Genomic DNA, 120,980 nt, shown 5'->3' with positions numbered 1-120,980 from the left:
CGCCGCCGGGCCGAGCCCGCTCGCCCTCCGCGGCCTCTACGCCTGGCTGGACGGGCTCCCGCTCAGCCGCCCCAAGCGCCATCTGGCCCGGGACTTCAGCGACGGCGGTGGGGGCGCGTCCGCGGGGGTCGCGGGGTCGCGGGGGCGGGGGCGGCCGGGCCTGCGCCCTCCGTCCAGCTAGGCGGCCAAGGCCGGGCCGCCGTCCCGGCTGCGAGGGGCCCCGCGGCGGAGAGCGGTGCGGGAGGTTAGGGTTAGGGTGCCGGGGGCCCCGGGGCAGGATCCCAGGGCCGTGGCGGGAGCAGAGCGGGCCGCGAGGGCGGAGGAGGAGGAGGGGTGGTGCGGAGCGGGGCCTGCGTTCCTCCGGTTACCGGGGAGCCCGGCCCGCACGGCCCCCGCACCCCAGGGCAGGAGGATGGGCCGACTGGGTTCCTGCAGCTGCTCCTCCCACAGCCCCCTCGCCTGGGCACCCACACCCGCGGGCAGCTCCGGCCCTGTTGGTCCCTCTCCGGTCCTTCCCAGCCTGCAGGTGCAGGGGCATAGCGGCCCTGGGGATGAGGCTGTTCCTCTCCTGCCTGCTTTGTTCCCGTCTAACCCCAGAGCCATGGGAGACGGGGGCGATGTAAGGAAACCAGGGAGGAATCCCAGCCGGCAGGTGCAGGGGCACAGCGGCCCTGGGGATGAGCCTGTTCCTCTCCTGCCTGCTTTGTTCCCGTCTAACCCCAGAGCCATGGGAGACGGGGGCGATGTAAGGAAACCAGGGAGGAATCCCAGCCGGCAGGTCAGGCTGAGCTTGCACCCCGCCCCACACAGTGATGCTGGCGGAGATCGTGAAGCTCTTCCACCCCCGGCTCGTGGACCTGCACAACTACACCCCCACCTGCAACACGGATCAGAAGCTCAGCAACTGGCACATTCTCAACAGGCAAGGGCTGCAGAGCGGCGGTGGGCAGCCCAGCCCCGGGCCTGGTCTCCTGCCCTCCCTGGCTGGAACCACCTCCACTCCTCGCTCCCTGCAGGCCCCTCCCTGCAAGACTGGCCTGGAGCCCCCCCCCAGAGCTTCTCTGGGACAAGTTTCCCAGCTGGGGGTTTCCTTGACACCCTCTTCAGTGCCTGTGTCCCGTCCACCAGAAATCTGGGGGGTCCCGTGCCAGTATGAGCCCTGCCCCCCTGGAGCCCGTCCCGCACTCCCGCCTTAGCACAGCTCTGGCACAGCAGGCACGGCAGCGGACAGGTCCCTGCCTTCGAGGCGCAGTCTCAGGGGTGTAGAGCAGGAGCGAAGTGTAATCGGGTGAGAAGGGACGTGAAGGTCACCGTGCCAGGATCCAGCCGACTGAGATCGGAGGTGGGGGAGCCAGGGAGGGCCCTTGAGGAGGTGGCAGCGAGCAGGGGGTCCAACTAGGGGTGCCAGGGAGGCTGCAGTAGGGAGGGGAGAGTCCTTGTGGGGGTGCTTAGGGGACAGCCTGTGTCGGGGGGGAGTTGGGGCAGCCCAGGGGCCTGAGGTCAAGTGGAGGATGAGGACGGGGCTTCCAGCCAGGTGGGCTGTGGGCCCTGCAGGTGTTGAGGCCCGGGCAGCCTCTGCGAGGACTTGCGTTTCAGAGGGCTGCGGGCGAGGGGGAGGCTGCTGCCCTAACCCAGGCGTGAGCGGGCCTGTCTGCAGGCAGTGTTGGCCCCGGCAGTGTTGGCGCCGGTACAAGGTCCGATTTCAGGTTCTTTGGAGACGGCCAGCAGGACTGGAGGAGCAAAGGGCACCTGTGAGGCAGGAGGGTGGCGCGTCCCTGAGACGTGGCCTCGGGGGCCTGCCTGGCCTGATGCACTGAGCGCTTGGGGATCCCTGATGGGAGTGAGATGGCTGTGGGACCTCAGGGGTGCAGGGACAAGAAGGGGCCCCGTCACAGCCTCTCCCCTCTGAGGAAAGCTGGGCACCTGCGCCTGGCCTGGGGGTGCGCGGCTCTGAGGGGGTGCGAGGCTCTGAGGGGGTGCGCGGCTCTGAGGGGGGGGTGCGCGGCTCTGAGGGGGGGGTGCACGGCCCTGAGGGGGTGCGCGGCCCTGAGGGGGTGTGCACGGCCCTGAGGGGGTGCGCGGCCCTGAGGGGGTGCGCGGCTCTGAGGGGGGGGTGCGAGGCTCTGAGGGGGGGGTGCGAGGCCCTGAGGGGGGGGTGCGAGGCCCTGAGGGGGTGCGCGGCTCTGAGGGGGTGTGCATGGCCCTGAGGGGGTGCATGGCTCTGAGGGGGTGTGCACGGCCCTGAGGGGGTGTGCACGGCCCTGAGGGGGTGCGCGGCTCTGAGGGGGGGGTGCGAGGCTCTGAGGGCGGGTGCGAGGCTCTGAGGGGGGGTGCACGGCCCTGAGGGGGTGTGCACGGCCCTGAGGGGGTGCGCGGCTCTGAGGGGGTGCGCGGCCCTGAGGGGGTGCGCGGCTCTGAGGGGGTGCGCAGCTCTGAGGGGGTGTGAGGCCCTGAGGGGGTGCGCGGCTCTGAGGGGGTGTGCGGCCCTGAGGAGGTGTGCGGCTCTGAGGGGGTGCGAGGCTCTGAGGGGGGGGTGCGAGGCCCTGAGGGGGTGTGCACGGCCCTGAGGGGGTGCGTGGCTCTGAGGGGGTGTGCACGGCCCTGAGGGGGTGCGTGGCTCTGAGGGGGTGTGAGGCCCTGAGGGGGTGTGCATGGCCCTGAGGGGGTGTGCATGGCCCTGAGGGGGGGTGCGTGGCCCTGAGGCGGTGCGTGGCCCTGAGGGGGTGCACGGCCCTGAGGGGCTGCGCCTGCTTCCTCCGCAGGAAAGTCTTTCACAGGCTGAGCTTCTGCGTCTCAGAGATGGACATCCGCAAGGTAGTGGCCAGCAGGCCTGGGGCCATCGAGCCCATCCTGTGTGCTCTGCGGGAGAAGGTCGAGGGTGGCGCTATCCACACGGACCCTCCTGGGGCAGCGGTACGTGTCGGCACCAACGCGTACAGCCTGCAGACCTGCTCTGTCCTCACATTACATGACCGAATAATCTGTCTATGAGAGAATAAAGCCAAGAAATACATGGTGGTGAAGTCCCTGCTCCCCGGGCCCTGTGGTCCAGACTGCAGCTAAATGCACACGTGAGGCCACAGCTCCTGCCCGGCTCACGTGTGCGGCGGTGCTGCTGGCGGCCTCCCCAGACCCTCGGGGCCCTTCCCAGCCTGACCCTCCAGCCTCAGGGCAGAGAAAACACCAGAATTGCTCCTCTGAGGCCAAGACAGCCCAGGCTGTGCCCCACCCCCAGCCTGCTCGCTGACGCCCACCCTCTGTTGGAGAGTCTGCTCCCGGGGCCCACAGCAGGGGGCTGGCGGTGAGGACGTGTGTCTCTCCTACTCGGTATCTTACTTCACAACTTTATAGTCTGCAGGGTCAGGACTCTCTGGCGTCGACGCCGCCCCGCCGTGGGCAGAGCTCACCACCCCTCCACTCGCCGGTAGTGTCCGACCCCCTCGGGCCTCCTGCAGGGCTGCCCAGTTCACACGCCTGTTCGGGAGGGCAGGTGTGCTCAGGCGCACACAGGGCCGGGGGGCCTTGCTGGCCTCCGAGCACAGAGCCGGGTGGGAGCCCACGGGCCGCACGGGGGGCTGCTCAAGTGACACCCTAGACGGAGAGCCAGGCGGAGGCAGCCAGGCTGCACTGGGGGACGTGATATCAGGGGCATTAAGACACCTGTGTTCCCTGCAGCCCCATGGGCCGCGCCCCCACCCCACCTGTGGTCCTGCTGCTGGGTGGGCTTCTCTGAGGAGAAGCCCTGAGCTCAGGGATCCCATTTGTCACGTAGGCCTGCCAAGCCCCCCAGCTCCCTCCAGCATGAAGACCGCGCAGAATGAGAACGCTCCGGAGAAGATGGGCCACTCCACCTGCAGAGGGTGGGTCCCTGTCTCTCCAACCCTCCCTCATGTCCCCACGTCCTGTCCCCTCCTGTCCTTGCCATTCTGAGCCAGCTGGGTTCCAGCCAGGGGTCTGCCTTCCAGTTGGGACCCAGCCGGCAGGTCCCGGGAGTGCCCAGACCGTGGGGAACAGCTGCTGGAGGACAAGGAGCAGGCGCTGGCCATTCTGCAGGAGATGGTCAAGGTACGGATGCGCCTGGCCGCCTGACACCCCATGGGCCAAAGGGCCGGGAGGCAGAGGGGCCGGCTGCCCTGGCCCCGTGTGTGGGTGGCGGCAGGCGAGGCAGACAGGATCCCTGGCTGGGAAGAACCTGCGCTCAGTTTATTTAGGAAACAACCTAGCGGGCACCTTCCTGCCACGTCCAGAGGCAGAGGGAAGAGCACAGTGGCCCTGTGTGCTCACCAGCCCCTCGCCGGCCCTGTCGCCCAGAGACCCACATGCCGGTGGGTCTGCAGGAAGGCCGCAGGCGCCACCACCCGGAAGCGCCAGACGTCCAGCTCGGGCCACGGGCCCAGGTCGGGGAACAGAAGGTCCCCCCTTCCTTGGCAAGCAAGGGAAGTGCATGGGGAGGGGCTGCTGGCGCCAGCCCACGCAAAGCCCTTCCTGCCTGTCCCCACGGCCTCAGGAGGCTTAGCCGGAGGGCGAGGGACCCTGGAAGCCCCACCTGGCCTGGGGCGCCTGGTGAGCACCTGGGGCTGCAGAGCCCGCGGGGCTCTGAGTGCACAGCTGCCCTCTGCTTCGCCAGGTGTTCCCAGCGTTCCCCTGTGAGGCACCTCAGACGCAGGACAGCACACGGGGGTGGGGCGGCCGCGCGGGCTGCGCCGGATGGCCCCTGTGGTCATCGCAGTTCCTGGCGGGTCCCAGAATCTTGATGAGTTGTTTTCTTGAGAAAGCAAGGAAGTGACATCATTGTGTGGCTTTAGCGTTGCCCAACGACGGCAGAGAGGAAGCAACAGGGAGAAGTGAAGCTGCTGTCTCCACCACGGCCCTGCCGCCGGGCCACGCTCCGGTCCGCGCCGGCCGAGCGAACCGTGACTGTCTTGTGTCACGAAACCCGAGGGGAACACAGCTCACCCTGCCCGTTGGGGTGGTGGCACGGCCGAGTGCCCTGGCGCGGCTGTAACTCGTGCGAGACGCACAGCGCAGGGTCGGGCAGACACGTGGGCGAGGCCGGCCGTGCCCGCTGGGCGGGAAGCTGCTCACTGGACGGTGCTGCCCCAGCTGTGGCCTCCGCGGTGGGTCACTGGGCGAGGGGCGCCACGGGCCCCCCCAGTGAGGCACGTGGGGTCCTGGTCCGCTGTGTGGCGTGTGGGCCGTCACACCACGGACTTCTCCTTGGAAACACCGTGCTTGGCACAGACCAGCTGTTTCCAGTCCGGCCTTTGCCGCCTTTCTCCCCTGCTAGGGCGGGTGGGCCGAGCTCCCAGCAGGGGCAGCTGTGGGCTGCGGCCATCGCAGGTCAGGAGGCACCAGCCCCCAGAGGCCCTTCTGCACCTCCTGGCTCCCGACTTTTAGGGGCAAACATGGAACAGAGTGGGCAGCTGCGGCGCAGTCCCTCAGTCACCCTCTAGCGCAGCCGCTGCGCCCTGAGCTCCCGCCAGGCCCTGGTGCAGGGCTCTCAGTGACGAGGGGCTCCGTCCTCACCCCGCGTCCCAGCCCTTCCACCCGGTGCGAGGCGGGGCACAGGCTGGGGGGCAAGGCGTTCCCGGAGGGCTGGCGGCCCTGGCACGCTGGGACCAGGGCGACACTTGGGAGTGACCCCTGGGGAGCAGGAAGGGACGAGGGGAGGACACCAGCCCTGCTGGGTCCCTCGGCTCACACCCACCCGTGGCGCCTGGGGTCTGCCTCTGCCGAGTGTCCTGGTGGGAGGGCCTTGGGTCTGACGGCGGCCGTGCGCCTGTGGCACATGGGGAGCGGGGCTGCCTCAGAGGTAGCTGCTGTTCATGTCCGTGTGTTGGAAGATTTTGCAGGTGAAGGTGGACAGGCTGGAGCGCCTGGTGGAGCTGAAGGACCGGCGGATCGCAGAGCTGGCGAGGCCCAGGCGCGAGCAGCATGGAGGGCCCCCGGGAGGAGCCCCCTGGCCCGAGTCAGCCAGACCCTGAGCCGTCCCCGGACCCGGCCGATGGTCCAGATGTGACTAAGCACCGTCCCGCACAAGTGGGGAGCCGCGGGCTGCCCCCCAGGGGTTCCTGCCGGCCAGAGACGGGTTTGGACTTGGAGACTTGGGTCTGGTTCTTTTGTCCCCTGAGAAGTCTGGTCACCGTGGTGTTTGTGAGCACTTGAAGCCGAGTCTGTGTGGTGTCTGGGCTCGTGGTGGGGGCTGGGGGCCACCGTGGCTTGGCTGGAAGCCCCACGGTCAGCCACGTGGCCCAGTGGGGCTGGCCCGGAAACGACCCGGCCACTCCGAGCTCTGAAGGTTCTGTGGAAAAGGCTCGCTGGGAAGTTGAGGTGTCGTCTGGGCCCGTTCCATTTTCTCTACGGAAGGGAAGACATGCAGAGCCCCCAGAAGAGCATCGTGCCTCGGTCCCAGAGCAGGCCTGCGAGACGGCTGGTCACGTGCTTTGCTCCGGAGGTTTTGGGGGTCCGGGGGTACCAGGACCTGGGCCCTTCTGGCTGCTACAGGGCCTCACCCGACTGTCCCTCCTGTGGGGCTTTCTGGCCAGCGGACAGGCCCCACCAGGTTCCCCAAAGGCCCGGCCCTGGCATGGGGACCCCTGGTGTGCAGAATGCCCCAGATGCTGAGGCTGGCTCGGGGAGGTGGCGGGGGCTGTGTCCTGCTGGCTTTGGTGCCATGACACCCCCTGCCCTGCATCCAGAGGGGGGGACAGACCGGAGCCCCTCCCCCGGGGGTCGGCCCGGCCTGGGCCCGGCCCTGTGGGGCATCGGGAGGGTTTCAGAGCCACCACCGGAGGCTCAGCCGCCCACTTCCTCCCTGAGTCAGAGGACGAGTGTCACCGCACTCCGACCCCCGCCCTGAGTCACTTTGCAGCTCATCGGTCAAGAAGGCGGCTTCCGGTGACCGGCTTGGTCAGCTTTGGTCAGCTAGCTGAGGCAGCCTGGTCCTCGGAGCCCTTGTCCAGAAGCCAGATTGGGGGCGACCTCTAGGAGGGGGCCTGTTCCCAGGAGAACAGTCTCAGCGAGGTGGGCTGGGAGGGGCACAGCTGTGGGCGCCGGCCCCAGGGTCTGTCGCTGTCCCTTGGGAGTCCAGACCGTGCCGGGTCACGAGAATCTCAGCTGCAGGTCATGCCTGCTGTTCCCTGAACTGTTGCCGCAAGCCTCTCGGGGACAGGGACAGGCTCCACCAGGTGCACAGCCGTCCTCGCAGCGGGGGTGGGGGCAGCAAGTACCTGGGGAGGCCGTGCAGCCTGAGTCAGCACCGCCAGGTGGCTCCAGGCTGGCCTGGCTGCCTGCCTGGGCTGAGCCCGGCCACTGGGAGGTGCCTGTAGCCTCAGGTGGTGACAGCACAGGCTGCAGCCCTGCTCCAGGTCCCCCAGACGCAAACACACGTGCACACACACCCTACATGCATGTACAAGCAAATGCACGCGTGAGGCTGGCTCCTTAGTGAAGCAGGACTCATCCCTGGCAGCATCGGGCCGAGCTGGAGCAGAGGCTGCCGTGTGCGTGTTTGTGTGTGTGGGCAGGCACACGTGCTGGCCGGTGGAGGCGGCTGTGGGGGTGGGGCTGCGGCCCCTGGTGCTGGGGGTGCCTGAGCCAGCCCACCCCTCCCGGGCCCAGGGCTGGCCTGTGCCGCTCGCTGGGTTTGGAGGAGACAGGCTGTAGCTGGGGATCGAAGGCCGCCTGGGAGGGACCTGCTCCCCGAGGAGACCCAGGGCAGGCGGGATCCGGGGCCAGTGCCTGGAGGCCTGCACGCCCCACGCACCCCACGCACCCCACACGGGCCCTGCCCAAAGCCAGGCCCTCAGGAGGCCGGAGCCTGTCCCGGGGCTGACCAGGGCCTGGTGGTGCCAGGCAGGCGGAGGGCATTAGAGCAGGGAGCCCCTGGGAAGCAGCGTGGACCCCAGCCTGGCTGAAGGGGTCGGCGGCTGGTTCACGGGAGGGCAGCTGTTGCAGGGGCTTGACTTGGGCCGGAGCCCCTGGGGCTCTGTGACAGTGACAGGAAAAGCTGCTAAGCCACTGGGAGTGGCAGCCAGAGCTTCACAGTGCCACTGGGCGTCAGCCTGTGGGCAGCCCAGACGGGCGGAATCCTGGGCCACCCGCGAGGAAAGCTCTGAGTGTGCCGGGAGGGGCTGCTTCCTCCCCTTCCCCCCGGCCTTGCCCTTGGCCACAGCCGCTCTGCCCAGCGGGATGTGACTTGAAGTCCCCTTCTGGGCCCCAGACCTGCATCCCCGTCGGCCGTTGGCCGGAAGCTGCTGGCTGCACGCCCTCCAGTGGGCAGGGGCGCGAGGGCAGGATGGAGGTGAAGGGCTGGGCCGGGGCGGGCGTGGGAGGCGCTGGACAGGAAGAACCCGGGATTGGCACCGGGGGCAGAGGCCCTGGGCAGAGGCAGGGCTTGGGGCTCACACCCCGGGCCTGAGCCCACGGTGGTGGGGGGGGTTTGGATTTAGTGTCCAGGAGGGTGGTTCTGGCCAGTGTGGACGGCCGGGCGGCAGCCCTGTGGGGCGTGAGCACAGGAGCAGTGAGGAGCAGGTGGGGGCCGGGTTGGCTGGGCAGGAAACGCACACACATCCCAGACATCACCGACAAGCCTGGAAGACAAGCCTGGAATTCCAGAGAGCGGATGGGGCTGAAACCCCAGACCAGCAGCTCAGCCGGGGCTGTGGGGGGAGGCGCCGGGGGCTCCGTGCGAGACCTCACAGGCTCCTCGGCAGGAAGGTGGGTGCTGGGAGCTCTCTGTGTCACATCTCTTTGCAAGTGTTAAATACCTTGTAACTAGTTAGAAAGCAATTTCCAAGGGGAGACAACCTGGGATGCACAGAAGTTGTAAAGGTGTAAACCCAAGACGAGAAACTCATTGCTGTCCTAAGACTCACCTTTAAAGATTGCTTAGAGAAAAGCTTCAAGGCCGGCCGGTGGCTCACACTGTAATCCTAGCACTCTGGGAGGCCGAGGCGGGAGGACCGCTCGAGGTCAGGAGTTCGAGACCAGCCTGAGAAAGAGCAAGACCCCGTCTCTACAAAAAATAGAAACAAATTATCTGGACAACTAAAAATATATATATATAAAAAATTAGCCGGGCATGGTGGTGCATGCCTGTAGTCCCAGCTACTCGGGAGGCTGAGGCAGGAGGATCGCTTGAGCCCAGGAGTTTGAGGTTGCTGTGAGCTGGGCTGACGCCACGGCACTCTAGCCCGGGCAACAGAGCGAGACTCTGTCTAAAAAAAAAGAAAAAAAAAAGCTTTAGATCCGGCTTTAAATGACTTCAAGTAGTGAATGCGCAGAGCAGAGGCCGGACTGGAACTATGTAGCAATGAGAGCACGAGGGAGGGAGCTGGGCAAGAGGACACGTCTGAAGCGGGAGGTGCCAGTGGGGTGTCCACGCTCAGGTCACCCCACATGTGCAGGAAATTGGTGCGATTATGCCCCGGAACAGGCCGGAGGGAAAACCCACGCGATCGGCAGAGATGGCCTTCAGTGCAAAGCTGTTACTTCTCTTCTGTATCGTTCAGGGTTCTCCATGGTAACTATGTATTGTTTTATTGTTAGGAAAAAAATGAAAATAATGGTTCTTTAAAACTTGCCTAAGAGATACGGAGTCCTGCTGCTGCTTTTCCCACGCACTTTTGAAATCTCAGACTCGGAAAAGAACTCACGCTTTAAAAACAGAAAAAGATGCAAACTTGCCCAAAGAACCATCAGTGTGGCGAGTCAGCACCCACTGCCTCAATGACGCCGTCCCCAGGAAAGACAGGACACGTGGCCAGGAGGTGGCCTGTGGGACCAAGCGCCCTGGCAGGGTGCCCCCACCCCCTCTTGTCCTGGGCTCCCCCTCTCCTCCCCAGGGGGCGACTCGGCCCTCAAGCCACCCCTGCTGGCTGCCCAAGAGTGGTGGCGGAGGACTGGGGGTGCGCGTCCCCGGGCCCCCCACGGGGCGGGCTCCTGGCCCTGGGTGTGGAGCCCACCTGTGCCGCCCTCTGAGCTGGGACTGTGTGGGTCAGTGTCTGGGGCCGGGGCGTCCCTGGTGGCCCCAGCGCTGTGGCTGCCGAGTTCTGCCGTGGAGTCCTAGTGTCTTTCCACGAGCTCTGCTGTGACCCCCCTACCTGTGGGGGATGGAGCGGGAGGGGCCGCTGCCTCCGTGGGGCTCTCACCCTCAGCCTGAGCCCCCCTCCCACGCACAGACACGTGGCCCCCACAAGGACCACTAACAAGCGTGCACGCGGCGCACAGCCCCCACAGCTCCCTCCTGTGTCCCCACTGTGCCTGGCGTCTCTCTGACCCTCTAGACTGGGCAGGGTGGTCACGGCCCCATCCTCTTTGACCCTCAAGCTTGGAGCAGCCGGAGCCCAGCACTGCCTGGAGCAGGAGGCTGAGACCCCTCCCCGGAGGGTCTAGCCTCCCTGGCTCATGTTGGAGGCAGCACCCCAAGTTCACCAGCAGCCCAGCCCCAGCCCCAGGGTCCACCCAGCCTCCCCAACCCCACCGAGGTTCAGGGTGGTGAGACCCCGTGACCCCCTGGCCTGGACTCCCTGGGAGGTAGCGCCCCCCCCCCCCCCCCAGCCCTTGGGGGTCTCCCAGGCCCCTGCAGCCCAGCCAGGCCGGTGGCCTCTCTGTGGGCAGCAGTGTGGGAAGGTGTCGTGGCCCCTCCCGCACGGAGCGTGGCCGGCCCTGTCCCCAGGGACCTGGGTCCCCCTTGCTTCTCTGGGCCTTTTTATTGTCAGCAAAATAGGGGCCAGGACCGGGCCCACGGTCCCGGGGGTGCCCCTGCCACAGAGGCTGCCCGGGGCCTGCAGAGGGTTGGTGGCACTGCCCCACCCCAGCCCGGGGAGCTCGGCGCCCCCGCAGTGGGAGAGAGACTCCCGGCCCCCAGGAGCAGACAGCAGTGACCGTGCTGGGGCCTCGATGAGTGGGGTCCCGACCCAGGTGGGTGGGAAAGGGCAGGCCAGGCGTGCGTGTGGATGTGCGTGTGTGCGTGTATAACGTGTGCAGTGTGCATGGCATGTATACGTGTGGTGTTGTGGATAGTGTGTGCAGTGTGCATAGCATGTGTGTGTGTCCGTGTGTGTATGTGCGGTGTTGCATGTGGTGTGCATAGCGTGTGTGTGTCCGTGTGTGTATGTGCAGTGTTGCATGTGGCGTGCATAGCATGTGTGTGTCTGTGTGTGTATGTGCAGTGTTGCATGTGGTGTGCATAGCGTGTGTGTGTCCGTGTGTGTATGTGCAGAGTTGCATGTGGTGTGCATAGCGTGTGTGTGTCCGTGTGTGTATGTGCGGTGTTGCATGTGGCGTGCATAGCGTGTGTGTGTCCGTGTGTGTATGTGCGGTGTTGCATGTGGCGTGCATAGCGTGTGTGTGTCCGTGTGTGTATGTGCAGTGTTGCATGTGGTGTGCATAGCGTGTGTGTGTCCGTGTGTGTATGTGCGGTGTTGCATGTGGCGTGCATAGCGTGTGTGTGTCCGTGTGTGTATGTGCAGTGTTGCATGTGGTGTGCATAGCGTGTGTGTGTCCGTGTGTGTATGTGCGGTGTTGCATGTGGCGTGCATAGCGTGTGTGTGTCCGTGTGTGTATGTGTGGTGTTGCATGTGGTGTGCATAGCCTGTGTGTGTCCGTGTGTGTATGTGCGGTGTTGCATGTGGCGTGCATAGCGTGTGTGTGTCCGTGTGTGTATGTGCGGTGTTGCATGTGGCGTGCATAGCGTGTGTGTGTCCGTGTGTGTATGTGCGGTGTTGCATGTGGCGTGCATAGCGTGTGTGTGTCCGTGTGTGTATGTGCGGTGTTGCATGTGGCGTGCATAGCGTGTGTGTGTCCGTGTGTGTATGTGCGGTGTTGCATGTGGCGTGCATAGCGTGTGTGTGTCCGTGTGTGTATGTGCGGTGTTGCATGTGGCGTGCATAGCGTGTGTGTGTCCGTGTGTGTATGTGCGGTGTTGCATGTGGCGTGCATAGCGTGTGTGTGTCCGTGTGTGTATGTGCGGTGTTGCATGTGGCGTGCATAGCCTGTGTGTGTCCGTGTGTGTATGTGCGGTGTTGCATGTGGCGTGCATAGCGTGTGTGTGTCCGTGTGTGTATGTGCAGAGTTGCATGTGGTGTGCATAGCGTGTGTCCGTGTGTGTATGTGCAGTGTTGCATGTGGCGTGCATAGCCTGTGTGTGTCCATGTGTGTATGTGCGGTGTTGCATGTGGTGTGCATAGCGTGTGTGTGTCCGTGTGTGTATGTGCGGTGTTGCATGTGGCGTGCATAGCGTGTGTGTGTCTGTGTGTGTATGTGCGGTGTTGCATGTGGCGTGCATAGCGTGTGTGTGTCCGTGTGTGTATGTGCAGAGTTGCATGTGGTGTGCATAGCGTGTGTGTGTCCATGTGTGTATGTGCAGTGTTGCATGTGGCGTGCATAGCGTGTGTGTGTCTGTGTGTGTGCGTGAGACCGAGGGGACCAGGCCGGTGGCCCTGGCTCCGGGGCAGGCACCCACGGGGCTCCTTGCAGACCGGGGTGGGGCTCCTGGAAAGGTCGTCTGCGGTGGCCTTGGAGGGCAGATGCAGATGGAAGTTCCGCAGCCAGTGTTCCTGATAGCTGGGTGGGCGCAGGGGAGAAGAAAGAAAATATCAAGAAGCCACAATTATCTCCTCCCAGAGGGAGTCACCAGGCGCAGCCTTGAGGCCCAGCCTGAGCGGGGGTGGGGGCGCCCCCAGCGTGCAAGGTTAACTCTTTGCTTCCCACTTGCCAGGCCGGGCAGCCCGGTGGGGGTGCTCAGCCGAGCCCTGGGCCCACCAGCCCCTCAAGCCCCTCCCAGGCTGTGGTCAGAGCCTCCCTGTCCCCAGAGGGCCAGGGTGGGGCACAGGTCCCAGGGATCTGCCCCACGGGGCTTCTCTAGGGTGCCCAGGGTCCCAGGAGTCTGTGGGCTCTGTCACGCCGGCCACACTGCCCGGCCTGGAGGCCGCAGCTCCTGCCTCTGAGCCCGACGCTGAGGGTAGAGGCCCAGGCCTGGCCCTGGCACCGGAGCCCTGTCCTCCCCGCAGACGGGGGCAGGGCCCCTGCCACCTTCCGCAGGTGGAAGTGCAGGACACCCAGTTACAGGTGAATTTCAGATGAACAATTAGTATTTTTTGGTGTATGTCCCAAATATTTCACAGGACACACTTGGGATAAGAAATTATCCGCGCTGGCCGGGCGCGGTGGCTCATGCCTCTAATCCTAGCACTCTGGGAGGCCGAGGCGGGAGGATCACTTGAGGTCAGGAGTTGGAGACCAGCCTGAGCAAGAGCGAGACCCCGTCTCTACTAAAAATAGAAAGAAGGCCGGGCGCGGTGGCTCACGCCTGTAATCCTAGCACTCTGGGAGGCCGAGGTGGGCGGATCGTTCGAGCTCAGGAGTTCGAGACCAGCCTGAGCAAGAGCGAGACCCCGTCTCTACTAAAAATAGAAAGAAATTATATAGACAGCTAAATATATATATAGAAAAAATTAGCCGGGCATGGTGGCACATGCCTGTGGTCCCAGCTACTCGGGAGGCTGAGGCAGTAGGATTGCTTGAGCCCAGGAGTTTGAGGTTGCTGTGAGCTAGGCTGACGCCACGGCACTCTAGCCCGGGCAACAGAGTGAGACTCTGTCTCAAAAAAAAAATAAATAAATAAATAAAATAAAAATAGAAAGAAATTATCTGGACAACTAAAAATATATAGAAAAAATTAGCCGGGCATGGTGGTGCATGCCTGTAGTCCCAGCTGCTCGGGAGGCTGAGGCAGGAGGATTGCTTGAGCCCAGGAGTGTGAGGTTGCTGTGAGCTAGGCTGACACCACGGCACTCTAGCCCGGGCAACAGAGTGAGACTCTGTCTCCGAAAAGAAAAGAAAAGAAAAGACAAGACATCATGCGTGCTGCTCTGGGATCCAGCTCTGGCCGTGTGTCCTGTGTGGCCCTGGCCGGGGCTCTTCGGGGCTGCGTCAGCTGCCCTAGAGTGGGACGCGCCCCCCACACCACTGCGCAGCCCCTCCCTTTATTTCTGTTTTAGTTATTTCTACCAAGGCCTGGAACCCACCCAGGGTTAAGGGTGGGCTGCCTTCTGGGGGCTGCAGTCTGGTCCGGCTTGAGACGGGTGCAGGGACCCCCCGCCCGGCACGGAGTGGAGTGAGGGAGTTGAGGGGTGGCCTGAAGGCCTCCCACTGTCGCCTGCCCGCTCTGTGCCGGCGTTTTCGAAGCCAGGGGTGCAGACCGTGGGGTGAGCAGTCTCAGGGGCACCATCCCGGGGGTTGACAAACACGCCTGCAGCTGCCGCCTTCCCGCTGGGTCGGGCCTGCCCTGGGGGGGCCGGGGGCTCTGTCTCTCTGTGCCCTTGGTCACGGCTCTGGGTCCGTCCTCTGGGGAGGGTTCCCTTTGAGGTCATTCTCGTTCAAGCCTTTTCGGGACCGATGAGTCCATGGCTTTTGGGCAAATGCCTGGGAGTGGAACTGCCGGGTGGTAGGGTGGGAAACAGGTTTAATTTATAAGACTCTGCCCATCTCCGAGGGGGCTGCACCATTCCAGCACCTCCTTAGACAGGTGGGGAAACTGAGGCCAGGAGAGGCGGCCAGCTGTGTGCTCCAGGCCTTGGTGGCTCCCCTGTGGAGTAGCCCCAGAGCCTGCCTGGCCTCCCCTCGGGGGTGGGGAAGGTTGTCGGATAATGACCTGGTGAGCTGCTGACTGAGGTCGGGGTGCGGGGTGGGTCGGGGTGCAGGGCAGGGGTGCCCAGCCCCGGGCTCCTGGCAGCCCCCAGCGCCCCGTGGGCAGCGTGGAGACTGGGGTCTCTGTGTCCCGTGCAGACCAGCGGCACCCTCTTTGGAAACCATGTCCTGGGGAACCCACCCAGGGTTAAGGGTGGGCTTCCTTCTGGGGGCTGCAGTCTGGTCCGGCCTGAGACAGCTGCAGGGACCCCCCCGCCCCGGCAGGGAGTGGAGGGAGGGAGTTGAGGAGCCGGCCTGAAGGCCGCCCGCTATCTCCTGCCCGCTCTGTGCCAAGCACGTCCTCCCAGGCCCACAAGGATACTTTCTGTCTCCTGAGCAGAGGGAGGGTGGCCCGGGCACGTCTCGTGTTGTGGGGGCCAGTGTTGGGGTCCACGGTGCCCAGGGTTAGGCTGGACCCAGCGGCAGGGCCTCTGCCCCGTGGTCCCCTGAGCCCGAGGTGAGAGGAACAGGCTCAGTCCCCGGCCCAGGCGGGCCTGCTTGCAGGGGTCTTCCTGGGGCAGCCAGGCAGGAGGCCCCAGGATGGTGGTGGGGACACTGGGGGCCCCCCTTGGGTGGGGTCCTCTGCTTCCAGGCCCTTCCACCCCTGGCCGGAGTCCCCTGGGCGGGGGAGCCAGGCTGTGCCGCCATCCAGCGGAGCGGGGCTACCCCAAGGGTCCTGGTGCTGCTGCTCACAGGCCAGGGTTTCACGCAAAGCACCGGGGGGCTGTGGGGGAGCTTGGAGCAGGGGCAGACGTGTGGGGTGCACCTGTCAGGGGCCCCTCCTGACCTTGGTTCTCGGGGCTGAGGCTTAGCCTGAGTCCACCCCTCAAAACCAGCATTTGAGGAGGGGCTGAGACCCTGAGGGGTTGCAGGACTGCCCGGGGGTCGTGGCCAGGGTGGCTGGGACTGGACCCTGGTCCCTTGGTCCCACCTCCCTCTGACCAGCCCCACATGGCAGCCCGAGGGGCCTCGAGACACAGACTCCACCATGCCACGCCGGCCCCCAGCCTCTGCGGCCGCCTGTGACAGATGGTGGGCCCGGCCCCTGCAGAGCCCCCACCCAGCCCCGGCTCCGGTTGGTGGGGCCAGGCCAGGCCGGCAGGGGACAGGCGACCCCCCACTGCCCGCTGCCCGCTCTCCTCCTGCCCCCGCTCTGGAGTTTTGAAGTACGTTATATGGAGCAGGTGTCTGTTTAAAATCCGGAAAAATAGTTTAAGGAAACAAAGTGAAGAACTTGGTGGTGCCTCAGAATGGTCCAGGGCCCCCCACTGGGCCCTCTCTCTGTCTGTCTCTGTCTCTCTGTCTCTGTGTCTTTGTCTCTGTGTCTCTGTCTTGTCCCTGTCTCTCTGTCTCTGTGTCTTTGTCTCTGTGTCTCTGTCTCTGTCTCTCTCTGTCTCTGTGTCTATATCTCTCTGTCTCCATCTCTGTCTCTGTCTCTCTGTCTCTGTCTCCCTGTCTCTGTGTCTTTGTCTCTGTCTTGTCTCTGTCTCTCTGTCTCTGTGTCTTTGTCTCTGTGTCTCTGTCTTGTCTCTGTCTCTCTGTCTCTGTGTCTCTGTGTCTCTCTCTATCTCCGTCTCTGTCTCTGTCTCTCTGTCTCTCTGTCTTTATCTCTCTGTCTCTGTCTCTCTCTCTCTGTATCTCTGTCTCTCTCTCTCTGTCTCTGTCTCTATCTCTTTGTCTCTCTGTCTCTGTCTCTCTGTCTCTGTCTCTGTCTCTCTCTCTGTCTCTGTCTCTACCTCTCTGCCTCTCTCCTCCTTCCCTCTTGCAGAGCCGAGCCCAGGCGCCCAAGGTCAGGGTCAACTCCGCAGCATTTTCCAGGAGCCCCAGGGACAGCGTTGGGGGCTGGTGCCTGAGGGAGGCTCAGGATAGGGTCCCATCGGCCCCTGGGTCCCCACCTCGGGCCTGGTGGGGCAGGGCCAGACTCTCCTGCGGCCCCGCCAGGAGTCCTGACCCACAACCCCCTGCGCCCTGCTCCCGCAGGCCCCCCGTGATGGCGCCAGCCCACGGCTAACGCCCCACACGGCCTGACCGCCAGGGCCACGGCCGCACGAGGCGGGGGCTGTTGCTCCCCAAGGAGAGGGGGGTCTGCTGAGCTGCCCGGTGGGGCTGCAGGGCCCCTGCCCGTCCCCATGGTCCCCGAGTCCCCTCCTGCCTGGGGCCTGTGGGTCCTCAGCCTGGCTCCCCTGCCTGTGTCCTGCGGTTAACACGGACCCTCCTCCTGCACTCCCCGGGGGGGGGGGGGGGTGTCTCTGGGCCGTTTCCTTGTCTGGAGCCCAGACACCAGGGCAGGCCAGGCCTGCAGGGGCTCAGCTGCCCGGCCTGGAGCCCTTGGCCGAGGGGCCACCTGTCTGTCTGTGACCACTCTAGGGCTGCGGCCAGCTGTCCCTGCGGTGCCCTCTCCCGCCTGGCCCTGTCCAGACGCTCCTGGGCTCTGGGCGCAGAGCAGGGCCCCGGCAGGCCTGTGTCCCCCGGCAGGGCCTCGGCCTCACGCCCGCACTGGCGTCACCCTGGACCTGCAGACCCCCCCAGGCCCAGGCAGGGGGCCGGGGTGCGGCCAGGGGCACCGCTGCTGCGGAGCTGGACAGGCCTGGGAGGGACAGACGACCCCCTCCCTGGCCGAGCCATTGTCCCCCTGCGTGCATTTTCCGGGCCCCTGACGCAAGCAGAAGCCCAGGGGAGATAAGGGCGGAGGAGGGAGCCCAGCGGGCTGGCCCCGGCCCAGCCCCCGGCCGGCAGCTCCGGCGTGGGCCTCGCCGCCCACTGCCTGCCCGCCGGGCCCTGCTCGGCGCTCTCAGAGCAGGTCTTTGTGCCCCAATCTCGCAGGTGCGGGGGTGGGACGGGGTCCTTGGCACGCAGCAGCCCTCTGACCACGTGTGACAGCGCCAGCCAAGGTCCCTGCTGCGCATAAATGAGGCGCTCGGCAGGCAGCAGCAGCAGAAGCCCCTGCTCAGCAGACGCCCGGTCGCCCAGGCCCTGCCGAGGACCCCAGGTAAGGCCGGGCCCCTCCTGGCACCCACAGGACCTCGGTGCGGCTGCCGCCGGCCTCGTCCTCACCACGCCTCCCTGCTGGCTGCGAGGATCCCTCCAGGTGCCGAAGAGACGCCCGGCAGAATCTGCTCGTTGTTCCTTTTTCCTATGCATATACTTCTTTGAGGATCTGGCCTAAAGAGGTATAGGGCATGGGAAAATGGGGCGACGAGGTCCTCCCCCGGCGGCACCTGCGTCTGGACTCGGCTTCCTCCTGCCTCCCTGTGTGCGGGATCCGGGAGCCTCCTCCGGGGGCAGGACTGGGTGGAAAGTTGTGTGTCCGTGTGGTAAGGTGCGTGTGTCCTGTCTCCGTGGCCGGGAGCCGGGGCCGGAGCTGCAGAGAGGAGGCCGACGGGGGCAGGGCCGGCCACCGACTGGGGCCGAGCGTCACGCAAGTGTGGGGGCCTGTGCTGGGGAGGCCGTCGGCGGGCGGGGTGTGCGGGGCGGCGTCCGGGCCTGGGCACTGGCCGGGAGGACCCATGACCTGTGCTTTGGAAACTTTCTTTACAGAACATAGAACTGTGCCCGTGTGTGACCCCACTTTTCCCAGGACTGGGTGCCGTGGATCTAGGTGCCCAGAAAGAGGAGGGGACAAGGCTGAGAAGCCGGCAGGGGTCGTCACGTGGGCTCTGGGTGGGGGCAGCTGTGTGATGTTTCGTAATCCTGGGTACAAGTGGGTTTTCTGATCAGAAATGTCAGTAGAGCTAATTTCATTTACATGCAGTAAGTGTGGTAAAGTTCTGACAATAAACAGAATTTGAAGGTAACGCTGCTCTGTTGTGTGGTGTTTCCCCTCCTCGCATCGGGGCAGGTGCACGTTGGTAAAGAGTGGTCGTTGGGGGAACTTCACTAAAAACCCATAAACACAAGGGGAATGGAATGGTCCCCATGCCTCGGTAGGGGCTCAGGGGATGGGGTGCTGGGGCTGGGGGTCAGGGCTCAGGGGTTGGGGTGCAGGGGCTGGGGTTGGGGGCCAGGGCTCAGGGGATGGGGTGCAGGTGCTGGGGCTGGGGGTCAGGGCTCAGGGGTTGGGGTGCAGGGGCTGGGGGGTCAGGGCTCGGGGTGGAGGGGCTGGGGTTGGGGCCAGGGCTCGGGGGTTGGGGTGCAGGGGCTGGGGCTGGGGGCCAGGGCTCGGGGGTTGGGGTGCAGGGGCTGGGGCTGGGGGCCAGGGCTCGGGGGTTGGCGTGCAAGGGCTGGGGCTGGGGCAGGGGGCCAGGGCTCAGGGGACGGGGTGCAGGGGCTGGGGCCCCACCTTTCCTGGTGTCAGGGTCACCAGGAACACGCCCCAGAGCCTGGTAGTGCCAGGAGAGCCCGGAATGGGCAGCTGGGGAATGTGAGGAAGGCGTGTCAGTCCTGGGGTAGCGGCAGGGGACCACTTCCCCCCCGCCCCCCCCACCCTGCTGTCCTCTCTGCCCCGCACTTTGGCCTCTGGGCAGGGGGCTGGTTGGGCAGAAGCTCCTGGGCCTCTGGGCTGGGCTTCCTGGTGCAGAAAAGTGGACAGAGGGCGCCTCCCAAATGCAGTTCAAACAACTGCCCGCTGCTGTTTTTCCAAAGGAGGCCTGAAGACCTCCAGCGGCCAGCGGCCTTGTTTCTGAAGGCCACGGAGCTGCTATCGCTCAGTCATCAGTCGGCAGCAAACAGCCTCGCCCCTAATCCGGTCTGATAGTCCCGGCCTGGGAGAGGGGAGGGTCAGGCTGGGGGCTTCCAGGTGGGACCCGCCCTGCAAGCGGCCACGCCCCCACCCCAGCAGGCCTCCAGCTCTCCCCCGGCCCCTGGAGAAGGGGGCGGCGGTGCTGGGGAGCCTTGGGCCCCTTGGAGACCCTTTGGGCCACTCTCCACGGGATGCTGACAGGCACTGGGTTAAATCTGCAGGCGGGAGCAGACGGCACGGTGCCCCGAGAGGCAGCAGCAGCTGCGACTCAGACAGCAGGAGTCAGGGCGGGGCGGGAGGGCGTCCTGTCCCAGGGCCCTTGTCCCCCGAATGCCGGGGGCCCCAGGGACACTGGCAGAGGGTCTGCCCCTCACCTCACTTACTGGGGAGGGGGTTTCCTGTCATCTGGCCACCCGCAAATAACGCCAGGGTGGGAATGGGGGTCCCACTGGCCTAGGAGGAAGGGTGAGCCGGGGGACCCTGCCTGGGGAGCCCTCGGAACTGCCCCCTGGCCCCGCGGTGCTGGGGGCGATGATGGAAACCGGACGTGTCTGGAGAAGCCTCATGTTCTCTGCAGCCCAGGTAACAATCGCTTTGCTGGGAGGGGCTGGGGCCGCCTTTGTTCCGCAAGCCCACCCAAGCCCACCCACCCTCCGCTCCACGCCAGGGCTTGTGGGCGGCCTGGGCGGGGCTGGAGCAGCTGGGCCCCCCCGTGGCCTGGGCCGCAGCTCCCGGCTCAGAATGGACCCGACAGCGCTCAGTACACACGCAACACACACCACACACACCACACATGATACATGCACAGAACACACAACACACACAAGACCCACGCACAGCACTCAGGCACACAAGATATCCACACACCACACAGCCCCACCACACAGCACACAACACAAGCCACACACGTACACTGCTCGGATACGTACCACACGCACACACCACACACACCACACAGGGCACACGGCTCTCAGGCACGCTGTGCACACGCAGCTGTAGCAGGACGACGACCACCCAGGCCTTGGGGGCGTGGGGAGAACCTCTCCTCCCACAGAGACCCCCTCTGGCTCCCCTTTGACCTCAGGCTGCCCCTCCCCCCGGCCCTTGCCCTGGCTCTCAGCTCTGGTTCCAGCTTGCCCAGGTTCCAGCTACAGCCGCCCTCCCCAACCATGACCTCTGCCCCGACTTTGTCCTCTGTCCTCTGAGTCTTGTGGGCATCGCCCTGCCATGCAGTGAACCCCACCTGCGCCCCACACCCACCACCCAAGTCCCCCGCTGGGTACAGGGTCTTTGTTCCTTCCCTGGCCCACCCTGCTCACAAGGCCAGACCCAGGGCGTGATGGCAGTGAGGCTGCTGGGGGTGGCAGGCGTGAGGACGGAGCCGTGTCGGGGCCCTCCGGTGCCCACAGACACCCGCCAGGGGACACTGAGCCACAGCGGGGCTGAGGCTGGGGCTCCGGCGGGCCGAGAGCACGTAGGAGCAGCTGAGGGCACTCAGGAGCAGAGAGGGGACCTGGGGCCCAGCCCGGGCCTGGTGCCGCGGAGAGGACCAGCTGGAGCACGGGAAGGCAGGCGAGTGAGACGGGAGGACAGGCTGCGGCCGGCGGAGTGGACGCCGCGGGGGCGAGAGAGGGAAAAGGCCCGTGTGGGTGGTGTTGCTGTGCGTGGTCTCCCCAGACACCAGCCTGTGGCCTGCACAGACGCACACGGGCTCGGCGGGAGGCCAGGGCCAGGCTGGGCACCGTGGGTGGCAGAGCCCTTCGGGGCCTGAGGCCCTGTGACCCAGGGACGGAGCCTGCTCCCCTGCACAGCCCTCTGGGACTCTTGTGCTGTCCCCAAAACCCCTCGTCTGCAGGAGGGGGACCCCTGCAGCTGTCCTGTGCTGGCTGGACCTCGACACGCCCCCAACCTGGAGTCCCCTCTGCTGAGCACAGCGTGAAGGCCGAGCGGCTTCTGTGGCCAGGGGGCCTGTAGGAGCTGCCCCCCCCCACGCCTGCCGTCCAGGCTGTGTGCAGGGGCTGTGCCCCTCGGCCCTCGGAAGGCCCCGTCCAGACCTCAGGCACAGTGGCTCATTCGTCCTCATCTGAGATTTCATTATAAAAACGCTTCCCATCACACGGGGGTGGCAGTGAGGAGGGGGTCGGCCTGCAAGGCCGGTGGTGGTCAGCGTGCCGTGGGTCTCCTGCTCTCGTTACGGAGCCTGGGTCGGTTTCCACAGGTCCCCCCACCCCCGGCCCTCTGGCAGGCTGAGCCCCACCTGTGTCCCGCTGGCGCTGAAGCACCCACCCCTCCACGGGACCCCCCCAGGCCCGCGTGCCCCTGGCAGCCATGCAACACGGCCTCGTCCCGAGTGCAGGCAGCCTTGGCGCGCCGTGGACAGACGTGTGCCCAGTTACTGTTTCTGTGCACGTTGTCAGAAGTCTGCACGTCGCCACCGGTGGGGAGAGGACCCCCTGCGCCCTGCCCGAGGGGCCCCCTGGGCACCCCAGCTTGCAGGCAAGCGCACGCTGGGGCGGGGACTCGGCCTGGGTCCCACGAGCTGCAGGTCCTGGCGCCCAGCTTGCCCGCGTCACAGAAGGGGAGAGCAGCCACTAGAAACACGGAGCACACAGCCCCGCTCAGGCACGCCCCGGAATTCGGGGCCCGGCCCTGCTGTGATTTAACTTTTCAGGGGGCAAAACGATCACACACAGCTTGTATTGAGTAAGTTACCCTTTCATCCTGCTCTGAAAGCTCCACACGCAACAGGCGCACCGCGACGCGTCAGCTACTCCCTAAACGGGTCCTTTTAGTAATTGTCAGCGGAGGGGTGGCTTGAAAACTTCTCCAGCTATAAATTCTCCAGAGTCTTGTGGCAGGCCAGGGGCAGAAGTGCCACCAGCTGCAGACAGGGCCACTGTGGCAAAAGGGACGCAGCCAGCCCCAAGGCAGGTCTGCACACGCCACTCGTGTGGGTCTCGCAGAGCCCGACGCGCCCCTCAGAAGGCGTCCCCAGCGTCCGGCAGAGCACACAGGCCCCAGGGTCCCGTGGACAAGGCTGGGCCCAGTGCGCGCATGTGGCTTCCGGGGTCTGGGACGCAGCTCATCAGGGGCTGTCGGCAGCACGGGGCCCACGCCAAGGCCAGGGGGTCCTGCTCCACTTGGCAGGGGCCCCAGCAGGAGCCAGGGGGCAGCACCAGAGCGTGGGCCCCGGCGGGGCTGCCCAAGGGCACGGCAGCTGCAGGCCACTGCTCGGGGCGGAAGGCGCAGACCGCCGGCCTCGAGGGCAGAGGCCCAGAGCAGGGGGTGGTCAGCTGGGAGTCCTGCATCTGGCGTTTGTGTTTCATGCGGCGATTCTGAAACCAGGTTTTTATCTGTGGGAAAAAAGGGATCAGAGCAGGGAGGGGCACAGGCCCCGCCCGGCCGGTTGGGGGCCTCACCTGCACCTCCGAGAGCCGCATCTCCCTGGCCAGCTTCGTCCGCTCCACGGGGCCCAGGTACTGGTGGTGCTGGAAGGCGCCCTCCAAGGCGCGCAGCTGCTCCGTGGAGAAGGCCGTGCGGACGCGTGGGGCCCGCCAGGGCTCGGGCGCCTTGCTCAACCCTGAGGGAGGGAGGAAGCGCCCAGTCTATTCGGCTAAAGTGCCACGTGGGACACGTTCCCCTGCTGGGAAGTGCCAGGACCTCCCAAGCCAAGTGCGGGATGGGGCGCAGAGCCGGGCTCCGGTGACGAGGAGTGTGACCCTAGCTTGGACAGCTCCATGGGCCACCCTCTGCCCCAGCCCACTGTCCCCTCTCGGCCCTTCCCAGGAAGCAGTTTCCTTTGCCTGCAGACAAGGGACAGGACGGGGGAGGGGCAGGCCGAGAGGCTGTTGCTGGAGTCCACTTTGGGCCACCGGGGACCCAGGGAGCCGCGGCTGCGTTCCCACGTGGACCCACGTGGACCGACCCTGCTGTGTCTCTGCCACGCTCCACAAGGTGGTCTCAGTGCCGAGAAGGGGCCGCTGTGCTGAGCACCAGCCACGCGGTGACAGTTACTGCAGGTCTGACTGAAAAGGCCACCAGAGTTTGGGATGAAAGGAAGCAGCTTTCGCCAAACCTGCCGACATGGCCTGAAGCACACGGCGGGCGGGACGTCCCCGGCGGGGCGGTGGGAGGACAGCTGCGGTGTGGCCGGTGCGGCGTGGGCACGGCCAGCTGGCGTTTTTGGTTGGGGGAGAATAAATCCAACATTTCGCCTCAGTGAACTGTAAGACTATTCCATGAGGATCAGTCACACTGTTCAAAATGAAAACTTATGGATAATATCAAACCCACTCTTGACAAAGCAGTACTTCAAATCCAAAAGCAACGATTATGTCACAAAGTCTGAGAAAGTCTCATCAGCACACGACACAGGGTTAGATAAAGCTCAGAGTCCTGGGGACCATGTCCCGGTAGCAACGGACAGACCCTCATGAGCATGGGATGCCGGGGGCGGCGTTTCCACAGGCGCCCGGTCGCACTGCCCCTGATCAGACATGCAGGGCTTTAAAAAAGAAAAAAAAGGACCTCGGAGGGACAGTGAGGCTGAACTAGGCTTCACCGGGAGGAACAACGACCCTTGGAACTGCGTCCCAGGATTAGGGAACTCGAAAACCATGTGCAAAGGGGCCCACGTCTGCGACTTGCAACAGGGGGGGGCCTGGAGCCGGCTTTGCCTCCTCCCACGGGGGGCAGAGGAGCCCACTGGGCCCGGAGGGAAAGTCCCCTCCTAGCTGTTGATTCGGAAGAAAATGTTCGCTCCCAAGAGGGGCAGCAAGACCCCCAGCCCCAGCCCTTGTAATAACACCCCACCCCGCCCCCACCTCGTGCACAGGGGCAAGGCACGGCCGTGCGTGGCCTTCCTGGCTCCTGAGCCCTCCTCACCTCCCACCCCTGAAGGAAGGGCCCCCTATCCGGACCTACCAGCCGCAGACGTCTCCCGCACAGACCCATCCAAGGACTCAGCCCCCGTCGTGCCGGTGGTCTGAGGGGGCTCCGCAGTGCTGGACGCCTGGTCTGGGGCGCAGGAGCCCCCCCAGGAGACTTCGGCAGGCCCGGTGCAGCTGCTCTGGGAGAGCCAGTCCACGGAGCCAAAGCTGGAGGGGGGCTCCGGCCCCAGCGACTGGGCGGTGGAGGGACGCATGGTGGTCCCGGCCGGTGGGGCCCACAGCTGAGCGTGGCTGGGGGTAGGATCTGCCTCAGGTTGAGCAGGGCGAGCAGTAGCATTTATTATCGGAGGAGGGAGCCCGGTTTGCATAGACGCCAGTGAATCCCCCAGATAGGTAGCGCCTAATTGCCTTCAATTCAGAGGCACAAAGGAGGCGGTTCGCACCTCCCGGGCTCCTAGATGTCTGGGGAGGGGTGGGGCCGTGGGTTAACTGAGGTGTGCTGACTCGGGACAGTTACCGCCTGCCCCCGTCCCCCAGCCCCCACCAGGCTGGCCTGGCTGCAGGACAGCAAGGAGGGGGCCACTCCCACTCTGGGTCGCTGCAGGGGTGGGGGCCGTCTCTCCTCTGAGGGTGATTTTGTGGCCTGCCCCATCAGTGCCTATCCTGGAGGTGACAGGTGTGTCCACCTGAGGGAGAGGAGAGCCAGGGTGGGCAGCGCCCAGGCTGTCTGGCCGGGCAGGGACGGTGGGCAAGCGTCCCGGAAGGGGACTGCCAGGAGCCAGACAGCAGCGCGGTGTCCGGCTCCTGGGGGAGGGTCACCCTGGTGCCACAGCGGCCCGCCCCAGAAGGGGCTGCTCGCCCAGGGCATCCATGCGGGAAGACAGGGCGCTACCGCCCTCCGGCGGCTCCCCGCATTGTGACAGAGCCGCCGGGGACGCTCCGAGAGCGCCGTCGGGACCGGCATCCCCACACCGCAGCCGCCTCCCTCCGGACTCTCTGTGTCCGCGTTCCGGACGCCGCGCTGGCCTCGGGAACGCGGGGGCAAAGTCTTGGGGCGCCCTGGGTCCCTGTGCTCCAGGGTGGACGCAGCCAGGCGGGGCCCAGCGCCAGGACAGACGGGCACGTGCCGCGTCCTCGGCAGAGGTAGGGCGGTGTTTCCGGCACCCACCCGGCGGGGCCCTGGGCGCCCCTCGGACCACGAGGGGCTGCTCTGCAAACGGGGTTGAGTCTGCAGCCCGGACCCCCGGGGCGCTGGCGCCAGCCCGGCCGGTTCCGACGGCGCCTCCGCACTCACCCCGCCCCACGGGGATCAAAGGCGCCGCGGGCCCAGCCCCGGGATTAACGCCCAGCCCCGCCTTCCGAGCCCCCGGGGCTGGGACAGCGGAGGAAGGAGGTGCCCCGGGGCGGGAGCCGCGAGACCCGCGGGCCCAGGCGAGGGGTCGGGGAAGGGCCGCACCGCCGCGGACCCGGGTCTGTCTCGGACTCTGCACCCGCCCAGTTAGGTCACTGGTCCCCACAGGGTGGGGCTGGCCGGGGACGCCGCCGGGGCTCTGGACGTGGCCCCCCGGAGCGAGGCCACCTGCCCCCTCATGTCCTGAGAGGCAACACCTAGAGCTGGTCATCTTGGTTCTCCCGGGAGGGGATGTGGCCCCTGCTGCGAGGCCCGCGAACCAGTGTCCAGAGGTGGCAGTGACAGCCCCAGTGGTGCGTGGCCCTGGAGGGGACTGTCCCGCTACCGGGAACGGAGCCGTGGGGGTGGGGCCCGGTGAGCCGCGGCCGTAACCGCTGCTGTGCAGGGAGAAGGCCGGGAGAGTCTCCTAAATAAAGAGCAACATCTGTGGGAAGCAAGACCGTCCTGTGCTCCAAAGCGTTAATTTATGAAATGTAACCATTCACATACTACTCCTTAAAACCCGGTTTTAGTATTTCTTCATTTCTAATCTTTCAGGGGCCCGGGTACCGCAGGGTCAGACCAGCCCCCGCCCCTTGAGGCTCCCGGCGGCCCCGCAGCGACACACCTCTGCATTGGCCACCAGGCTCCGGCCTCCCCTCCAGCGGCCTGGGCCCCCCATCTCCCGAGAGGCCGCTCACGCCAAGGCTGTAGGGCCACCCCCCATCTCCGGAGACACTGAGGCCCCCGGCTCGCCGCCCTCCGCCTCCCGCCCGGAGCCCCGACGCCGCCTTGGCGCGCTGGCCGCAGCCCCCCGCCCCGATCGCACACCTGCGCCCTCCGGGACGTCCCCACGGGGGCCTGGCGGGCTTGCTGGAGAGGCACCCCGAACTCTTGGGTCCTGACTGCCACCCCGAGGCCCCGGCAGCCCCCGCCCCAACACAGACGTCCAAAGTCAAACTCCCCCGACGCGGGCTCCCCGGGCCGCGGCCCAGGCTCGATCCGCCCACGCCACTGCGCACCCCAGGACCCACGGGCGGCCCCACCCCCTCCCTGACACCCCCCCTTTAAAAACGGAGACCAGTCCCACGTGTGGTCGCCTCGCTGCCCGCGAGGTCCCCCTTCCCTCCGGCAGCGCAGGGACCCCCCGCGTCCTAGGAGAACCCAGGCCACAGCGGCGCGGCCCCCCCGGCCGTCCCCACGCTCACTACGCAGGTTCCTCCCCCCGGCGGGCGCCCCGCCCCCATCCCGCCCCTCTGCCCCGCCCCTGCACTCTGTCCCCTTTCCGGCCCTCCCCACTTCGCCCTCTGCGCCCCCAACGTCCCCGGGTAGAGCCCCTCGGCCCGCTGTGCTCCACGGCAGAGAGGGGTGTGAGGGCGCGGGGCCGTGCGGCCCTCCCCGCCCCGCCGGGCGGCTCCGGGGAAGCGCGCTCGGGCCGCCTTGCGTCCGCCTGGCCTCCGTCCGATCTCTCCTTGGGGCCTCCCAGGGCGGAGCCGAGGCTGCGGCCCGTGGCAGGAAGACCCTGCCCTCCTTCCGTTGGCGCAGCAGGGCGGGGCTACGGGGCAATGGGAAGGGGCGCGGGGCGAGCGCGACTCTGCGGGCACGAGGGCGGGGGGCCGAGAGCTCTGTGGACACCGGGGGCAGGTGGGGAGCTCGGTGGGCGCGGGAGGGGTGGAAGGAGCGGGGAGGGCTCAGCCCAGGGACCCTTGCAGGTGAAGCATGCACGGGGGCCGCTCCTGAAAGGACCCCCCGTGGGGGCTCTTTGCTGCTGTGGAAGTGAGGGAGGACTCCTGCCCGGAGAGAGGGGTGCAGGCGGCGGTGGGAGACCCTGCCAGCCCGCTGGGGGTGGAGCTGTAGCTGGCTGCACCTGTCCTTGGGTCCTCCCAGACACATGGCCAGTAATCACGCCCGCGGGTCTGAGGGCCCAGTCAGCGGGTGGTCTGCACGGTTCAGGTGGGCTGTGACCTTTCTGCTCCCTGCTGGTGACTGGCGTGTGGGGCGCACACTGCAGGTGTGAGGCTCTGCAGTCCTCCCACCACAGCACGTGCTCCCGCTGGAGGCTCGGGGCCTCCCCTGACCAGCCTTGTCCAGTGCAGGCCACAGTGAGCCCTGGAGAAAGAGCAGTTGGAAAGGCGCTCTCCGGTCAGTTTCCTCACTGCTGGACGGCTGGAGGGAACCTTGACCAGGTCTCAGACCTCAGGCCCTGGACATTTGGTGAAAGGAATGGGATTTCGAAATTAAAATTTAAAAGCAATATATAACGTTAAAATAAAATGGAATTTTTGTAAAGACTTAATTTCCAACATAGAGCTCTGAGGCATATGTCATGATGATTTAAAGTAAATGAAATCAAATTAAGCAGTGCTGGCCACACGCCAAGGGCTCGGCGCCCACACGTGGCTTGTGGCTGTTGTGCTGGGTGGTGCAGTTCTGGAACTCTCCACCACCCCAAGCGTTCTGCACAGGGCTGCCGAAGGCAGGGAGGGGTGTGCCGGCTGCTGCGGGAATCCGCAGTGAACCCAGACAGATCAGAGGAAGCTGGGGAGGCCACGGCATCTTCTATAAGCACAATGGGGACAGTGACCCCTGGCCTTGTAAGGAAGGGACACTTCTGGGAGACAGAGATGGCAGGTGTTGCAGGATGACTAGAGATCTTGACTCAGGAGGAAGTGACAGGCCGACCTGGGTACCAGCCAGCGAGTGCTGGGATGGAGCCATGTGGGGGCTGCGGGACACGGACAGAGGACAGACATCGAGGACAGACATCATGGTGCTCGTGGGGCGAGGTGGCGGCCTTGGGCCCTGGCAGGAGCAGAGCTGCGAGGCAAAGGCTTAGGAGCAGGGGGCACGGGGCCTTGTCAGTTTGCTGGGACTGTTTAAAGGCTGCGCCCATGGGAAAGGACGGTGCCAGTGAAAATGACGAGCACTAGTGAAGTGTCTCCGGGTGACGATATGTCCAGGAAACACAGGGGATGAATCATGTCCCAGCTGAACCAGTCGGGGGAGGGCCCTCCTGTTAGGTTCTTCAGGGGACCTTAAAGCAACGGATCAGAACAGACAGCTGAGAACGCAAGGGAAGGGACAGGTGCCCACTGGTCCCCCTGAGCGTGGAAGAACCAGGTTGGCCAAGAATAATCGGCACGGTCCCTCAAGCTCTTCCCTCCCAACCCGCCGGCAGGACGGCTCCTGCGGAGCAGGGTGGAGACCCGGAACGGCACATCCAGGCAGTGGGCTTTGAGAAGCCCCTCGGCACATCCAGGCAGTGGGCTTTGAGAAGCCCCTCGGCACATCCAGGCAGTGGGCTTTGAGAAGCCCCTCAGGCACATCCAGGCAGTGGGCTTTGCGAAGCCCCTCGGGCACATCCAGGCTGTGGGCTTTGAGAAGCCCCTCGGGCGCTCAGACATCCGGAAATCTGCCCTGAAGGAGATGGGAGCCCCGGCTGTGCAGGTGGACACCAGGCTCACCACGCTGTCTGGGCTGAGGGAATAAGGCCGTCCTGTAACATACGTGTGTGCAGTTGTCCAGAACACACGTGCGGCGAAGACTCAGCAGACAAGCTCCGTGCTTCGGTAGCTGTGTGGCTGTCATCACTTTCAGAAATCTACGTACAGACTGTGGCTGTGGATGAGAACTCACCGCTGACCGTCAGATAAAGCTGCCACAAAGAATCATCCTGGGTAAGCGGCTGTCGGCGAGTCTGCACCTACCAGCTTCGGGGAGAGGAGGGACCTGCATGTGTCCACAGGCCTTGGAAGGGACAGGGCAGGGAGCCGAACCCTGGAACCCACACAGGGACACGGAGGTGCGGGGCTGCAGCCAGGTGAGGCACTGGGGAGCCATTTTCTATGAAAAATTATAAGAACAGAAAATGTTAGGACTTTACTGGGTGCAGATCATCACAAGGATGACAATTTTGAGAAACACCTGCACAGGACAGGGGAATGACAGGAGCCCTGGTGGGCATCACGGTAACCAAGCTGGGGCTGTGCAGCCCGGTCAGGGACGAGGGGCTCCTGCTGGGGGCCAGCACACAAATCTCAGGTGTCACTGAGTTAGGCAGGAAGGGAGCTCGGGTGGACACTTAGAGCCTGGGGGACACAGAGTGGCTTCCCTGTCTCCTTGCAAGTCGTACAGAGCATAAACAAGGTTCACCCATCCCAGGGGTATGTTCTCTGGTGAGGAGCGTGACGGGAGGTCAGAGCCCGCCCAGCGAGCACGGAGGTGGCGGGAGAGTCACTGGCTCTGAGGGTGCTCAGATTTCCGGACCGGTTCCTGGTGGAGCCTTATGCAGATGAAGTAACGAGAGGAACAAACGTAGAAGCGACAGCAATTAGGAAGAAATTTAACATTTAGCTGCGCCATATCGCCAGACAAAGCTGATAGCACTGATCTTTGTTGCACTGAACAGGGTGTGAAAACATCCTGACTCTGGCGCCCCCCCCAGGAATGTAACTGGGGGGGCCCTGGCAGGACTCCTGGAGAGGCAGGGAGGGAGCCCCTGCCGCTGTCCAGGCATAACGGCCTGGGGCCACTACAAGGGCTGAGCGCCCTGTCCTGTTGGGACCCTCACTGTCCTGAGAAACAATGGGTGGCACTAAGGAGGTGACGCAGGGCCCCGTCTGGCTGACCCTCGGCAGGAGAGGACGGGCTGGACAGGCTGCATCCGATGCAGTGAGTCCGGCGCACACCTCCGTGCACCTCTGGGGTCACCTGTGCCCCGACTCACGACGCAGTCAGCTGCTGGACAGGTAGGTCCTGAACATGAGGACAGTCACTCGGCCGACAAAGGGGCGGCCCAGGCGGGCAAGGCGGCGTGGGAGAAGCGCAGTGCTGCGTGCGGCAGACCCAGAGCACCGGCCCTCGGCACGGCAGAGCCGCAGGAGCTGGAGGGGCCCCCACGCGGTGGGCAGGAACAGAACTCGGCGCCGCTGTTCCCTGGGCAGAGAAGAGGGTTCCGTAACTCCATATGCTGTGACAACAGCCAATAAACCTCACCCCCAGTGGGGTGGCTACTACCACAAAGCCGAAAATAACCAGTGTGGCAGGATGTGCGGAGCTGGAACCCGGGCGCTGGTGGTGGGAACCTAGAATGGTGCAGCTGTCATGGAAAACGGGGTGGTGGTTCCCCCGAAAATCAAAAATAGAATTGCCACATGATCCAGCAGTTCTGGACGTATCCTCAAAGATTAGGACCAGGGTCTGTGGGAGAAACCTGTGGGCTCATGTCCACAGCGGCGTCATTCACAGCGGCTGAAACACGGGAGCGACCCAAGTACCCGCGGGAGGATGACTGGATCAACCAGATGTAGGACAGACTCACAACGGAATATTCCGCAGCCTAAAAAGGCAGGAGACCCTGTCACGTGCTGCAGGCGAACCCGGAGGACCGATACTGCCAACTGAAACAAGCCAGACGCAGAGACAGAGACGGCGGGTCCTCCTGACAGGAGGCATCTGGAGCAGTCAGACAGTAGGGGACAGCAGGGGACAGCAGGGGACAGCAGGGAGAATAGCAGGACAGTGGTTACTGGGGCTGGGGAGGGAGACGGAAGGGTGGGTGGTGGTGGCAGCTGCACGAAAGGAGAATGTTCTCAACGCCAGAGTTTATGTTATGTGCATTTTACTACAATTTAAAAGAAAGGTGTGAACGTGCTGACCAGGGGGTCCGCAGCCAGACCGCAGGGCACTGGCCTGGGACACTCAGCCCTGCTGTCCTGAGCTGAGGCCAGGGACGCACCCCAGAGGCTGAGTTCACCCCACCGCACACCAGCGCCTCCGACGGTGGGGACAGGCCTCACCTGGGCATCACGTGGGGACTAAGGACTGAGGGAACCAGCCCCGGAGCTGGGTGAGCTGAGGCAGGTACCTTCTGACAGACGCTGGCCGTGTCCGGCCACACACAAAAGGCCAAGCTCACTGTAAACCTAGAGCGATTCAAACAGCCCCCACACACCCTCCTCGGACTGGAAGACGACGGGGACCAGGGCAGGAGTGTTCAGATTCCTCACTCCAACGGAAGGCCCAGACGGAAGCCACAGCACGTCCCCCCGACCTGCGGGCAGAAAGGCGGATGACTCTGCCTGGTGCCCCCAAATCGCTGCGGCTCAGAAGCTTAGGCCAACCTCTCATAGGCCCCAAGGACAGCCCTCCTTCAGGGCAGAGGGTGCATGTGACCAAGGGACAGACACACCGCACCGCCCTTGCCGTTGGGGTGTCCGGTGTTTGCTGGGAGGTGGTAACCTGGACCTGGGCTAGCTCTGAGGCAGAACCTTTTAGATAGACGGGGTCGTGGCGGAGGCACCAAAGCTGTCGCAAATCCCCAGTGTCCCCTGGCCGGTGGCTCTGACCGGTGGGGTGTGTGTGTGGGGGGCTGGGGAGGCTGCTTGGAAGCTTGGCTCATTCACAAGGTTTCGGCAGCTGGAGGTCCTCAGGGAACACAGCAGGGTGCAGCGGGGCCCGAGTCTAAGCGAGCCGGCCCGGTCAGTCCTCTCAGACCTGGTCTCTCCAGGACCCAGGGCAGTGCCAGGCCTCACTCACTTCCCCAGAACTGCCTCAGGGCTGCGAGGACCTGGGGGAGGCGGATCTGCACCCTGGGCCCCCCACCCAGTGAGACCCTTTGGACTACACGGTGCAGAGCAGCGGCCACGCCCACCCTGCATTAAGCTGCAGAATGGCCCGGGGCAAGCCACAGGTCTCTCCTGATGGGGCCGTTAATTTGTAAAGCAGGGCCATCACCCTGCCGGAGCACGCATTGTTATGCTAGCCAAGTTCCTCCCGCTCCACCCTAGTCTCCGGCCCCACCCGGCCCCTCTCCACCCTCCGATCAGGGTCCGGGGTGGAGCCTTCGCCAGGCTACTTTGAAAATGCTCTGGGGCGAGTTTGTTTAAGTTCTCCCCAAATTGCGAGGACCCTGACCTCAGCCTCGACCACCGAGTGCCTCCTAGGGTCCCCCTACACCAGAGTCGCCTCCCTGGGGCCGAAACCCGCTCCTTCCTCTGCTGCTGCCAGGGGCCCCCAGGGGGCTGGGCTGTTTTCCCGACCCCTGCAGCTGGGGCTGGAGCTCAGAACCCCCACCGTAGAGCGGGGTCCAAGGGGCTGTCCTTGCCAGGCAGGTTGGACCAGCACACCCACCTGTCACCCCGCCCCTTGGGGACCCCAGTGGGCCCGACCTCCCCCTTCAGTCTGTTCAGTGGGGCTCCCAGGGCAGTGGGGGCAGCCCTTGCCCACCAGCCGGCCTGTGTGGAGGAAACTCCCGGTGCCAGGTTCAGGTGTGGCCTTGAGGAGCTGGCGCCTAACAAGAGGCCCATATCAACTACCTCGCCCCAGTATGGCCTCCGAGAGGCCCCACCCCCCACCCCCAGGATCAGGAGGCATTTTAACTTTGCCCTGACCTTCACGGCCCCCATCCCGCAGGGAGCTGCTCCTACCCAGCCAGACCGCCCTCACGACAGGCATCCACAGGGTTAAGTCCAAAAAAGCAACCTTTTTATTGAACGTACCTAAGTTTGGGGGTAGGGAGGCTGCAGGGTAGCTCGGGGGGAGGGGCTCGGCCCTGGACAGCGGGCCGGCGTGGGCCTGGCCTCATTCACGCGGGTCCCTCAGGACACCACGCTCGGCGGCTGCGCTGCCCAAAATGAAGCCCACGGCCAAGGACACGGTCTGGTCGAAGGAGCCACGCAGCTGCTCCACGTGCTGGTTCAGGGTCAGCAGCTGGTCGCGCAGCGGGCCTAGGACAGCCACGATGTCGCCCAGGTGCCCCAGGGTCTGCAGCAGGGCGGCGTTCAGTGATGGCGCGGCCTGGGGGGGCGTGCGGTCCTCGGGGCGGCCGGGTGGCGAGTCTGAGTCTTCCTGGGTGGGGTGGGGAGCTGGCGGCGGCGGGGAGGTGGGGGCACGGACAGGCACGTGGTCTTGGGGGCTGCCGGGCCCAGGGATGAAGTTGGGGAGGGCGATCGGGGTGGGGGCTGGCGGGGAGCAGGGGGCGCGGGAGGCCTCCGCAGACTTTGGCGAAGATGGGCTAAACCTGAGCGTCCAAGCGGGGTCCGCGTTGGGGTCGCGGGCGGCAGGCAGCGGCGGGACGCCTGAAAACGCAGAGCGGGTGGTCGGGCGGGGGACCCGGGTGGTGGGCCGCCCCTCCGCCCAGCCCCCTCTTCCCGCCTCCAGTCCCCTCCTTCCCCGCCTACCTGACTCGCCCAGGGTGGCCGCGGGCGCGGGCGTCCTGGAGGCCGGGCGGCGGCCGCGCTGGGGGCGCCCGGGGCGGCGGGGCCGTTTGCGCCCAGTGTCGCCCAGGAGGCCCATGAGCTCCCGGATCTGCGCGTCGAAGGGCCCGGAAGGCTGGCCCTGCGCCTCGCGGAGCTTGTCCTTGAGGAACTTGTAGCGGCGGCGGCACTGCGCGGGCGTGCGCCGGACCTGCTGGCGGGCCAGCGCGGCGGACACGCGGCGGTAGGTGGGCAGCGACTGGCGGCGGTCCAGCAGCAGCGAGCGCCACACGGCCGGCTGCAGCAGCGTGTCCAGCAGCAGCCCCGTCTCCCAAGCGCTCCAGGGAGTGCGCTGCGCCGAGCCTGGGGACACGGGCGACGCGAGCTCTTCCAGGGCGTCTGGCGAGGCGGGCCGCCCGGGCGGGGTCCTCGGGGTCTCCCCGGCCGGCTGCAGCTCGGGGTCGGGGCTGGCCGGCGACGGCGGCGCGGGGGGCGCGAGCGGGGGCGGCCGCCGGGGCCGGAGCAGCATCCCGGGGCCGGGCCGGGCGCGCTAGGGTCGGGCTGCCGCCGGAGAAGCTAGGCGGGCGCAGTCAGGGCCGCCCACATGCGCTCTGAGGACCCCGCGCCGCAGGCCGCCGTCGGAGCCGGGTCTACACGACCCTCCCACCGCCTGGTCCGCCCCCTCCGCTCCGCCCCCTCCGCCCCGCCAAGTTCGACCCGGTCTGCTCCCGTCTCGGTTTTCCGGTGCCTCCTTTGGCCTCCTGGGCCGCGAGGACGTGGAGCAAAGCTCTGCCCTCGCGTGATGGGAAGAACCTCAAGCAACCGCGGTTGTATTTCAAACCCGCTTAGCGGAGGTGCATGGTACGGCCGCGTCCCGGAGGCGCGTAGGGTTTGATTCGTTTTTACGCATGTGCTGTGCTCTGTAGTCGCCGCCCACGTGTCTGGAACGCAGGCCGCTCCAGAAGGCGCCCGCCCCCTCCTCTCGGTCTTCCGCGCCGCAGCGCGTCCCCCCTCGACGTGACGCGTGCGCGTGCTGGCCCCGTGTCCCCCTCCCCCCCGCCGACGTGACGCGTGCGTGCTGGCGTCGCTGCCCTCCGCTCCCTCCCGGCCCGGCTGGGGTTTTAGGAGCAGGCAGTTTGGGGGCTGATCTGGTCACAGGCTGGGACCGGTCAGGCTTAGTGTCACGACTCACACGCTCTACCAGAAGGAACTTCGTTATTCCGGTTAAGTGTCTTTACAGCCAACATTATAAGTAATATGAAAAGTTGAACATTTTCCCCCGGATTAGGTTAGACAAGGGCATCCAACATCACTTCTATCCGAGATTATTCTAAAAGTGTGAGCCAGTGCAATAAGACAAGAAAAAGAGTAAGATGTATAAGATTGGAAAGCAATAAGTAAAACAGTCATTATCTGAAGATGATATGACAGTGTACATGGAACCTGCAAAATAATCTAAAAGGGCAGTATTTGAATTAAGTGAATTTCACAAGGCCATTGCATGCAATAATACGTAAAAATCACTTTTAGTGTTTCTGTATACTGGCTACAGTAATTTGCAAACCCTTTTACTTAGGAATGATTTTAGATTTGGTTCCCGTGTTCCCCTCAATAGGAGCATCTTAGGTAACCGTGGCATGTTCGTCAGAATCAGGACGGCAGGTTGGTGCACAGCTCTTGACCGGGTTTTGCCAGCTTTTCCACAAACGCCCCTGTTCTGCCCGGATCCCGTCCGGGGCGCCATGCTGCATTCGGTCACCCTGTCTCCTTGGTCTCCTCCCGTCTGTGGCACTGCTGAGAACTGGCCAGGTGTCCTCTCCAGGGCCCCTTGGTTTGGGTTTGCCTGGTGTCTTCCATGGCCAGACTGGGGCCGTGGGTTTTGGGAAGAAGGTGCGGAGGTGAGGTGCCCCTCTTGTCCCGTCCCCTCAGGGCAGCAGAGTCCCCATGGCTCAGCACCGGTGATGCCGCCCCCTTCGCTTGGGTGGGAGGTGTCTGCAGCCCCCCCGCTGTCCAGGCCGTCTCCCCGTCCCTACCCTGGTCACTGGGGCAGGTCCCCAGATCCGTCTCCACTCCCCGGGTGGGAGGTGGGGGGCTTAGGCTCCACCTGGCGGTGCGTGTTCTTCTGCAAGGCAGGTTTGTCTGTCCCCCCCCTTCTTTACCTGCTCAGTCACCTGTGTCCAGCCGTGTGCACTCGTGGGGACTGACTCTGCTCCTTGGGCTATGACCTGAGGCCGGGGTCATCTCGTTGCTCACGTTGCTCCAGCTGAGGCCACGGGAGTCTTCCAGGCGGGCGCCCAGGTCAGGCACATCCTGTCGCTCTTCGAGCCCTTCTCTGGCGCTACGAGACTCAGGCTCATCCGGCCTTTCCCTGCCCCCGCCCTGCCATCGCCAGTTCTCCAAGGAGCCCGGTTCTTAGTGTAGGAGACGGATGTGTGGAGACCAGGGTCTGGGCACGGTGGCCTGTGCAGGCTTCCTACGGGGGCTCTTGCCACGAGGCGACAGTCCCTGCGCCTTGTCCAGTGCTGAGCTGCTGCTCGCCCCTCGGTCACGCACCTGCAGGGGCTCAGGTGACCCCCGGCTCACCTCCTGGGCTGGGCACGTCTGTATCTGCACGCGTCTGGGCTCTTTCCCCTGGGGTACCAGCGGTGCCCTTTCGGATCTCCACGGGACTGTTTTGGGATTCGACACGCTGATTTTAAAGTTTTCATGGGCAAACGAACTTCAAGCAGCAGCCAGGAAAATTCTGAGAGGGCAGCCTAGCAGGAGGGAGGCGTTAGCAGGCAGTAAACGCCTCGTAAAGCCCTGGCAGGTAGCAAGGCTCCCCGCGGGCCTGCGGGGCAGGTCAGTGGGCCTGGCAGAACCTGCACGCAGGCGGCAGCTCTGGGAAGACGGTTTGCTCCCTGAGCGGTTTCTGTAGCAGTGGTGGGGGCCTTGGTGAAAACATGAAGCTGAATCCCCTTCTCAGTCCCTACGGCAAATAAATTCTGAGTGGGTCACACACGCACTGAATTCTGTCGTCTGAGAGACTGTCAGTTGTACAACACACCGTTATTTTCTATGTTTCTCAGAAAGGAAAAAGTAAACCACTGGCAAAATATAATTAAGAGACTGTCTTTGGTAAGGTGTATCTTGATTTCAGAAATGTGGAAAATTTGCATCTGAAAATAGATAAAATATAGTAAATACAAAAAGGAGAAAAAGAAACAGAAAAAGTCCCAAAAGAATTAAAAGAAATATCTTGGCATAGAGAAAGCCCTTCTTAGCACACACAACATATGCGCACACACAGGCACACGCACACACAGGCACACGCACACTCATGTACATGCACTCGTGTACACGCACACTTGTGCACACACACACACACACACACACGCAACCTCCAGAGTCTTAATAGAGAAGTTCAGTGAGTTCATCCCACAATATCTGCACGTCTGTTATCCCGGGCACCGTCCTGGGCGCGGGGGAGAGGCTGGGGAACAGGACAGAGCTGGGCCTCGCCCTCGAGCGGCTCGTAAGGCAGCCGGATCTCGGAAGACGTTCCCTCCCGCCCGTCTGCAGCGTCTGTGGACACGCAGGCCTGGCCTGACTTCCGAAGCTGCTTTTGCAGCCCTGGCCTGAAGTCCCGCTGATTCCAGCTTCTTATTTCAATACTCAGTCACTTAAACACATGGTTTAGTTCTCTCTAAATACAGAGTTAATTCAGGAAAGATTTAGTGTGAGTTATAAGCTGCCCTTTTTCGAATTGATCACTTTGTGCTCAAGTACCGCATCTGGCAAAACCTTTAAAGATTTTGGCTGAAACATCAGACATTCTTCCCAGTGTCCACCTGGTACCATCTGTGCAAGATCCAGGTGAGGCTTCGTGTGCGTACTTCTCTGGGAGCCCTTTTCACGAGCCCTGGTAGTGAAGTTCCTTGTAATATTTCAGACGTGCTTAGCGGAGATCAACAGAATTATTAATCTGTGTTTAATTAAAGCCTCAAGTTTTCCATTTGAAGTAGATTATTAACAGTTTTTGTGAGACAGTCAAAGCCCAGTTAATAAGGACTGAAATTTTATTGCCAAAAGCATGTAAGTTTACTACCTGAATTTGCCAAGGTGAGAGTAGATACAGATTGCAATGCCTTGTTCTTTTCTTGAAATTGTTCTGAATATTCATGTGAATTCATTTGAGCATGTCTGGTTAATTCCAGCCGTACAGTACATGGTGCTGGATTTCTGTACTGTGTATGTTTTTCTTTTAGATTGTTGATTCTCTGGTTAAAAATAATGAAAATTTTTATTTCACATGGTTTATTCTGTGGAGATAACGTGATCGTCTTGTAAATGTTTCCTCATTGGTGCCTGCACGTTCGCACTGTCTGAGCCGTGAGCGTTCACGCGACCATTCGGACTCACCTGGTAGCCCGGCCCCTCTGAAGACCCACCTGTGGGCACCTTGGTGTCGTCCCCTGCAGCAGGGGCCGAGCCGAGGGGCTGCAGTGTGGGTGGAGTAGGTTTCCTTTGCATGTGCTGTGGCACCGCGATCCTGCTCGGGGAAGGGGAGAGGTGGGCAGGGGAGGAAGACCCTCTGGCCGTCCCTGGGTCTCTGAGGCTGTTCCCTGCAGTCCCGGGGACCCCTGTGCCTTGGTGCTGACATTTGTGCTGAGTCACCTGCGAACTCATGGGGAGAGTGCGGCAGTTTGGTCACTGTCTCTTCGTTTTGGTTGTTTGCTTCTAATAAATTCTTGTATTTTTCTAAGTACCAAGGTACTTGCATATTTTTCCAAAAATTCCAGTGCTCCAACAAAAAAACCAAGGGACCAGCCGAGCCATTTGGAGGCGGCAGTGACTGCGTTTGGGGGTACGGAGAGGCGCTGGGGGTGGGGCGGCTGGAGTTGTCCTACCCCCGAGGCGGGGCCGTGCGGGTGCGTGTGGAGGCTGCTTTTCTGCGTGCTGCCACCGTGGCGGTGCCGTGCTGCTGAGGTAGCAGCCGGCACGGTGGTCCTGGCCGGCGGGGGCTGGGGAATGAAAACGAGACGCCATCCTGCCCCACCGCCATCCAGGCGGGGGCTGGGGGCAGCCTTTCTCCAGACACCTCCCGGCTGCCGATCAGGTCCAGCTGGGCGGCGCGCACCTGTCTGCCTGGCTCTCGGTGCCACCGGCTCGGCCTCTGCCTGGCCCTGCCTGCAGCCCCCAGGACGCAGCACGTGCCGGCTGGGGAAGGACCAGAGAGAGATGGGGAGGCTGACGCCCCCGCTGCGCGGAGGAGAGGGCCGTTGGTGCGGGACGGCTTCCAGTCCTCACGCCTGCCAGGCCTGCCGCCCTCTCGGGAGGCCTGGGAGGCTGGGAGGCCTGGGAGGCTGGGAGGTTGAGCTCCATCCTCCCAGGAGAGGCTGTCCGAGTCTGCAGGTGCTCCTGGGTCTGGCTCGGGCCTTGCCCCTGCTGTGGGGCCAGCGTCCCCACGCGTCCTGCCCTGTCCTTCTCCTGCAGGTGGGGACGCTGCCAGGCTTGGAGGTGGCGGTGTGATGCTCTGGCGCTGCCCGGGCCTGGCTTCCGTGGTGATTAGCAGTGTGAGGGAGAGGAGAGCCAGGAGGATGGAGCAAGTATTTATTTCACGGGGCCTCTCGTTTTAGACTTTTTTCAGACTTGAATTTTAAGATTTCTAACCATCGTCTGCGACTGACAGTGAGCATGTCTGAATGTGATCACTTATCAGCCCTGCCTGTCACTCTGTGGCTCCTGGTTCTTGGAACTCCCACGTGGGCAGGGAGCTGCCCAGGGTGACCACGGGCACCTCTGCTCCTCATCGTGGGCTGTGGCGTGGACGCCTGCCGGAGTCCCTGGGGCTGTCCCCACGCTGTGGATTGGCCGGCAGCTCCTGGAGTTGTGTGTTCCCTGGACTGTCTGCTGGGAAGACCCCGGGGGCTGAGTCCGGTGGGTTTGAGAGCAGGATTCTGTGGGACTCGCGGTGGATTCTGTTTAAGAAGGAGAAAAACGAAACTCACGTGTCCCAGAACTGGCCCCCAGGGGGAAAGTCATAGAAAGGGCCTTCGAGACCATCAAGGTCAACCTTTTATTTTTTATTCTTAGTCTCCAAGATTTGATTGAACATGTCATTGTGCAGTAGGGTTGAAAGAATTTTATAGTTAACGCTTGTATACCCGACACCGAGATTCTTCCTTCACATTCACTAGGCTTGTTTTGCTCGTGTTTACCCATCTGTTCATCCCTGACCCTTCCCATTTCTGATGTGTGTCAAAGTAAACTGCTGACATCAGTACCCTCCCCCCAGCGCTTCAGTATAAGTATCGTTAGCTGGAGTTTAGTATTTTGTTAGTTTTTCCTTTTGATATAAAATTTACATACAGTGAAATGTACAGATCTTAAGTGTATGTTTGCTGAGTTTTGACAAACGTGTACACCTGTTTAGCCCAAACCACCATCAAAACATAGAACTCGCATGTCACCCCGGGAGGCCCCGAGAGGCTGTGTGGCTTTGCCTGAGGACGTCGCGGCCGCGGCTCTCTCTGAAAGGCTCAGTCTCGGCAGCTGTTTCTGCGTTGGGCCCGTGTTGTCCCCACCAGAAGTTTGTTCCTTTTTACGGCTGAGTGATGCTCCTGCGTGTGAGTGGAGCAGGGCGCGTTTGCCGTCCTGCTGTGGGGAGATGCCGGCTGCTCGCGTGCCTTCGCTGCTGTGAGCAAAGACGCTGTGGACATTCTTGTGCGTGGTGTTTTGTGGACACGTTTCATTTCTCTCTGACAGTTCCACCCAGGAGGGGCCTTGCCGTGTCATGGGCACGTGTACATTTAGTTTTATCGGAGACTCTAGAACTTTTCCACAGTGATTATGCTGTTTTCTGTCCCACTGACGACGTATGACATTTGGTTGTTCCTTGTCCTTACCCGTGTTTGGTGTTTTTGGCTTTTCCAATTTTAGCCATTCCCGTGGCTGTGCAGGACGGCTCATCGTGGTTCCAGCTGGCGTCTCTCTGATGATCTACGGCGCCAGCCTCTTTCCAGGTGCTCGTTGGCGGCGTGTGTGTTCGCGTTTTGCGGAGTATCTGTTCATATCTTTTGCTCGTGTTTTACCAAGTTGTTTTTATTATTGAGTTACCCGTGTTCTTTGTGTATTTGGGATTCCAGCCCTCTGCGGGATGTGTGTTTTGTGAGTGTTTTCCCCCAGTCCTCGGCCTGCCGTTCCTCTTCTTAGTGGCTGTTTCCATGGTTGATTTTCAGTGACGATCCTTGTGGTTCTTGCTTTCTGTGACCTGAGCGGTCTGTGCTCGTTGCCGGGCCATGAAGACCTTCTTCCCCTCAGTCTCCTTTAGAAGCTTCGTGATTTTACCGTCTACATTTACGGATTTGTGTCACAAATTATTCTCGTGTATGATGTGAGAGGGTTGGGTGTTTCCCGTGTGGCCATCAGCTGTCTCACAGCACGTGTTGACGTGCTGATTTGGTCTCCGCATTGGACTGCTTCCGCTCTTGTGTTGAACATGGGAGTAAAGGTGTGTGTCTACTCCTGAGCTCTCTATTCCGCCTCCTGCAGTCACTGGCAGAGTTTTGTTGCAGGGCCACCTGTGCTGATCACCGTACCTGCACGCTGAGTCCTGGAGTCAGTGGAGGTCCTGCAGCTTTGCACTTTAGAGGCTGCTTTGGATGGTCTGGGCTTGTTGATCTCCCGTATGTTCTAGAGTGATTTGTCGATTTCTACAGGAAGCCTGCCGAGACGATGGCCGGTGTCGCCTGGCATCTGTAAGTCACCGTAGGGGGACGTGGTGTCTTCATGACACTGGGTCCTCTGATTGAGCAGACGACTCACCACTTCGTTTGTTGAGGTTGTCTTCGATCTCTCTGCAGTTTGTAATTTTCAATGCAGAGGTTTATATGTCTTTTGTTAAGCATATGCCTGTATCATTTGTTTTTAATGTTATTATAAATGGCATTTTAAACCTTTAATTTTCTAGTTTGCTATTAGTATATAGAAATGCAAATAATTTTTATGTATTAATCTTGTATCCTGTGACCTTTCTAAGTTGTAGCTTTCGTGGAGTCCTTGGGATCATCTGTGCGGACAGTCGGTGTTTACAGGGGGAGCCGTGGCGCATCTTCTCCCACCGTGACGCCTTTGGGTTCTTTTCCTGCCCTGTGGCACTGGTCAGGACCTCGGCCACAGGAGGTGGTGGGCGTGGCCACGCTTTTTTCAGGGGGAAGTAGTCAGACTTCACCAGTAAGAATGGTGGTGGCCGGAGGTTTTCGTTTGTTCTTGTCCTTTCTTTTAAATGCCCTTTGTCAAGTGAAGGATGTTTCCTTCTGTTTCATACTTGGCTAGGAATTTTTAACATTAAAAGAAGGTTGAATGTTGTCAAATGCTTTTTCTGCATCTGTTGAAATGATCGTATAGTTTTTCTCCTTTATTCTGTTAAGTCGGCGAATTACACTAGTTTTTACAATGTTAAACCAAACTAGCAGTCCTCAGCTAACCCTTGCTTGGTCGTGTTATATCCTTTTTAGGCGCATTTCCCGTGTGGCTTGTGTGTGTTTCTCTGAGATCCTGGGCTGTACCTGCCGCACCTGTGTTGGCGTCCGCATCAGGTTTTGGCGTGAGGTTAGCTGGCTCCACGCGGCAAACTGCTCGCAGGGAGCGGTGTTCCAGCGCCGTCTCCTACCTGCTCGCGGGCGGAGAGGTGCTTGGTCATGTGGACACGGAGGAGGGAGGGTGCTTGTCACGTGAGCACCAAGGAGGGGAGATGGTGGGTCACGTGAACACGGGGGCGGGGAGAGGTGCTTGGTCACGTGAGCACCGAGGAAGGGGGTTGCTGGATCACGTGAGTACCAAGGAGGGGGATGTGCTGGGTCACGTGAGCACTGAGGAGGGGGAGGTGCTGGGTCACGTGGACTCAGGAGGGGGAGGTGCTGGGTCACGTGAACACTGAGGAGGGGAGGTGCTGGGTCACGTGGACTCAGGAGGGGGAGGTGCTGGGTCACGTGGACTCTGAGGAGGGGGAGGTGCTGGGTCACGTGAGCACCAAGGCGGGGAGGTGCTTGGTCACGTGGCACCGAGGAGGGAAGGTGCTGGGTCATGTGGACACCGAGGAGGGAGGGTGCTTGGTCCCGTGAGCACCCAGGGGGGAGGTGCTGGGTCACGTGGACACCGAGGATGGGGAGGTGCAGGGTCAGGGTGCTGGCGGAGGTGGAGTGGCCACGATGAACCACCTGTGGCATTTTAGGCCATTCACAGCTGTCACCGGAAGAGAGCAGTCCTTCCTGCAGTTGCAGGGCGAGTCTGCCGGTTCACGCGGCCTGGGAGTTTGGGGGCTTCTCTCCTCCTGGGGGGCCTGAACTAGACACGAGTCTAGAAGACTTCTGTGCCCTCATGGATGTGCATACGTGTGCCCTGTAAGGGGGCCTTCGTCTGGCCACGAAGGAAACCACCTTGACCCGCACAGCAGATGTCACTTTGGAGACCCACAGAGCACGGCTCACGCGAGGGGCTTGGTAGAAATGATTTTATTTAGAAATTGGTACCGTGTGACACTGGGAGACATGCAAATGGTTGTGCTGAAGCCAAAGCCTGGTCACTTCCCCGCGAAAACGATTCACACAACTGCAAAGCTGACGCGCGCCGGGCACTGTCTTTGCTAGATACAAAATCTGAATATGTGGGGGTTGATCAGCAGAACATAATCGTCACATAAAAGCCTAAAAAATGATTGCTTTGCACGGCCGGGATGCTGTCCCTCCTATATTCCATTTAAGCGGGGCCTGGATGTCTCCGATGAGTGTAAGTGGGAAAACACATCTTGACATTAAAAAGTAAGCGTTTTGTCACAAGTAAGAGTTTTCCTAGAAACACCACTAGCTGGTTGGTCTAAAGAATCACTAATTCTGAAACTCAGAAATCCTGGGTCTTGCGGTAATCTGCGCTGTGAGAGTCGGAGCCTGGGACTGGCTCTGGGCTTGTCCCTGCCCGGGAGCCCAGGGCGGGCACCGGCCGCCCCCGGCCGAGGGGCTCCCTCCACGCGCAGCCAGAGCGCAACACCAGCTGTTTGGAGGCTGAGCCTTGGGGAGCGGCTTGGCGCCACCAGAGCGCGGCTGCCTGGCCTTGGTCTGGCGAAGCATGAGTGGCGCGTGAGGCGCCGAGTGCGCGGGGCGGGCGCGGTGGGCGCCGGGGTTGGAGCGCGGGTGCTGGAGGCGGATGGGCGGCGGCGGCCCCGCCCCTGCCCGGGACGCGGCATCTCTGGTTTGGAGCTGACTCCTGGTCCGCGGCCTCTGCGGGACCTGCCTCACCCAGCGCGGTTCCACGCAGGGAGGGGCCCGGCCCAGGGCGCTCACCGGCGCCGGAGGCTGGGCTGGGGAGGCCACTTTCCGCCCCTGGGCGAGCCCCCAGGGGTGGGCGCAGTGAAAGTGGGGGTGAACCCACGGAGGGGCACAGGCGGGAGGCTTTCGAGCCCCTGGAGCCTCCTCGCTGAGCAGACAGGCCAGACCGGAAAGCGGCTTCTCAGCGAGCAGGTGCATTTGGCGTCTGCTGAGCGGGGCGGCGCTGGTTTTTGAAGGGGTCACTATGAGAGGCACAGACAAATACCACATTCCTGGGAAGTCTACTTTCTCTATTTTCATCTTTAAAGTTAATTTTTTGATTCTAGCAGAAACACGCAAGCCCCCAAGGCTCTGGTGCCCGCTCTGGCTCCCTCTCCTGGGAGGAGACCGCCCGCCCCACTGGAGCCCCCACCTGCGGGTCCCCCGGCTGGGGGCAGCCTCATTAACACCGCAGCCCGACCGGGATCCTCAGGCCCTGGGCGGCCCTTTGCTTCCAGCCGCCTCCTGGCAGGTCCGGCGTGTCTGGCATTTCACACCCAGACCCCAGTTTGGTTACTGGAACGTGGCTTTCATCCTCCGCAGCTTGTCCTGGATCTTCCGCGAGTGCTTCTCGCTGGAGACCTGGTGGAAGTTGGCCCTGCTGTCTGCGGCTAAGGTGGAAATGTCGGCTCCGCTGAAACGCGCGATCCTCTGCTTGAGGTACGACTGCAGCTTGGGGTCCGGGCTGAAGGTGTAGGGGTTTTCCTGGAAGGCGTGCACCTGGCTCACCACCTTGGCTATGTTTCTTTGCGGGGGGGGGAGAAAAGACATAAGTTTGCTGTGTAGAAGGAGCAGCCTGTGGCAAGCGAGTTCCTGACGTGTCCTCAAAGTGTGAAAACTGAAGGGTGGGTTTTCCGTACGTATTTACAAGACCACAGCTCATTTCAGTACTCAGGCCTTTCATCTGTCCGTCCGTCCATTCACGTCTCAGTCCACGAATATTTATTGAAAACCTGCTCTGTCCTGCTCTGGCTGGGCCTGAGGGTTCCAAAAGGGATTCCTGGTGTCAGGGCCAGGCAGACAGAGGAGTCAGAGTGGCACATGCAGGGTGAGCTGGGCTCCCATGTGCCACCGTGGGGCGTTCACCCCCTGGGGGTCGGCGTGGCACATGCAGGCTGAGCTGGGCTCCCACGTGCCACCGTGGGGCGTTCACCCCCTGGGGGTCAGCGTGGCACATGCAGGCTGAGCTGGGCTCCCATGTGCCACCGTGGGGCGTTCACCCCCTGGGGGTCAGCGTGGCACATGCAGGGTGAGCTGGGCTCCCACGTGCCACCGTGGGGCGTTCACCCCCTGGGGGTCGGCATGGCACATTCGGGGTGAGCTGGGCTCCCATGTGCCACCGTGGGGCGTTCACCCCCTGGGGGTCGGCATGGCACACGCGGGGTGAGCTGGGCTCCCACGTGCCACCGTGGGGCGTTCACCCCCTGGGGGTCAGCATGGCACACGCGGGGTGAGCTGGGCTCCCACGTGCCACCGCGGAGCGTTCACCCCCTGGGGGTCAGCGTGGCACATGCAGGGTGAGCTGGGCTCCCACGTGCCACCGTGGGGCGTTCACCCCCTGGGGGTCAGCGTGGCACATTCGGGGTGAGCTGGGCTCCCACGTGCCACTGTGGGGTGTTCACCCCCTGGGGGTCGGCGTGGCACATTCGGGCTGAGCTGGGCTCCCACGTGCCACCGTGGGGCGTTCACCCCTGGGGGTCAGCAAAGGCTGTGAACCAGGGCTTGTTTCCCTGGAGCACACCGCAGGGTATAATCTCGAACACGGGGAACTGGGAAGCAGGTGCTCTTGATTCTGCCCAGGGAGCTGCAGACTCCACAGACATGCCAGGTCCCGTGTTGGATGAAGAAACAGTACGTCCAGTGTGAGTGAGGTCGTTTTTGTCAATTAAAGGACAAGCGTGAATAGGTTCTCTCTCAGACACACACACAGCGTCGAGAAGAGCAAACACGAAGTGTTAGCCCATGTTCCTTCCAGACTGTGCATTAAGTTTTCCACTCCCTTTTTGTTGACACGGGTTTCCTGGTCTCTTACAATAAGCACACATCTGTGGTGTATCGTAACTGTTTTTTTAAAATTGCTGATTATGTAAGAAGGGGCCTTGCACGGAGCAGGGTAGGCCCTGTGTCTGCCCTGGCAGGAGTGAGCGGCTGGCCAGGGCCTGACCTGGTGTGGACGGCAGAGAGGGCGGGGGGAGACGCAGGGTGGGGGGTCGTGGGGCTGAGGGAGGAGTGCTGTGGGCTGCAGGCCCCCAAGGGGCCCCTCGGACACAGGCTGGGCCCCTGAGCAGAAGTGAGAGCTGCGATCCTTTGTGGCCGGGGCTGTGCCCGCCTCTGGGGTGGTGGTGGTGGGTTTTACAACCAGCCCCTGGTCTGCGCCCCGGGCGGCGTGCGGGGTGGCTGGGTCCTGGGTGCCCTGGGCAGGCCAACAGCAGGACTGGGGAACAGGCTGAGGCCCGACCTCGGGTCCTAGGTGTGCGTCTCTAGGGAGGGGCCCAAGGGGGTGGGCGAACGGGACCATGTGTGTCCAGGGGTGGCGGTTGCAACCTGGGTGACCTGTGCTGCAGACGAGGGGGCGGGGGGCAGGGGAAGGTGTGCCTAGATCCCCAGACAGGGTCACCACACGCCCTGGGGTGTTTGAGACCACGGTTACGCAGTCTGCAGAGAAGATCACTGTGGCAAGGGGAGCACTGAGGCCCCTGGCGGGCGAGGGGAAGTGAGTGGCCCAGCCTCTGCAGAGCAGGGACAGGAGGAGACATCACCTGAGCCCAGGTGTGTGGCCATGCTGGCCCCCCTCACCTGAGCCCCCTGGGCCTGTGTTCCTGCTGCATCCCCCTCACCTGAGCCCAGGTGTGTAGGCATGGTGGGTCCTCCTCACCTGAGCCCCCTGGGCCTGTGTTCCTGCTGCGTCCCCCTCACCTGAGACCAGGTGTGTAGGCATGGTGGGTCCTCCTCACCTGAGCCCCCTGGGCCTGTGTTCCTGCTGCGTCCCCCTCACCTGAGCCCAGGTGTGTAGTCATGGTGGGTCCTCCTCACCTGAGCCCCCTGCGCCTGTGTTCCTGCTGGGTCCCCCACACTGGAGCCCAGGTGTGTGGTCATGCTGGCCCCCCTCACCTGAGCCCAGATGTGTGGCCAGGCTGGGTCCCCCTCACCTGAGCCCCCTGGGTCTGTGGTCATGCTGGGTCCCCCACACTGGAGCCCAGGTGTGTGGTCATGCTGGCCCCCCTCACCTGAGCCCCCTGGGTCTGTGGTCATGCTGGGTCCCTCCTCACCTGAGCCCAGGTGTGTGGCCAGGCTGGGTCCCCCTCACCTGAGCCCCCTGGGCCTGTGTTCCTGCTGTGTCCCCCTCACCTGAGCCCAGGTGTGTGGTCATGGTGGGTCCCCCTCACCTGAGCCCCCTGGGCCTGTGTTCCTGCTGCGTCCCCCTCACCTGAGCCCAGGTGTGTAGTCACGGTGGGTCCTCCTCACCTGAGCCCCCTGGGCCTGTGTTCCTGCTGCGTCCCCCACACCAGAGCCCAGGTGTGTGGTCACGGTGGGTCCTCCTCACCTGAGCCCCCTGGGTCTGTGGTCATGCTGGGTCCCTCCTCACCTGAGCTTGCCCCACCTGTGGGCCCCGTTGGTCATGGTGAAGCCCCCTGTCTCCAGCTGCTGGATGTGCATGGCCAGGAGGCGGGCCGAGGGCAGGGTGGGCTGGGCCCGGAAGCGCCGCCCCTCCATCAGACACAGGCTGTCGCTCTTCAGGAAGACCTGGCAGCCCGGTGGGGCATAAGCAGGGGAGAGAGGGGGGCGGTCAGGCCCAGAGTCCACAGACTCTGATTTAGCGCCCAGTCCGAAATGTGCCTTGTGCTACTGGGTCGGGGGTTGAAAGTCCCTGGGCCCTACGCCTGCCGGAGCACAAGAAGAGAACCGACAGCCACCAGAGAGCTTTTGACCTCGCGCTGCGGGAATGGCGAAACCGTCTCCTGGCTCTGCAGGGCTCCTGGGATGAGACCCGGGCTGGACGGTGGTAGGGGCCCCGCATCTGTGTGTCCAGGGAGGACGTGCTCGAGCTCCCCCCACCCACAAAGAGCTGAGGCTGGGCTCTGAGCTCCAGCACTGGGACAGGTCCTGCCTGCTCTGGCTCCCGCTGCCTCATTTTGGGAAATGCCTGATGGCTGCAAGTGGCATCTCCTTGTCATCTCCTGGGCAGGCCCCAGCCACAGGTCTCAGTCCCGTCCTCTGGGCACCCGTCGCCTGTGCGGGGCAGTCGGGCCAGTGAACCCCAGTGGGCAGCACTTTTGCCCAGGTGGGTGGCAGAGGCCCCGCCAGGAGATGGCCGGAGGGTTCCCGCAGGAGGCTGCACCGGCGCTGCGGGTCTGGGGTGCCGCGATGCGGGCAGGCCGATAAGGAGAGGCCCCAGGTGGGCGCCGAGCACTAGTACCTCCACGGCTTTCAGCTCCTCCAGGATCTCTGCCATCTTTGCAGGAAGAATTCTCCAGGCCTGAAACGAAAGCACAGGTGAGACGCCTGCGGCCCTGCGGTGCTCACACCCACGCCCGCGCGGCCCGAGGTGGACGCACAGGGGACTGCCTCACGGCCAGGTGCTCCAGCCCACCCAGGATCTGCATGGCCGTCGCAAAGTTCCTCTGCTCGTAGCAAGATTTCGCAATCAGCAAGAATTTGGACAGCAAGTTCACTTGCAACTGAAACGAGAAAATCACACGTTCATTGTCTTCTGGTTTAAGGCGAACAAATGGAGAACACTTGGGAACCTGTTAAAATAACCCAGCTTCAGGGCACAGAAGAGTGCGTGCTGTGCCACAGGGCTGGCGCTGGGGTGGGCATCACTGGAGACACAACAGAGCAAAAAGGCAATGCCTGATTTCTGCCTGAGCAGAAATATTTGAGAAAAGGTCCAGCCTCACTTCTCAAAAGCAAAGTCGAGCTAGGACAGACCTCCCTAGCTTCCCAGTTGCACCAGGAGTGGACCAGTGGGGAAGGCTCCCCCACCCAGGAAGACGCGTCCCAGGCAGGTGGGAGAGCGGTGGGCAGCTTCTCGTGGTCCATCTGTGGAGTCCACTGCAGGAGGGTGTCGGCGCCATTCAGGATGTGGTCCCTTGAGAGCAGATACTTCCCCTGGGGCTCCTTGGCTCGCAGTGACAACTTTGCTGGGGGTTTTTTTTGAGACAGAGTCTTGCTCTGTCGCCCTGGTTAGAGTGCCGTGGCGTCAGCCCAGCTCACAGCAACCTCAGACTCCTGGGTTCAAGTGATCCTCCTGCCTCAGCCTCCCGAGTAGCTGGGACTACAGGCATGCGCCACCATGCCCGGCTAATTTTTTCTATATATTTTTAGTTGTCTAGATAATTTCTTTCTATTTTTAGTAGAGACGGGGTCTCACTCTTGCTCAGGCTGGTCTCGAACTCCTGACCTCCGAGCAATCCTCCCACCGCGGCCTCCCAGAGTGCTAGGATTACAGGCGTGAGCCCCCGCGCCCGGCCTAGTTTGCTGGATTTGATGGGACCACCTTGTGGGTGGCGCATGCCACACCTGGTGGGATTCTCATTCCTTTCAGAGAAGTTCTAAGGGGCTTTCTGGAAGATTCTGGAGAACTCAGCTGACCCTCATTCCAGAGCTGCCTGAGGAATGTCACCAGGGCCTGGGCCATCCTTCCGGTGTGAACAGACTGCGGGTTCTGATGGACGCACCTCCAGGGGCTTGACTTCTGTCTGCAGGCGGAGGCGACCCCCCAGGTTGTTCAGCTGTGGCCTCCAACTGTCTGTCTTGAGTGCCTCTTAAAGGATCTCAAAAAACATTTACCGCTCACACTTTTAAAGTTGACATCTCAATTTTTTTCTTCGTAGATTTAAATAGATGCAAAGTATGTAATTTTCAGATAGAACTATTGTATCACTTTTTTTTTTTAGTTGTAAAAAATATAGAATATACAATTTACCCCTGTAACCACATTTAAGTGTCTAGGTTAGTAGTGTTAACTACATTCACGTTGTTGTGCAGCCAATCGCTAGAACTTTTTTATCTTGAGAAACTGAAACTCTGTCCTCATTAAACGCTAACTCCCCTCCCGCTCCCCTCCCCTCCACCGTCTTCCACTTTCTGTCTCTGTGAGTTTGACTCCTCTGGAGACCTTGTACGCATGGGATCATGTGGTATTTGTGGTTGTGATGGGCTCAACCACCGGGCATCGTGCCCTCCGCGTTCCCCCACGCTGTGGCTTGTGTCAGAATCTCGAGTGACATTTCGAGGTGTGCGTGGACCACATTTTCCTCATCTGTTCACCCGTCTGTGGACACTGAGGTGCTCCTGCTTCTTGGCCGCCGTGCTCCATTCTCTTAAACAGTCAATGAAATCGAAACCACCATTCGTCCAATAAAAGACAGAAAATTTTCCTTCACATTAAGAAGTTTCTTCTTGGCCTCGTATTTCCACGCCGTTGCCCGGGATGTTACCGGAGTAGAACGTACTGTTATGGCTCACAGCCTTACACTCTCTGGCTCGAATTTTGCATTTTAATAATTTTCTGGGATCATAAATGAGTTTACAAAGTCAAACTGAGCCTCTGCATTGTTGTGACACCACAGTTAGTGACATGCAGTGCGCAGCTGCCAGTCTGCGGTGAGGACTGCTCCTTCTCACCGACTGCCTTTCATCTACGGGCAGGGGCGCTGTGGAGAGAGCAGAGTCCTTCGTGCCCCCCAGGCTGCAGCTGACCTGGGTGTGAGTCTGCACGGCTCCCCCCGCTGCCAACCCCAGAGACCTGGGAATGTTCGAGACGCACACCAGGGCCCGCGTGTCCTCGGCCCTCAGGCAGGGCGCCGCAGACTGGGGGCCCCTCTCAGGTTGGGAGGTACTGTCCCCTGCCTTCTCGTGTGGCTCGGGGTTAGGGTGCTCCCAGGACACGAGGCCAGCGCCCCTGATCTCGTCCTTGGGAAGCCCCCCCCTCCCGACTAAGGAACCCGCGTCCTAAAGTCCCTCACAATGGTAACCCAGGCTCCCCCTTCCCCCGTCCTGGCGGAAATGAGGGCGGGTTGATTTGTACCCAAAGCTGGCAAATTCCCCCCAAAAGAGAAAAGAACCAGAAAACTCTGTATTCATTACTGGGCCCAGGGTTGCCCTGTGGGGCTTGGAGAAGGCCTGAAAGGACACTAGAGCAGAGGCACAGCGTGGCGGCTGCCTCGCAGCCTGGCAGGAGGGGCTGGGCCTCAGTGGGCTCCTGGGCAGCCCCGGGTGCCGCCCTGCCCGGTTCCGTGGGCACGTTCAACCCTCTCCAGGGCAGCAGCGGTAGGTCCCTGCCGGGGCACCCTGTCCCCGGGCCCAGGTTTGCCTTAAGGGAGCTGCGGCCCAGCAGGTGGCAGGTGTCCACCTGCATCACAGAGGTGCCCTCTGCCTGTCGGTGTGGCCCCAGCCCGTGCTGTCCAGCAACGCTGGCCTCAGGTGCCAGGAGAGGAGAGGCCTCCCGGTGGCCGTCTGCTGGGGGAGGTGCAGCCCCAGGATGGCGCCCGGCCCCTCCCTGGGGTGGGCGGGAACTGGACGAGGTGCCGGCCCGGGCAGGTGTGTCCCTCCCGGGCTGCCCAGTGCCCCGCGGAGAAGCCCCCGCGTCCAGCCTGAGGCCCCCAGGACCTGGAAGAACCTGGGAGCGGCCCCTTGACCAGACCACCGAGCTGCGTCTCACTCGACTCCCTCGTTCCACGAACCGGACGAGCACCCCAGTGCCCGGTCTGCCGAGGGTGGCGAAGTGTGAGGTCGGGGAGCAGTGGGAGTCACACCCCAGTCCTGGGGGGGCTGGCTCAGAGCCGGAGCCCTGCGCGGGGTGTGCTCTGACTGAGCCGCGTGTGTTTGTGTGAGAGAGAGAGAACATGTGTGTGAGAGACTGTGTGCACGAGAGGGACTGTGTGTGCTTGTGTGAGGGGAATTGTGTGTGGGGGGATTGTGCATGTATGGGTTGTGTGTGTGTGTGAGGGGGACCGTGTGTGTGTGTGTGTGTGTGTGTGAGGGGGATTGTGTGTGGGGGGATTGTGCATGTATGGGTTGTGTGTGTGTGTGAGGGGGACCGTGTGTGTGTGTGTGTGTGTGTGTGAGGGGGATTGTATGTGTATGGGTTCTGTGTGGGGGGGATGGTGTGTGTGTGAGGGGAATTGTGTGTGTGGGGATAGTGTGTGGGCTGTATGTGTGTGAGAGGGATTGTGTCTTGTGTGGATTGTGTGTGTGCCTGAGGGGGGATCCTGTGTGTGTGTGTGTGAGGGGAATTGCGTGTCTGGGGGCAGAATGTATATGTGTGTGTGAGGGAAATTGTGTGTGAGGGGAATAGTGTGTGTGTGAGGGGAATAGTGTGTGTGTGAAGGGGATGGTGTGTGAGAGAGGGACTGTATATGTGTGTGTGGGGATTGTGTATGTGTGTGTGAGAGGGGGATGGTGTGTGTGAGGGGGATTATATGTGTGGGGATTATGTGTGTGTGTGTGTGTGAGGATTGTGTGTATATGTGTGAGGGGAATTGTCTGTGTGTGAGGGGAATTGTGTATGTGTGTGTGGGGATTGTGTCTGTGTGAGGGGGGTTGTATATGTGTGTGTGGGGATTGTGTGTGTGTGAGGGGAATTGTGTCTGTATGTGAGGGGAATTGTATGTGTGTGTGTGGGGATTGTGTCTGTGTGTGAGGGGAATTGTATCTGTGTGTGAGGGGATTGTGTATGTGTGTGTGGGGATTGTGTGTGTGTGTGTGTGAGGGGAATTGTGTCTGTGTATGGGGGAGATTGTATATGTGTGTGTGGGGACTGTGTGTGTGTGTGTGTGTGTGTGAGGGGGATTGTGTCTGTGTGAGAGAGATTGTATATGTGTTTGTAGGGATTGTGTGTGCATGAGGGGATTCTGTATGTGTATGTGTGAGGGGAATTGTGTCTGTGTGTGAGGGGAATTGTATATGTGTGTATGGGGATTGTGTGTGTGTGTGTGTGTGAGGGGGATTGTGTCTGTGTGAGAGGGATTGTATATGTGTTTGTAGGGATTGTGTGTGCATGAGGGGATTCTGTATGTGTGTGTGAGGGGAATTGTATATGTGTGTATGGGGATTGTGTGTGTGTGAGGGGGATTGTATGTGTGTGTGTGTGGATTGTGTGTGTGTGAGGGGAATTGTGTCTGTGTGTGAGGGGGATTGTGTATGTGTGTGTGTGAGGGGAATTGTGTCTGTGTGTGAGGGGATTGTGTGTGTATGGGGGGGATTGTGTATGTGTATGTGGGGATTGTGTGTGTGTGTGAGGGGGACTGTATATGTGTGTGTGTGGATTGTGTATGTGTGTGTGTGTGGATTGTGTGTGTGAGGGGGATTGTATATGTGTGTGTGGGGATTGTGTATGTGTGTGTGTGGGGATTGTGTGTGTGTGTGAGGGGAATTGTGTCTGTGTGAGGGGGATTGTATATGTGTGTGGGGGGATTGTGTGTGCGTGTGTGAGAAGGCGATGGTGTGTGTGTGAGGGGGATTGTGTGTGGGGGGATTGTATAGGTGTGTGGGGATTGTGTTTGTGTGTGTGGGTTGTGTGTGTTTGTGCGAGGGTGATTTTGTGTGTGTGTGTGTGGGGAGGGCCCAGACAGGGCTCTGTGCAGGGCTGTGGCTCGTCCTGGGTCTTTAGTGGCCCACAGCTGAGCAGCACCCCTAGCAGAAGGGGACAGGTGTCAGGCTGGGGATGTGACTGTTGTGCCTGGGGGAAGCTGAGGCTGTGGCGAGGTCCTGTTAACCCTGGGCTCTGCCTGTCCCCCTGCCCTTGGTCGCTTGGCTCCGAGGGCTGGTGAGTGGGGGTTCCCTGCATGAGGAGAAGGTGCCGCTGGCCCAGCAGCAGGGGGACCCCCCACCCTGCTCTGACAGCAGAGCCACGAGCCCACCTTGGATGTGTGGCTGGTCACGATTTCGGCAGCCACCCAGGTGCTGACATCATCGGCATTTCTTAGAAGCTGTAGCAGGTACTTGTCCTGGACGTAATTGGGCAGAAATAAGCTGCAGGTTTTGGCCGACAGAGACTCGGAAGAGCTGGATCTGGAAGAGAAGCTGGGCAGGTCACCCTGGCTGCAGGGGGCTCTGTGTGCAGGGGGCCGGGGTCTGGCTGAGAGGCCACTCCCGTGGGGCGAGTGAGACCCAGGCATCTCCCTTTGGCCAAGAGAGTCCGTGAGACTCTTAGGGAGGCCCCCAAGACCCTCCCGCCACCTCCCCACAAACCAAGGGCCTGGGGACACCGCAGGGACGCTCACTTGGGGAAGGCTGTGCTTTTGTCCATGACTCCCAGGGCCCGTGAGTTCAGGAAGTGGACAGGATGGCACTTTTGAAACAATTCCTGCCCAAGACACAGAAACAGAGGTTCAGGCCCCTTTCCCCAAGGCCTCATGGCCAAGGGAGGGTCCTAGGGAGGGCGGGGGTTTCTGGGGACACTTTCTGCAATCTTGGGTTCAGCACCCACCCAACAGCCCACAGGGCCTAGCCAGCAGGGCTCCTCGTGTGTGTCCTCCCAGGGGCTCAGAGCATCCTGCCAGCCCTGATGGCATTGCTGGGTTGCATCCCTGCTGTCCCTGCCGTGTGACACGGGGTCCCAGGATGGCGGGGACCAAGGAGGGGCTGCCTGGGCTGTTTGGGTGGGAGCAGAGGAAGGAGTAGCGCAGAGGCACGAGGACCCCGGGCTGCTAGGGGAGGGGGAAGACACAGAGCCCATGTGGCCCCAGGGCGCCCTCCAGTGCCCGAGGAGAGACTGGAGCGCCAGGGTGGAGGGAGGAGCCAGGCCCAGCGGGGGGCAGGTGTCGTGGCTTGTGCTGGTGGAGGAGGCCCCTTCTGGGCTCCCTGCTGCAGGCAGGAGCTCCCCCAGACCTGTGCAGCTGGCACTGCCCCGTTCCCTGACCAGGACCTGTTCCTCCAGGAAGCACCCGCTGAGGGCCCCCTGCTGGCTGTGCCCCTGGCACGCCTCGGAGGACCGAGCGTGGGGTCCTCAACCTCCCTCACCTGCTGCAGCAGCGTCAGCTGACTGAAGAGCTGGTGAGTGCTGTACTCCGTCAGGAAGTAGGGCCCCTTCTCGCTGGCCTTGGCGCAGGGGCCGTAGAAGTCCTCGAGGAAGCAGGGCTTGGGCAGGGCGGCGGCGATGGTGTACGGGCGCTCCTTGTGCTGCGGCAGCACCAGCCCGTTGCCCCGGGGCAGCCTCCAGGGGAAGCTCTGCAGGGCAGGCCAGGCGCTGAGGGGCCTGAGCTTGGCTGTCTCCTCCAGGTCAGTGGTTTGGGGGTGGGGACAGGGTGGGGACCAGGCCGGGTCCAAGCCCAGGACTGCTCAGACTGGCTCCACTACAGCCAGAGGGCAGCCCCTGCCCACCCACAGCTGTTGGCACAAGGACACCTGTGCTGGTCATTTCAATGGTTCCCCATGGACAGAGCCGCTGAGTTTGGGGGCTGTCCCCATATGTTAATGGACAGGCCAGTCATCTCCCCACGGTGGTCTCTGCCACCCAGGTCTCAGGCCTGAGGCTCAGGAAGGTGAGGGGTTTAGTTACAGCAGGACCCTCACCTGAGCACCCGGGCCAGGGCAGGAAGTGCCAGAATGGGGACACAGAGTGCACGTGTGCACTTGTGTATGTGTGTGTGCACACAGAGACATGCATGTGCACGAATGTGCTTGTGTGCGTGTACACATGCATACATGCATGTCTGTACACACATTTATGCATGTGTGTGCATGCATGCACGTGTATATGTATGCACATGTACTTTTGTGCACGTGTATATGTGTGCATGTGTATGCACACGCCATGTCCTTGAGGCTGGGCTCAGGGAGCCATATCCACCTCCCCTGGGAACGGTGCCCACCTTCCGGGAGATGCCGTCCTCTGAGAGCCTCTTACAGAAGGCGTTAAAGGGTCTGGCGTCCTCCTCAGCCTCTTTGGGGTCCTCCAGGTCTGCGCCTCGAGGGGCGCCTTCGGCCCGCCTGTCCGTGCGCACCTCCAGGAGGCCCAGCAGGTGCTCGGCAGAGCCGTCCAGGGGCAGGATCTGGCCAGAAGCATGAGGGCGGGTCACTGCCACCTCCAGGGTGAGGGTGGCACCTCCCACCGTGGGAGCCCCACGTGTGGCGTCCACCTTGGAGGAGAGGAAGTCTTCCAGCCGGCCCAGCAGCCCCGTGTTCCTGGTGAAGTCCACGGCGTAGCAGTCCTCCACCCAGGCCTGCAGGACGCAGAGGCTCCGCTTGTAGATCTTGGTGAAGGTCGAGGTGGGGTCCTGGTGGGCCCTGGAGGCACACGGAGCAGCCTGAGGCGCCCGGGGTGCTGGGGGAGTGGGCAGAGGGCGGGGGCCAGAGCCAGCTCTCCCGAGGGCAGGGTGGGAGCCAGTCTCCTCATGTGGGGAGTTGAGGGGGCCTGGGGGGCTCCTGGGGGTCCCTCCCCCAAGGCTGGAGCTGACCTGGGCAGGAGGGTGCACAGGGTGTCCCTGGGGTAAGGACAGGCCAGCTCGAGCGCCCCCACCCACAGCCGCCACCCTCTCCAGCCCCAGCCGTGGGTGGGGGTGCCCTGCCCAGGGTGGTGAGGGGCCAGCTGGACCCTCCACCTTGGCTGGGCTCTTCCCCTGCGTCCTCCTGGCCAGCAGGGAAGAGCCCCCCAGTCCTGCCCACCCACCGGTGCCTCTCTCTGCTTCCGCGCCTTCTGCCCTCTCTGCCCTCTGCCCTCACGCTTACCTTTCCTGCCCAGGCTCTGCTAGCCCCTCATGGCGCCTCATCCTCGCTGGGGCCCTGGGACGGCCTTGCCCTGCACGGCGGCCAAACGCACACCGTGGGGGCCCACCCGGCCCGGGTCGGGAGCCCTGCTGTGTACCTGGACAGCGTGCTGCCGATGCGGTCCAGGAGGAAGTGCAGGAAGTCGTGTGGCGTGCAGAAGTAGCGGAAGGTGTAGAGGAACTGCTGCACGTAGCCCTCCAGGAAGGCGTCACTGCCGGGGGACCGCGGCCTTAGCCGTGCTGCAGGCAGGCATGGGGGCCCCGCTCCCGCTCCCGCTCCCGCTCCCGCCGCGCCAGGGTGCCAGGCGCGTGTGATGCTGTGTGCACGGGGCCCTTGCAGGACAGTCACCCGGAGAAATAAGGGGGGGCAGTGGCGACATTCAGAATCCCCAGCCCTTTCTAGCACGAGGACCTTTTTTCACACAGACCGCGAAGGCCTCTCGCTGCCGGGTCTCCGCGTCCAGAGCCTGCTCACTGGCCCAGCTCCATGGCAGGAGTCGCTGCCTCAGGGAGGGGGGCTGGGCAGCTGGCTGGAAGGTGTCAGTCCCACCGAGTGGAACCAGGCAGGTGAGCATCACCCCAGGGACCCTGGGGCCCACGTGGGGTATGTGAGAGCCCGGGGAGCAGAATGGCCAGTGGTCAGAGGGTGGGTACCCGGCAAGGCCGCCGCCCCAGCCAGGGCAAGGGGTCCGGGCGAGAGATGCTGTGTCCCAGGACTGAGGGAGGCTGGTCACATGCTCGCCCCTGGGACCCCTGGTGGCCACAGCTCAGGCCAGGGAGTGGCCAGCGGCCCCATCAGAGCTGGGAAGGCTCTGTGAGGACTGCCTGCCAAGGAGGCTCTGCCTCGATGGAACTTCTGTGCTCCCACACACCTCACACACACCACCCCCACCACACACACCACATGCCTCACACACGCCACACGCCTCACACACGCCACCCCCACCACACACCTCACACACCTCACCCCCACCACACACCACACACCTCACACACACCACCCCCATCACACATACCACACACCTCACACACGCCACCCCCACCACACACCACACACTTCACACACGCCACCCCCACTACCCCCACCACACACCTCACACACCTCACACACGCCACCCCCACCACACACCTCACACACCTCACCCCCACCACACACGCCACCCCCACCACACACCTCACACACCTCACCCCCACCACACACCATACACCTCACATACACCACCCCCATCACACATACCACACACCTCACACACACCACACACACCACACACCTCACACACGCCACCCCCACCACACACCACACACTTCACACACGTCACCCCCCCACACCACATGCCTCACACGTCACCCCCACCACTCCACCACACACCTCATACACACCACACATACCACGCACCTCACACACGCCACCCCCACCATACACACCACACCTCACACACACCACCCCCACGACACACACCACACACCTCACACACCTCACACACACCACACACACCACGCACCTCACACACGCCACCCCCACCATACACACCACACCTCACACACACCACCCCCACGACACACACCACACACCTCACACACCTCACACACACCACACACACCACGCACCTCACACACGCCACCCCGACACACACCACATACCTCACACACGCCACCCCCACCACACCTCACACACCTCACCCCCACCACCCCACCACACACCTCACACACGCCACTCCCACCACACACACCACGCACCTCACACACACCACCCCCACCACACACACCACACATCTCACACATGCCACCCCCACCACACACATCACATACGCCACCCCCACCACAGACACCACACACATCACATACGCCACATACCACAACGACGCACATGCACACACATCATACACATCAGAACATGACTGCACATACTACACACGTCGCATATGCCACACCACACAACACCCCCATGACCATACACACCACACACCACAATGCCCACGTGCACATCAAACATGCCTACTACACATGCACAACCATACACTGCACCACACAATACTCCGCACATACCACAAATGTACGTACTTGTGCATATCACACATGCACAGCCACACATGCTTGATCATACATAACACACATGCACATGCCCAGCACACACACCACACTGCATGTGCACACACTTACACGCACAGTCACACACACATACATGTCCCCGTAACAGCAAGGAGACCCCACGGTGGGCGTGGGTCAGACCATGGCCTGAAGGGCCCCAGTGTGTTAGCCGTGCAGGGTGCAGGGACCGCCAGGCACACCCCGAGGGCAGGGTGCAGGGGCTGCCAGGCACACCCCGAGGGCCTCTCCGCCTCTGTCCCCTCCCGGGACCCTTTTCTGTTTTCCTGAACCAGCTCCTCCCGCCTGCTCTGGGGCGCCTCACCTGGAGTACAGGTAGGCCATGAGCCCCAGCGGCGTGCCCGCCTGCAGGACACGCGCCTTCCTCTGCCGGCCGCCGCCCGGGTGCTTGTTGACATTGTAGAAGATGAGGGAAGAGGACTCGTCCAGCGGGCTGAAGTCCAGCGTGTCGCAGGGGGCCGCCGCGATGTTCACGATCACTGGCAGGGCGCAGGGCTCCAGGCCCCAGCGCTCCGCGTACAGGACCTGGGCGTGTGCGGACACAGGGGCTTGTCAACCACCCGTCCCGGGCTTCCCACGGGGCCCAGACCCGCCCGTGCACGGGCTGCGGCCACTTGCCTGCAGGTACTTCTTGACCAGGCCCAGGAACTGCACCCTGGACTTTGTCTCCTCCAGCTGCCCCCGCAGCTTGCACAGCATGGTCTTGACCTCCGAACCTGCGTGGGAGGCGGGGGCGGGGGCGGGGTTGGCACGCGGGAGCCGGCGCGCCTGGCCCTGCCGCGCTGGCCCACGGTTACCTTTGTTGCGCTTTTCCTTCTGCAGGAGCTTCTGGTAGAACTTGAGGGTCTTTCGGTAGTTTCTCTGCTCTATCACGAGCTGCTGCTCCAGCTCCTGGCAAGGAGGCAGAGCGGCTCAGCCCAGGGCGGCACGGCTGCAGCACCATGGGGACACGCACCGCGATGGGGACACGTCCTGCAACTTGGGACACGCACCGCCATGGGGACATGCAGCAGCTTCCCCGCACAGGCTCCAGGTTTGGGGAGACACAGGCACACTTGGCAGGCTGAGGCCACCTGGCCCCGGGCACCTGAGGTCCAGGAGGCCCCTCCACGGTCCCCAGGCCCACAGGGCAGTGCCTGGGGTGGGTGGGCTGCCTGCCGCCCTTGGCCAGAGTCAGGCCCTCCCCCGGGATACTCAGGGAGCAGCACTCTCCCTCAGGACAGCTGTGTGGCCACCACGTCCCTGCACTCGGGCCCTTGAGGGAACAGGGCTCCGCTATGGGTCCACGGCCCCCAAGTGTCTCCCGGGTGCCTTTGGGTCCCTGCCTTTCTTTTTACATTAAGCTTAAAGAAGCCCAACGGCACGGACTGCACCAACCCGACCCGTGTAGATCCTTCTTCCTAGAACCTGCTGCCCGGGCCGGCAGGGCCTCCCATGCCGCTCTGGGCGAGTGTGAACACGTGTGCACGGGTGCACTCCTGTGTGTGGGTCCCTGAACTTGCCCAGAATCTGAGTTCCTGCCCAGAAGATGGAGTGGGGGCTTCTCCATGAGGGATGTGGGACTTGGGCCAGGCCGGCAGACCCTGGATGTCCAGGAGGAAGATGCCGCGTTCTCCCAGCTCGCCTCCCGCCTGGCAGCCCCCTCCCGCGCATGGTCTCCTGGGACAGGCAGGGTTCTCATCTCACATGGAGGCTGAGGGCGGGGCAGCCTGGGGGTGGCCTCGTGGGGGCAGTGAGCGTGGGAACAGCCGGAATCCGGCGTCGCCCCTCCCTGCGCGGAGGTGAGGACAGAGGCCTCCCACCGGCACCCACTGAGGAGGGCAGCGATTCTGCAGGTGCTGAGGGGTCTGGGACGCCTCGGGGGTCTGTGCACTGGGCCTCGGATTCCAGCGGCTGCTCCTGCAGGAGGAGGACGGGGTGTGGGCCTGGGAGGCGCGTAGGCTCCACGGAGAACCGTGTCCGGCGAGGTTTCCAGATGCCTGCGGCCATGGGAGGTTAAGCTGAGAGCTGTTCCGGGTGGCTCTTGTGAGTCTGTTAGCTCAAATCCAAACACGGCTTTCCCCAAATCTCATCATCCCACGATGGACTGGGCTTCGTTGATGGTGCTTACTTTTGAGTGGTTTTGCAAAGTAAAAAATGCAGGCAATATTTTTACTTAAATCCCCTCTATATGGTGGTCTCAATGAAAACATCGTCTGCATGTCTGTCTTCTACCCCAAACTGGTGTTTAGCAACAACGTGGGTCATGGGTCAGCGTTGAGCCTCGGCTTGTGAGTCGGTTCTGACATCTGCCAGCAACACTGCTCCCGTCGCCGAACGTGGACGGATTCTAAATTAGCCTGCGGGGACTTGAAATCCACACGGCACACGGCACAAGGGAGAAGGAGCCACGTGTCTCGGCCACACCTGGACCACAAGTGACTCAGCCAGATCTAGACGAACACTTAGGACCGTTCCGGTGAGTTGTTCTGCTCTGGCCTAACCTGCCTGAGGATTTTTCATAAAGTTAAAAGAGCATCATCTGTTAAAAGAGAAACAAATGTGAACGGTTTGAGGCACAATTTAGGCCACTGGCTACTGGATTTAATTGGACAAATGGCTGAGGAACATCGGGGAGGAGATGAATGAAACAGTAATTGGAAGGAAGTTGGAACAGCCAGAAGTCGTAGACAAAGAAGGTTGAACGGAAACCACTGCCGTTCACCTCGACCCTGGGGGAAGCGACGGGAGCGCCCAGACGGGCCTGGGCCGGCCGGGGCCAGTGTCACGGCCGGGGACAGCAGCGTGGTCGAGGCTCCTGTGCACTCTTGTTTTGAGCTGCAAATGTGAAAATGCGCCTGGTAGTTGTGTTATGCCTTTCCTGTTTTTCTGAAGCTCCTGCTGTGAAAGGGACTCGGTGGGTCCTCAGAGGTCGCGAAGCTGTGGCCACGGCTGTTCTCACCCAAACCCGCCGCCAGGCAGAGAGGGCTCAGGAAAGTCCCGGCTGCGCGGGGGTCCAGGACAGACTTCTCCCCAGGTGAGCAGCCCGCCGTGCCTCGTCCCCCAAGACCAGCCGCTTGGATACGCCATGTCCCAAGCAGGAGCCACCGCAGAGCAATGCCGGGTGAGTGTCCACCTGGGCCTGTTGCGGACGCAGCTCAGGGAACCTTGTCCCAACCACAGGGTCACGGCCCAGTGAGAACAGACACTGGCCCTCGCCGGACCCTTCCGACCTGCGCTGGTCTCAGAGCACATTTCCAGGGCCCTCTCGGGGGACAGAGCCCACCACCCTTTGGTGACAACCTCGTGGCAAACTGCTGTCCCCGAGCCCTTTTGAAGCTGTTGAAGGCTGAGACGTCTCACAACCCACCTACATCCGGCAGACGCTTGGCAGGGGGCCCCGCCACACCGGCACAAGGCCAGCGCTCATCTCAGGGGCGCCCGTCACGGTGGCCACGGTGGCCGCAGCCCAGCAGCCCTGGTGCCAGCCCCACTCTGGCTTCTCTCCAGCTGCAGGGGTCATGACCCTCCCTCAGCCTCAGTTTCCCAAGACCACAGGAGGGTGATGTGGCCTGTGCAGGCCGCATTTCCTGCTGCAGCTGGTTTGTCTCTGCTCCCGCAAAGGCGGCCACAGGTGGAGAGAAACAACCCACTCCATGGTGCTCCCGTGGAGACGCACACTGGAACCGACCCACATCGTGGCGCTCCCGCGTAGACGCACACCGGAACCGACCCACTCCGTGGCGCTCCCGCGTAGACGCACACCGGAACCGACCCACTCCGTGGCGCTCCCGCGTAGACGCACACCGGAACCGACCCACGCCGTGGCGCTCCCGCGTAGACGCACACCGGAACCGACCCACGCCGTGGCGCTCCCGCGTAGACGCACACCGGAACCGACCCACGCCGTGGCTCTCCCGCGTAGACGCACACCGGAACCGACCCACGCCGTGGCTCTCCCGCGTAGACGCACACCGGAACCGACCCACGCCGTGGCGCTCCCGCGTAGACGCACACCGGAACCGACCCACGCCGTGGCTCTCCCGCGTAGACGCACACCGGAACCGACCCACGCCGTGGCGCTCCCGCATAGACGCACACCGGAACCGACCCACGCCGTGGCGCTCCCGCATAGACGCACACCGGAACCGACCCACGCCGTGGCTCTCCCGCGTAGACGCACACCGGAACCGACCCACGCCGTGGCTCTCCCGTGTAGACGCACACTGGAACCGACCCACTCCATGGCTCTCCCATGTAGACGCACACTGGAACCGACTCACTCCATGGGGATCCCGTGTAGACGCACACTGGAACCGACCCACTCCGTGGTGCTCCCGTGTAGACGCACACTGGAACCGACCCACTCCATGGCTCTCCCATGTAGACGCACACTGGAACCGACTCACTCCATGGGGATCCCGTGTAGACGCACACTGGAACCGACCCACTCCGTGGTGCTCCCGTGTAGACGCACACTGGAACCGACCCACTCCATGGCTCTCCCGTGTAGACGCACACTGGAACCGACTCACTCCATGGTGCTCCCGTGTAGATGCACACTGGAACCGACTCACTCCGTGGCGCTCCCGTGTAGACACACACTGGAGAAGGGAAGTCGGACGAGCACCAGGCCCCACCAGAGGGGACTTGCAGAGAGGGGTGGGGTCTCTGGTCAGAGGTCCAGACACGGATGTGGCAGCAGCGAGTTTCTGTCGGGCCTGAGCGGCGGCAGCGCCGTGGGCCCTGTCACTGGGGGGGCACCGTGCAGGCTGCCCCTTCCTCGCCAGAGCCCCGTGGGAGGTCCGAGTCCTGAAGCCCTCAGTGCACGACGCCAGGCCCGTGGCCGGGACACACGCAGAGGCCACGGCACGATGCCCCGCCTGCCGCGCAGCCCAGAGGACACGGCTGATTCCAAATAAAAGCGAGCGTTTGAAGAGCATCACACTGTTCCCACGTTGGCTCCCAAGAAGGTGCCGGGTCACTTTCTAGGCCAGGCAACGGAGTGACGTTCAGAGGGTGGCAGAGGGGACAGGGAAGGAGCCTCCAGGAAAGGCTCCCAGGCAGAGCCCGGGGAGGTGCTGTCTCCCTGCCCGGCACCGCCCGGGGCTTGGAGGCCGGAGGTGGAGAGTGAAGCGCCGGGGCAGAGGTCACTGCCGGGGGTCCCTCCTGCTGGCCGCCCTGGGCACCTGGGCCTTCCAGTCACTGGGGGCAGCAGCCCTGTGTCCAGAGCCCTGCGGAGAGTCCCCCGCATGCAGGGTGGCCGGGCCTGGCTGCTCTGCCCCAAGATAGCAGGCACCTTCTCTCACCTCAGAGCCAGGAGGCTGCACCTGCCCCAGCAGAGACACAGCCTGGCCCAAGCGGGACTCCTGTGAACCCGTCACCTGTTGGCCACGCGCCCAGCTAACACGCGAGGAGAGCCGTGCCCCAGCCCAAACGTGGGGGTCTCGTGCAGGGAGCAAAGCACAGGACGGGCCCAGACCACTGTGGCCGGGCCCCGGCGGGGAGGGGGCTCTTGCGCTCATAGCACCGTCTGTCCCCTGGGGTGACGTGGGCGCTCTGCTTGAAGGAGGCCTCGCTCTGAGGACACCCCGGGGGGCGCCTGGACTCACCGGGGCCTGAGCGTCCGGCTGCGAGTGCCCGCCGGCCGCCTGCCGCCCCAGGGCCTTCACGTAGCTGTGCACGTCCGCCCCGAAGCAGTCGGCCTCATAGAAGGCGCTGGACCAGCCGGGGTTGCAGCTCTGGAACCCTGCTGGTCCGGGGGACACCGCCGGGCTGCCCTCGCCGGGCCTGGCCAGCTGGGCCGCTACCTCCGCGTCCGAGGCTCCCCAGGCTGGCCGGCTGTCCTCGGGCTGCTGCTCTCTCCCTGCTCGCGTGGACTTCTGAGGCCGAAACCCCACCTCGAAGTTCCCCTGTGAGAGCTCGTCTGAGTCGGCGTCCGGCAGGGAGGGGGCCAGGCTGGGGGCTCTGCTGGTCCTGGCCGCGGCCGGCTTTTCCTTTCCTGCAGAGAAAGGAGGCAGGTCACCGGCAGCACCTCTGCTCGGCCCAGCGGACAGAGGCCGTGCTGACGGCTCAGGAGGCCCGGGGCCCCGTCTGGGATGGTGGGGCTGGGATTGGGACGAAGAGCTGCACCTGGGGGGGCCCTCGGTGTGCAGAGACCCCACCGGGCTCTCCCTCTGCTCCGAGCTCCGTGTGCCCAGAGTCCGGCCCTGCCCTCCCTGGCTCCCACCCCAACAAGCCCAGGTCTTATGTTTTCACTCGCAAACCCGCCAGCGGCACCCGGGCTCTCTCGGGGCCGGGCGCTTCCGTCTGTGCTGGGCAGCTCTCCTGAGCTTCCCTGGTCTCCCGGAGTGTGTGGACGCCACACCCGGCGCACTTCCCGCTTCTCTGATTCGCCGGAACCGGCCCAAGCCCATGCCTGAAGCTCTGGTCACAGACCCGAGGGTGACCACAGCCACACCCCGTCCCCAATGCCTGCTGCTCTGCCTGCCCCGGACAGGACTTCAGATCCTCTGGGAGCCTTGGGCTGAGGACCTAGGAAAGCCACCCTCGGGGTCTAAGTGGCAGGCTTCCACTTGTCACCCTCCCTGGCCCTGGCGGTGTGCCTGTCCTCGGAGACCCAAGGCCCCGCCCCGCTCCCTGGCTCCCCCATGCTGCTGGGGAGGGAAGGAGCCCCCAACAGCCCCGGCCCTGCTGGCTTCGGGGAGAAAACCTTCCCTTCACAGGACAAGCCCTGGGGTCCTGGGCGCCCTGGAGGCTGGGAGCCCTTCCCCGGAGCCTGCGGGCGCAGCCTCAGCTCTTACCCGGGCCGGGCAGCGAGGGCCTCTGGCCGGACAGTGAGCAGCTGCTCAGCCTGCGCCCAGGCTGCGGCCCAGCGTCCTCGGAAGCACTGAGGAGAGAACACAGGACGCGGTCAGACGGCCCCGCCCCCGCCTGCTGGGTGACCCCCGCCCCGGGGCCTGGCGTGGACCACTCGGGTGCACGAGCAGGATGAGCAGGGCCACGTGGCCACGCATAGCCCGCGGCTGGGGTGACGGGTGGTCACGAACTTGCTCCTCAGGACCATCAAGGGGCATGGCACACACAGGACCTCGGGGCTCCGAGACGGAATCAGCAACAGACTGGGACAGCCCTTCTCAGCGCCATGGAAACGCGCCCTTGGGGTCGGGGAGGTGCAGGCACCGCGTGGGGCCGTGAGCAAGGTGAGGCCCCCCCCCAGCTCCCAACAGCAACAACTGTCCCCCCGCTTGGTGCTGGGGGCCCACGTGTCCCTCAGCACAGGGGGTCCAGGGGGGCTCCAGGCCCGGCCTGGCCCGGGGACCCCCGTCCGGCCTCCCCCTCTGCAGCGGTCCCAGGTGCCACTCCAGGAGGGGCACGTCCCCTGGGGCCCTGCGTGGTCTTGGTTTCCTTTCCTGCAGGGCAGAGGGATGGCGGCTGCCACCCCAGCGGGCGGTGCCATCCTGCGCCCCCAGCTCTGAGGCCGGGGCTGTCGCTGCCCTGACTGCGCCAGCGCGGGTCCCCGGCCTCGCGCTGGGGCCTCCCCCGTGGGCGCTCACCTCTGGGAGGGCGAGGTCCGCCCATTCACCACGCTAAAGAGGTTCTGGAGCAACTTCTCGTCCCAGTAGAGGTCGCAGAACTTCTCGGAGATGGCGCCGCAGAAAGTGGCAAAGGTGAGATCTTTCAAGGCGAGGATATATTCCCCTGGGTTGCAAGATGATGGGGACACGTCAGGTTGGGGGCAAGAGCAGCCTTCAGGGCTCGAGGCTGGGCTGGGGCTGGGCTGGACCCCTGGCGCCCACCACTCCCTGGAGGGCTGAGTCCTGCCCGGGCCCCCTGCGGCCCCTCCCAGTCCTGGGGCTTCCCGGGGGCCCCTGCGCCCCACACACCCATGATCAGGGCCTCCAGCCCGTTGTCAAGGTAGCCGTCGAAGGCGAACTCCTCCTGGATGAGGCGCGTGGCCTCCTGCAGGGACGGGCAGGCCGCCCTCTTCGCAAGGGGCGAGGCGTCCACGCCGGGCAGGCAGAGCTTGCGCTCTGCTGGCTGGGGTCTCTCGGGGACACTGTCACCACGCTCTCCGACGTCACCACGCTCTCCGACGTCACCACACTCTCCGCCATCACCATGCTCTCCGACATCACCACGCTCTCCGCCGGGGGAGCCCCTGGGGCTGTCCGCGTGCCCCCCGGCCGGGGAGGGGCCCTGAGAGGCTGGTTGGGGGCCCTCTGGCTCCTGGCCCAGGTGATCGGTGGCCTTGCCCCGGGGTGGCTTGAGGGGGTGGCGGGGGCCGAGGCTGGCCGCTGTGGGCTCTGAGGGGCAGGGCCCGAGGCCCCCGGAAATGGCCCCAGGTGGGATCTGCCCATCAGCCCCTTGCTGTGGGGGTGGCACCGATGGCTTCAGGGGCAGGGTGGGGGCAGCGGAGCCAGGAGTCACCAATGAGGCCCCCTCCAGCTGGTTCTCAGGGGCCAGGGGATGGGGGCGCCCCTGGGCCCAGTCCGGAAGCACCGGCTCCCCAAGAGGTTCTGGGGCTGCTCCCTGGGGCCCTGGGCCAGACGCCTCCAGGCTGTCTCCGGTGGGGGCCTCAGGGCGGTGCTCCCCCTCTGCGCCACCCTCCGGCGGGCTGTTCCCCTCCTCCCCGCTCTCTGCCGGCCCCAGGCTCACGGCAAGCTGGTCCCTGCAGAGGGGAGCAGAGAGCTTAGCAAGGAGCCCCAAGTTTGGGGACCCACCTGCTCTGGGAGACTCACCCGGTGACACTTGTGTCCTGTGGGAGGACAATGGGCCTAAAGTGAGTGGCTGCAGACAAGAATGCGGCTGGCAGCTGGGTGGCTTCTTTGCAGCTGCAGGGATGGCTGGGCACGGGCCCTGGCACGGCCACAAGTCGGGTGTCACTGCTGAGGGTGTCACTGCTGACCGGCTCGAAGCCTGGGGACAGGGGCGGTGGGTGTGGTGGGGCTGGGAGCCCAGGGCCCCATGGCTGCTCTTTCCCACCGTGTGGGGCTGCGCCCTCCCCCTCCCCGGGTCCCTGAGGGCCCCTCTGAGCCAGGCCTGGAGCTGGAGGCGGGAGTGGCCGGTGCTTGGGGGTGGACGGGGTGCTGGGTGTGGGTGGGGGCCCACCTGGGCTGGGCTCCGGAGCGGGTGCTGCACTGGGCTTCAGCTCAGCCACTGAGAAAGCCTGGAGACCGATGCTCTGCTCCTCCTGGCAAACCTGGGCGGAGGACACAGGGCCCGGCCCAGGTGCCACAGAGGCCTGGACGCCGGGTGGACCCAGCCGTGCCGGCGCCACCCGCAGCGCGGGGAGAAAACTGAGGAAGGCGGGGGAAGGGGCCGTAGCCACGGAGCTCGCCTACCTCGCAGGTGGACAGCCGCAGGTGGGCCAGGACCTTCCTGCTGTCCATGCCCCGCTGGAGCAGGTAACTGCCGCACACCTGGGGGCAGGAGAACGTCCGTGCGTCCTGACAGGCCAGGCTGAGGCTGCCAGCCCCACCCCATGGAGCTCCTGTCCGAGAAAGCTCCGGGCCTCACAGCGCTCCCTGTTTGCTCCAGCGGCACCAGACGACAGGCCCACGGCCGGCCCCCCGGACCCCTCCCTCCCGGCCTGTGCTCCCTCCAGAAGCCCACCACCCTGCGAGGGGCAGCGGGGCTCCTGGGAAAACCTGCTCCCGCCACTTTGACATTCGAGCTTGTCCTCACGTGACCCACCTGCCCAAGGTCACAGACCCAGGTCCCCCCACAGCCGTCTCCTGCCTGTCTGCATGTGGCTTCTCCCTCCAGAAGGTCTGGTGGCCTCACAACCGCGGGGGCCCCGCTCTGTCACCCGCTCTGCCTGTGGGGCGCGGGCGAGGTCCCTCTCGGGGGGAGTGGTTAGAACCCAGCCCTGAGGTCCGAGTCCCAGCAGTGGGGCCAGGTGGGGAGGGGGAAGGCCAGGGGGACCCGCAGAGGAGGTGGCCTGAGGCCGCAGGCCCTGTGGGGGACACCCTTGCCCACTCTGGCCACTGGACACCGTGGAGAGTGGGGTGCCCTGGAGGAGTGGCCGTGGGAGCAGCAGGGACCCCCACACTGTCCGCCCACCTGGACGGCCGTGGATGAAACAAATGCGCTCCCCTCCCCCGACGGTCAGGCTGACTGTTCTTAGAAGGGACGACCTGGGCAGTGGCTTCCCGGCCCCTGCGTGCCCAGCTCGGTGACGGTGGCCACGGCCCGAGGCCCGTGGGCTGTGAGCCGGGGCCACGACCGCCGGGCAGTTACCTTGATGGCCTCCGCCGCAGACGGCCGCTCCAGGGCGCTGCGCCGGGCCATGTCTAGGAGGAGGGTCTTGAGCCTGCGCGGCAGGGCCAGCTTGTGGTCACGGGGGACGCTGAACTTGGCTGCTGTCCACAGGACGGCGGCCACACAGTACACGGAGGCCTGGGCGGCGGCAGAGAGAATAGAGGTGGCCACTGTGCCCAGCAGACCTGTCCCCTGCAGGGGACAGCAAGGCACAGCGGCACCCTGGGTGGAGCAGACGTGGCACCCGTGGGGCTGGGGCAGGGCCGTGGGGGCCCAGTTACCTTCTCCGTCACCAGCCGTTCCTCCGCCACCTCGGGAGCCAGGAAGAGCGAGTCGTAAGGGCCTGCGAGAGAAAAGCCTGCTTAGCTCCCCCGTCCCGGCTGCCGCTGGGACCCGGCCCTGGGGGGCCCCCCTGAACACCCACCGTCGGCAGGGGGCGGCTTGAGGAGCACAGCACCGTCCTCGGCCACCAGCACGGAGTCCAGACGCAGGTCAGCTGCAACACAGCTGCGGTCAGCACTGGGCACAGGCGTGGCCGGGCTCCCCGGGCTGGCGGAGACTCGGCCAGGCGGGGGCCCCGCCACACGGGCACGCGGCTGCCCCCAGCCCCGGGCAGCGCCGGCCAACACCAGCGCCTCGAGCCGGAAACCAAAGGGCTCAACAGAGGAGGGCGTGGGGGTCGGGGGGCGCGGCCGGCTGTGCCCTGCGGGTCACGAATCTGGCCTGAGGTGGCCCGAGGGCTGCGGGTGCACAGCGCAGGGACACCAGGCTCAGGTGGCCGTGGACCTCTGACCCCCAGCCCTCTGGACACTGTCCTCACACCCCCTGGGCAGGGCGGTGCCACCGACATCCCGCCCACCTGTCCTTCTGTCCTGCAGGTCGGGCTTTGGGGGGACACAGACCAGCACAGTAAGAGTGCCTCCCTGGGGACAGGGTCGCCCCGTTGAGGACGTGTGGCCGGGCCGTGGTGTGGCCCCCGTTTCTCTTTATCACGGGCCTGGTTTGAAGGCCGGCCTGTGAGCACCTGCCCCACCAGCCCTCAGGGTGCCCAGCGGGTGGCGGAGCAGGGGCGTCACCTGGGTGCTCGGGGAGCGTCCGCAGGGCGCGCAGGAGGGCGAGGCAGAGGGCCCAGAGCTCGCACTCCCGGAGGGGCCGGCCCAGCCGGGACAGCAGGTCCTGCAGGGACACCGGCTGTGGGGAGAGGAGCATGGTCAGCGGGGAGCCACCGCGGGCGAGAGCCACCCAACCCTGCCCGACACCAGGGGCCAGGGACGTCCCGACGTCAAGACAAGCCGGGCAAGGACGTGGGAGACCAGAGCCCTCCGCACGGCGGCCGGAATGAATGTTCCAGGTGTGTCACGGCAGGGAACCGTGAGGCGGCGCCTCGGAAACTGCGCGTGCAGTGGCCGTGGGACCCAGCAATGCCACTTCTGCGCGCGGACCCGGGGGGCGTGAGAGGGAGGCACAGGCACTCGCACGGCCAGTCCACAGCAGCTCGGCCAGTCCCGAGGGCCGGTGGGGGAGGCAGCCCCGTGTCCCCTCGTGGTGGGACATCGTCCAGCCTCGGAGGGGAAGGAGAATCCGACACGCTACAGCGCGGACGGGCCCTACGGACGTCGTGTGAGTGAACTAAGCCCGTCAGCACAGGGCAGCGCGGTGGCTCCGCTCACGGGCGGTCGTCAGATTCGCACAGACGGGAAGGGGCTGCGGGGCTGGGGGCAGGGGTCTCGTGGGTGGAGCTCGGGTCCGGACGACACAGTGTCCCGGAGATGAGCGAACACACGTGACGCTCTGTGCACTGACAGTAGGTTTTATGTGATGTGTGTTTTAACACACGCGGCTGGAGCCAAAGAGCTTCGGCCCGAGGGCGGCGCCAGGACCCGCCGCCAGCCCTGGCCGCAGGTGCAGCCTCAGCAGAGACCCCCGTCCAGGCCCTGGCGCCTCGCGGGGCTGAAACGCGCAGCGGCTGGCGCCTGCCCTCCCTCGCCAGCCTGCGTCACGTGTGGGGACCCAGCGCGGAGCTCTGAACCCGCTGGCCCCTGGCTCTGGACCGGCCCCGAGGCCTGCGACCATGCCCTGCGCCGGGGGCTGAGGTCTGGGCGGCCCCGATCCCAGGACCTGGCAACGCCCAGTTCGGGGTAAGGAGGCCGAGACCTCAGCCCCACCCCTCGGCAGTGCCACCTTCCGACGGGGGACTTAGCACCCTGTGCCTCGGTTTACCCACCTGGAAGGTGGGCCGTCATGAGGCGCCTGGGCACGGGAAGGGGGTGGGTGGTGGGCACACGTGTGTGCACATCGGGGCCCGCGAACAGGACCCCACCAGCTTACGGGAGGTGAATGCAAGTGAGTCCCGGGGCCTTGGGTCAGCAGGCCCGGCGGGAAGGGGATCCAGGTGGCACAGCGAGGTCCTCGGGCCACCGGCTCCAGGGGCCCTTGCCCTGAGGAGCTCACGGGGACGCAGGGTCAGAGGGCCGAGCGGCCCGGCCACTCAACCGCTGGTGGTGACGCAAAACCACGCAAACTTCCCAGAGGCTGCTCCACACGGCATCCTCCGCCCGTCACCAGGGGCAGCGGACACGGGGGGCCCCTCCTGCCCGGGGGCCATCCCGGCAGCTGCACAAAATCCCAGCAGCTCTGAGGACGCCCTGGGGCGCTCGGGCGTGGACACCCCCTGCTGCCCTCACGCTGCCGCCGACCCCAGCCCGGAGACACCTGCTCACCCACCTGCTCCACGGCTGCACCTGCTGGCTGCCCGGCTCCTTCCGGAATCTCCTCGTCACTTCCGGGTGTCCGGCCTTCAGAGCCTGGCTCTCCAGGGTTTGCAGGGCAGGGCGGGGGTCTCTCTTCTGCCGGTGCCTGGCCGGGGCATGAAGCCTTGGGGGCCCCCGGGGCCCCGGCCCCGCCGAGGCCTGCGCGGGGAGCCCCTCCCAGCCGGGGCGTGGGCTCCGGCTCTGGCCACAGTCTGCATCTGGGCTGCGTCTTGGAGCTGGAAGGGCCATTTTCCCCATCCGGAAAGACCTTCTTGGGGTCCAGAGGGAAGAGTTCAGACGCGAGCAGCTGGTGTTTCGAGCTGACCTCGGGCCCGTCGGGCAGGAGCCTGGGGAAGGTCTGCACTTTCCTCAGCCGGCCCCTCCGCACAAGGTCTCTGTCCAGCTCGCCCAGGGGGCCCCTGGTGTCCAGGAAGAGGCCGGCCAGCCCCCCCCGGGTGTGGCCTTCCCCGTTCCTCATGGAGGAGGACAGCAGGGGCTTGGGCGGCGAGGGCCTGGGGCTGGTCTCCGGCTCTGGGCCTGCAGGGGGCCGGCGCTGGGGTGGGGGCTCCGGGTCAGTGCCGCGGTCTCCGGGCGGCCTCCTGGGCCCTGCGCTTCTTGGAGCAGGTTTCTCCCTCCAGGTGGTCTCCCCAACATCTGGGCACAAGCAAGACACGGTTACCACGGAGCCTGGATGGCGTCCCCAGCCCCGCCCCCCGCCCAGGACCCCAGCGCAGGTGCTCAGGGGACAGGGCCGCCTGCCAGTCCCGCCTCACCCGTCACGTGATCTGGCTAATTAAAGCAGCTCCGGGCCTCCCTCTCCCCCGGGGCCAGGCCAGGCTTCCGCTGGGGGCTCCCACGGGAGCCCCGGGCAGCTAATTACTCAGCCAAGGCAGTCGCTGTCCCATCACAGTCACACAGGTGACAGTCCCCACAGGACGGCACTGACTCTGGCCACGGCCGTCCTGGCAGCCCGTCTCCCACACTCGGCTCTGGACACTCGCGGCCCCTCTGGGGACTCTGCAGCCCACTTCACGCTGCGCCCTCCCATGGGGGCTCTGCTCTGTGGAGAGGGACGCCGGTGGCTGCCGCCTGGGCCACAGCAGTGCCACTGCCGACGGGGTCAGAAATGCCTCTTGCTCGGCAGGAGGAGCCCTGCCGGCCACTGCCAGGCTGCGCGGCCACGGCCTCAACACCGCGTCCCGAGGCCCCGCACGGCTCCGTGCTGCGGGCAGCTGTGTGCAGGTGCCGTCTGCTCAGAGGCGACTAAGACGACGCGGGACCGTGTGCGCCCTGGAGTCCCACACGCTGCGGCAGCGGTTGCCGCGTGGTGTTGGCGGAAGGAAACGAGCTGCGAGACGGCACCACGTCCACTCGCGGAGCCCACGAGACCCAGAGAGGTGACCACACTAGTGTCAGTCACTTCTGAACGCGATCTTGACCTCGGCTCTCAGGGCCTGGTGTCTGCAAAACTGCCGGCTGCCACCGAGAACGAGTGTGGACGTGGAAATGCAAGTGTGTGCACGCGTTAATACGTGTGTTTCAGCATGGGCACTAAAGGAGGGTGTGCTCACATGGGAGTATGCAGTATAGACAGATGAATTTGCATATGTGTGTGAGTGTGAATGTGCGTGTCTATGTGTGGGTACACACGTGACCTATGTGAATATATGTGCATGTGATTATGTGTCAGTGCAGATGTTTATGAGGTGCGTGAGCACGTTAGCATGAATGTGAGTGCATGTGATCTGTGTTAATGTGTGTGCACAGTATGTGTATGTGTGCACACGTCTGTGTAAGTGGGCGTGTGCCTACGTATATATGTGTGCGTGTGAGTGCAAATGCCCATATGCATGTGTATATGTGTGCATTGCATGCATGTGTGTACATGTGTAGGCACACCACACGTGTACACATGCACACGCGTGTCCATGTGTGTGCCCACATGCAAGCACACGCGTGTGTGGGGTCAGGAGTGCTCACCCTGTAGTGCTCCGAAGGACTCGATGGAGAGCACCCTCCTCCCCACGGCCGAGAGGCTGCGGCACAGGCGGCAGGAGGACGTGAGCTGCATCTTCTCCTCGCACAGCGCTATGATGCTCTGTGGGCGGGACGGGCGGGTCGCCAGGGAGGGGCCGCCCTCCCCAGCGCCCGGCAGTCCCCAGGGCCTGCCCACCGCCCGCCCTGCCCATTTTCTGCACCCCGGGCAATGCGTCCTGGCGTTACAGGAGCCAGGAGGTCCTGTTTGGCCGTGACAGTCACAGGCCCAGCCTTCCGTAACAAAACGTGCACTGAAGAGGCAAGTCCTCACTTAGAACGCAGTGCCTCCCAGTTCTGGTCCAGGGACCCAGGGGAGCTGCTGGGCCCACGTGTGTGCGGTGCACGTGTGTGTATGCGTGTGCACGTGTGTGCGGTGCACATGGCAGCGGGGGTGGGTCGGGGCTCGCCCCAGGGGGGTGAGGGCCGTGCGTTTACCTCCAGGTCAGGCCGGTCCCCGGGGTCCTCCGCCTGCATCTGACCCAGCAGCGCCTCCAGGTCCCGGCTCAGCCTGGGCTCCAGCGTGGGCTCCGCCACGTACTCCAGGGCCACCTTCAGTGTGGCCCCCAGGGAGTAGATGTGAGCCTGCGGCAGGGAGGGGCCGTCAGCGCGAGGCACATGCCTGGGCCACGCCGCCCTCTCGCTGGCGGGTCTGGGCCGCCCCCGCCCCCGCCCCCCGCGGGGCAGACGCCGACCCGCTCCCTGAGGCAGCTGCGCCTCTGAAGGGCTGAGCCTCTCCTCTCTGGGTCGTGTTCCCGCAGCGGGATTTCAGCAAGAGGAAGGACGGGGCTGCGCTTGTGCTCGAAAGCCGGCGTCTTCCTAACTGGCCTGAGAGGGGCTCCACGTGAAGGCCTGGCCAGCTTCATCCCAGAACAGCACACGAGGCGTCACCATCCCACGTCACCAACAGGAGCGCAGCCCAGGGAGGCAGGTCCCAGCACACGTGTGGAGGCCGGGACCCGGGCCAGGGCCCCCACCACACTGCACCCTCTTCCAGAGGCGAGGCCGGCCGAGTGGACAGGACACCCCACCCCGAACTGGACCTGCCACCGCTGCTGATGGGGTCCAGGCGGCCCAGGTCCCCCGGGTGGTCACACGACCCTCAGTTGTCATGAGGCCTGGGGTGACCTGCACACTGTCCGGTTTTTGCTGGAAGCCTTATGTCCCCAGGCCCGGCTGCCCCTCCTGCCTCGTCCCCTGCCAGGGTCTCCGTCCAGGAGCGCGGCCACCAAGCCCTGCCCACCCAGCGTCACCAATTCTGCCTCAACTTCTTTTTCTCCTCAGGAGTTTTCTTCGAATAAGCTAAAAAGCATCACAGAGGAAACTGAGCCTCCCCCGCGGCCCCTCATCCCCGAGGGTGCTTGGGACACGCCACCTCCACGCTGGCGGAGAAGCTCCGGGCTTCTCGCCTGGACACGGGCACACGCAAATGCCACACGCACACGCAGCCGAGGACCTGGGTGTGTCTCTCGGGGGAGCCGCGTCGGTCCTGTGCGCCAGCTTTTCACAGCATAAATCTCCGCGGGGACACAGACCGACCTTCACCAGAGCCCAGCCCTGACTCCGGCACAGGGCGCTCTCTGCACCGTCCCCGTGTCCTGGGTTCCCCTGCCGTCGGCCCCCACTGCCTCCCTGCTGGCACAAGCCCCTGCTGGGGGCAGCGACACCTCCTGCCGGCCCCTCGGCCCCTCCCAGCTCACGCCTGGCCCTGCCACAGTCTCTGCCTCGCACCTGGGCCGGTGCTGATGGTGGCCGCACTGCCAGCCCCTGTGGTCTCCCGTCCCCCCGGGGCCTGCCACCCGCCCACGCCTCTGAGGGCCCTTAAAGGCTCATGGGGGGCCTGGGCCAGGCTCCGTCTCCCTGGGGGACCCCCTGACATTCGTGTTCTGGCAGTGGGGGTCCCGCCCCTGTACTGCCCTGACGCTATAGCCGATGCTTCAGCGAGCGTGGCTGTGTGGCGGCTCTGTGCTCCAGGCTGTGTGTGCGGCGCAACCCTGGGAGTGGGTGGTGGGTCCCGGGTCACCTCCCGGCACAGCTGCCGACAAACTGCTCCTAAGTGACCGACCCACGTGACTGCCGGCCGTGCCCAGGGTCCCACCCCCCGCGGAGCTCCGGTCGCGGCAGCTTTGCTCGTCTGCTAGAAACAGCATCTTGAGTTAATTTGCGTTGTTATAATCATGAAAGAGACCAAGCATCTGTTCTTACCTATCTGCAGTTTTAAGTTTTTCCTCGAAATGCCCATCCGTGGACGCTGCTGATCTCTGCACCGAGGTGCCGGGCTGGGCCTGGCGCCCACACACGCTCCCGCCGCCCGCTGGTCCTCCCGCTGGGTCACGTGTCCTGACGTGGAGCGCTCTGACCTCCACTTTGCCACCGTTCTTCCTCTGGCAGCTTCTTGGGAGGGACTTCTCGACCCCAGGAGGTAAAAATGGTTTTCCTCTGTTTCCACTAATATTTTTAAAACTTTAAAATATCTATCCATAACCCATTGAGGGCCGTCTCTGTGCCGGCGCCGTGGGTGCGAGTTTGGGGAGCGCCCGGAAGGATCCGCCCTCGCGTGCCAGGTTCTCTGCCTGGGCCCCTACAGCCCCTCTGCTGGGCTGGCTCCTCCGCCCCTGGTTGGGGTTGTGCCGTTTTAATCACCGTAGCTTCACCGTCTGCCTTAATATCTGCAGGACAAGTTACGCTGGGTTTGCTTTTTAAAAAATGGTTTGTCTACTTTCCCATTTGTTAGGTTTTACAAAACAAATACAAACTCTCCCATTCCCATTCAAAACACAAGCCAAAAATGATTGAGATTTTAGTACAACACAGTGGCTTTTCATATTAATCTGGGAAGGACCAGCTATTTTACAAAATAACATCTCTACGTGTAGAGACAGGGTCTGTCTCTTTTTTATTTTTATTTTATTTTTTTTTTGAGACAGAGTCTCACTCTGTTGCCCAGGCTAGAGTGAGTGCCGTGGCGTCAGCCTAGCTCACAGCAACCTCAGACTCCTGGGCTTAAGCGATCCTCCTGCCTCAGCCTCCCGAGTAGCTGGGACTACAGGCATGCGCCACCATGCCTGGCTAATTTTTTTTGTATATATATATTTAGTTGTCCATATAATTTCTTTCTATTTTTAGTAGAGACGGGGTCTCACTCTTGCTCAGGCTGGTCTCGAACTCCTGACCTCGAGCAATCCACCCGCCTCGGCCTCCCAGAGTGCTAGGATTACAGGCGTGAGCCACCGCGCCCGGCCTGTCTCTTTTTTTAAATTTTACTTTTAGCTGACAGACAATAGCTGCCTGCGCCGCGGCTCAAGGCGCTGTCCCGGCCGCGGTGGAGTCGTCCGTTTCCCGTCTGTGGAGGTCGGCCGGCGGTCTGCTCCCGTCACGACAGGGGTTCCTGCGTTTCTGTTGCTGTTACAAATGCAGCATTTTAATTTCATTCCTAACTGGTGATCACTGACGCAGAGGAAGGCGCTGTTTCGGGGCTGTGTCTTGTTTCCTGCTGGCCCCTGAAGTCTTTTCTTCTCACGGTTTCCGCTGAAGGTCCCAGATGCAGCCTCGCGGCCGGCGGGCCCTGCCCGGCCTCAGCCCTGACCGCCGGAATCCACCCACGCTTCGCGCACCGGGGACCCGGCCCCTGCGGGGAGGAACCAAGGCCGTGGCCCTTCACCGCGGCGGCCCAGGGTCTGCGTGGACGGGGCCAAGGAGACGCTGGGCAGAGCACCGAGGTGAGGGTCGTGCGAACACTGTGCTCCGAGAGTTCCCGCAGCACACGGGCAGGTGGACGCAGAGCCGGAGTCATTTGGGGTCATTGTCACGACTGCGCAGCAGCTGGGTCAGGTTGTTAGAAAACCCCAAGTCTCGTGTTTTCTCTCCTGTGGGCGCCGGCACCCTCGCATTGGGACGCGGGTCACCCCGGGCACCCTCTGCCTTTCTCTTGGGGAACAAAAAGTCAAGGAACGCAGCAAAACTCACACCCACGGGCGTTGGCAGCCATGTGTCCACGCTCGGGGAGAGAGGAAGAGACGCTGAGAGCCAACGCTCGGGGGAGACGGGCAGACGCTGAGAGCCAACGCTCCGGGAGAGACAGGCAGACGCTGAACTCACAAGTGCGAGAAAAGGGAGGAGCGGAAGTGAGAATCAACGGAAAAGAAAACACAGGCCAGGAGAGGCCGGGACACAGTGGGCTCTGGAACAGCCAGTGAGGTCCCCCCACCCCGCAAGACAGAGACAGGGCAGTGAGGTGCAAGTGCACGAGCCGTGGTCCGAGGGGCCTGCAGGTGACGCAGCCACCGCGGACCATCCGCGGCTAAGCAGACCCCAAGGCCGACTCAGTGAGGCATAAAGAACCCAGTAGTCCCGTAACTATTAGAAATTGAGCAGTGGTTAAAAATCTTTTCTCCAAGAAAACAGATGGCTTTATAAACGAGCCTCACCAGACTCTCACGGGACAGACGACCCCGTTCTTACGCAAGCAGGCAAGGAAAGAAAGAGGGGTGCTCACACAGGACCCGTGGAAAACGCCAGCAGAGCGGAAAGCCGCCGGTCCCCTCACAAATACGCCCAAATCCACAGTCAGGGCCGGTGGATTTAAGTGTGCGAGGAAGCTAAGACAGCTGCACAGCCCGGTTCTTCCGAGGAGGAAAGGTGATTTAATGCCAGCAAATAAGCACGTGAATATTGAAATCTTAACGAAGGACAATCATGTGATCATGGGAAAGGACGCAGAAGCCACATTTCCTAGAAGCGACGAGTACACTCAGGACAAAACTCGGTGCCGCGGGGAACCACGTGGCCACGTGGCTCTGGAGGGTGGGCGGTGCCCCAGAACCAGGGCGACCCGTGGCCCCGGGCAGGTGCACGAGGGACACTCCCCTTCTCCCTGTCACGGCCGTCCTCGCGCTGGGGACAGAGGGACCTGAGCATGACCGCTGGGGGGAACACCTGGTACGGTCGGTGGTTTGATTACGAAAAGAGAAAAACTAAAGGAATCTATAAGTTATTGGAAACAATAAAAAATGTAGCAAGATGGCTGGCCATAAAATTAAGATATTAAAGTGAATTGCATTTCTACGGATTAGCAACAAGCAGAAAAATGTAATTAGAAAGATCGTCAATTTTAGAATAGAATCAGAAAGTATCAAATTCCTGAGAATAAATCTAATAAAATAAAAAAAAAATTTTTTTTTTGGAGACAGGGTCTCGCTCTGTCACCTGGGCTGGAGTGCCGTGGTATCATTGTATTAATAGCTCACAGCAACCTCCAACTCCTGGGCTCAAGCGATCCTCCTGCCTCAGCCTCCCGAGTAGCCAGGGCTACAGGCACCACCACGCCCGGCTAATTTTTCTATTTTTTGTAGAGACGGGGTCTCGCTCTTGCTCAGGCTGGTGTCAGGCTCTTGGCCTCATGCAATCCTCCCGCCTCGGCCTCCCAGAGTGCTGGGATTACAGGCGTGAGCCAGGCCATTTTTTTTAAATGTCAGATCAACTTCAGGTGGATCAAATGTGCAGCATAAAACTGAGAACTCGTGGTAGGAAATATCAGTGAGTATCTGCTGGGCCTGGAGGTTGGGGAGGTTTCTTAAGACACAAAAGCCCTGACGATGAACATTTGACTAGTTGAAATTGAGACGCTCTTTCTCATCAGAGGACACTTGAGGCAGCTTTTCTCAAAGTGTGGTTTGAGGGGCTGAAACTACTTTCCTAGCAATGCTGGGACGTCGCCGCCTTTTCCAGTCTGTTCTCTCCCCAGCAGACGGTGTGTTCCCCAGAGGCCTGGCGACGTGCGGCATCCCGGCAGGCGAACGCAGAGGCCGCCACGAAACCCCCCTGTTGTCCGTTAGGCCAGACGTTGAGGAGATCTGCAAGTATGTGAGACAATGCCACGCTCCTCGTGAACGTTTTGGGGGAAAATATTGTTTTTCATAAAATATGCTATGTGTGTCAACACACAACGGGATTATTACTGTCATTCTTAAATGAAATGATAGTTAAATGTTTTGATTTCTCAGGTTTAATTTATGATATAGTCAATACTGAGAGATAGAACCACATGGACCAAAGCTCTTGGAGCTGCTCCGTTTTGAGGAGTGAAAGGGGGTCCTGAGGCCACGAAGTCTGAAACTGCTTCCCTAAAGGAGGCAGCCAGACCGCAGACGGGGGGCGGCGCCCGCAGCCCTGACAAGGGGACGGGAACTTTGCACCTGGCAGGAGGCCCGGTTGACTAGAAAGTGGCCCGCAGCGCAGAGAGACCCTCCCCAGGGTGCCGACGAACACACGCAGGTGGGCGCACCTGGAGGTGCAGCGCGGTGACACCCTGCTGGGGACCCAACCGGACCCAGGGTCCTGCCGGACGGAGCAGGAGGAGCCAGCGGGGGGCGAGACGAGGGGCGTTTTAGGAACCAGCCGCGCCTTCGCCTGCCCTGCTCCGACACAGCCCGTGCCAGCCGCACGCTTGGTGCCCACACGGGGAAACACGCGGGGACACCGCCACGGCCCCACGCCCGGCAGGGGCTGCACGTGGCGCTTCACCAGCGGAGCGTCCTGGCAGTGACAGGGGAGCGTGGCCCCCACACGCTGCTCTGCAGGTGGCGTCTGACCAAGCGTGTGAAAGAACCCGCAGGGTCACACGCAGCCCGACGGCCGTGGGAAGTCACACGCAGCAGCCGCAGGGATGCAGGACCGCAGGTGAGAACGGCAGGGGTGCGGACGCGGGCAGGGCGGGGGGGGGCGGGGGGGGACGAGGTCCCAGCTCCCCTGTCGGTGCCTGTCCCCCCCCAACCCCGAAATGCAGTGACAGAGTCAAGTCCGTGCGTGGACCAGGGATGAGAACGGCCGCAAGCCCAGGACGGTGAGGACTCGGGCTCTGGACCCGTGAGGCCCAGTGAGGCGGGAAACCCGGAGAGGGGGTGGCGCCCGCCAGGCCTGCAGTCTGAGGGCCGCGGCGCGGGGACGGCAGCGGGGACGCCTGCCCCAGCCTTGCAGGGCTGAGACTCGGATGCTGAGAGCGAAAATAAGCACACAGGTCAGACCAAAATCTTATTATGAGGTCAAAATTTAAGCTAATGATGCTTTTACTGGGAAGATTTTGAGTTTGTAATTACTCATTTAGCGACTGACTCATTTTCTCTGCCCGTCCCAGGGGCTGTAGGAGCCACGCGGGAGCCACTGTGCGCTGAGCCAGAGCCCGGCCCAGCGGATGGCCCCTCACGGATGGACAGACGGCGCCAGAGGACAGAGCGCGAGCCCAGGGCCCGGGGAGGGGGCAGCCTCGGGGGAACCGCGGCGCCTGCCCGTCATGGCCGGTAGTTTTAGGCACTTTTACTGTTGCATGCGGTACATTTGCATTCCAGAAGACACAGCGTGAAAGTATAATAATGACACACGTGTTCAAAGCCACTGCTCCCACACATGGGGCCGTGACTGGGGCTGCCCCGTGGGGGACCCTGGCGGTGGACAAGGTGGGCGCCCCCAACCACAGCCCCAGGGGGCCGGCCCCGTACACCAGGCCGCGGCGGCCCTGCCCCCGGCCCCGCACGGACACGCAGAGGCCACCCCCACGTGGGCGTATTTCTGGAGTTGACGGCAAAGGTGACCCCAACGGAGACCTTGAAGGCGAAGGTGAGGAGGGCGGGGCTTGGCGCACGCATTGGCCACACTTACCTCAAAGGTGTTTCCGGTCACATCGAACTCCGGGGGGACAAAGGCGCCCTCGGGGTCATCTTGGGAAGGAAAGAGAAGGGTCACTCACCCACGAAGGGCACATGGAGTGACCTGGCAACCGGGAGCCGCGTCCCCTCCCTCCGATGCCCCCATCAGACCTGGTGCCCAGGACGGTGTCGAGCATTTGCCGTCACCGTGGCCCGGGACCGGCTGCAGGGTGGGAGGACAGGGGGCTCTGCCCGGGCTCCAGGAGGAGGAACCCAGGCCCTGGAGGGCAGAGCAGGGCGCCCACCGGCGGGTGAGTCTCACCTCGGAGGTGCCACGTCCACCCCCTGCAGGGCCAGTGGGACCGGCCCAGGGACCAGGAGGGACGTCAGGCCGGGCGCCTCTGCCCCTCCGAGCTGTGAGGCGGCAGCTCCCTCCCAGGGCTGCCCGGCCCATCCTCCCGCCTGCGGCTCCCGCCCGTGCCCTGCGTCCTCTGGCTGCGCTGGCGCCTGCATGCACCCTGCAGCCCCCGCCGCAGCCTCACCGCTGAGCTGCTCCATGAAGCACACGTTCCCGCTGGTGTTGAAGGCCAGGGTGTCGGGCGTGATGCACAGCGTCTGGAAGATGGCGGCGTGCGCCACGCTGCGCATGGACAGGCTGCACTCCAGGCACACGGCCCAGGCCTCCTGCTCGCTGAGGCCGCTGTCCCGCAGGGAGAGGATGTCGGCCAGAGACACGTTCTCCTGCCGAGACAGGCCCGGCTGTGAGCCCGGCCGCACTTCCCAGCCAGGCCCCGCACCCGGCGCCGAGACTCCGCAGAAGCAGGACCTGGGCTGCACCTGCGCTTACGGGTGGGGAAGGGTGTGGGGCAAGGTGTCCTTGTAACAAAGTCGCCCCGTTCTCTGGGCGTCAGAGCCGGGGGACATCCGGGGAACTGTTAGCGGGCTTCCCAGAGCAGTGTCTGCTCACGGAGCCTGGGGACATGGCTCGCCTCCCGGAAGCTCGATGGGAGCCAGAGCACTCGTGCCAGCTGGACACCTGCTTGCTGGGCCACCCCTGACCCCACAGGCGGGTAGGTGGGGTCGGGAGCCGCAGAGCCGGGTGTACGGGCCTGTGAGGACGGAGTTGGCACCTACAGAATGCGCTCTGTGCAGGGCTGATGTGGCGTGATCCTGACATGCGACCACACGCATGTGACACGATGGTCACAGAGCTGCCTAGCTCCAGCAGGATGCAGGCACGCGGTTCCTTCTGCACGGACAGACCGCCCAGGCCTCCCCGACTCTGGCCTCATCTCCCGACCCCGAGAGAGCTCAGCTGTGATCAGGATAGTTGCACCAGCACCCACACGCGTGCACACAAACCTGCCTAACATACACATCACACTCATGTGCACACAAGCTCCCACCTAGCACGACAGTCTCACACATGTATACACACATGTACACACATCCTTTATACATGCGACCACATGCTGGTACATGCCAATACATACACTTTCACACATGCACACACCTATGTACTAGGACACCAGTGCCCAGGCACATGCGTGCTCACAGTGCTTCTATCCACTTTCACGGACACCCCACTCTCATGCAGTGGAGGTGAATACCCTCACACGCACATATTACACACATGCTCGTACATGCCCACACTCTTACTCATACATGCTCTCACACCCACACACCTGCTACATGCAAGCACACTCACACGTAACGTCAACCACATGCACTTTCACACACATGGCCCCCAACCTGTACTCACACTCAGCACACACAGCGTCACACACACTAACACACGTGCCGCACACAGCCACCTCGCACATCACACACCCTGGGCTCCGGGCCTCTCCTGCCCACTGTGCCAGGCCCGTCACCCCTCCCCCGCCCCCGCCGTGCCTGCGTGTTTGTGCCCCACCCCACCAGGAACGGGGAGGTTCAGGGGGCCGGGCTGGGGCTGGCTGGTGCGGGTGTGGCCGGATGGACCCGACCGGGCGGGTGGGGAGGCAGAGAGGCGGAGCCCCCCTTGGGGCCAGCCCAGCCGCCAGGGCCTAAAAGGCGTCTCAGGTCCCCGAGTTAACCCCACCTGCGGCCGGCACTGCAGGGCCCCACCACAGGTGAGGGGCGGGGGCTTAAACTCAAGCTCCCCCGCGTGGCCCCGCACGCTGCCTCCCCCCCCCAGATAAAAGGCCTTTCTCATTTGGGCTCAACCTGCAGCCAGTTCTGCACCGCCCGGACGTCCTCAGGGCTCAGGGAGCCCGAAGCTCTTAGTGATGCCCGTGGGGCTGGTTGTAGAGGTGCCTGGGCACGGTAGGCACACACACACGTGTGCACACGCACACACACCTGTGCACCTGCACACAAACTCACAGGGCAGCACACATGTACACACACATGTGCATGCAAACACACACAGGCACCCACCACACCTGTACACACGCACACACACCTGTACACCTGCACACAAACTCACAGGGCAGCACACATGTACACACACACGTGCATGCAAACACACAGGCACCCACCACACCTGTACACACGTACACACACCTGTGCACCTGCACACAAACTCAAGGCAGCACACATGTACACACACACGTGCATGCAAACACACAGGCACCCACCACACCTGTACACACGTACACACACCCGTGCACCTGCACACAAACTGAAGGCAGCACACATGTACACACACACATGCATGCAAACACACAGGCACCCACCACACCTGTACACATGTACACACACCTGTGCACCTGCACACAAACTTAAGGCAGCACACATGTACACACACATGTGCATGCAAACACACAGGCACCCACCACACCTGTACACACGTACACACACCCATGCACCTGCACACAAATGCACAGGGCAGCACGCATGTACACATGTATACACACACATGCATGCAAACACACACAGGTACCCACCACACCTGTACACACGTACACACACCCGTGCACCTGCACACAAACTCACAGGGCAGCACACATGTACACACACATGTGCATGCAACATACACAGGCACCCACCACACCTGTACACACGTACACACACCCATGCACCTGCACACAAATGCACAGGGCAGCACGCATGTACACATGTGCACACACATGCATGCAAACACACACACTGGCATGCACGATATGAAGTAATGACCAACTCCAGAGACCCTGTGGGTTTGTCCCTTGAGGAGGAACAAGGCCAACCCGTGACGCGAGTCTGAGCCAGTCCCGACTCCACGGCAGCACCTGCTCGCTCACACGGTGGGTGACAGATATGCTCTCGAGAGGGGCACCCGGGTGCCCCCCACGCTCGGGCCCTGCAGGGGGACGCCTGCTGACGGCAAGCCCTTCTCGCCCGGGAGGCTGGACACCTGCAGCCCCCGTGCCTAGCTGAGAGGGGAGTGCCTAAATTCGGCAGGGTTTCCTCTGCCTGACTGCAGGGGTGGACTCCACGGGGCCCATGGCAGGCTGGGGCATCACGGCTCCCACCCCTCGGCCCCCTCCGGCTCCTGCCAACACGGTCTGACCACGCTGTCGCCGGCTGGCACGTGGGGCTCTGTCTACAGGCTCAGACCTCGCTCCTCGGGCAGGCCGGGGGCTCCTCGCTGCCCAGCCCAGAGGACTCACCGGGCCTCCCACCCTGCCTCTCCTCAGCCCCAGAAAAGCACCGCCTGGGGGGCTGCGGGTCTGAGCGTGAGGACCACCCAGGTCCTGTTCCTGGCGGGGCAGGAAAGAGTGTTCCCTGCCTTGCAACTGTGGGAGGAGGGACGTGGCAGGCGGGTGGACGTGAGCCCCGGGAGCTGTTGTCCAGGGGGTGGGACAGCTTCCACCGGGACCCTCCCCGGTATGGCCAAGTGCCCAGTTTAGGGGCTTCTGTGCATTGAGGAGGCCTCCACACTCAGAGGCAGGCTTCGAGCCGGTTTCGGGGGACCCCTGGGTCATTTTGCAGATTTCAAATACTCTCCCATGACCAACTGACTTTTCCAGCCTTGGGATATTCTAACAGGACCTGCCGATACAGAGCTCCACTCGCGGCCGAGAACCTCTGCTGGCGTCCCCCAGGCCTGCCCACGGCCCCTTCGTGCCGGCGTCCCCCAGGCCTGCCCACGGCCCCTGCGCGCTGGCGTCCCCAGGCCCGGGGAGCTCTAGGGAAAGCCCCCCCTCCTCCAGCCCCTGCATCAGCCCCCGGACTCCCCTCGGCTCTCCAGGCAGGTGCCTCCTGCTCTGGGCTTGTCCTGGCACAGGTGTCACATGGACCCTGTGGGGCACCGTTGGGAAAGTCCCCTCTCCGCAGGTGCCCCCAGCTCCTCTAGGCAGCAGCTGGGCCCCCCCACCTTCGAATCCGGAGCCAGCCCAACGCCCGGCACACAGGACATTCTGGGGAGGCACTCGCCAAGCAAGGGAGGTCTGAGATGCTCGCCCCCGGGGTGTGTGAGAACCGGGGAAGCCCTGCCCTGCCCCGCACCACAGGCCATCGTCATCCCCAAGCCTGCCCTGGCCTGCCTCCTCAGGGCCACTGGCACCATCTGCTCGTGACGGGGCAGCCGGAGCTTCCCCTTCCCAGGCCGCGGCTGCCTGGTGTGTGTCTGCCTCCCCAGACAGCACATCCTCCTTCACAGTGGCCGAAATCCCACATGAATCCAGGGAAGGACACCTCCCCCAGGAAGCCCACCTTGCTTAGGGCCCGGGCGGAGCATCTCCCTGTCGGCTATGTGCCAGTGGTCCTTGGCCTGCACTGACCTGTGGCACTGCCTCCAGGACCGGGCTAGCTGGCCACTCACGGCAGGCCCAGGGTTTCGGCTGAGGGTGGTCTCAGGCACCGTGCCCCCGTGGACCATGTGTCCCTGGGCCCCCACAGTGACATGGCCGGGGCTCGGCGGCGGCGGGAGCTCCCACCTCACTGGCAAAGGCCGAGCTGCTTCCCAAAGAGGCTGCTCCAGTTCGCGCTCCCTCCGCGTGGGGGCAGCTGCCGGGCGCCGTCCTTGCCAACGCGGCACTGTCCACCGTTTTAGCGCCGCCAGCCTGGCGGTCTGGGAAAGGTATTCACGGCAGCGCCTTGTGCACGCCCTGATTGTCATGAGCAAACATCTTTTCCCGTGCTCACCGGCCATCTGGATTTTCTCTGGACTCATGACGGAGGAGGGACACTCCAGGGCTCCCGGAGGGCCTTCTACTTCTCGACCCCACTGCGGTCAGTTGTCAGAATTAGCTGTCTGAGGGGTGAGTTCCCAGGTCTTCTGCAGGCTGTGTGTGTCCTGGGCCTGGTGCCACCTCCCTGTCCTGGCAGCTGCCCCGGGGCCGCGGCCACCCTGTGTCTCTCTGGGGGCTGCTGCAGCCCTGCCCACCTGCAGGCAGCCCCGCCTCCCCGGGGGGCCTCCCGGCCTGTCCTGCTGGATATTACCAAGTCGCTGGCGTCCAGGTCACCTGCAGGCCTCCGTCGGGTCACAGGACGGAGACCCCGACCCACGCGTGCTGCGTGGCGGGAGCTGCTCTGGCCGGGAGGGCACTGGCCGGGGGACAGAAAGACCGTCGGAGTATCTGGGCTCAAGCTGTGGCACCGCATGCTCTGCTCACGGGGCACCGTCTGCTGCCTGGTCATGCCGGGCACAGAGGGGCCCTCCAGGCTCAGGCGCTGGTGCCGTGAGGAGAGCCGTGTCCTCGGGGCTGCTTCCCAGAGCGATGGGGGGACTCTTGTAAGGGACACAGTGAAATGTATACTCTGGGGCGTCTCTGCCGGCCATGGGCTGCGTGCGCCCTTCTTCCCCATCAAGCTGGAGACACCCCAAGGCTCATTTGTCGCCTTGCCTCTCCTCTGGGCAGCCTCCAACTGCCCCGAATCCAGGCCGCTGTGGGGGTGGGGCAGCCAGCCCCAGCCCTGCCTCCGCGGCTGTCCGGAGACACAGGCCAGCACCTTCCCTGAAGGGCGAAGCTCTCGCCTTTGCAGCCCACTCCCCCGGGGGCGGGGCCGGCAGAGGGCGGAAGGCCCTGGGACTGCTGCTGCGGGGGCTTCTCTGCTCCAGGGGGTGCTGGCCAGGCTGGCGGAGGGTCTTCAGCGCCACGCTGGCCGTTTAAAGAGCAGGCCTGCAGCGCTGTGCACGGCTCAACGGGAGACACAGCAGCCAGGTGGCAGGGGCATTCGCCTGCTGGCGGTTTGGAAGATCCTACATCCCTGGGAGACGGAAGGGCCCCTCTGGGGGCTGTCTCATGCCGAGGGGGCTGGCTTCTTTTCAGGACACAGAGTTTATTCGTTTGACCCCAAACCACAGCCTGCGGGGCCCTGTGGGGAATCCAGGGCTGAGGTACAGGGACGGACCAGGCCGAGCGGGGACCTGCTTGTCTGCCAGGGTGGGCAGACGGGCTCTGTGGGCAGGTGGCCAGACCGCGGCCAAAAGCCGTGGGATGGAGACAGCAGGCACATTCCTCTGTGCCTGGGGGAGGGTGAAGGCCCAGAGCCCCCGGAGAGCAGCAAGCAGCTCTCAGCCCTGGGGGGTTTCTCTCTCGAGGCCCCCCCAGCTCCTGAACCTCAGTCCTGGGGGGGCCTCATGCCCCCCAGCTCCCAAACTGTCACCCGAAACGGGTCTGCTGCCCTGCGCTCCGCTGGCCTCCCAGGACTGGCAGGAAGGTGAGCAGTGGCCCCCAGGCCCCCCACCATCCAGCCAACATTTGTGGTCAGGAGCCCACCCCACGCGGGGTGCCAACTTCTGCAGAGGCCGCCCACCCACCACCGCCCCGGCGGCGTTCCAGGGGTCCTGTCCCTCCCGGCCAAAGTGTCAAAGCGAGGAAGGGGGCTGAGGACAGCTGCGGGATCCCCCGCGGCCAGACCTGCGGCTCCCGCCCCGCGAACTCTCCGCCGAGCCCCCCACCCCGCAGGGAGCACGGCCGTGGGGCCGGCGGCTCACCTCGTCCTCCGGCAGAGTGGGGAGCGGCTCGAAGTCGTAGAAGTCCAGGTCTCCGCCGTCCTCCTCGCAGAGCTCGGCCGCGGGGTCCGTGGCCTGCATCGTGCGGCTGGGGGCGCGGGCAGGGCGGGGGCGCGCAGTGCACCGCGCTGTCCGCCGTCCCCGTCCGCGTCCGCTCGCGCTGGGCAGCTCAGCCTCGGCTACGCGCGCCCGGCCGCCATGGCAACGCGCCGCGCGCCCCCCGCGCCTCGCCCGCCCCGCGGTGCGCCGCCTGCCGCAGTGTCGCCGGGCGGGGACGCGCCAGGGAGCCCGGGGCGGGGCCGGGGGCGGCGCCCGGGGCTGCGGTCACTGTGGCCGGCACAGGGGGAGGGGGACGCCCGGGCCCGCGGTCACTGTGGCCGGCACGGGGGTTGGGGGACCGCCCAGGGGCTCCCCGGGCGATCTCCTTGCCTTGGTCTCTGGGCACCTGGTCCGCTTTCGGGGGCTGCGACTGTGCGGGGCGGAGCCACTGCGTGTGGCCGCTGTCAGCGCGCAGGGGGCCGAGGTCTGCGCCCACCTGGGCACACGGAGGGTCCAGGGGCGGAGTCCGCCCGAGGAGGGGGCGGAGGGGCGGGGCTGCCGCAGGGGCGGGGGTGGGGGTGGGGCTGGGGGTGGGGCTGGGGGTGGAGGTGGGGATGGGGAGCGTGCCTGTGGCGGAGTCGCTGGAGTTCGGGTCCCAGGGAGGCCGGTGGGGCCTCAGCCCCGACCCCCACTTTGGGCCCGCTTTGGCAGTCCTGTGGAGCCTGATTAACCCTTTTGCCGCCCATTAGGGTCCACTCTCTGGGCCCCCCCAGCGCTGGGAAAGCTTGTCCCAAGCTGGGGCCGTGGTCTGTAAAGAGCCGGGTGTCCCCCAAAGCACAGCAAAGGGCCAGAAGGCCCCTTGGCAAAGGGCCGGGAGTGTGGGTGACAGTCTCACCCCTGCCTTAGAACTGTGGGTCGGGGATCCCACCAGAGTGGACACTGCAGGGCAGGCTCTATCCTCAGAGCGTAGCCTGGCCAGGCACACAGTAGGCGCTTGATAAATGCTCCTTGAATGAATGAGGCAAGGCTTTGGCGGGTCCTGCAAAGCCCTCAGGGGCAGAGTGGGCAGGAACACTGATTCCCAGCATTCTGTCCTGGGTCAGGTCTCTGTGGCTCCCAGCGTGGTCCGGCACTCGGGGAGCTGGGAGCTGGGGCAGGTGCTGGGCAGAGTCCCTGCATCCAGCCAGGTAGTCTCACCTTGTACGCAGTGCCTATCCGAGGGCCCACCCAGGTCAACCGAATCCACCATGGGGTGCAGCCTCCCCCATCCTTGGGGTGTTTGGAAGCTCAGAGCAGCCAGCCAGGTGGGGTGGAGGCAGCCGGAGTTGGAGAACAGACATCTGGCTGTGTGGCTGTGGCCAGCGGTCCCTGAGAGCTCTCTGTGGGCCCCGAGGGGTCTACAGCAGCCCCCGCCCCTCAGTCTCAGAGGGAGGGCAGATGTGGCAGGCAGGCCCTGCTCCAGGACTGGGGGCTCCAGCTGCACCCCAGTACTTGGACCCTGGATCCACAGAGCTGAGCGCCTGGGCTTCTGGGCCTCTCCACTGCAGGGCTGGGGCGGCCACCCAGCCTGAGCGCGCTCGGTTGGGGGGGAACGCTGGCCATGTGACCGCAACGGGAGGCTCAGGGGCCTCACAGGCAGCAAACACTCACCGCATCACAGCAGGCTCTGCTCCGGGGAGGGGCGTGGGTTGGCCCGGTGCCTGTGTGGCAGGAGGAAGCAATTCCTGAGGTCAGAGCAGGTGTGCGTTAGGCACGCCACACCTTCCCAGACCTGATGAGACGGCACAGATGTGTCCGCGGATGTCCCCTCAGACAGGACCGTGAAGAGGCCACAAGGGTGGCCTCCTGGCTCTGGCCTCCCCTGCCCCGCCCAGCCACCCCGTGGCGTGCAGTCTGACTCACTCTTCCCTGGCTGTCCACTCGCTCTCTGCTCCCCTTCGCAGGGACACTTGTGCCTACCTGGTGACCTTGGCCTGCGCTGCCCTTCTGGCTGGGCTGTCTCCCGCTGGCCTCCCTTCTCCACGAGGAGCCCAGGCCGGGTGAGAGCGTGCTCTGCCGGTCACTGGCCCTTGCCACCTGGGACACTGTCAGGGTTTGTCTTGTTCTTCGAACCCCCTCTCTCCGCCAGACCTGGCTCCTGCCTTAGGGCATGCAGTCGGCGCTCAGCTGGACCAGGCTGAGCAGGGGTCTGCAAAGCCTTCCTCTCGTTTTCCCTAAAAGAATTCTGAGAAGCTGTCAAATGACTCATGAATTTTGAAGTCAACATCTAAACTTTTTTTGAAAAATAAAATATGTAAATAATTGCAAAGAATGTAATTGCTGGATGGTATAAATATTGACACTTTGAAGTAGAACTGTCAGTCACTGTTGTAAATGTATCCAAGAAGCTAAATACCAAAGTGGCTTTGATAGCCACCATCAATCACGTAAAAACTACAGAAGCACGTTCTTCCCTAACGGAAACCTCGTCCTAAGGGTCTGTCCTTCGCTCCTTAGAGTCATTTCATTGTGCTCAGAATTTTTTTCCGACTATGATATTTTATGCCTGAAGTTTCTATTGACTCCTCATCACACTTTGCAACAAAAACACAAGTTTTAATAAATTGAATATTTAATAAACATTTTAAAACCTCTTTCTTTTCAGTGACCATAAAACTGATTTTATGGTATCAAAGTAAACGACAAAGTAAGTGACTATGTTTCTGTTAGAGGCGGAGACAAACAACGCTAGACCCCGACTGGCCTCTGCTGGGGCGCCTGCCACTTTGCGGCTCTGCACACACAGGGCTGTCCCCGCAGGGGTGCTGGGGCGGCTGGAGAGCAGGAGGGGCCCCTCACCCTCCCGCACGGGTGAGCTGCTGCCCTTCAGCTTCTGAGTGGCATGCAGCATGCCACCGCCTCCTTGTTGCAATCACACGAATGTGCAACCGAGTCACAGACTGGGGGGGGTGTGAGGGAGTCCAGGCTCAGCTGTCACAGGGCGCCGCTGAGGTTCTGTCCCACACCTGCGCTTCACCTCGCCCAGGGGACTCGCCCTGGCGGTGCCTCGGGGATGGGAGCGCAAGGTCACAGAGGGCAGGCGTCTCCGGCAGGGACAAGCCAGCGCCCAGACAGGGAGTGTGAGAAAGACCACGCCCCACGCGGCACCTCTGGGAGAAACTCTGCCCCGGGGAGCCTGGGGCTGGGCCCTGTTCCCAGCGAGCAAGGCAGGAAGGGGCCAGTCAGGAAGCTGCTGCTCTGACAGCCCCCGCAACAAGGCGCGCGCACACACACACACACACACACACGCACACACGCTCCTCCAGTCTCACACAATCCTACCTGTGGGCACCCAGGCTGCATAAAACCCTTGCCCATGGGTCAGTTTCTCTCCCTTGGTTGCCTCTGCTGCCTCCTGGGGGCGTCCAGGGGAGCGCGTGGCCCGTGGACTCAGAACCTGGGGGCGCCCAGGGGAGCGCGTGGCCCGTGGACTCAGAACCTGGGGGCGTCCAGGGGAGCGCGTGGCCCGTGGACTCAGAACCTGGGGGCGCCCAGGGGAGCGAGTGGCCCGTGGACTCAGAACCTGGGGGCGCCCAGGGGAGCGCGTGGCCCGTGGACTCAGAACCTGGGGGCGCCCAGGGGAGCGCGTGGCCCGTGGACCCAGAACCTGGGGGCGCCCAGGGGAGCGAGTGGCCCGTGGACCCAGAACCTGGGGGCGTCCAGGGGAGCGCGTGGCCCGTGGACTCAGAACCTGGGGGCGTCCAGGGGAGCGCGTGGCCCGTGGACTCAGAACCTGGGGGCGCCCAGGGGAGCGCGTGGCCCGTGGACTCAGAACCTGGGGGCGCCCAGGGGAGCGCGTGGCCCGTGGACTCAGAACCTGGGGGCGTCCAGGGGAGCGAGTGGCCCGTGGACCCAGAACCTGGGGGCCGGCTGGCACACGCCCACACGGCGGTTCAGCACCAGGCACGGCAATGACCTGCCTCCCAGAGGGGCTCACACAGCCTCAGGCGTGGGGGAATGGACCCGGAGAACCGCATCTTCCTCAGGGCAGACCACGGGGATACCGAAGAGGGGCTTTGCGAATACTTCAAGTTGTGTATCACCACATGCGTCCCTACAGAGAAGGGCAGAAATCGGGGACTCCCCATGGAGAGTCCTGCCCTACTCACGGCAGAATCGCCACCCAGAGCACCCCACTATGGCGCCCGGGGCTGCCTTCCTCCCACCCCCGGGCAGTCACCGTCCTGCTTGTATAGAAACAATTCTTTGCTTTTCCTCATAGTTTTACCACCTGAGCATATGTCATTAAACACTGGGGTGTGGCCCGTTCTGTTCTTTGGCGGTGTGTGCGCAATGGGATCATGCAGTATTTATGTGTGCGTGGCTTTTCTCACGCAGGATGTTTTCGAGATTCAACCGCGTTCTTATGGGCAGTAACAATGTGTTCCTTGTTGTTACTGTGTGGAATTAAGTTACATAAATATACCTCAGCTGTCGTTCTCTTCCCTCTGTTGGTGGACACCCAGGTGGCTTCCAGCTTCTGCACTGTCAGATGTGTTTCCTTTCTCCTTTTAAATCTGCGTATATTTGATGTATTCGTTATAACATACAAAATTTCCAGTTACTGTATTTTCCTATTGAAATTATTGTTTGTCTTTATGAAATGCACTTCTTTATTTGTGCATTTGAACAATTTCTTCTTGCCCTGAAAAGTATTTGGGCAAACACTTGATGACCTCCAATCCACACTGGTAATATAAATATTAATAAAACCCCTGTTTTATAGGTAAGGCTTTTTTTACTCTTTTATTTTTAACCTTTCTATATCTTTGTATTTAAGTTGTGTCTCTTATAAACTGCTTTATGGCTATAGATAAAGATATAAATAAAATCCATTATGACAATTTTTGTGTTTCAACTGGAGCATTTAGTCCATTCATATTTAACCCAATTATTGATTTATTTGCATTAAAACTACCATTTGTTAAAAGTGCTTTCTGTTTTTCTACCTGCTATGTGTTAGCTTTTCTCTCTACTTCTTTCATATTGATTAATTATGATTGTATTTTCTTCTATATTAGTTTGGAAGTGTCAAAAAAAAAAAAAACTAAGTCCAGCTCTGTAAAATAATTTAAAGAGGTTTATTCTGAGCTGAATGTGTGGGACCACGGCCCAAGAAGCCTCGAGCAAGTGGTGTCGGCTGGGTTATGGTTGGGTTTTGTACATTTTGGGGAGACAGGGACTACATGTAAAGTCATAAATTGATACATGGAAGGGGTGCATTGGTTTGGCCTGAAAAGGTGGAACATCTCAAAGTGGGGGGCTTACAGTTTACAGGTGGGTTAAAGATTCTTTGATTTCTTAAAGAAATTAAGCTTTGTGTAAAGGCTTGGAATGTTTTAAGTTAAGATAAGGAGGTTTGTTGATCGGAGACAAACCTCCCGACACACAGCCAGACTCAGGTGATGTGTTAAGTAAACGGATGACCTGCAGCTGTGGGTCAAGCTCTGTCCTGCACGGCCTTAGCCTGTCATGAGTCACAAACAATTTCTCCAAGAAGGGAGGGGCATGCTGAGGCTGTCTGACCTCCCTCATGGCCAGCAACTCAGCTTTAGGGCATTTCTGGGGTCCCCTTGGCTAAGAGGGGGTCTATTCAGTCAGCCTGGGGGGCTGTAAGATTTTATTTTGGTTTACAGAAGTTTGCAGGACTTCTGGTAATCCATGGCTTGTGTTTCTACAGTTTGGGAAAGTTCTCACCATGATTTCGTTAGATATTGTTTCAACATTCTCTCTCTCTGCTCCCCACCTGCATTCTTGGCCTCCGATTATGTGAACGAGAGGTTCGTTCATACCGTCCTCTGTGACTTATACCCTCTATCTTCCATTTCACAAGCTCTCTTTTAACTGTGTCTAATCTCCCATTAAATTCATTCACTGAATTCTTTCAGTTTTTTTTTTTTAGGTCTAGAATTTATTTATATTAAATTTTAGTGGTTTCTGATTCTCTGCCCAAATTCTCAACCTTCCCTTTATGTCACTGAGCCTGGTAACCAGGCTGAGCCTGGCTATTTCAATAGGTATGTCGGGAAACTGAGCTGTAGAGACTCAGCCTCGAGAAAGAAAAGCAATTTTCTCTGAGGAAGGTGAGTCCTTTTCAATTACTACAATGAGACAGCAGTCGCGTCCTACCCCCCCCTCGAGCTGTGGCCACAGGTGCTATAAATTAACCTCAGAGTGCTGCAGCAGCTGCAGCCCATAGCTCAACCATGTACAGCCAGTCCCCCATCAACGTTGTTTCTGCAAACCAATGGGAATCCCTGACTCACAGCTCCTCTCAGCCACTCCCTGTCCCCATTTCTGTCTCTAGAAACACGCCTGTCCCAGAGGCGCGTACGTACCTGGGCTTGCACAGCCTGTCCTCACTTTGCTCAGGTCAACTCCATACTCGTGCCTCGGCCTCTTCCTTTCGGGGGGAGACCTGTCCCCCCGAGTGTCTTTTCCTTTTGTCGTTTCTGCTGGTTTGGTTTATGTGGTCTTTTCTTTGGGTGCCTTGTCAGGCCGCTGCCTCCAGATCTGTGGCCCTGTGGGGACGCTGCCTGGCACGTGTCCAAGATCCTTGGAGGACCGTCTGTGGGTCAGCATGTCCTTGCTCAGGCCACCAGCCTCACGGCCCGCAGGAGGCCTGGGCAGCTGGCCACTGGGCGGTGGGAACTGCCCTCGTGGACCCCAGGCCATCCACGGAAGGCCCCTCCCGCCCTCAGCCGCCGGCTTCTCGGGAGCCCTGGCCAGGCAGGCGACCATGGCCCGACCAGCCTTCTCTGCAAACCGTGTGGGGCTCCTTGGTGCCCACCGCCCCTGAGCCAGAGCAGGGGGGCCAGAGCCAAGCCCTGTCTGGGGCCTTCACGGGAGAGCAGCAGACACCACCGTGTGGTCCCCTGAGGACCCGGACCCTTGCTCCACCAGGACCACTCCAGAGAGGACCCACCGGGCCCGAGGCACAGGCGGCTTCTGCATCCACATCCTTTAGGCTGACTGATATCCCCAGAGGGTTGCTGTCCCTGGGGACGTCACCCTGGTGGGCAACACACTGGCACAGGGGCCAGGCAGAGGGACCGCCTCACGCTGTCCCTAAGAATAGCACACATGTGTGCACACACGTACATGCATGCATGTATATGCCCACACAATTCACACACAACTCACAGTGCACGCATGGTGGATGCAAGCACATCCACCCACACGCGTGCCCCCTCACTTCACACTCACCCACACGCGTGCTCACTCACTTCACATCCACCCACACGCGTGTTCCCTCACTTCACATCCACCCACACGCATGCCCACTCACTTCACACCCGCCCGCACGCGTGCCCCCTCACTTCACACCCACCCACACGCGCGCCCACTCACATCACACTCACCCACACGCGTGCCCACTCACATCACATCCACCCACACGCGCGCCCCCTCACTTCACATCCGCCCACACGCGCGCCCCCTCACTTCACACTCACCCACACGCATGCCCCCTCACTTCACATCCACCCACACGCGCGCCCCCTCACTTCACACTCACCCGCACGCGTGCCCACTCACATCACATCCGCCCACACGCGCGCCCCCTCACTTCACACTCACCCACACGCGCGCCCCCTCACTTCACACTCACCCACACGCGCGCCCCCTCACTTCACACTCACCCACACGCGCGCCCCCTCACTTCACACTCACCCACACGCGCGCCCCCTCACATCACATCCACCCACACGCGCGCCCCCTCACTTCACACTCACCCACACGCGCGCCCCCTCACTTCACACTCACCCACACGCGCGCCCCCTCACTTCACACTCACCCACACGCGTGCCCACTCACATCACATCCGCCCACACGCGCGCCCCCTCACTTCACACTCACCCACACGCGCGCCCCCTCACTTCACACTCACCCACACGCGTGCCCCCTCACATCACATCCACCCACACGCGCGCCCCCTCACTTCACACTCACCCACACGCGCGCCCCCTCACTTCACACTCACCCACACGCGCGCCCCCTCACTTCACACTCACCCACACGCGTGCCCACTCACATCACATCCGCCCACACGCGCGCCCCCTCACTTCACACTCACCCACACGCGCGCCCCCTCACTTCACACTCACCCACACGCGCGCCCCCTCACTTCACACTCACCCGCACGCGTGCCCCCTCACATCACATCCACCCACACGCGCGCCCCCTCACTTCACACTCACCCGCACGCGTGCCCACTCACTTCACATCCCCCCGCACGCACGCCCCCTCACTTCACACTCACCCACACGCGCGCCCCCTCACTTCACACTCACCCACACGCGCGCCCCCTCACTTCACACTCACCCACACGCGCGCCCCCTCACTTCACACTCACCCACACGCGCGCCCCCTCACATCACATCCACCCACACGCGCGCCCCCTCACTTCACACTCACCCACACGCGCGCCCCCTCACTTCACACTCACCCACACGCGCGCCCCCTCACTTCACACTCACCCACACGCGTGCCCACTCACATCACATCCGCCCACACGCGCGCCCCCTCACTTCACACTCACCCACACGCGCGCCCCCTCACTTCACACTCACCCACACGCGTGCCCCCTCACATCACATCCACCCACACGCGCGCCCCCTCACTTCACACTCACCCACACGCGCGCCCCCTCACTTCACACTCACCCACACGCGCGCCCCCTCACTTCACACTCACCCACACGCGTGCCCACTCACATCACACCCGCCCACACGCGCGCCCCCTCACTTCACACTCACCCACACGCGCGCCCCCTCACTTCACACTCACCCACACGCGCGCCCCCTCACTTCACACTCACCCGCACGCGCGCCCCCTCACATCACATCCACCCACACGCGCGCCCCCTCACTTCACACTCACCCGCACGCGTGCCCACTCACTTCACATCCCCCCGCACGCATGCCCCCTCACTTCACACTCACCCGCACGCGTGCCCACTCACTTCACACTCACCCGCACGCGCGCCCCCTCACATCACATCCACCCACACGTGCGCCCCCTCACTTCACACTCACCCACACGCGCGCCCCCTCACTTCACACTCACCCGCACGCGTGCCCACTCACTTCACACTCACCCACACGCGCGCCCCCTCACATCACATCCACCCACACGCGCGCCCCCTCACTTCACACTCACCCACACGCGTGCCCCCTCACTTCACATCCGCCCGCACGCGCGCCCCCTCACTTCACATCCCCCCGCACGCGCGCCCCCTCACTTCACATCCCCCCGCACGCGTGCTCACTGGCACACGCACAAGGAAGTGGCACAACAACCCGGCTGCAGACAACAGGATTTGGGCCTAATCCCGTCTCACAGCCCCGTGGAAGCTGATTCCACGTCAACGACTCCTCTGTGCCGCTGCGCTGGGAACTCGTGCACTCCGGAAACACCGCGCCTGTCACCACAGTGGTCCCAAGTGGACTTACGAGGCTACGTCAATGCAGAGACACAGTGGGGTTTAATGTCGCTCTCTTGGGTTGAGTGGTGGGGTCCTCTGTGTTCGGCCGGGGACACTGAGGGCAGAAGGGACGCGAGGGGCTGGAGCGGCCGGGGAGCAGCAGCCTCGCCAGCCCCAGCCCCAACCCGCCACGGTGCCCCTCCCCACATCGATGGCGAGAAACACACAGGGTCTATGAACCAGACTCACGCAGGCAAACAATGCAAAATACTGTATTTTTGTCTGGACAGTTCTGCATCTACCGCGTGTACACAGCATAGCGCCGGGCTTCTGGTTCATCAGCTGTGGGAGCGGGTGAACAGGTGGGACGGTGACGGACAGAACCGCGCGGCGGTCACCGGGCTGCCTGTCTGGTGGACCCGTGAGGACACGCAGGTCTGTGGTGGGTGGAGCGTGCTGCGCTGCGTTACGACACCACGGTCTTCTGACATCCGGAGCGAGGCTCCGTGTACTCAGATGCTGAGCGCGCTCCGCGGGCACTTCCCCGGGAGGCGCCGGGAACACGCCCAGCTCCTCCTCTGAGGGGGGCATGGGAGGGTCTCCCGCTGGGGCCGCCCCCCATCCCGAGGGCAGAGCACACTGACAAGTCTGGGGACGCCGTTGTCCCCATGGAAATCCAGTGCTCACGGGGCTAGAAAACACACCTGCATGTGCATGGTGTGCGCACGTGTGGTGTGCACGTGTGTGTGTGCACGTGTGTATATACACATGGATGCACACTGGCCAGAGACGGGGAGGGGGAGGAGGAGGAGGAGGAAGAGCTGTGCACAGCCTCACAATCACGCCCCTCTGGGCACACGGCTCCCACCTCTCGCAGAGGGACGGGCCACCTGCTCTCACAGAAGTCCTGTCATCGACATCTGTCCTTCAAGTCAGGGCTCTGTGCCCAGATGTTCATGGAGCTGCAACAAAGGGAAAGTGACTCTGTCCGTGACGCCCCCGCGACCTGCCAGCCCCTCTTCTTTCCGGAGCGAAGCGATTTGCTCCCCTGTGCCCACGCTGGAGAGGCCCCAGTCCTGACGGGGGCTGGATTTGGAGGTTGAGTCTCCAGGAAAGACCGCTGGGCATTTTCCAAGGGCAGGAGCCCCCGAGGCCTCTCCCCAGTGGTGCCAGAGCCGCATCCTCCAGCACCTGCGACGTCCCCGGCCTGCTGGGGGCCAGGGCTGCATCCGGGACCGAGGCTGACGGTGGACGTGGAGCCGGCAGAGCGGCTGCGGGTTCCCCAACGAAGATGATGGGCAACTCCGACACAGCACGGCGGGGAGGCCTGCAGCCACCGCCCAGGGCCCCGGCGCCGGGGCAGATGGGCTGCCCAGCCAGGAACAGAACCCAAGACGCACACGCAACGTGAGGGATCACCAGGCGGAGCCCCCTGTCGAGGTAGGGTCAGCCTGACAGCCGGCGGGAGGCCAGGGCTCCGCGGGCCTTGGCCACAGTGCGGAGCCACCTGGGTCTGGGCGGTTCCTTTGACAGAATCCCAGTATTGGACACCACGGAACAGAAAGCGGGTGACTGCAGGGGACGGCAAGTCCGACCTTGGGGTCAGCAGAGGCAGGTGGCCGAAGCGTTTCCCCTGCTGGGGTCTTTCACAAGGAAGGGGTCAGCGGGGAGGTGGGAACCACTCCTGAAAGGTTCGGTCACTTTGGTGAACCCCACGGGCCTCACGTGGCAGACGGCCCCACGCTGCTCCCAAGCTCCTCCAGGGACACCCCCCATCTACACCGTAGTTTCGTTTTTCCAGGGCCCGGTGCGGATGTTGCCCGTTGGGTCGGTGCTGAATGGCAGGCACTCTCCCACGGCGCCCTCCAGCAGCCCGTCTCGGCTGGGGCTCCCGAAGGGCAGGGACTGCGTCCTCCGGAGCATCTCCAGGTGGCCGGGGCCCAGGGCCGCCTCCCTGCCAAGCCTCGGGGGGCAGCCGTAGAGGGCAGCGCCGTCACCCTCCGGCTGGCTCACCACAGGGAAGGGGTCGCCCTGGGCACAGCAGGCCAGCGAGTGCACCCCTGCGGGGTCCTCCAGCGAGCTGGGGGGGCTGTCCGTGCGCGAGCTGCGCGGGCTGCCGTCCAGGCTGGACGGGATGTGGTAGGCGTACTCCGGCTCGGCCGCCGCCCGGTGCCGGCTGAAGTAGTGCAGCTTAGTTCTGCCCTTAAGGCACCTGTGCAGGTGTGGGTCACGCCCGAAGGCGTCCTCCGCGTGCACGTGGGCGTGCGCCTCCTCCTCCATCAGCTGCTCGCAGTGCATGTTGGCGCAGCAGGGGGTGGCCGGCGACAGGCAGCTGACGTGGCCCTGGGCGGCCTGCAGGTTGGTCATCTTGCAGTGGCCCGGCGCGTGGCTGAAGCCCCGCCCCTGGCCGAGGCACGGCGCGTCCCCGTTGGCGTGGAGCGCGGCGCGGGCCCCGAGCTCGCCGGCGGGGACAGCCGCGCGGGCGGGACAGCAGGCCCACCAGCACCGCCACACGTCCTCCCGCTTGGCGCAGTGGTGGATGAGCACGAAGAGCCCCAGCGTCACGCAGAAGGCGCCGTACAGGCAGCTGAAGACCATGTCCAGGAAGTGGCCCTGCGACACGGCCAGCGCCCCGAAGGCCCAGGTGGCCGCGAACAGGAACAGCGTGAAGGCGGCGGCGCGCAGCTGGGCCGGCAGCGAGTGCTCGTTCTGCAGCAGCGAGGCCGCCGGCGCGTCGCGCGCAGGGGGGGAGCCGGGCCGGGCCACCCGCAGGCCGCACTCGGGTCCCGCCAGCCGTTGCGTCTCCTCGGGCCGTGCGCGCAGCTCGTACCTGCGCTCGGGGTGGCGCCGCAGCTGCACGTACGAGCCGAGCAGGTACACGCAGGTGACCAGCGTGATGAAGGCGGCCGGCCCGTAGAAGGCGCCCAGGCTGGGCTCCCAGGCCATCCAGCAGCTGTGGGGAGACGCCGGTCAGCGGCGTCCGGCCCGGGCTAGCCGGACTGGGGCGCCCCCCACGGAGCGCAAAGGCGGGGCGGGGGGGGGGGGGGTAGGACCAGGGCGCATGCGTGGGCCCCTGTCCAGGACTGAACCAGTGGCTTTGCAGAGCCGCCCACGTGTCCCGAGACAGTCTGGGCCGGGAGGGGCCCTATTGGCCCTGCCTGCTCGGGAGGGCGGGGCACCCCCCCCCCAAGGTGACCTGGGCGAGGCCAGCGCCTGTGCCAGGCTGGGGGCTGGGTCGGGCGGTGGCAGGTGCTCTGGGCCTCCTGGGCAGTGGGCGGGAGGTGGCGGTGCGGGAGTGTCAGAGGGGGGCTCTGGGCACTGACTTGGGGGGACGGGTTGGATCTGCTCCTACTCAGGGACAGGGCTGCCATTCTCAGCTGAGCTTGGTGGCACTGCCACATGGCTCTTTGTCTCCCAGGCCCTTCTCATCTAAAGAAAGCCAGGCCTCCAGTGCCCAGGGAAAGAGATGAAGGGGGAAACTGAGTCCTTAGAGAGGAGGGGGCTCTGTGAACCCACGGGGAACACGGGCAGGGGAAGGGCATGGCTTGGCCGGCCACTCCAGGCAGGGGCCAGCACCCGTCCCGCCGTCTCACGGGATCCCCTCACCGCGGCACCCGGGGCCATTAGCCGGTGGCCTCCTGGGTCCCTGCCTCAGCTCCGGCCCCCCAGCAGAGGGTGATGCTGCCAGACGCCTTCCCTGGCTGTCCTGCTGCGCGGGCAGGTAGCCCTGCCTCGCCACCCTCCCCTCTCTCCTGGGTGGCCCCTCTCTCCTGGGTGGCCCTCCCTCCCCACCCTCCCCTCTCTCCTGGGTGGCCCCTCTCTCCTGGGTGGCCCTCCCTCCCCTCTCTCCTGGGTGGCCCTGTACTCACTATGCAGCCTCCTCGTCCTCCATCCCGTAATTCCTGATATTCGTGGCGGCCGTGACCCCACAGATGATGAATGGAACCCCTCCGCTGATGAGGTAGAACCTGTTGGAGAGCAGAAGGTGCTGACCCCCCTGGCCTGAGTCCTCCCAGAAGGACAGCACCATCTTTCCTGCCTTCCTTGGGGGCCGCCTGGGGTCCTGGGCCGAGCCCGTCTGCATCGGACCAGCACCCACCCCCACCAAGGAGCCCAGGGCCACGCAGAGGACCCTGGCCAGGCCTTGCACGGGTGGGGCCTTGGGCGTGTTCTGTTCCCACTACAGACTCAGCAGGGACAACAGGAAGCCCCTGGTGGAGGTGGCACAGGTCCTGGGGGCGCGTGCACCCGTGTTGTGAGGACGGGAACCCAGAGGACGCTGAGTTGGGTCACTTGGCCCTTCAGGGAGGAGGTGCTCTGCCCACCAGGGTCCCCAGGTCATGTCCCCTCCCCGAGGGCAGCCTGTGTTCAGCAACCAGCCAGTACACGAGTTTTGAGACCCCACTCATAGCCTCAGGGCGAGAAACTTGGAGGGCCTGTCTCAGCTGCTGTCGGACCCATGGAGACCTCTGTGTTCAGCTGCTTGGGGGCAAGCTGCTGGCATTTGACCTCGTGCCCTGGAGGGACACAAGTCACCCTGGTGGGAGCGGCGCAGGTGTGGGCTGACTTCCCCCATCCTGGCGGGAGTTGGCCTAGGTGCAGGTGTGGGCCGACTTCCCTCCGGAGCCTCAGCCACGACTCCATCTGAGAGCGTTCAAGTGTCAACCCCGGACTCAGGATGCCGTGTGTCTGAGGGCCTGCAGCTGCGCCGAGCTCACGCACCTGTGCACAGAACATGGCGCATGCTGGCCTGTCACAGGTGCCACCACCCACAGCTGCCAGCCCTGTGGAGCCGTGGCAGCCTCTGGAAGGGGAGGCCCAGGGGCTGCTCGGAGACGGTGCCCCATGAGAAGGGGCGCTGTCCCCCTGGGTGCTGCAGACCCGTCACGTCAGCAGCACGGCCCTCGCCCCGACGCGTGCCGCACGGCTCCGGATCCCAGGTGGGAGCAGGGTGGCTCCTACGGTCACTCTCCGTGACCCCCGGGAATCTGTGCTTCCCAGAATTCTATATCCCAGGAAAATAGCCTTCAAGAAGAAAGGTGAAATAAAGACACTTTCTGGTAAAAATAAGACTAAGAGAACTTGCCATCAGACAGCCTGCACTTCAAGAAACGCTACGTGAAACTTTTCAGGTTGGAGGGATATTGTACCAGAGGGAAGCTTGGGTCATCGGAAAGGAGTGACGAACGCCAGAAATGGTAATTATGGCACAAATAGAAAAGATCGTTTCCTCTTAATCCCTTTGAAACATATATGACTGTTTAAAGAAATTTTAACGTTGCCTTGTGGAGTTTGTAATACATTAGTATCTAGAATAGAAGCACTTTAAGTAAAAGACAGAGATAGGTTGAAAGTAGATGGCTGGAAAGGGCCATGCGGACTGTGAGCCCAGGAAGGCTGGAGTGGCCACTCGGACACCTGAGAAAGACTTACGGCAAGGAGACAGAGCAGCATTTCCAATGACATCAGTGCTCCTTCGTCAGGTTGATGGCACAGCCTGAGAAAGGATTCAAAATACGTGACCCCAGGCCGGGCACGGTGGCTCACACCTGTAATCCCAGCACTCTGGGAGGCCGAGGTGGGAGGATCGCTTGAGCCCAGGAGTTTGAGGTTGCAGTGAGCTATGATGACGGCACTGCACTCTAGCTGGGGTGACAGAGTGAGACTGTGTCCAAAAAAAAAAAAAAAAAAGAAAAAGAAAAACCCCAAATTGACAAAATTAAAAGAGGAGCAGACAATTCCAACATCATAGCTGGTGATTCTAACACCCCTGTCTTGGCGATTGATAGAGCAACTAGACAGGAGTCAGTGAGGAAATGAGGACGTGAACAGCAGCACTGACCCCTGTGACTTACTTGCTCCGTGTGGAGCATCCGCACAGTCTTTTCAAGCACACGTGCTCTACTCACCGCGGTGGAAGGTATCGTGCACCACGGGACAGCTCTCCATGAATTTAAAAGGATTGGAATCACAGAGTATATTCTCTGATGACAATTAGATTACATGAGAAATTAACAGGATTACCAGGAAAACTCAAATATTTGTAGATCTAACAACACACTTGTGAATAATTCATGGAGCAAGGAAGAAATCCCAAGGGAATTTAGAAAATATTTTAAAAAATGATAAAGAAAATAAAACATAATCAAGATTTTTGGGATGCAGCTAAAGCAGGTCATAGAGGGAAATTTATAGCTTTGAATGCTTTCTATTGCAAAAAAAAAGAAAGATCTAAAATGCAATGACCTAAGATTCCACCTTAACAAAGTAGAAAAATAAAAGGTCAGAGTAGGCCCCGAGTAACTGGAGGAAGGAGATAATGAAGGTAAGTGCAGAAGTAAAGAAAGAAAGAAAACAAAGCACAGTTAAAATCACCAAAGCCAAAAGTGGATTTTCTGGAAAAAATCAACAAAACTATAAACTCTTAGCTAGACTGAGCAAGGAAAAAGAGAGAAGACAAATTCTCAGTCTGTAGTGAAAAAGGGTCATCGCTGTGCACCCACAGAGAGGAAGAGAGCAGCAAGTCTATCCCACAGATAACTGTGTGCCAAAAGATGCAGCAACTTCGATGAAATGTATAAATTCCTTGAAAAATACCAATTACCAAAATTAAAACAAAAAGAACTGGAAAATTGGGATGTCCTATATTTATCAAAAAAATTGAATTCTGTACTTAAAAACGTCTAACGGCCCGGTTCCCTGGCAAGTCTGACCACGCATCCAGGGAGGAGGCGGCACGGATCTTGCGTAAGCTCTTTCAGACAGTGAAAGAGGAGGGCGCAGCTCCTAGCTCATTGCACGAGGCCAGCACGACCCTCACACCAACACCAGGCATTAAAAAGGTCCGTTACCTTGTAACGTCCGTCATGAGCACAGACACAGACAGCACAGCAATATACCGGCAAGTGACATCTAGGAACTTTGTGAAAAAGATGGAAACATCATGACCACATAAGATGTATCTAAAAAAATGCAAAATTAGTTTTGCTAGTCATAAAGATCCATCAGTATAGTTCAGCACGTAAACCCAGTGAGCAGAACACAGCACGACTGTTTGAACTGAGGTGGCGAAGCTTTGGACAAAGTGAAATCGTATCCATCGTGAAAACCTCTGAGCCGCGGGGCGCCGAGAACACGCCCGCAATTTGCAAGCGGCACCGAAGAAAGCGGACAGCGAGCCTCGTGCTTCGTGCGTGCTGAGCCGCTCTATGTTTTCCTTCCAAGATGGAAAACAGCTCAAGGACGCCCCGCACGGGCCCTGCCGCGCAGTGTTGAGGGGGTTTGTCACCAGGCGAGCAAAACAAAGGCAGCCAATGAAAGAGGAAGAGGAAAACACGTTTCTGTTTGCAGATGACATGACTGATCACAGAACATTCCGCAGTCTGCAACTGCTACTGGAACTACAGAGCACGGGCGTCCAGACAGCCATCGGGGCGGAGCAGCGTGGGCCAGATGGAGGTCGAGGAGGGACAGGCTGGGAGCCCGGGGCTGGCCTGAGCTCTCGGCACTGATCGGGGGCAAAGGGACGTGTGGGGTGGCGGGGGATGGGCCATCCGCAAAGTGGGGGACACGGGAGCCCTTGCACACGGGACTGTGCAGCTCCTGGGGCCCCCAGCGTGGCCAAGTCCTAGTCTCTGGACCTGTGTGTCACCTCCCGCAGCAAAAGGGACTCTGCAGATGTGGTCAGAGGAGGGGTCTCCAGACGGGAGACTGTCCTGCATCCTCTGGCCTGATGTCATCACGGGGTCCTTATAAGACAAAGGTCAGAGCGGGGAGAGGACCCCAGGCCGCCGGCTTTCGGGGCGGAGGGGGCCCAGCCCGAGTGCAGGCGGCTGTGGCAGCCCCCGTAGGGACAGGTGCAGAGGGGAGGCCCCCAGGGGGAGCCGGCCCTGCCACCCCCCGGCCTCGGCCCAGCGGCCCGACGCTGGGTTTCTCGTGTCCAGACGGCGAGAGGCTGTATGTGCACTGTTGTTTCAAGTCACGGAGCGTGTGGGGTTTTCACAGCGGCTGTGGGAAACCGGTGTGGCCCCAACCGCACGCCACCGACAGGGGGGGATCTGGGTGAACTTGGGGCTGGGGTGACAGAGCCGAATGTGCAGTGAGGGCAGATTCCTTCAGGGAGACGCGAGCGCCGGGCACAGGTCGCTGGGAGCTCGCGCTCAGCGGGCCGAGGCACCCGCACCTGCAGCCGCAGAGGCCGCTACGCACAACGGCACGTCCGCGACTCCAACCGCGGTCGGAAGTGGCCGGTGACCCGCGAGAAAGATGGGGAGAGACCTGGCAGGCGCCTCGTAGGCTCAGCGCGGGCCGTGATGCTCCTAGGAGCCCCGGGGAGACCCAGCGCCCGCGGGCCGGCGCGGAGGGTGGGCCTGCGAGGACCCGCGGGGCGCCGTAGGGACGTGACCCCTGGAGTCTCCGCGGGGGGCCGAGCCCTGCGGGCGGGTTTGCGCCGGGCGCTCGGAGATCACCCAGCCTGCGCCCCACAGGCCCCGCCAGCGCAGGAGGACCAAACAGGGACGGTGTGCAGGGACACGGGGACCGGTCCGCGTGCTCAGCGGGGGGCAGAGCCTAGGAGGTGTCTCGGGGCACCAGCCGTGGGGACGGCCAGCAGGGTGACAGCCAGGCAGGGCGGCTGGGCGTGGGCCGGCCCTGCACCTGCTCCCTCACCTGCAGGTCACCCCACAGTGTCCTGAGCTGACCCGCGTTCTAGCATTTTCCTGTGTAGGTGTTCCATGACACACCCATAAAAGGTTAAACTGAAAAAAGTACTTAAAAAACAAAAGGAAAGAAAAGAAGACAGAGAAAGGACAAACCTGCAGTGGGGCGAGCTTCGCAGAGGAGGGGCCGGCCTGCCCGCTGTGCCCGTCAGTCTCTGTCCCCTGTGCCAGCCCTGGGTGGTCCCCAGACCGCGGGACCCGGCGCGGTTGACTGGAGCCGACGGTCCGGTCCGAATGGACCAGCTCGAGGACGCAGAGAGGCTCTGGACAGGGGCTCTGTTCTCACGCCCGCCAGGACCCAGTGCTGGCCCGTCAGCGCTGGGGTGAGGGGTCGGGGACCCGTCCTGAGCACCCCGCCTGGACCCAGGCTCCTGCCCTGTGGGCACCACCACCCACAGGGCTCGGCTTGGAACCGGGACCCAGGGGCCCGTCGGATGCTGCTGCACGGCCTCCGTCCTGCACCCGGCCTCACGCCCCCGCCACGCACAGCTGCAGCGAGCTACGTTGACGCCACTGCACTGCGGCCCGCGTGCCAGAGCGAGACTGTCTCCAAAATCCAAATAAATAAGTAAACAAATAAAAATCAACAAAGTTGGCAAAGCCGTCACTAGGCCAAGAAGATAAGAGAAGAGTAACACTGCCCTGGATGCTCCAGCTGGCAGAACGGGGCGAGGAACATCGGGCCGGCCATCCAGGCGGGCATGGAAGAAGCGCAATCTCCCCGCGCACAGACGGCGAGATCATCACGGGCACAGAAAATCCGGGAGGGTTAACGGAGAACCGATCAGAGCTGACAGAAGGCAGTTAGCAAAGTTGCAGGACAAGATCGACGCCCAAATCAGTTGTATTTCTATGCACAAGCAACGCAGAATCCAAAAGGAAAACTAAGAAAACAATCTCATTCGCAGCAACAGCAAAAAGAGTAAAACACTTGGGGACAAGCACGGAGGAGGTCGACTCGCGCACTGAGGACTACAAAGGAGTGGACGGTCTGACACTGTGACGTGGGACGCTTAACGTGGCCTCCAGACCCGACGCGGTCCCGCTGGTGGGCAGAGCTGGTGTGGCCCCTGACGCTGGCTGAGCCCCAGGGGGTGGGACCTTTGAGGTGCACGGCCTGCCCTTTGTCCGCGGGATGTTTTTGGCCTCCACTGACCTTTCCCTGGGACCATGCTCCACGTTCCCTGTGGTCTGCCCATCCGCTCGCCTGGGCCCTGCCCTTGATGGGACCCGCCGGGGAAGTCACCCGCGGGGCTCTGGCGCCTGCTGTGGTGCCCCCACCCATCTGGAGCACCCTCCTTGGCAGGGAACGTCCGGCAGGTGAACGAGCCGGGGCGCAGGGCAGGGCAGGCGAGAACCTGGATGGCCCTCGGTGCACGGGGAGAGCAGGGTGCCCCCAGGCAGGGCTGCAGCGTAGGCCTGGGGAAGGGTCTCCCGGGGTCTCTCGTGCTGGGACCCGAACATGGCTTGTCCAGGCAGCAGGAGCCTCAGTGTCTGTGCCGTGTGCTGAGTTTTGGAGAAAACACCGCGAGAACAGCAGGGGTCTGCGAGCTGCGCAGGCTGGGGTCTCCCGCCTGCAGGGCAGGACACGGAGCCACGCCGGAATCTGCAGCCCACCCAGCTCAGACGCCGGCCCTGCCAGCCCCCCGGTGTGGGCTCCGGAAACTCGCCACGGGGGGAGGCGCGGCACAGGCCTGCCTGGTGCAGGTGGGACGGGGGAGATGAAACCGGGTGAGTCTCCATCTGGGAAGTCAAGAAGTCCCCGCTGAGAGCCTGGGTTTTGTTTTCACAGTAACAGCAAGCCACTCTCACGTGCGGGGAGCCCGAGGGGGCGTGAGCCTGGCCTATCCCCTCTGCTGAAGTGTTCGGGGTGCAGAGGCCACCGCCTCGCCCCGCTGGGCCTCCCTCGCCCCCGGCCCCCGACCGAGCCCCGACCAGAGGGCAGGGTCCTGATCGCGAGCTCTGACCTCCTGCGGGGTCGGGGTCTTCGGGGTGTCGGCCCCTCGGCCGACCCAGTTCTGTGTGGAGAGAGGGGTCTCCCGTCAACTTGGCCACAGCAGGACAGCGCGGGCCTGTAAAGTGTTTGGCTTGAGTCCTGCTAAATTCTACGTGGCTGTATTTTCCTTGAAGTCTCTGAAATTTCGGTTCTCCCCAAAGCTGAGCAGAGGCAGCTGCTGCGTGTGGGAAAGCCAGCGCGCGGCCGCAGGAACACGGGACGCGAGGCTTTCTCAGGACAGCAGAGGCTGCGGCAGCAACTGTGCTCGAGCAGAGCTTCTCGGGGACGATGGGACGGGAAGGGAAGGGACGGGGCTTCCCTTCCCGCTTCTCACTGGACCCGCAGGCTGGGCGGGGCCGGGCTCGGGGCTCCTTCACGCACAGGCAGCTCCGGGCTTCTGGGGCCGGCGACCCGGCCACTGCCCCGTGGGACCTGAGCTGGCCTGGCTGCCCCGTCTTGGCCGAGGGGCGGCGGGAGGTGGCGTGGGCTCTGCCCGGGGGCAGCCGTGAGGGGTGCCCACTGCCTGCTGCCTGGCGAGGCCTCTGGGCTGTTCCCTCCCGGGCGGCAAAGTCCTCAGGACTCAGGAACTGAACCTCTGTCGACAGACTGTGTGCAGCCGCCGTCTGTGCTGTGGGGCCGCGCCGGGCCAGAGACAGCAGCCCCCTGCAAAGCCCAAAGCTAACACCTCCCCTCACCCCCAGGTCTGTACCTGCCACCGGGAGTACATGCCGGGGCCACGGCCAGCCACGGGGCGGGGAAAGGCGCAGCTGGGGACAGTGGAGTGGCCAGGCCCTGGTCACCAAGGACGGCAGGGTCATGGCACCTGTGGTTGCCCCCGAATGTCCAGGCCTTTCTACACCAGAGGAGGGGCCCGGGTCGGGGGTGGCAAGGTGGTCTCCAGGCAGCACCGAGAGGACCAGTGAGTCTCCCCGGGGCACCACGGTGAACAAGCGACCCTCGCGGTCTGCCGGGTCGGCTGCTCTGCACCGCCGAGCCCGGCCCACCGCCCACAGCACCCGGACCGGCTCTGTCTCGAGGCTGCCAGGGAGGAGGACCAGACACCCCGGGGCCCCCCAACTCTCCAACGACAGGAAACGCACCCTGAGAGTCGCTCTGAGACCCAGGGACCTCGGGCGAGGCCGTGAATCCCACCGCCGGGCCCCCGTGAGCACAGTGCACTCCAGCCCTGGTCGCTAAGCGGCAACAGGTCTGCCCGGACTGAAATTCAAACAACGGCAGAAACTCTGGGCGGGGACTGGCCTTACTCATGGGACACAGAACGTTGCTTTTTCTGCCTCAAAACCAGTTCTGTTGGCTTCACATTCGGAGGAGCTGCCACGTCCACGGCCCGCACGTGGCCACACCTCACACCGGCAGCAACTGCCTCTTGCAGCAGCCGCCTGGAGGAAAACGTCCCCAAGTCCCCCAGAGGCCCCCAGGTGCAGAGCAGGCCCTGCCGGAGCTCGAGCCACAGGAGGATGGGGCGGGTTGGTGCCCACGCGCAAGGCCTCGCGGGCCACGTGCTGAGCCTGGCTTTCGCCAACTCCAGGGTTTGGGGTTAAGTCTCGACTCAGAAAAGCAAACAGCGAAGCCGCGGACTCCCATTTGGAAGCTGCTGTCCCGTCACGGGGCACTCCTGCCTGCGGAGCCTTCCAGCCCCAACACGCGTGTTTTCTACGGGACATGAGAGGAACCTCTGTGTCTGCTCCTTGCGTCGTGCCCCGGTTTCCCTGCTCCTGACTCTGGGGAAGATGCGCTCCGGCCCTCGTCCTGGGGCTGTCCCTGCGTCCCAGGCACGTCCCCAGCTCCTGCTGAGTCTCCCGTGAATCCTGGCCTGAGGGAGGACCGGGGGCCAGCAGCTGGGCAGGTCCACTGGTCCCTCCGGGGGGCACAGCCCAGGGTCACCCTGAAGTTGGCGCCTGAGTGCGCCACGGTTTTCCACCAGCTCAGGAGCAGGTGCCCAACGCCAGTGAGGCCACCGCGGACACTGAGGCTAAGGCCACCGGGGCCATCTCCATGCACGGCCTCTGGTCAGGGGAGCAGGGGTCTCACGACAGTAACTCAGCAGCATGGTGGGCACGTCCAGCACACGGCACACAGGTGGCCTCAGTGGCCTCCAGCACATGGTGGCCCAGCCACGGGTGCTGCTCCAATATCCTGACTCCACCCTGTCCCAAGCACAAGGCAGGACCCCACCCTGTCCTCAAGACATCATTGACCCCACCCTGTCTGCAGGTCACCACCCAGACCCCACCCTGTCCCCTGGTCACCACCCAGACCCCACCGTGTCCCCTGGTCACCACCCAGACCCCACCCTGTCCCCTGGTCACCACTCTTCCCCTGTGGCCCTACTTGGATCGGGTCCTCCTCAGGCCCCAGCCACCCTCTGAGGAGTTTCCAGCGTCACTCCGGCCCTTTGGTGGGTGGGCCAAGCCAGAGTGGTCTCAGTACCTGAGAAGCGGCTGCCTCGGGTACGGTGGCTGGTCTGCATCCCCGCACGGCGGCGCCTTCTTGGTCACCTGCTTGTAGATGTTCCTGGCGGTCACTCCCATCCACAGCATGGTGGACAGCGTGGAGTAGTGCAGCACGATGCCCACCTGGAGGGGACAGAGGCCGCCAGCTGGTCAGCCCCCGCCCCCCGCCCCACCGCCCCGAAGCCCGAGCCCCAAGCCTGGAGCTCCCTGGGCACCTTCGGGTGACAGCCGTTTAGTGACAAGACACAACACCCGCAGCAGGGCAGGTGGGTTATCTCGGGGCAGCCAAGGACACCGCAGGGGTCCCAGAGATCTCACTGGGCACGTGGGCTGCAAAGACCCTTGACCTGAGGTGGGGGTGGGGAGCTCATGGGAGCCCACGGGCCTGTGCGTGTACGACCTGCGCGAGTCCACGCCAGCCGTGGGGGCCTGTGTGCACATGCCTCCTCTGGTCACCTGGGGCTCAGGCCTGGGGCCCTGTGGCCGGAGAGCTGGGTGTCGGAGCCCCACACAGCGTACAAGCAGGGTGTGTGTGTGTGTCTGTGTGCGTGTGTGTGTGTGTGTGTCTGTGTGTGTGTGTGTCCTTAGCGGGGTCTCCCGGCTCGTGGTGCGCGTGGCCTCGTGGGTACGGGGAGGCTCTGACCGAGGACACGGCCGGCCGTGCAGGGAGCGGCCACTGCTGTGCCCAGCTAATCACACACCGCGCCCGTCCCTGTCCCTCCGATTCTGCAAATCGAAGCTACCTTTGGAGTAACAACCCGACACTTTGAAATGACAAGTCAAATGCTGCTGTAATCGGAAAGGACGCGAATGTTGAAGGAACACAGACTCTGAACACAGCCAACATCTCGCCTTTACAACGATCGATCAGACCCAGAGTCCAAGTTTTACTTAAGAGAAAACCTGTGATCCCTGACGAGACTCCCGTGGGGTGGGAGGCTGGCGGCTCCGCTCAGGGTTCAGCTCAGCCCCGTGCGGGGTGGTAGCAGGAGGCGCAGCTCGCCGCGGAGTCCCGCCTTTCCGTGGACGGCCCGCGTGTGGGGCGCATGCGCGGCCCCGGCCTCAGGGGGCTGCCAGTGGCGAGGGTGGCGGGAAGGGCCGGCCTCGCCTGTGTGCGTTGCGGGTTTCGGGAGGTGTGAACGCAGCACGCGTCTCCCAAACATGAGCGTTGGGCTGGACACACGCGGAGGCCTTGGGGACGCCGCCCTGGCGCCTGGGCGGGAGGCCGTGGCCGTCACCCCACCCCCATTGGGGACCCAGGCCGGTGCCCAGGGTGGCCTCTGTCGTTTGTGATGCTGCTTAGCATCTAATGAGGCTTGTGGTCGGCTGTGTTGCCATAACAACCGCCTGTCCTCTCCAGCCGTCCAGAGCTTTGGAGGCTCCCAGGCTGCTCCGAGTGGTGCTGGCGGGAAGGTCGGGCCCAGGGTCCTGTGCGTGGCACGTCAGGCCCCTCGGGGAGTGTGGTGGCCGCCTTCCCGTGGCCTCGGTTTAGCTCCGGGCCTTTCTTCCAGCAGGGAGGGGGGAGCCGCGGCCCGAGGGGTCCTCGGTCTTCAGGCAGCGAACTTGGAGCCAGCCCGGCCTGGGGCTTTCGGATGCCACAGAAGCAGCGAGAGACACTTCGGGTCATGCCGCAAGGCACAGGGGGGTCAAGGACGTCCGGGCCTGAGCCCAGTTTTCTGCCCTCCGCACCTCCCCCTCTCGCCTCGGCCGCGGGTGCCGTCTGCGCGGCGCTGTGCGGTGGCCCCGGCCTGCGGCTCCACACCCAGACCCTGTGGCCTGTGTCCGGCTGCGCCCAGCGCCCAGCAGGCCTCGGTCTCCCGCGGGCTGAATGAACGATGAGCACATGAACGTGTGGGTGACGCCTGCCACCTCCTGGGACTGTGACCGCACATCCAGACGGCACCAGGGAAGGGCTGTCACCTTCCCTGCGGCACTCAGACCCGTTTCCTCCGAGCGCTGTGGCCGGGACAGCGAGGGCGCTTCTCTGCCTGACTCAGCCAACTCAGAGTCCCCCTGAGGGGACTGTCCCGGGGCCTGGCCTGGGGCACAGGCAGGAGCTGCCAGGGGCACAGCCGCGACCCAAAGGGCAGGACCAGGCTCAGCTCTGATGGAACCGGTGATTCCGACTCCCCCTTTTAAGCCACCTGGGCCCCTTTCCTGAGACCCTCACTCTTTCCCACGATGGGCGCTGGGAGGCTCCAACTCTCGCCGGCAGAGCAGGATGTTCCCCGCAGCTCTCGGCGGGTCCCCTCAGGGCCGTCTGCGCGACCCGCCGCCCTGGTGACCCGCCCGACTGGCTCCTGTCCCCACAGGGGCCTCTGCCAGGGCTGGGGCAGGTTCTCCTGCCCTGAACTCCTGCCCCACCGGGCCCTTTGGGAGAGCAAGGTCTGACCTTGACCTTGGTGGACGGCAGCTGTCTGGTCAGCAGTCACCACAGGCCGTGGAGTACGCTGGTCCAGGGAGAAGTGAATTGTTTTATGTGACACAATTTTGGGCAAAACAACCGGATTCACATGGAGTGAACCTGACGCAGACTGGCCAGAGCCTCGTGTTCCTTCTTGGGAAATGGCCGGACAGAGGCTGGAATCTCATTTCACAGACAAGACAGCCCCACACCCCCCGGGCAGGAGGGTGAGAAACACGCGAGGACGGCACTCACCGCCTGGCACAGCACGGGGAACCTGGTGCGATTGATGCCGCCCGCGAACACCGTGAAGGTCAGAGCCGCGTGGAAGCAGAAGTTCAGGAGCGTGTGCCGGCCCTTGCGGCTGATCCGGATGGCGCTGCGAGAAAGAGGCACGTCACCTTAGCAACCGCCGTTTCCGGGAGCAGCTCGGGAATGAGCCCCTCAGCCCACCCAGCCCCGTCCCTCCGCAGGGCCGGGGGCAACTGTGCAGAGCCCAGCGTGGGGGAGAGAGCCACGCCCACCCTGCGCGGGCTGCCAGGGGGCGGTCCCGCGTGAAGTCACCGTGGGATGCCACAGCTGGAGGGGTTTTTGCAGGATCTGAGCAATCTGGTCATTGCACAGATGACGATATTGAGCCCTGGGACCCTGACGCGTCTCAGGCAGAAGTCACGCTCCAGGGTCCCGGGACGGCCCGTCCCGCCTGCCAGCGGAGAGGACGTCTGACACCTCGGGACGGGGCTGGGCCGGGACGGATCTTGCTGGATCACAACTCTGCCACAACCTTCGCCGTGGCCGTGGACATGGCCAAGCGTCCCCTGTGACCACAGCTGCGGTGGTCTGAGGGTCTGTGTCCCCACCAAGGTTCTCACGTTCAAACCTAAGTGGGGGCCGGGCGCGGTGGCTCACGCCTGTAATCCTAGCACTCTGGGAGGCCGAGGTGGGCGGATCGTTTGAGCTCAGGAGTTCGAGACCAGCCTGAGCAAGAGCGAGACCCCATCTCTACTAAAAATAGAAAGAAATTATATGGACAGCTAAAAATATATATAGAAAAAATTAGCCGGGCATGGTGGTGCATGCCTGTAGTCCCAGCTACTCGGGAGGCTGAGGCAGAAGGATCGCTTGAGCACAGGAGTCTGAGGTTGCTGTGAGCGAGGCTGACGCCACGGCACTCACTCTAGCCTGGGCAACAGAATGAGACTCTGTCTCAAAAAAAAAAAAAAAAAAGAAAAAAAAAAGAAACCTAAGTGGGATCGTGCTCTTGTAAAAAAGACCCCTGAGAGCCGCCTTGCCCCACCCACCACGCGAGGACGCAGCGAGAAGGCGCGTCTGCGAACGGAGCCGCGGCCCTGCCAGGCGCTGCCCCTGACGCTGCCTCCATCCTGGGCCGCGAGGCCCCAGAACCGCGAGAAGCCAATTTCCGTGTTTATGAGCCACCGAGTCTGCGGCATCTTGGCTGTGCCCCAGTCTCTGCCTATGACCGGGGCCACGGACACGCCCAAGCCTCTGCCCATGACTACGGCGTGGCCGTGGCATTGACCGCGACTCTGATGCCTGGCCCTGCTGCGCGGGACCCTCCCCGCATTTCCCGAATCTCCCAGTGTTCTCCAGGCCACGGCACCCGCCCACGGTGTGAGCACCTGGTGGGGAGCTGGCCGCACCCCGCTGACCTCGCCCGTTTCGGGGGCCGCTCGCTGCACCCAGTTAAGAACAGAAGCTGCTGTGAGACCCTCTGGAGGCCCAGAGCGGAGGGCGCAGCTGCCCTGAGCACCTCCACCCTCTGGCGCCTCGGGGGCCGTGAGACCTCGCTTTGGGGATTCGCGTTTGGAGGTGGAGGCGGTGCGAGGCGCAGGCCCTCCCGGCCAGGCTCACCTCTGGTGCACGACGTAGGTGACGGCGGAGGCCAGCAGGCAGAGCAGCATGACGGCCGTGCACGCGTACACCACGGGGTGCAGGAAGTCCCCTGGGTACTGGGGCAGGGACAGGACGGTCTTCAGATCCTGGGGAGGAAACAGAGGACACCGCGTGACCTGCGGTCTGCCAGGCAGGGTCAGCGCGGCGCGGAGCCTCCTGGTCCCCCCTCGGCTCAGCCTCCCCTGGAGCCGCGCGGGCCGCTGGTGCCTGAGCCGCCTGTCGGGTCTCACAGACACGGCACCCGCCCGGGCAGGGGGTCCGGCTGGCGGCGGCAAAAGGCCCTGCGCGGTGGGCGCTGGTGCAGGAGCAGCTGCCAGGAGCACCTGGCCGCCCGGCGTGGCCTGTCTGCACCCACCAGCGTGCTCGGCCCAGGGTGACGCTACCAGGCCCCGAGGGCCAGCTCCCCGAGGGTGGCACTTCTGCCGTGCCTGACGTCTGCGGCCGGGCTCCCGTCTGTCCCTTGCGCTGGCGGAGGGTGGGGGCGGCGTCCGCTTCCACCCGGGGGCACCTGGCCTGCGGCGGGGTCAGGGGGCCAGAGAGGCGGGAGGCGTCGGATCACCCCGCCCCACTCCTGTGCCTCACACCCGTGGAAATCCTGCTTCTAACCCTTCCCGGAGAATTTTGTGCGAAGCCTTGGCTCGAGCCCATGGAGGAGGAGCAGCGGCTGTTGCGCACAGTGGACGCGGCGAGGCCCCGCGCCCGTTGCCGAGACATCACACACCGCACTGTGCGTCCCACTGGGACCCCACAGGGGTGCTGCGGCCCCACTGTTTGGGCAGAAGTCACTGCCCTGCCTGGCCCTCCGGGGAGAGGCCCCGGCCTGGGGGGTGGGCCAGGGCCGGCGCCCACCGTCTCAGGACACGGCCGGGGCTGCGCGGGCCGAGGGCTGCCCCAGAGGCCCCGTGAGACCACACGAGCTGCTGTGGCATCGGGTCGGGGTCTGCAGCCACGCTGGCCCCTCCCCCAGCCCGCGGTGGGCCCGCAGCCCCTGCACCTGCGCCAGGCGGGGAGCAGCTCTGGATGTGGGGTGGGCACTGCCTGGGCGGGCAGAGCAGCGGGAAGCCGCCAGCTGGACCTCCAGGACGGTGCGGACGGTGCCGTGACTCAGGGACAGAAACCCCATGTGAGGGCTGCGGGACGCAGGGGGCCGGCGAGGCCCAGAGCTCAGGCTGCTGCGCCCCCTGGCGCACGTTCCCCGCGGGGGCCGTGCCAGGCCTTGCCGCATCCATCAGCACCGGCTTCTGCGAGGGAACAAGGGCCCTGCGTCCACTGTGTGGGGGGCGGTGGGTTCCGCCCTCTGGGCGCTCACAAGTCCCCCCACGGAGAGGCCTGCACAGTGCGGGCAGCAGGGCTGGGCTGGGGCGCCCTGGAGCGGCAACACCCCCACATCCTGCCAGCCGCCCCGCCCCGTCCCCAGGGCTTGCGTTTGAACCTGTCTTATCTGTGGGTTTTATTCACTACTTAAAACCCATTTACATCAAGCCAAACAGGAAGTCAGAACTGTCTCTCCTGACGGCCACACCCCAGGGACCCAGTGCCAGACACAGAGGCGTGTTCTGGGGACGCCGTGCAGGCCGGAGGCACAGCCGGCGCCGAGGAGCGGGTCCTGCTTCTCTGGACGGCCAAGTCCTGAGGTTTCACAGGGACCAGGCAGGAAGGGGCCGCGTTCGGCCTCCGGAGCAGCTGCGTGGCCCGGCTGGGCCGGGGCTTGGCCTGGGCAGGGACGGGCTTCTGCGCCCAGGCCGCGGCGGCTGTGGGTCAGCAGCGTGTTTGATAAGAAACAGGGATTTGATTCCGTTTGGTTTCCTTTTTTTTTTTCTCTAAATTAGAATTATCGACAGTGCCTTTCTACATTTTTAGAGGTGACATTTAAAATTCAAAGCAAGTAATGCAAAATAGAGATACATTTTATATTTTAAAGTTCACACATGTACAAGTTCCCCTCGGAAGCGTCTACTTTGCCGGTGTTCTATGGGCAAGATCACGGTGACAGTCTGAGATGCGCTGGAACAGAATTTGGCCACAGGGACAGACAAGTCCCCTGAGGCCGTGAAAGCAGAGCCCTCCGGACGGACCCCCCACAGCAGAGCCCACAGCAGAGCCGAAGGCGGGAGGAAAACAGCCTGGAGGAGCCCCCCGGGGTCAGGCAGGGGAGGAGGAAGGCGGGTTCTGGGCCTGCAGGGTGGCCGGGGGGTGGGGGGGGTGTCAGGCGCCACTCGGAGAGACACTGCTTCCCCCGGAACCGGCTCTTCCCACAGGCCAGCCCTGCCGGGCGGGGTCTCCTCTTGGAGTCCTAACTTGCTTTCACATTTCATTATTGTTTCAGTTGGGCGTATCCTTTTTGGTGGGTTCTGCAAATCGAACGGGTTGGGGTGTAAATTCAGACTAGGAGAAAGGAGGAAAGACGGGAAGAGGGCGCCAGGCACGCGCCGTGGGAGTCTGATCCGATGCAGTCCCCGCTGCGGCGCGGCGGCCGGCGGCCTCCAGAGCCGGGTGTAGACCATCGGCGGCCCCGTCCTCCCGGCAGCCGGGCCTGCAGGCTCCGTCTGTCTGGTCTTTCCCAGGTTCTCTGGCACCTGTTCCTGGCTCTGCGCCAGCGATGACAGACTTCGTCACAGCCCGACGTGTCCCCGTCGGCCTCTGTGCTCTGCCGGCCTCGCTCGCTCAGGGGAGGCAGAGGGCAGAGGGGACCCAGCTGCGTGTCTAGAGCAGGAGTCACCCTTGCGATGTTTGTGCAGCGCGTCGTGGTTTTCTTTCTGGAGGGGGACGCAGGTAGTAAAGTCACGCCGAGATTTGGAGAAAGACGTGTTGACGACATCACAGGGCCTTTGCTTCTAGCCTGCCTTCTGCTCGTTTGAAGTTCTCAGCTGCAGGGGGATGTCGGGCGCATGACAGACCCCCGCTCCGTGACACAGATGAAGGTCGTAGATTTTGGCAGTTTTTGGTAATTTTGATATGGGACTGAATAAAGAGCAGCAAACCAAAAAGAACTCACCAAAGTTCCGACATGTCTGTGCACGCGACCGACCATCGTCACGGCCGTCGGGGAGGCGGTTCCAGGCCTCGTGCCCCTCCTGGGCACCCGAGGCAGGGCTGGGGGCGACAAGCCCGCCAGGTGCAGGGTCACCTCCTCACTGACAGCGCGGACTACGAATGTCCCGTGACCCATCTCTGGCCCTTCCGGAGCAGCCTCCTCTGCGGAGCCGCGGCGGCGCCTGCCGGTGTCCCTCGCTCGGCCCCCGGGAGCCTGGCTGTGCCGCCCGAGGTCCCCACCTTCCGCCACCTGGCTAGTCCTGGGGAGGTTTGAACCCACCCTGTCTTTTCTGACTGCAGGCTCCTGCGTGTGCGGAAGGAAATGCCGGCGGCAAGAGGCGTCCTGCACTCGCTGTCTCTGGGGTCCTCTGGGGTCGTCCGCTGAAAGCAGGGGCCGGGCAGGCCTGGCCTCTCCCTCGGACCCGGCTGCAGGACGCGGCACAGGCTCCCCCAGGGACACCAAGGTTAGCCCTGAATTGAGGGCGAGTGGGGCTGAGGGGCCCCACCGGGTTCTCTGTGAGCCCCCTCCCCCTCCTGAGGCTGCTGGCAGCTACCGGGCAGCCACACTGAGCACAGCCACGCGAATCAGGTCACCGTGGCACCGGCGTGGCCTGAACGTTAAAGAGAGGGTGAGCTCATCCGAGCAGCTGCACTGACGTACTGCAGTGACTGAACGCAAGTAGCTTCGGGGGCCGCAGTGCACCCACCGCGCTGTATCCCCGCGCCGCAGTGCACCCGCTGCACCCCACGCCACCGTATGTGATGGCACCCGTCACCGTGCCAGACCACCCATGCTACACACCACGCTATGCCATGCCACACCACGCTATCCATGCGATCGTACATACACTTACCACACCACCCCGAGCTACACACACACCATCCCATGCTACACACCATGTGATGCCATGCTATCGTACACACACTTATCACACCACCCCATGCTATATCACACCACACCACACCACACACACTATACCACACCACACCACGCTACACCACCCCACGCTACACCACACCAGGCTATACACACCATACCACACAACACACACTATACCACACCACACCACACTACACCACCCCACGCTACACCACCCCATGCTATATCACACCACACCAAGCTATACACACCACACCACACAACACACACTATACCACACCACACCACACTACACCACACCAGGCTATGCACACCACACCACACAACACACACTATACCACACCACCCCACGCTACACCACACCAGGCTATGCACACCACACCACACAACACACACTATACCACACCACCCCACGCTACACCACACCAGGCTATACACACCACACCACACAACACACACTATACCACACCACCCCACGCTATACCACACCAGGCTATGCACACCACACCACACAACACACACTATACCACACCACCCCATGCTACACCACACCAGGCTATATACACCATACCACACAACACACACTATACCACACCACCCCACGCTACACCACACCAGGCTATGCACACCACACCACACAACACACACTATACCACACCACCCCACGCTACACCACACCAGGCTATACACACCACACCACACAACACACACTATACCACACCACCCCACGCTACACCACACCAGGCTATGCACACCACACCACACAACACACACTATACCACACCACCCCACGCTACACACCATGCTATGCCACGCTATCGTACACACACCACACCACCCTGCACTACACCACACCATGTTATATTGTGCCACACCACACTGCCACACCACCACATGCTACACACCATACCACACCAGGCTATGCCACACCACACCGTATTCTGTTGGGCCACACCACACTGTGCCACACTATGCTATGACGCACTATGCCACACCACACCACACCAAACTGTACTGCACCCTGTGCTATGACACTGCAAACCACACTACCCACACCACACTACACCGTATGATGCCATGGAACACCAAGCTCCGCTTTGCCACACCTGCCCACCACGCCGTATCACACTACACCACACTGCACCACACCACACCACATCACACCATACATACCTTCCGTATCAATCACACCAGTCACGTTATTCCACTTGGTTCCTGACGCCAGGAACAGTGCTGCTGGGCACACCAGAGCCCAAACCGAGTGCAAGATGCCCCGGTCTCACCAGCAGACGCAGATGCCACGAAGGAGGCGGAAGTGGAGAAAGCACACAGGTGTGGACAATTTTCACTCACTACAAAGACCATCGGTCTGTTCCCTACAAGAATGACTGTTCTCGGCCGGGCGCGGTGGCTCACGCCTGTAATCCTAGCACTCTGGGAGGCTGAGGCGGGAGGATCATTTGAGCT

General features: G+C 63.1%; 5 protein-coding genes across 5 annotated transcripts in view; 1 reads left to right on the top strand and 4 right to left on the bottom strand.

The window, feature by feature from the left end:
• Positions 1-1,156, top strand: part of LOC138376165 (sperm flagellar protein 1-like) — a 1,178-nt gene extending 22 nt beyond the window's left edge. Inside the window, exons 1-3 of the mRNA XM_069460192.1 lie at positions 1-107; positions 811-922; positions 1,129-1,156. The exon at positions 1-107 is cut by the window's left edge and continues 22 nt beyond it. Of these exons, the coding sequence (XP_069316293.1) occupies positions 1-107; positions 811-922; positions 1,129-1,156 (247 nt within the window). The remainder of the gene's footprint in view (positions 108-810; positions 923-1,128) is intronic.
• Positions 1,157-22,347: 21,191 nt separating this feature from the next.
• VENTX (VENT homeobox) lies at positions 22,348-24,512 on the bottom strand. Its single transcript, XM_069460191.1, is given in 5 exon segments — positions 22,348-22,553; positions 22,556-22,620; positions 22,622-22,722; positions 22,789-22,949; positions 24,293-24,512. Coding segments are annotated over 5 exon segments (753 nt in total).
• Positions 24,513-33,229: 8,717 nt separating this feature from the next.
• Positions 33,230-34,381, bottom strand: UTF1 (undifferentiated embryonic cell transcription factor 1). The gene is made up of 2 exons (XM_069459933.1): positions 33,829-34,381; positions 33,230-33,726 (listed from the first exon to the last, which is right to left on the bottom strand). The coding sequence occupies exons 1-2, from the start codon at positions 34,370-34,372 to the stop codon at positions 33,230-33,232; spliced, it is 1,041 nt and encodes a 346-aa protein (XP_069316034.1). The 5' UTR covers positions 34,373-34,381.
• A 9,872-nt stretch (positions 34,382-44,253) lies between these two features.
• Positions 44,254-88,674, bottom strand: KNDC1 (kinase non-catalytic C-lobe domain containing 1). Its single transcript, XM_069460190.1, has 31 exons — positions 88,576-88,674; positions 82,214-82,412; positions 81,685-81,743; positions 74,470-74,616; positions 73,978-74,095; positions 71,972-72,651; positions 70,324-70,438; positions 69,672-69,743; positions 69,529-69,590; positions 69,227-69,385; positions 68,329-68,406; positions 68,096-68,186; positions 67,726-67,903; positions 67,153-67,655; positions 66,871-67,056; positions 66,541-66,685; positions 65,788-65,873; positions 64,597-64,985; positions 59,803-59,896; positions 59,624-59,721; positions 59,310-59,530; positions 56,998-57,111; positions 56,273-56,420; positions 56,006-56,185; positions 55,155-55,361; positions 54,416-54,498; positions 54,053-54,203; positions 48,743-48,865; positions 48,604-48,663; positions 47,773-47,930; positions 44,254-44,931 (listed from the first exon to the last, which is right to left on the bottom strand). Exons 1-31 carry the CDS (start codon positions 88,672-88,674, stop codon positions 44,700-44,702), a joined length of 5,235 nt encoding a protein of 1,744 aa, XP_069316291.1. The 3' UTR covers positions 44,254-44,699.
• An 11,197-nt stretch (positions 88,675-99,871) lies between these two features.
• Positions 99,872-111,384, bottom strand: ADGRA1 (adhesion G protein-coupled receptor A1). Its single transcript, XM_069460924.1, has 3 exons — positions 111,260-111,384; positions 101,965-102,063; positions 99,872-101,048 (listed from the first exon to the last, which is right to left on the bottom strand). Exons 1-3 carry the CDS (start codon positions 111,367-111,369, stop codon positions 99,872-99,874), a joined length of 1,386 nt encoding a protein of 461 aa, XP_069317025.1. The 5' UTR covers positions 111,370-111,384.
• Positions 111,385-120,980: the final 9,596 nt, after the last annotated feature.

Source organism: Eulemur rufifrons, chromosome 28 (genome assembly GCF_041146395.1).
Source record: "Eulemur rufifrons isolate Redbay chromosome 28, OSU_ERuf_1, whole genome shotgun sequence".
Classification (NCBI taxonomy): Eukaryota; Metazoa; Chordata; class Mammalia; order Primates; family Lemuridae; genus Eulemur; species Eulemur rufifrons.
Note: the sequence above shows the minus strand (reverse complement) of the source record. Positions and strands in the feature narration are given on the sequence as shown.

Coding starts and splice junctions, on each gene's coding strand:
- UTF1 (XM_069459933.1), bottom strand. CDS start 34,372: ATGCTGCTCCGGCCCCGGCGGCCGCCCCCGCTCGCGCCCCCCGCGCCG. Junction 33,727..33,828: donor GGCCACCCTGGGCGAGTCAG/GTAGGCGGGGAA, acceptor CTGCGTTTTCAG/GCGTCCCGCCGCTGCCTGCC.
- KNDC1 (XM_069460190.1), bottom strand. CDS start 88,674: ATGCAGGCCACGGACCCCGCGGCCGAGCTCTGCGAGGAGGACGGCGGA. Junction 67,904..68,095: donor CGCTCCGGAGCCCAGCCCAG/GTGGGCCCCCAC, acceptor CCCTGTCCCCAG/GCTTCGAGCCGGTCAGCAGT. Junction 56,421..56,997: donor ATCGGCAGCACGCTGTCCAG/GTACACAGCAGG, acceptor GTGTGCCTCCAG/GGCCCACCAGGACCCCACCT.
- ADGRA1 (XM_069460924.1), bottom strand. CDS start 111,369: ATGCTGTGGATGGGAGTGACCGCCAGGAACATCTACAAGCAGGTGACC. Junction 102,064..111,259: donor CCGAGGCAGCCGCTTCTCAG/GTACTGAGACCA, acceptor GCTCTCCAACAG/GTTCTACCTCATCAGCGGAG. Junction 101,049..101,964: donor GAGGACGAGGAGGCTGCATA/GTGAGTACAGGG, acceptor GTCTCCCCACAG/CTGCTGGATGGCCTGGGAGC.